The following is a 123,480-nucleotide window of genomic DNA, read 5'->3' as shown; positions in this document are numbered from 1 at the left end:
ATAGACTCCAGTCCTAGTCTAGTTCTATGGCCTCCACAACTTCGTTCGACACAAATTGGATTGGACTGGAAATCTGGAAGATGGGAGATGTGTTGGAGTCATCTTTAGCCATCTGCCTTGTAGTTCAGATGCTGTGAAAACGTCAAGCGTTTATCAGGATAGCTGATGCCTACGCACATTGGATCGATGAAACGGTTCAGTTTGTCATCGTCGTTGTCATCTCCCTGAGATTTTACATTCCCCCGGAGTACAACACATCTTCGCCGAATTTCAGCACATTTTGCAGGCCGGCCAATTGATAGTTTAATGGCAGTTTCACCTGCAGAGTTTTTTCTACCTCCATCAAGAGTCCGCCAACAGGGCGACACGGCCATGGGAATTATGCCTTCCCTATGTGCCAGCTGATCAGCAAGAGTGCCAGGTTTGCTGGGGTTCTTGGGGTCTTCGGTGACTTTGACTTCTACGAAAACGGTATATCTGTGGTCAACTGGCTTCACGAAGCAGCAGCAACATATCCAGTCACAGCAAGCCCACAGATTAGGCTGCACTCTGTTTGCACAAGTCTCCAACCAAGTTCTGTTAAGTGCTTCTGTAGTCGCCATTATTGCCGAAGACGCCCGGCCCGGATTGATCTGGCTGGTGGTTATCTATTTTTTATTTCAGTTTAGGCAACTTCACAGAATTACAGGTATACATTTTTCTTACAACTGATTTCTTTTTTCACAACCTCAGCTGTTTCATACTTTCACATTACATTATACATTCATATACACAAACAACTTAACATGAATTTACAAGTATTCACACCAAAAAAACAAAACAACAAGGAAATTAAATAAATAAAAAGTATATGGCGAGGAAAAAGCAACAGAGCGTCAAAAACACTGGGAAATGAACAATATTGAGGACAGAAATGACTGGAGGTGGAGGAAAGCGTATGAGTACACCGGAAGGTCTGGGGAGAAGTGTATTTGGTGAGTTGTTACTCAGGATTCCGAAACTTGCTACCTCATTAGTAGAGGCAGTACAGGACTCCACCTTTTACTAAATATGTTTGGTTGAAGCCTCAGGGCATATGTCATTTGTTCCATCTGGTAAATGTCCCATATTTTTTCCACCCACATACTATATGTTGGTGGGGCTGGTTTTAGCCATTTAATTGTAATGCCGCTGTAAGGGGGTCATACCTATGTTCCCTCAGCCCTATGTTCCCTCAGCCCCGAGGTGCGCTGCGGGTCGGGAGAGGGTTGCGGTTAGGTTTAGGTGTCTGCCCCGGGGGTGCGCTGCGGGTCGGGAGAGGGTTGCGGTTAGGTTTAGGTGTCTTCCCCGGGGGAGGTTAGGGTTAGGGTGAGGGTTTGAGGTAGGTTGTCGTTCGGACCAATGCTCCGTCGGATCAAAGTACTGCACTCCCCTGCTCCTACTTTTTTTTTTCGAACGACGACTGTGTCATTTTATCATTATTTTTAAATAAGAAATAAAATAAATAAGATTTCTGTTGAGTTTTATTCTGCTTGTATATATTTTCATGTATTGTTTTCGTTGCTTTGTTTCTTATTTGTTATTGCTGTTTTACTGTGTGCTCTTGTTTTATTTTATTATTTTACCTTGTACAGCACCTTGTAACGATTGTTTTGAAAGGCGCTTTATAAATAATATTACCTTACCATTGGACAAAATTGGCAACCCACCTAGACATGTGTTTTCCTTTGGCTTATAGGGTTAATCAATTTAAGATGATTGTGCCTGCATCAAGAGGATATACTGTAGATTCATGGATGTACAAGTCTACCTTACATCCTGTCAGATAAAACATATACCTTACCAGTATTACTACTGGTAGGTAGGTAGGTAGGTAGGTCGGTCGGTCGGTCGGTCTGTCAGGTATTTTTTCTGAGAGCAGGACAGAGTGCTAAAATGCGTTGTAATCAATCTCTGTTGAGCAGACATGATACCAGAATTTCTCCACCCAGCTTCCTTGATCAGGAGTCCTTTGTTTATCTTTGTTGCCAATTCCACATTATCGTAAAAAAGAAGAAGACCGAATTAACACACGCACGCACGCACGCATGCACACTTTGATCATGACATGTGCATAATTACATGCCAGCTTCCCAGTCAGTCCTGTACTGGAGAGTGGATTAGATTGGGTGTTAGCGTAACATCATGTTCCATTGAATCTTATACAGAACAGTCACATCATCACTGTAATGAAACTGAATTTTGAGTGTCTCAGTCTGAACTGATGGTGTTTACATGTTGTCATTTTGAAGACTGTCTAGCTGCTTCTAATCTACGGCATGTGCTGTTTAACCACTTAAACCCTCTATTCCTAGTAAAGCGGACCTGAGTTGTGACTGTTAAAACACCTAGAACGCCCGGGGGTATTTGTAACCATTAAATCAGGACGCCCAGCGATTTGTTTCTTCAGGGCCTATTTCAAGGTTGGTCCGCACCATTTTGGAAGTAGCTTGATCGACAACAACTGGATTACGGGAAGTATGATTACTTCTAACACGACAAGCGACGGGACCGTGTGGGCCATCAAAAACATAATCTTTGGTTAGAATTGGATGGATTTAGATCAAGAGTTATTCACGTTTGAAGACTTTTCCTCCCACGACGACCGGGATTATTTGATAGGACGGAGACCTCCATTTAAGCCGCTCGGAGTGTTAAAGGCCTATTCAGAGTCTGGATTTTCGGTGGTGAGGTGACCATCGCTCCGGTGGTGAGCTGAAATAACGTTGAGTGGTGGTGAGTAAAAACAGAGAGAAGGGCTGGAGTGGTGGCGGTGGTTTGCTCTTCACCGCGGGTCGTGACGTCATGTTGTAGTTCGATGGTCACCTAACCACCGAAAATCCAGACTATATGAGCCTTAACTGTACTTTCTTTTGCGAACGCTCTTCTCCCCCTCTAGTCTACACCAAACCTCTTTCTCTGAAAATAGCAGCATGACACATTGTGTGGCAAATGTTAGGTGAATGTTCCCCCTAGGCATTCCGGGGTAACTAAATCACTCCATGACGCAATAAATATAGATGTGCAGACCAGCTGAGTGCTCCAGTATTTTATTTGAATAGTCTCTCCTGAAGTTCCCAGGTATTATTCTCTGTGATGCAAGCTGCACGCACGCACGCACGCAGGCACGTACATGCACGCAGGCAGACAGGCAGGCAGACGCACGCACATGCAAATGCACACACACACACACACACACACACACACACACACACACACACACACACACACACACACACACACACACACACACACACACACACACACACTGTTCACTTTCAGAGTTATTATGCGTGGTAAACGGGAGGTCCTTAAAAGGAATAGGTTTGAGCATCACTGTTTTAGGGCATAAGTCAGGGTGAAGAGAAGGATGGAGCCCTGCTAAAAGTCATAACCTGTGGTGCTGATAAGAGAGAGTAAGGTCTATCTGACAGCATCATCTGCATAATGTCCATGGGAAGCATTCCGGTGCCTCTGCATCTCTGTGATAAAGTGACTGCAGCTCTCAAATCGTTTGAGGCAAATCCGTGGCTGACAGATCTGTGCAGAATTCGCTTTGCTCCTCCGATGTTGCTGTGCTGCAATTGGAAGGCTCAGACCTCTAGGGATTCTTTCACCGCAGAAGACCAGCGTTTTGCATAGCAGGGTTGTCTAACAGGATAAGTGCCAGGGACGTAATCCCGTAACCCCGACGTCTTTGCAATGAGTGCCAAAGACGACAAGACGTAATTTCAATTTTCTTTTACAATTTTCCTTTTTTACATTTTTTTTAAAACGCCCTCTCTTTTTTTATAATGGGAGAATTGGCACTCAGAGCCTAAACTGGTGACCACCAGGTGGCACTGAAGGAGTTTTAACCTCAGTGGTTAAAAGTAAATATGTACATGTACTCGGGTACAGGCTTTAGTTTGGACATACGTACTATACAGGCACAGGGGCCACGCAGTAAAAGTTAATTAATTCACAAATCTAACGTCATTTGTATTGTTGACCTATTTCTAAAATATTAGCGCAACTTTCGTTCAACTTTGACCCCTCTATCACATGGAACTCCTTTTTGGGCATAGTGATATGGTAACCTCGCATCACCAGGCTTTCCACCGCCTCGGAGGAAAGCCTGGTCTCTGTTTCAAAAGTCCGTATGATCCGGGCTGGGGCCGGATGATGTGGTTACGTCATGTTGTAGTATTGTTTTGTAGTCGCCAGACAGGATGAACAGGCGGCGGCAACTTCCTCCTTTTCCCTCTCAATAAAAGCTCTCATAAGCGAGAGCTTTTATTGAGAGGGAAAAGGAAGTTGTCGTCGCCTGTTCTTCCTGTTTGTTGTAGGCAAACCATTGCCTACAACATGACGTAAGCATATCATCCGGCTCCAGCCTGGATCATATACCGAAATGAAATGGTGCCCAGGCTAGTGATATGGACACAAAAAACAGTTCCGTGTGTCAAAAATTAACGAAAGTTGCACTAATATTTTAGAAATAGGTCAACAATACAAATGACGTTAGTTTTGTGTTTTAGATTACTTGGCCCCCAGTGCCCCCCACAAAATGACCGGAACTACTTAATATTTCACCAAAACCAGAGCAGAACTCCCACCACGGGACTCGGGCAATCAATTAATACAGTTGCAACTAGGGTGGCCACCTGCAAGACCTCAGAAAGGAGGACACTTTTGCGGGGCTCGCTCCCCCGACCCCCCCCCCCCCCCCCCCCCCTCCCAGACCCCCCCCCCCCCCCCCCCCCCCCATATATTCATATTATTACTACTACTATTGCACCTGATTTTCACCACCATCATCTCCAGCATTATGTCCACAGAGAACATATATTTGCTAATTAAATTAACCTTTTTAAATTATAGGGTACCACAAAGGCCATTCATTTTAGAATACATTTATTTTATTTCATGTTTAGATATGTTTCATGTTTAATCTCTTTCTTGTGGGTTTTTTTATACAGTTTTATGGTCATCGGTGTGGGACATAGAATGATGCCAGTAGCCTATATGTTCACACAGCCTCCCTGTCTTTATGATGTCGAGTTCCTTGCTCCATTGCTCATTAAATGTAGTTTTTCATTTCGGCATATTTGGTTTGTTTGTCTGCATTAACTATACTAAAGTGATTGTGAGAGCACAACAAACAAACCGACCATCCCACTGGCAGTGTTGCCCAGTTTTGGAAGAGAACCAAGCAACCATGTCTATGAAAACAAGCCCAAAAGAAGCCTGACTAGGCTTAGTAGCCTATTATATAAAACAAGCCTAAAGTCGCTTATAATTAAGCGGACATGGCAACACTCTTAACGTCTCCACTAGCCTCTCTCTTTTTAAGACAGTGTGGCCGGCTCGCTGCGGAGGCGGAGCTGAGCAGCGCTGCGGAGATTTTAATACCCAGGCAGACGACGTAAATGACACAAGCACTGTATATCACAAAAAACCGGACAATTATGTGTCCGGCCAGAGGTTGAGGTGGGAGGAGGACAGGTGGGTCTAAAACCGGACTGTCCGGCGTGAAACCGGACGTCTGGCCACCCTAGTTGCAACCACTATATTATATTATATTATATTATATTATTTCATACAGCTTAAGTTTAAAAAATCTGAACTATCCCTTTAAGCTGGATCCCATTGTATGTGGTATGTGTTATGATACTATACTAAGTACTGGACCCTCGTCTGGTTCTGACAGACCGGTCTTGTGTGTGTAGGCTGAGGTTGGTGTGTGACGACCGGGTTGAATATTTCCTTGGTTCGGCGGCGGACAGACGGACGGGCCCAGTCCGGGAGAACAATAACATGACACCAGGCAGTATCACGCTAAGACGCTCACAAAGTTTATTACATTAATACAGCACATATATAGCTGGATCCTCATGTCCTATTGACGTCACTGACTAGACATCACAATCACTGCCGCAGCACGCTTTGACCTTGCTGCTTGCTCTACTCCAGGAGCTGACTATAAAGTATGCCACAGTTCAGGCAGTACACAATACATATAAGTACATTGTATAGTTACGTACAACTACATTGTACAAGTACACAGCATGTTGTATATTACAACAGTATGATGAAAATAAACAAATTATTATTTTCTATACATGTGATGATTCAAAGTATGTTGGCAGTTAAAATAGTGATAACATATTGATTACCGGTGTATAAGCTTCACCACTGAATTCCTATAGCACAGAAGACCTGAAATTAGCTCAAAGCACAAATATCGTATATGATATTTACTAGACTTAACACTAAAACATTTCAGATGACTAAAATATGACTAAAATGTAATATCTTTCTATTCAAAAGACGGATTACAACAAAATCCACACTGCTGATGACTCCAAAAAACGCTGAGCGGCTCATATAGCCATGACGGATTTGACATCATCGTTCAATATAGGCTCCACTCGGTGTGTCTGTCCAGGCAGTGGAGTGAGGAGGAGTGCAAATACAGTACACCTTTAATGGACTGCCTGGTTTGTTATAATTGATCTCACAGTGCACAGTTGAAGCACACGGCATTAAGTGGTATACTGTAGCTCTTCAAGGGAACATGGGGCGGGCCCCAGCAGACTGTAAGTAAACGCAGTGATTAGAGCGTTTTAGTTGACAGGAAGAGAGCGATGGCTCTTTAATAATCCAGTGTCGTTTAATACAGCATTAACAGCTATAGCGCCGCGTTTGAATCCACCGCGGTGCAGCAGGCTTTGTCGAGCATCTACACAAACGCAATTGGCCTGTGTTCGGGGCAGAGATGGGGAGGGTGATATTTCTCTCTACGCTTAGGCCTGACTCACACCTTCGCAACAGATTTATGTATGCTTGTTGTATGAGATGTATAGCTGATGCAAGCTCGCAATGCATTCCTAATGGGAGTCACGTGGTTTGACACAACATTTGTGTTGTATGAGGGGGTGGGGGGCAGTCGAAACACAGCCGAAAGCCGTACAACACAAATGTTGTGTCAAACCATGTGACTTCCATTGGAAATGCATTGGGGCAAGATGTATCACACCTTTTGTATACATCTAGCATGCATCAATGTTGTATGCTAGATCGAAAGGTGTGAGTGAGGCCTTAGTCCCAATGGTAGAAAGTAACTAAGTAATTTTACTTAAGTACAATTATTTGAAAACTTTATTTACTAGTTACTTTGGAGATTTTTTTATTTATTAGAAAACATACATTAACCTCTTCAACCCTATATATTTTGGCTATTTTCAATAGGTTTTTTACACATTTTGAAATGGGACATTCTACAATATGACTACGAATATTGCCGATACTTTTGTACTTTTACTCAAGTACATTTTCAATTCTGTACTTTTACTTGCAACGAAGTACTTCTAAATTGCAGCATTGGTACTTTTACTTAAGTAAAACAATTGAGTACTTTTCCACCACTGCGTTAGTCCTATACGGGCTGGGGTGGTGCCTGTCAGCATGCAGGGCGTGTTGGGCGGGTGGAGTGGGACGAAGGCTCTATGTCCTCCCGGTAGGGATGTTAATAGTAAATTGTTAATTGATTCATCACCGTTAAGAAATTCTTCAATTTAATATAACAGTTAACAATAGAAAATTCTGTGTTTCCATCATTGGGGCGGTTTAATGTGAATGTAATGCGGTCTGCACACACATGTGGACCGGTTAAAAAAGTCCCCCCCCCCCCCCCACCTTTCTAGCCACAGAAACGTCTCTGCTTTTGCATGTGATGTGACAGATGAGACAGTGCACTTTCCATTTCATTTTATTCCTCATAAAAGATGCCATTGCCTGGCCCTGTATCTCAAATGGTCAAATAAATATTTGATTAAGGAATATAATATGCCTTTTGTATAGTCTTTCTGTATATCAAGGGGGAAAAAAAGGCATAATAACTAAATTGCGGAATAAAAGGGGGAGGACAAACTAAAATGTCTAAATGATAGTGTCCGAGCAAGGTCAGGGTTTTTAATACAAGCTCCCATCCTTTGTAGTTTTCAGGAAATGGAAGAAATATAGACATAGAAAGAAAGAGCAATGGAAATGCATTGTGTATGTACTCTATATGTAACGCGGTGTGTGAGAAATGGCAAAGGAACGAGGCAGTTCAAATAGAAGCAGATACTAACTGAATATAAAGCCGTTAACTTGGGTATTGCATACTGTATCACAGGGAGTTGCAAGATCAAGGCTGGTGGGAATCACGAAATCACGTGTGGACATTCCCTTTCTTCCATGTGGCTCCAAGGGCCATGTGGCTCCAAGGATGTTCACCACAGTGGATATTCTGTGTTTTTGGCAAAACATGCAGAGCACAACAGTTCCGCTTAAATCACATCCATTGTGATCTCCACCTTTGTGTTCACAGCCTGTGCTTTTATCATTCCACTCTGATGGTGACTCAATGATGTTGGGAATTCATTATGGATTGATTGTGTTCTTTGATTGCTGAGGAGTGTCAATTTCCCCTCATCGCTTTCTCTCATCGTCTCTATTTATTTTCTCTACTCAGTTTGTGTGTGTGGGGGGGTGCGTGCGTGCGTGGTTCTGCAAGCTCGCACACTTGCGCACACATGTGTATGTGTGTGTGTGTGTGTGTATTATTTATTTTAAACAAACTCCCTACTGCCTCATGAATATCAATAGGGCTGACTGACTGGTGAGCTGACCTTGCAGAGAAAAGGGGAACAATCTCTCCATCTCCCGGGTGTCGTGTACTGAAGAGAACGAATTCAAGACAACCAAAACAATACATGCTCTTCTATAGTTCATTGAAAAAGGATCATCTTCCTCATGTTTAACTAAAGAAGAAGAAGGGGGGGGGGGGGGGGGTAAAGAGAGAGCGAGAGAGAGAGAGAGAGAGAGAGAGAGAGATCTATTGTAGTTATAATCTCTGCTTGCACAATGTGTGTGTGCGTGTGTGTGTGTGTGTGTGTGTGTGTGTGTGTACATGTCTCAACCCATGACCCATGACTCCTTCCCACTCACTTCTCCCAGAAAATGCTCTGCCTTAATCTGCATGCAGGCTCTCGTGTGTCTCCAGTGTCTGTAAACATTTATAAAGCTGCTGTGGGGGATTACTGAAGTTTTCCAGTGCACAAAACACTGCAAGTTCTGCGCAGTCAAAATAAATTCATTGCAGTCATATAACTCACAGATAGATTGAACCAATATTTATTATAGAATGAGAATACAAGTGTGCATATAATATTTGTATTTATCTTGGCGTCGGATCTGCTATACAATTTTCTCCCTTTTTGGCACAAACACCATCATTAAACATTAAGAGCAGTACAGGGAGATAGATATACAATAACAACCCCCCCATGGGGAACAGAAATAACAAAGCCCACAAACATCACATAACAATCACATGCGTGCGTGTGTGCGTGTGAGTATGTGCGTGCGTGTGTTGGCTAAACAGACATTAAGACAAAGGGACATACTGTACATAGAGACACACGGCCACGCTGCTCAACAGTGCCACTTTAGGTCACCCAGCGGTATTGCAGCTGTCCATACTCAAATAGACATACATACATAAAGAGGCATACATACATAGGGACACACAAAGCTGTTCACTGGAACCGCTCAAAATCACCAAGTTATAATATGGAGATAAGAGGTTTCTGCCCGACAGCAACGTTATACCTTGACTGTTTTTACATAATTTCCTGCGCTGCGACGCGTTGTGAGCTTGTAGACCGGCTATTTTCATATTTTTATTTTGTACTGGAACTCTTGTCCACTAGTCCCTTCCTAACATTTTAGTCTAGTTTTTATGTGTTGATGAAATTGTCAGTATATTTAGTTTTCATATAGTTTCCATTTAGTTTTTCGTCAGTGGAAAAAGTCGACGGAATCAATCAACACTACCTCTCACCCCATCAAGTTCAGCCTGTACTTTTTATCTATATCTACCTCCAGCATCATCTGCCTATTTCACCCACGCAATAACCCTAGACCAGTGCTGCTGCTCTGGGTACGAATCATCGTTGACAAACGGGTGCGCGCTGAAGTGTGGCTTTGTGATGCGTTGTGGTGCGTCTGCACAATGATCTCGGCAATGCTATTATGTTCATCATATCTTATAATTGAAATGGCCAAGGTCAGGGGTCTGCCAGCTAGAACTCTTCACGGGTCCAAAAGCATATATGATATACTAGAATTTCGCAGCCGCTTCGCGGCCGCTCATCCCAGAGTTACCTTGCCGCGCACTATGGGAAGAAGGAAATTGCGGGAGTTGACTCCACATGTAGTAACGGATGGGTTATTAGTTATTATTATGTGTCCTTATTAGTGTAGTGTAGTCAACACTTTATGGCTCATACACACTGCCCGGTATTTGCTCCGATTATGCTGTCGGGGAGCATTTTTGGCGCTGACCGACAAAACGGCTGATTTGACGTTAAGCGGTGCCCAAAAGGTAGATCAGGATATACCAGTATATATCACAAAGGCTTTGCAGGTAGACCACATGACATGGCCCTAAAAAAATATATAATTTTATTATAAAAAACGATTTTTGCATCTGCCGCTTGAGATGACCTGAGATGTCTTGATTGATTGACATCAAAAAGGGCCTGTCAGCTCAAACACACAATGCAATACTTGTTGTTGTGTACAATCATCAGTAGCAAAGTCAAATACCAAAAATAAAAACCAATGGGATGATAGTTTTATTTTGCTGGTCGTTTTGAAAGTAGCTCTGAAGTAAAAAAAAAGTGTGGGCAGCCCTGGTATAGATGATTATATATATATTCATTCCGTGGGTAAATCCCTGGCTGTAGGCTACCCACATATTGGTAGCATATTACCTATATTAGCCCAATATTGGCGTTACGCATTTCAGTTGAATAATGTTGTGTGCGCACGTGCGGAGAAAGACAGTTATTTAATGAAACTCAAGATTATAACGTCCTGTCTCGCTGGCGCCGTGTATAGGCTGCACGGCTATTCCTGTGTGTGTGTGTGTGTGTGTGTGTGTGTGTGCGTGTGCGTGTGCGTGTGTGTGTGTGTGTGCGCAATGAAAAGTACTCGGCAGGCGAAATTGCGAATTCGAACGGTGTAATTGTAATAGTTTGGAACAAACCAAGTTCTGTGGAAGAACAATGTTGACGTAACTAAGAGATTCGCTGAGTAAGCAATATTTTATATACAGTGATTTAGAAGGAATAAGCAAAATCGTGAGGCGAAGATTCCTCTCCTTCCTTGTTTTATTCAAGGAAGCTCTTAGAAGGAAGTGAAGTGGTCACGTGACTGGGCTGCGCCATGACACTTTCATGGACACTTTCACGGGAGCCAAACTACACCCGGAAGTTTGGCAGAATGCACTGGAGCCAATGAGAGCTCAGTGACCAGCTCATGAACAAACATTATTTATGAATGACTGAGACCTTTTGTAAAGTGATCGCTTCTGGAAAATAAAATAATATATATAACACGTCTTATTTTTTGATGTGCATACTACTTAATGTGATTTATTTTTTCAAAGAGCAGAGAGCAGCCCAGGCAGAAAACGTACTATGTGCTCTTCTAAAAATACCTCAATAAAAATAAATAGTTATTAAGTCGAAAAACAACCACTCGGAAAAAACGTGTGATATCACTTATGTCTTCTTTCATATTCCTGAACCAATTATATGACAAAGCTCGCAATCGTTCATGTATAATGTTTGTTATGAGCTGGTCCAGCCGGCTCCATTCACTGCCATGTATTCATTGCACTACTGGTGTGAGTTTGGCTCCCATGAAAGTGTCCATGAAAGTGTCATGGCGCAGCCCAGTCACGTGACCACTTCACTTCCTTCTAAGAGCTTCCTTGGTTTTATTCTCCTGCGGACAGGACTGTCAGGGAGACTATCAGAGCAGCACAGGGGAGTGGCTTAAAAGACGGGGTAGTAGTTGCCAGGTTGGCGAATTGTAAGCGAGTCGTAGTGTGTGTTGAATGGCATTTGAATGGCATTTGTGGGCTTGTGAATTAATTTTCTCACATGTAATTTGTGCTCACTTGCATAGACCTGGCGAATTTAGCGTGGTGAAAGGGCAACAGTGTTCCGGGGGTGTGGGTGCTTCGGGCGATAATGTTTGTAGTAAACAAATGCATTGGCGGCGTGAGTGTGAAAGGGAGGCATTTTTGGTGGCAGTGCCAGTGGCAGTGTTAAGGCCTATTCATAGTCTGGATTTTCGGTGGTAAGGTGACCACCGCTCCGGTGGTGAGCTGACCACCGGAGCTGAAATAACGTTGAGCGGTGGTGAGTAAAAACAGAGAGAAGGGCTGGAGCGGTGGCGGTGGTTTGCTCTTCACCGCGGCTCGTGACGTCATGTTGTAGTTCGGTGGTCACCCCACCAGCGTAAATCCAGACTATGTATGAGCCTTTAGGCGGGTGGTGTCGAGTTTTGGCGTTCGGCGCGATAGGAGGAGATAGCGTTGGAACACTGCGAAGGTAAGTGTGTGACGTCACTGCCGTGTGAGTGTGTGTGGGTGTAGTGTGTAAGATGGTGTTGTGGGTGTTGCAATAGCGACGTAGCTGTTGTGGCTTTGGGTTTCTTGCCATGTGTTGGGTACAACTTCTCCAATATAGAATAGATAGCCTAGTCCCGACCCCCAAATTATTCTGTGATATTTCTTTTCGATTGCTCCGAAAACATTTTCAAATTTGAAGACCAAAACCGACTGGACCCGTGACAATTTCGTCTGATTCCAACCGGTCCCGAGATGTCTTTCAAATGGCAGAGCCGAGCCTGAACCAGGCAGACATAAATGAGGACTACATTTGACTGAGGGACTGCCATTGGATATTTTTGAATTTTTGTTTTTTCATGTCATATGAAAACAGGTTTGAAAGGTTCACTTCTGTGGTCTCTAACATTACACCTAGCATGTTTAAGCATTTATTTCATATTTACATGTCGATTTCAGCTCTGACACTTATTTCAGACATAGTATGTGAAGAGTCTGCCTGTGCTATTAACTCATAAACAAAATAAAAAAAGCTTTTCTCTGGTGAAAACTGTAATTTGCGCGATGGCAGTCTCTCAGTCAAATCTGGTCACTACTTAAAATTAAAATGTACCATTTGTTTTTTACACAATCAGAGTTTAGCAGATGCAATGTGCCTGTCTTGGCTGAATTACATTTTAACAAGGCGCCACTCTCAATGCACTTTACAGCTCCTACTGTGCTCAATTCCACGATTTGCACGAAGTGGGGCCACGCAGGAGAGTTGCCATGGTTACTTTAGACTTTTTATTAATTTGATTTGAGCTTTGCTTTGGGGAAGAAGAAGACAGCCTCCACGTGGCCTCCCCCGCAAGTAGCTAAAGAGTAGTTCCAGGTTGCATGCCCTCAAGGTCAAGTTTAATTATATGTCCCAAGCTGGGCAATTCATTTTACAGCAGATAATAAAAGCTCTAAAAGACACAATACAGTAAACATACAGTACAACAACAACAAGAGACATACGTATACATTATCACAAGATACAGATCATTACCTATAAATATAAAGTGCAACTAGAGCTAAAGTTAAAGTGCACCAAGTGTAACTATCCTCACCACCCACCCTTGAAACTACACGGCAGCTACCTCCTCTTCCTCCTTACTTCCCCCATTGATGGCCCGGACAGAGGCAGTATGACCGAAACAAATGTCTTCACAACGTCCACCGACCACAGCCCCAGCGCTATAGCGCTTCTCCAGCTCAATGACGAAGGTCTCACCACTGCCAAGATTGACATAGTCAGCACACCTTTGCCGGCCACATTGGCAGTAAACATCATGGCATGGCCACATGTGTCCGCAGACATATGGCCTGGTCAGCCGCCGGACAGTCTCCAGAGGTTGCAGAGATAGAATGGATTAACACCAAAGTGCAAGACACTACCATCGTCAACATCTACAAACCACCACCTAGCAGATTAGACCCACCGTCTACTTTGGGAATACCAGGCCGTACAGTTCCGCCGGCTGTACGCCCGGGGCGAGTTGGTAAAGGGGCGAGTCGTCTGGTATTCTCTAAAAGCTGCCAAATAATTGTAGTTAGAATAAAAAGAACAACATTTGCCTCTGAGACGTAGTGGAGTAGTTTCAAGTATCAGAAAAGGGAACGTAAATGTACCTCAAAATTGCTTAATGAACTTACCTTCCTCCACGGCTCCAGACATATTGGTAGGTGGAGATCTGTCTGCTCTGATCATCTGTCACAGCACAAGACCATCGTGGATGATACAGCTTTCTGCTGCAGGCAATGTGCACTGAATTACCCAGACTCACCAGCAGAGCATCCATTCATGTGGGCAGTGATATCACATGATAGGAAACCTAATGCAAAAGGTAGCTGGGCAATATCCATTAGTACACTCCACGCATGCACGCCCGCACGCACACATGCACGTATACACACACGCACACACGCATGCACGCACGCACACACGCACACGCACGTACACACGCACGCACACACGCGCACACACACACATGTACACACGCACACACGCACGCACACGCGCGCGCACACATATTCCTGCTTGGCCACACACAGGCCCACATGCACTTGTGCACGTACAGTCCCCTGTCGCAGGCAGTAATTCTGTGTTTTGCTTGATTGATTTTAGATTAGCCGTATAATGAAAACAGACTGTGTTTGAAGAAAGTGCCGTGCCGCCGTCACTTTATCAAAGGATCTGTCATGGTGGGATGAACTGTGTGTGTGTGTGTGTGTGTGTGTGTGTGTGTGTGTGTGTGTGTGTGTGTGTGTGTGTGTGTGTGTGTGTGTGTGTGTGTGTGTGTACGTGACTACGTGTGTGTACGTGTGTGTGTGTGTGTGTGTGTGTGTGTCTGTGTGTGTGTGTTCGTGCAGATGTGTATTACTGTGTGCGTGCATGCGTGCGTGTGTGCGTGCATGTTTTTGGAAGCCATTTCACACCAAATAAGCATATTTGATTGTAGTGCATTATGTGTCCGTTTTCCTATGGACACATGGACACATCCTATGGACACGCAGTTCTATAATCCAGTGGTTCCCAAAGTGTGGTCCGGGGACCCCCAAGGGTCCTTGAGGGAGTTTGGAACCAAATGGGCCCTTATGGGTCTGTAACTCTGAAAGTTTACACATGGAAAGAAATGGACCCTAGCGTCCATTTAGTTCCATTTTGTACACTCTCAGAGTTAAATTAACATTGATTTTACAATATAAATTGGGTGTCCCACATATAGAAATGCCATTAAATGGGGGCCCGTAGCCTATTGCATATCAAACTGAGCCTTGAAATTAAAATGGTTGAGAATCACTGCTAGAGCCATAGAAATCTTCTCTTCAAATGGGGGTCCGCGAGGTAATTAGTGTCAATTTGGGGGTCCTTGACATGAAAAAGTTTGGGAACCACTGCTATAATCTAGGGTAGATGGTTGTGTAGCCGGTCTTGGCTCATTGCTATTGATGGCCCTTGCTACTGCACTGCTACTAATGATGATTGACTTAGATGTAAATGAGCCGATACATACCCCCTATTGTCACTATACCAATTTTGAAACGTATTTTAGTTACGTCATCGAGAGCAGTGGTTTATTTTTAAATGTTTTTTTGTGGCTGTTGCCTTTATTTTAAATATTGTTTTTTATGGAGGGATAGACAGTAGGCTGACAGGAAATGGGGAGAGAGATGGGGGTGTGACATGCAGTAAAGGCTGTCGGGATCGGGAGTTGAACCCGTGGCACACTGCCAGACTGGATTACCAGCCAAGGTGCCTGGACCACTGAGCCACGGCCCAGGCAGAGAACAGTGGTTTCTCATTGGCTGGTGGATAATCGCGTAGATCTGTGAAACCTGTGACATCAGTCATCCGATTCTATCTGATAGATTACTCCCAGTCCCCAGGATGTTTTTTTTGTGTTATCCTTTTAGCCTTAATGTCTTACTGTAGCACATGCTGTTTGCATTTAATTTTCTTTATACTCTCAGGCAGCACAAATTAGGATGAACTCCTCCACTTCCGCTTTATCGCATACTCTTTATTTTGTTATTCAGAAAGAACAATAATGAGTCCATTATCTATTACTAGATCGGTGTCCGGCTGTAGAGCACTGAGTTGGTAACGATGGAAGTTGCCCCACCCGGCTATGTGATACCAGTTGTACCCGTTCCACCCATCTGCCTGTGTCCCTTTTATGCCCATATATGGAGATTTCTGTATCTGTCTCTCTGTGTCCCTTTATTCCTATATATGGAGTTCTGTGTCAGGCATGCCCAAATAAGAAGTGTTGTGAACAGGCCAGCTCCATATATGGAGATATAGGGGTGATCAGGTCCAGATCCCGGGCAGAGGCTTTTGTGCTGATTCTGGACAACCGGCTATCCGACGGACTCGACACCGGGCACTGCACTCCCTGTGGTGGGGTGGAACTTGTGTGTCAGATTTGAAGTCAGTGGGGCGAACGGTTCTCGAGTTACGTGGATTACAGACATACACACATACATACGTACGTACACACAGAGACTTGGTGCATTTATACCGGTATAGTTAGACAGATTACTAGCAGCAATATTTACATTATTTAGCTTTAGCTATTTTTAAGTAATACATCTGTGCAAATTAAGCATGTACATTTTGAACATCTTGTCTTATTATGCATAGTTCTCATGATTGATAATTAGGTAAAATAAAAATAATTGTGTTTTTTAGTAATGATTAGCCATAATTGTTATTGCTGCAGCTGGATGTGTCAGTCAGGGTAACAATAGTCATTCAGTGTTGCCAGAATTTAAATTATAATAATGCATTAATGCATAGCTTATTTGTTTGTTTATTTAGTCATTTGTTTATTTATTCCTCGGTGTAAGGGAATTCCAAATACAATTTTGAGTCTAAGCATTGATATACAACCTGGTGAATGTGAAAAAAGGACATCATCCAATTCTATTTACACTTAACATTACTGAATGCCGCATTTCATGGCGTGTATTGATATGAATGACAATAATAGAATTGCTGGGCTTTATTCATGAATATACATTTTATTAGGGAATAGATGACACAATGAACATACAATTTTTTTAGGGTATTGTAATTGCTGTTTTGTTTTTTGGAAACCTAGAAAGCTTCTACGTCTTTGACCAATGTTTTTTTTTTTTTTTTTTTTTTTTCTCCTTTCCTTCCCCTTCAGGGGCTGCAGCCATTGACAGCCACTGAACTAAACCATTGTCTTTGTATCCTGGATGTTAAACATGGAGGGGTCAAACTGCTGCCCTTTGTAGGGTGAACCTTCAGCATCCCAGCCCTTCTTCAGCATCTCATGCATGCTCATCTCATGGCTCTGTGGCTTACCCTGCATCTTCTGATGGTTGTCAAATCGAAGTTTGTCCAGAGTTGCGCGCTCCTCTTCATCAACAATTGTCTCTAGGGGGCGCTCACATTGAATCTTGCTGATATCAAGCTCCGGTTCTCCTTTCAGTAATGCCTTCCACCAGATCTCTCCGCACTTACTGAGAGACAGAATAACGCATCGTCCAGGTTCAAGGCTCCACATTGAGTCTTCCGTGTCAATCTTGTGAGTTAACTCTCCCTCCATCATGACTTTGTCTTGTGCTCCATCCCTCAGACAGACGCGCACGCTGTAGCTCTGCAGGCTGACCACCACCTGTGAGCCCCTGATGACAGTTTTAGGGACATTTACAAGAACTTCCACATCTGCATAGTCTTGAGACCAGCTGTACTTGTCTCTCACGGCACCATTGTAACTGTCTGGGTTGGACTGAAATTGCTCCTGTGTTGAGTTGGTCTTGGTTGCCGTTGTCTGTTCTCCCTGGGGAGACTGGAGCAGGGGGCCGTAGGCTGGATACTCCATGGCAACTGAGGTAGAGGTTATCTCTGTCTGGACATCCATGCCATTCTGTTCCGATGCCTCCTGCTGCTGAGCACACTCTACTTCGAGCTCTTCTATTGCTGCTGGAGGAACAGCTCTGGTGTTTTCCTCTCTCAGCTGCCTAGCTCTGTCCTGCTCCGCCATCCGTTCGAATAGCCTGTATGTCTTCAGGAGCATTTTCTCTGCCACACCAGGGCGGAACCCCACTCGGTCGTGAGGACCTGATGACACACGGTAGAAGTCTGTCTTGCGATACAGAAACCCAAGGTAGATCTGTAAAAAGTCTTCCACGTTTCCCACATTCTGCAAGATGCCAAATAAGGGGTTGTCGTAAATTTCGGTCATTTCCAGTGGTGATGCCATCGCAAAGTTTAATTGTAAAAGGTAGTCAGAGTAGGGTATGTTATGTGAAGAGTGCATGTCACTGAGGGCTCTTTTATACTGTTGTTCTTGTCGTCATGATGAGGTCACGATGAGTCATCCATGCCCAAATATGGAGTTCCAGGTCATCTGTGATGTCAAACCCATGTCATCAGTCCTCTTCATATCTCCATATGCCCATATATGGAGATCTCTGTGTCCGTCTGTCCACGTCCCTTTTATACCCATGGAGATCGCTGTTGTCATCACTATATGCCCATATATGCCCATATAATGGACAACCACCGGCTGACCAACTTCACTGCATTCTCCCGCTGAGTTCAATGGTCAGTCTTCTCGTCACGATGAGTCATCCATGCCCAACTATGGGGTTCCAGGTCATCTGTGATGTCAGACCCATGTCATCAGTCTTCTTCATATCTCCATATGCCCATATATGGAGATCTCTGTGTCCGTCTGTCCACGTCCCTTTTATACCCATGGAGATCGCTGTTGTCATCACTATATGCGCATATATGCCCATATACTAGACAACCACCGGCTGACCAACTTCACCGCATTCTCCTGCTGAGTTCAATGGCCAGTCTTCTCCATATCTGGGCTAATCCTTTGGCGTTACCCATCTCCATTATTTGGGTGAAACATGTTGTCGGTCATCTCCATAATTGGGAGACTCGGCGGGCCAGGCAGGTCAGGAACAATGCAATTAAGCCATGAATACACCCCACCCGCTGCAGCTACTGTATGAATACACCCCACCTGTTGCAGCTACTGTATGAATACACCACACCTGCTGCAGCTACTGTATGAATACACCCCACCCGCTGCAGCTACTGTATGAATACACCCCACCTGTTGCAGCTACTGTATGAATACACCCCACCTGTTGCAGCTACTGTATGAATACACCCCACCCGCTGCAGCTACTGTATGAATACACCCCACCTGTTGCAGCTACTGTATGAATACACCCCACCTGCTGCAGCTACTGTATGAATACACCCCACCTGCTGCAGCTACTGTATGAATACACCCCACCTGCTGCAGCTACTGTATGAATACACCCCACCTGCTGCAGCTACTGTATGAATACACCCCACCCGCTGCAGCTACTGTATGAATACACCCCACCCGCTGCAGCTACTGTATGAATACACCCCACCCGCTGCAGCTACTGTATGAATGAATACACCCCACCTGTTGCAGCTACTGTATGAATACACCCCACCTGCTGCAGCTACTGTATGAATACACCCCACCCGCTGCAGCTACTGTATGAATACACCCCACCCGCTGCAGCTACTGTATGAATGAATACACCCCACCTGTTGCAGCTACTGTATGAATACACCCCACCTGTTGCAGCTACTGTATGAATGAATACACCCCACCTGTTGCAGCTACTGTATGAATACACCCCACCTGCTGCAGCTACTGTATGAATACACCACACCTGCTGCAGCTACTGTATGAATACACCCCACCTGTTGCAGCTACTGTATGAATACACCCCACCTGTTGCAGCTACTGTATGAATGAATACACCCCACCTGCTGCAGCTACTGTATGAATACACCACACCTGCTGCAGCTACTGTATGAATACACCCCACCTGCTGCAGCTACTGTATGTACGTATGAATACACCCCACCTGCTGCAGCTACTGTATGAATACACCCCACCTGCTGCAGCTACTGTATGAATACACCCCACCTGCTGCAGCTACTGTATGAATACACCCCACCTGTTGCAGCTACTGTATGTCGTCAGTCATCTCCATTTTAAGTGACACTTAAAGTTCAGCCAATGGGTGAAGCTGACGAGTCAGGTTGGCCAATCAGGGAAGCGATCAAAGGACACACTTTGTGTAGACAAATCCACAGAGCCTTGTGGATTTGTCTATACTATACTTGTCTATACTATACTTGTGGATTTGTCTATATACTCACAATGCAGAGATTTGCATAAGTTATAGAAGGTCTACTCGGGAATGATACACATTGGGAATGAATGCCCCATCTGGTTATGCAATATCTGACGCGATGTACCCATTGTTGCACCTCTGTACCCATTGTTGCACCTCTGTACTCATTGCATCCATTGTACTGGTTTGTCTGTATCCCTTTTAGTGCCTATATTGAGATCAAATGAAGAGTTCTGAAACTTTTTAGTGCCAAGCTCCCCCAAATGTGTGTGTGTGTGTGTGTGTGTGTATATATGTATATATATATGCATTATATATATATATGGCCGCGGACCCCCATCTAAAAATGGTTTGTGCCAAGGACCCCCAGAAGATGATTTGTGTTGTAAACATTAATAATAATTTGCTTGGATGTTGTTCAAGTCCTACATAAGCCACAGAGTAGATTTGGACAGAACGCCAAACCCAATTTTGAAGAACCCAGGTCCAGAAACAAGAAGCCACAGGTGTGTGTGATGGTATTGGATTCATGGGATCAGTAGAATTATGTTTCCAGTTCAATGTTGAAGTGTTATAAGTTACAGTGGAACACAACGGAGATAGTGCTTCTTTCACCTGACAAATATCACTATGTGATCCTTTCTCGTTTTAAAGATATTCTTTGTGGCTTTCGCCTTCATTTAATTATTTTATAGAGGGATAGGGTGACAGTAGGCTGACAGGAATGGGGAGAAAGATGGGGGGGTGACATGCAGTAAAGGCCGTCGGGATCTGGAGTGGAGAGAGAGAGAGAGAGAGAGAGAGAGAGAATATCACTATATCAATAGTTTTCATTATCAGTGGGTAACGATATAGTTAGTTATAGTCCTTGGTGTGGCCCTTAACCCTGCCTCCTATCTTACTGCAGTGACAGTGAGTTGATGCCTGTACAGTATGTGAATGCATGCACTGTGGCTCTTATTTCATTTTCTCATTTACAACAGGGATTTGTGTCCCCCGGGCTTTCATGTCATTTCCATTTGATTCTACTCTGCTGGTGGGAAATGAATGCCTCTTATTAGGAAACGTCTCCCAGGGTTTATTTTGTGGTGATTGCTGCAGGACATTCCTTCCTTCTCCGCTGTCGCTCTGAAGATTGTGTTTGAATACAATACAATGCAGCACACACTCAAAGGCCTCTCATGCAGATAATACATTTTAAACGATAATTTTACTTTTCATATGAAAGAATTGCGTTGCAGTTGGGCCTATATTGCAAAAGAAGCCAATTGTCATACAATTGCAGTCACTTATAAGCAGTGTTGGGGAAGTTACTTTGAAAGCGTAGCTTGTAAAGCTACAAGTAGCTCACCATGGCAGTAGCTTGATCAAGCTACATAGCTACCCCTGGAGAAATGTAGCTTGTAAAGCTACAGCTACATAGGAAAAAGTAGCTCAGCTACTTTTTTTTCAGCGTTAAATTGAGAATGTACATGCGGGAGACCCCTCCTCCCCTCTGGGAGACCCCTGCTCCCCTCTGGGAGACCCCTGCTCCCCTCTGGGAGACCCCTCCTCCCCCTGCTCCCCTCTGGGAGACCCCTCCTCCCCCTGCTGTATAACTACAGCAAGTAATTTCCCTGTACGAATACAGATTCTTAGGAAGAATATTGCCAAGCAAGCATTACTTTTATGATCAGTATTACCTTACAGCCATAGGCTGCACTAAAGATGTGATGAGAGATACTAACGGAGACAACACCAGGGGAGACATAGCCTGTTTTCAGTTGTCCAGTATTTTGTTTTGCTTTGCTTCAGACCTTGACTGTGACAATCTGATATGGGCTGTTCATTAGTTTTGGAGGTAAATAAATACAACAAAGGATCTACATTCTTGGACTTCGTCTATTCTTGGAGCCTTGACCGCTCGGCAACTGTTGCAATTTTAATTAGCATTCAGTGATTTGGGTGATTTGGAGGGAAAAAAAACGTTTCGCCCCTATAACAAGATGTGCACATGCACATGCACGTGCTACAGTGGGGGGACATGCGACAGGTCAACAGCACACACACCGGCCCCTCTCTATCCTGATTGGATGAAGGCTGGGCCACCTAGCCAAAAACGTTTTTTTTTTACCCCCAGGGACAGGGAGGAACTCCTTATAATAATTGATATGGCCAGCACACTCTATAGTAGGGAGTAGGGAGGATTATCACAAAAAAATAAACGTATGAAGTAAAAATTTAATTTATTTTCTCTTTGAGCTGAGGAAGAGTGAAAATCCTAGTCAAAGACAGACCTTTAATTTTCAGATAAACAAGTTTATATAAGCTGTAGTTACAAATGACAAATCTAAATGATGAATACCAAATGCATCCAGTAGCTCTGGTTATATATTTTCATATGAAATTAAAACCATTTCAATTACCATACAGTAGTTGCTTGATGATGCTGAATGTTTTTCTACATTTTTGATCAAAATGAGATTGCTCCTGCTTGTTGAAGTCTCCTGTATAAGTGAGCTGCCACGTGATGACCATCTGTTTGCTGCACTGGCTCACACATCAGCGGCTGTGTTCCATTTCCTGACTGCAGCACTGGTTGAGTTAGAAAAAGGAGGTGTGTGTGTGTGTGTGTGTGTGTGTGTGTGTGGGGGGGGGGGGGGTCTCCCAAAGGCATCAGCTGCCTTTGGGAGACTACGGCGACGGGTCATCCAAAACAACAATCTTCATCTGCACACCAAAGCTTCTGTTTAACAGGCTGTCTGTATCACCACCCTCCTCTACAGCTGTGAAGCATGGACCCCATACAGCCGTCACATCAAGGCCCTGGAGCGCTTCCATGTTGGATGCCTGCAGCGCATCCTTGGCCTCACCTGGCATGATCATGTACCTCAGACTGAAATACTTGCTAAGACCAACTGCAGGAGTATTGAGGCCATGATCACCCAGCACCAACTGCGCTGGCTCGGACACGTGATACGGATGCCCCAAGATCGGCTGCCCCGTAGAGTGCTGTATGTCCAGCTCCACCATGGCAGCGCCTGGCAGGAGGGCCAAAGAAGCGCTATAAAGACCAGCTGAAGACCTCACTGAGGAAATGTAAGCTGCTGCTGACCGTGACTCATGGCGGCAGCGCTGTCACGAAGGAACCCAGAGGCTGGAGGAGGACAGGACTGTCAGAAGACAGCAACAGATGCAACAGAGACACAGGAGGAACACACCCATGACTGCCAGTACCACTACCACCACTACAACCTACCCATGCCCCACCTGCAATAAAACATGTAATTCCAGGATTGGACTCTTTAGCCACCAAAGAACTCACCGTTAAGGACATAAGTGGACGTCATCATCGGATTCGATGGACAACCATACGCAAAGCAAGTAAGTGTGTGTGTGTGTGTGTGTGTGTAGGAATACAGTGCAGAGTCTCCTAAGCTCAAATTATCACTGATTTCCTAATGCATTGCTAGGCTATTTAGCATTTATTTTGGCATTAACACATACAGTATTAAGGCATTGATCCAGTTTAGCTAAGAAAAGATTTATACAAAAAACACTGTAAAATACTTAAATGATCAATTTGTACAAATGTTTGGTTACATTTGTACACTCCCACAGTTACATGATTGAACACTGAGCATGTTTAATGTGTACCACCTTAACATAGCATATAATGGGTAGACTGATTCCATTTTGATCTTTACTGACATGCAGAAGATATGTCTCTCAGAGTGGTGGAGGAGAAGTTAATTCATTCTCTTTCTCTGAATCTTGGAAAACATGAATCCTTTTCTTTCCTTAGTATATCTTAGGGGAATGACGTGGAGAATTCCACGACAATAGACCAAGTAATTAGCTGAAAACCACTTTCCTTTGTGTGAATGTTAATAGCAATTGGAAAGATCTATTCGGGATGTGTGATTTTCCCACTCTGTGACATTGAACTTCTGGTTTCTTCAACCTGTCATGTCCTCTCCTCGTCTGTTCATCCTCTCAGCACAAAAGAAGCTTGGTCTTTCTCATGCCTACTTGTGAACACAAGGGTCTGTATTTTGCGTGTCTTAAGTACCAGGTCTTATTACCTAACTTGAGTAAACTAAAGACCTGGAGTTGTGATCAATGCTCTTTGGCCACTCAGAATAGCCAAATGGCATTGATCACACCTCCAGGTCTTTACTTTACTCAAGTTAGGTAATAAGACCTGGTACTTAAGACACACAAAATACAGCCCAAGGACAGGAATAATGTACATACAGTACGTGTTACAGTGTGTGTGCGTGCGTGCGTGCGTGCGTGTGTGGTTGACACGGTCCGGAAGGCAAGAAGCATCCCACCTGGTCCTCCTGAAACAGTCTTGGTTCCTGAGCTAGCGTTTTCCTTCATCAGTCAGAAGAGTGGAGAGACACCGGAGATGCCACAGCTCATGAACCCAGCTTTAAAGCCAATACATCAACACTGTTGTGTTACTTACAGCATGTGGTGTGCATGCGACACATGTGAGGCACCATTACGCTCAGTGGGGTTGTAGTAAATCACTCATGTCCTTTAAATAGAACCTTGATGCACTGGTTTATGTCAGATTTTAAAAAAGCAAAAGTATGGGTGGTGCAGCGGGTGCTGCGGTAATGTGGTCGCAGCCCTGCAGGAGACGTCAACGTTGTCACAGTTTTACGGCCGGCTAAACTGTCATGGTGTCATACTCCATCTATCCAATGGCTGTCAAGAGTGTTTCCATCTTTCTAACTAGCTGTCAGCGTTGGGCGGAAAACACCACGAGACCGATGTGTCGAAGAGCAGTGATATCGTTCACTTTACAGAGCGAGAGAGGAGAGAGGCACAGGCCTTTATTGACACAGCTTTCATGCTACATTTTACATAGTACAGCATGGTTTCCACTAGGAATGTTGCTTACCCTTTTCTGCACATCGTATACAAAAAGTAAAGGTCCGGTTATGAGCTAAACTAATAATATTTTACTTCATTAGTGGACAAGATAAATCCAAGTTATTGGTTAATTTACACAAACATGAAGCGGCAATTTAAACGCTCGAAACGAGCGTTTAAATCGCTTGTTTAGTCAGCCGCTTCATGTTTTTCAAGGAAGTTGTGCGCATTAGCGTCCAGTGTTGTCAAGGTTACGCTGAAACGGTAAGATTATTACTTATTACTAGTTACTTTAAAAAAGTAATATTACTTTACGTATAACTCCCTGCCAAAAGTAACTAGTTTCTTTACTCATTACTTATTGTTCTCGACAACAGTAATCTATGGTTGAAATGTTGAAAATGCAAAGTCTCAATACTTTGCATGTGCATGCCTACATTGCCTACATTGCATGTGTTCTGGACGGTTTAAGGCCCGCCCTTTTACATCCGATACTTCACATGTAAACAAGTGCGCATCGTTTCCGTATCTGCTCTAGAGTCTGGATCTAGACCAATCAGCAGCCTGCAAAGCAACTCCATCCCAACTAGTTACTTTAGGAAAAAAGTAAATGTAATATTATGACACAAAATGTGAAAGTAACTAGTCACTTTACTAGTTACTGGAAAAAGTAATAATATTACTGAAAGTAACTAGTTACTTAAGTCACATAACAACACTGTTAGCGCCTCCCCTGGTCGACTGTGGAATTAGATTTTCCAACTGAAAAACATGCAAACGTCTGACTAAACAAGCGATTTAAACGCTTGTTTCTACCCGTAACTTGGATTTTCTTGTCGCACGCACGCTGAGGAGACGAAAAGAAACAAGTCTCTCTCACCCTCCGCTGCAAATGGGGCTAGTCTGTCTCTCTCTCTCTCTCTCTCTCTCTCTCTCTCTCTCTCATAAAATGGTAATTGGTCAATTTGTCCGCTATATTATTCCATAAAGTGCACATTTATGTCTGCTTGTGTCTGTTTCACAGATTAACAGGGTATTTAAGACCATTAAATCAGAGCGCCCAGCGATTTACAGCAACGGAGCACATTTAGCGACGCACCAGGCACTATCCCGGATGTAGCTGAAGTAGCTTGATGTAGCCAAAACAAAACACTCCCGAGGCGATCAACAACAACGGGCGGTATGGTTAATTCTAACGCGACTAGCGACTAAAACATAATCTTTGTTTAGAATTGGACACAATGATTTAAATCAAGAGTTATTCATGTTTTAATATTTTTGATCTCATTCGCTAAAATGGGGGGCATTTTCGATGCCGTCCCAACCGGAAATAACATTGAATGTTGCGCAACAGACCAGCCTGTGGAATGATGCGATCGGTTTTGATATCAACAAATCTCCGTCCTTTTATTAACTCCGTCCTGAGCGACAAGCGTTAAAAAATGGTATGACGGAGAACTCCGTTCTTGCCGCTCGGGGTAGGGACAATGCTCCATATAAGCAATAGGGGTGTAACGATACATTTTGACAGCGATGCAATATGAATATGTTTTTTTTGGTGGATAGAGTAGATCATATAATCTATTCATTGGGAGATCTAAAGTTCAGAGGCCTTCAGTTCTTGAGCGATTCCCACAACCCCCTACCATATTGCTGAATTTCTTGGAAAATGACAGCACAGAACTGCCAAAACTGCAATAAATGGCGCAACGTGTACGAAAACAATAAGGTGAATTTTTCCCCTTCGGCTTGACCCCTAACTAGAATAAGAATAATATTCTCATTGTAGGCCGTGTTGTGTTGGGACCCATGAAAAAGTGCTTAGAAAATGAGTTTCGTTCCCATGTCATGGGAACTACTCATTCAATGCATTTTTTCATAGATAATACCCTTCTGGACTTTGGGTTAAAAGTTCTACTCATAATATCCAGTATTTTGTCACAGTCAAAATAAACAGTGTATAACCAAAAAACGAAAATCTTGTGCTGCTGTTTTTGCTTGTAAAATGTGTTTTTGGCAACACAAAATCTTTCTCAAATGTCAAATGCATATACTTAACATCTGAAACAAGTATTGGTGCCTTTAGTTTACTCATATGTGAATTTACATCATGAAATGTAGCATATTTGTTAAAGAATATGCTTCAACTTAAGTGTTTTCCACACAGTACAATGAAACCTACACAGTAAATTGTGCCAAAAGCTTATGTTTCATACATAGAAAATGTCTCAACCTACTGTGTAATGAAAGGTAGAAAAGAGAATCAGGGCACCTTGGACCAAAATGGCAGAAAATCTATCCAAATGTTACCACGCCCCCTAAATTGGAATAATGCACTAAAAATTAAAGTACTAGAGGTCAGAATGATTACAACATAATTGTATGAAACATTTATTTATTATTTATTAAGTACCGCAAAGTGTCACAGCATCTGTCATTTGTACATCCACCCCCCCCCCTCCCAATGCCAAGGAAATATATGAAAATACAGCATACAAATGCATCACAACAAAACCTTCTGTTCAGTCAGACAACTCAAGGAGGATGTAATATATATATTTATTGAATATAAGATAATCAATGCAATATATTTATTATGGTTTGGCGATGTATTGGATCTGCTTTTTTAGGTACTCAGGTCAAGCGCATCAGTCCCGACCATAGGGACTCTGAATCCCCCGTACCTAAACAGTAGATCCAAAACGACAGGTGGTAGCTGGGGTGGAGGTGGGTGAGCACTTTGTATACAGCAGCACGCAGTATACAAAAAGGCAGCAGCAGCAGGATTGAGCGCAGGATGTATGACAGCAGCACGCTGATACAACAGCAGTGAGCAAGCAGAATTGAGCGCAGGTTGTATGACAGCAGCACGCTGATACAACAGCAGTAAGCAAGCAGAATTGAGCGCAGGTTGTATGACAGCAGCATGCTGATACAACAGCAGTATAAGCAAGCAGAATTGAGCGCAGGTTGTATGACAGCAGCACGCTGATACAACAGCAGTAAGCAAGCAAGAAGGCAGAGGAATGCAAACCTCTGGTTCAAGTAGCCGGTATGAGATGGGGTGAGCGTGTGATTGGCTGAGTGAATCATGTGGATGAGAGCCTGATGCTGCGGTGGCCCAATTAACGGCCGGCGCGCTGACTGAAGTTCCCTGACTGAACTTGCTCTGCGCATGTCTACGACAGGCGCAAATGCTCATTTGGCTGGGTAAGTAGTCTGTGCTGTTTGCATTTATACATTGCATGTAATGGATGTAGGCAGTGTGGCAATTCTTTAACATCTTAATATTTCTTGAACAAAACAATTACAATTACAGTGGACTACCTGCAACACACTATCAGTGGCAGGATTTCTAGTCATCCATGTTACTGTTAACGGCCCCATCCTCCATGCCACATCCACTGCCAATGGGTGAAGGAGCACACATCCTACTAGTCAGAGAACGTCTCATCACTGCTGCTTGGTAGTTTGCCCTTTTGCAATGTTGGTGGAGAGCATCACTTGTTGGGGGAATGGACAGTTCTGGCAAAGCTGATGATGCCGTACAGAATGATTTGTACCTTGCATCATTCACGTTTTTGGCAGATGATTGGCCATACAGGTGGCACACATATTTGCATTGAAAGTTGACTGGTCAAGGTTAAAACTGCTGCCAAGATGAACCTGCTTGACTTACGTCGGTTGACTCAGTTGTTGTCGTGTCTGATGGATGAGGTAGCCTGTCTAACAGTGTATCTGCTGATAATGTTTCAACAAAAAACAGTTCGGAGATGTTGCGCGTTGCAGGGCTGTGAAACACCAGCTCGGGGAAATCACGGGCCAACCGCCTTTTCAGTTTATCCTGCCTGCAAAATGAAAATATAGAAAAAGACGAGCACAAATCAAGGGATGAAGCCAAAGGTAAAAAAATTATAGATACAGTTGACTGGTGAATGCCAAGGAGGTAACCTAAAAGTTCCTCAGACAGATTGAGGCGCAGCTTCATCAGTGTAAGCAGAAGTCTCTGAGTATCACTAAGTGACTGTTTTGCAGGAGGTGGTAAACTTGGTGACACAAAATTGAACAACAACATGAAAGTCTTGGTAGTCCTGTGAAGAATTTCATTTTGCTGTCATCAAATTCTGAAGGATCAAGAGTACGATGTTTCAACTCACTTTCTAATTTGTTGACTTTATCCCTAAGTGATTGACATTCAGCATTTAAAGATTTAATCTGTTCATGTAATGAGGCAATGTCATTTTGTGTTTCCTCTGTCTGGACCCCAATGCCTGGGACTTCAACAACAGTCTGTACCTCTGCTGTACTTCGATCAGTGTTGGAGGTGAAACCAAATAACCTTGGCACGTAGTCAGGATGTAGAGGATCATCACTCTTTTTCCCTTAAATAACAAAAACAACAAAAACATTTACTAGAAATATGATATTAATTTGTTTACATATATGGGGTGTTCTCCCTATTCTGGAGGGAACATTTGCAGAAAATAGCAGATCTACAAGCTCACAACATTGTGAGCTTGTAGACCGGCTATTTTGGCAAATAAGTTTGATGTAGAGCAGGGGTAGGCAGCTTTAACCACGGGTGCCAAGGGTGACCACTGGCACACACTGGCTGGCATTAGAGTGAGAGAGGATTAGCCTGCATGTCTGTAACTGAGTGTACAAATGGAACCAATGGACCCCATTGGACCCCAAATGGACCCTTCTTAGGCCTTAAGCCTACAGGTCTGTGAGAGTGGAACCAAATGGACCTTACAGGTCTGTAACTCTGAGAGATGGAACCAAATGGACCCTTACAGCCTGAGTGTACAAATGGACACATGCAGGTCTGTAACTCTGACACTATGGGTCCATTCGTACATTCTCAGAGTAAGTTACAGACCTTAAGGATCCATTTGTGCAATAACAATAAAAAGTTATGTGGTATCAGTGGACTCTTAATGTGTCATATAAATCAGTGTCATACGATATTCTGAGGAAAACCATGGAGACTTAACATTCAGTAACTGGGTGTGTTGATCAATAAGAACATTAACATCAAGTCTTTCCACGGAGTGCGTGTGTGTAGAAACACGTAACAACATGTTGATGAGTGATTACTCCTAACCAGATCTCTTTCAGGGGAACGGACTATGTTAATCCACTTCTTGGTCTACAAGAAGAGAACTCCGTTAGGTTAGTTTAAAACGGGACATTGTGTGAAAAGGCCCTTTTACATTGAATATATGGTTTTACAAAAAAAGCAACATACCTGACACAAAGTGAAAGTGGCACCCGCAAATCCATGTGTCTGTATTCCAGTAGCCCTGAAACATGACTACTTCGGCGAAGTGCAGCGATCCATTTACTTATTTTTTCTTTACATTTCGGCAGTCTGTAAAAGGATAGCTCAGAGTTATTTTTTAATCTGTTAGTACAGTCAATCGCACAACAGCTCTTTCCCATTTTCCCATTTTAGAGTGAATGAAAACAGCGTCGCAACAGTGAGTTGCTATGGACAACAAAAAGTTATTCCGCATACGATGACGTCACGCGCATACTCAAGGGAATAAAACGTGATTGGTCCACTTGACCAAAACCACACCACTCCCCTTGCACATATTAGTACGCCTTGTAAGAAATAGTCCCGTCTTTGACCACTGATTATAAACATACTGCAGGATGGCACGAGTAGAACTTTTTTATTTGGACTTTCTACCTATAGATCTCTTTTATGGAGAAAAAATTGTGTAGTCCCCCTTCCGTGGGAACGGAACTGAACGAAAAGGGACCTCATAATATGGCCTTGTCCCTGAATATTTTGGTATAGTGGGTGTATTTGCTGTGCCTTGTTCTAGAAGTGACTTGCCCTTTACTTTCACGGCAGAGCTAGTTTCCTTTCCTGCCAAGAAAAATAAATGGACATCACTATCTTCTAAATTGTCCTATTCATTTGTCTGCCTGTCAACAGGTAGATATTGGAAGCAGCAAGAGTCAAGAAAAGTGACCTTTTAAGTTCTGTGATTCTGTCCCAAATGGGCCGTCATGATCAATAGTTAGCTTCTCTCTCTCTCTCTCTCTCTCTCATTTGATCGATGGTAATAAAAGGCCAGAATGAAATGAACCGGTGATAAATCCACAGCACACTGCAGCCTCTTTCTGAAGCTACAGCAGAAAACGATTCTTCTTACTGGACGGTATGTGCAGCACTCATGCTGTACACACAAGTCTGCTGTATTCATATATTATTGTTCAGTTGTTCATAGTTAAGTATAATAGTCCTGACGTCACTCTCTCATCCCCTGACTGTTCGCAGAAATTTTTCTCCATGGAGAATAACATTGGGTCATCTTAACAATCGTCTCATATAAGAACTGTGGTCCAAAAATAAACAAACTGTCTCAGCGATATTGTCGGGCGGTGTCTCTGTATAGTTTACGACAGTCAGCCACTCATAATATGAGTGGCAAATGTTATATTATTTAGTCCATTTCTAGCGAAAATGTAACTAATTTGGCAGCAGTTTCGTTAGCGTTCGCAGTCAGTTGATTCCTCATATCCATATGAGTGAAACCGCCGGGATGATTTGTTTATTTTTCAAACACAGTTCTTATGAGGCGATCTAAGATCCCTTTGGGGATTATAATACAAATAAAACACTGTGTTTTATTCGTATTATAATGGATCTTAGATCGCCTCATATAAGAACTGTTCTTATATGAGGCGATCTAACATCCCCCTATGCTATGGGGATTATAATACAAATCAAAAAGGTGCACAAACCCTGGGAACAGCGCCCTCTGCCGATATTGACGTCAGACTTCGGTGCTCCATAGGGCAGATGTTCTATGCAGACTACTTCTGCTCTTCATACATAGCTAACCTGTGCCCGGTGGGCACCGGCCTACTTGGGAACGATGTAAGTTTGTGTGTGTCCCTGTTGTGCCCAAATACAGTACGGAGGACTCTGTATATCTGTGTTTCTGCCTGTATCCTTTTTATGGCCTGTCAACAGGTAGATATTGGAAGCAGCAAGAGTCAAGAAAAGTGACCTTTTAAGTTCTGTGATTCTGTCCCAAATGGGCCGTCATGATGGGTACTACATTTGACAGCAAGCTCAAATTTGATGTGAACTGTGAAATATTGTGCAAGAAAGGCCAACAACGCCTCTTTTGCTTGAGGCAGCTCGCCAAATTTCAGGTTGACAAATCCCTTATGAAACTGTTCTACAGTGCCTTTATTGAGTCAGTTATCTCCTTCTCCATCATTTGTTGGTATGGAAACCTAAATGTAAAGGACAAAAACCACCTTGGTAGGATTGTGAGAACGGCCTCAAAGATTGCCGGAGTTAACTTCAGTAGTCTAGACCAAGTATTTAAAAATCAGGTGCTTAAGAAAGCCAAGTCCATTTTTACGGACAACTCCCATCCCCTCAGCTCTGAGTTCAAGCTGCTTCCCTCTGGCATTCGCCTAAAAGTTCCAGGGGCCAAAAGCAACAGGTATAAGTTCTCCTTCGTGCCTGTAGCTATCAAGGCTCTAAATGCCGATAGGAGGAGATAAATTGTATCTGTATTAATAGTTTTTTTTTTACTTATTTTTATACAACTTTCTGGAAAAGTTATGAATTATAATGTTACACTGATACCTTGAACTGCCATCCTGTTTTAAATGTTCTATGTGTACTAATGTGCCTTTGCTGTGTTTTTGTGTTTCATGTTACCTGCCTGTGTTATGCCTTGCTGTAAACCAAATCGCCCCACGGGGACAAACTAATAAATGAACCTGAACCTGAACCTGAACCTGAACCTGGCCATATATATGGAGCTCTCTAGATCTGTCTTTCCTTGTCCCTGATGTTATCAGCATATGGGCATATACTGTATGGACCTGGCCATATATGGGCATGTGGTTGTAAACGTCTATGGAGAATATGTGGAGAGTGCAAACTGTCCTGACTAAGTAATCAAATGGCTAGTGTGGGGGTTTCCATGGCAATCAATTGGCTCAGGCAGAGCGGTTCTGGACAACCGTGTATCCGACCGACTCAAGCCTGGGCAGTGAGCACTGCAACAAGTGCTACTGTACATGGATTACAGACATACTGTACATACACATGTACAGTACGTACACATGTGCAGAGACGTGGTGCGTATTGTATTGTAAGATAATAACAATAATGACGTTTAAATGGACAGAATATTGACTTGGCATGCTATATGTATTAATAAGCAAGAGAGTCTGAATGTCTGGCCTAATTTATTTTAACCGTGACAAGCAATTTGCATGACTGTTTTCATGTGGCACTATAAGCTGAGCTCAGGTGGTTAGATTCCATTATCACACACAACAAAACATCTTATCATTTAACAGAATCCATAGTGGATTAGATGACATCAATCATGTGTCATTTAAAACAGTTCTTACAACTGTGTGTGAAATGTACAAGCTTTGATAGTGGCCGATGTTTGTGTTCTTATCTTTTTCTCAAGAAATACAAAATGTGTCTGCATTTTAAATAATGTATAGAGAGCTTCAGTAGATTGAAGGGCAGCTGCACCTTTGCATGTGCCATAATAAAAAGTGGTACATTCATGTGAATCACTCAGTAGAGCTTGAAGGCAACAATCATTAGTATTGATTGTCTTTTTTGTCATTTCTCAGTGTCAACATGCATGTTTGCATCTAACAGTAGAGTAGGTGTTTTCCAAAAACATGTCTACTCTCTCTCTCTCTCTCTCTCTGTGTGTGTGTGTGTGTGTGTGTGTGTGTGTGAAGTATATTCCCTACCATACAGAGGAGAATTGTACACGGCAGACATGAGACGAGATGGAAGTTCCAAGATGTTTATTTCAACGAAGTATACAGCTTACAGCATAAGCTCACGCCAGCCATGAGCAAAGTGGCTGACGTCTCCCCATGGCTTGCGCCCCTGACTGACAACTCATTGTACATTTGGTCTACCTTTTAAGCAGTTGACATGGGTGTAGGGTGTCGGACTTTTGTTGCATATTATTAGTGGCACAGTCTTTGATCAGCCAGTCTGTCTCAAACTCCTTTGTTACACAAATAGCCACCGGAGGTCGGCTCCTTCTCGGCCGACACCCTAGTAGGTGCTGATCACCAAAAATAGGTCTACTGCAGAAGGACAGAATAGCATGTCAATCACACAAGGAATGAAGGAAGAAGATCATTGTAGGCTATAATTATGGAATCCCATATTCTTCATATCCCCCCTTGACCATCACAGATGGTCACCTAAAAATATGGAACCATAATTATCTTAGACCCCCCTTGACCCTAAGCTGGACAATACATTCAAGAAACCAAAAATAACAGCATTACAGTACAGAACTTCCCAAAAATGGTTTTCAAACAGACATCCATACATATATGAAAAATGGAAAAATGATTAGTACAGTTAACTGACATTTAAACAAGACATGCCGCTTTCAGCTCCTATTGTTACAAGAGCACTTTTTCAATATGCAATAACCTACATGTTTTACTACTAAACTCTGCTACCCAATGTCAATACAATATCAGTTAAGTCACTTCCTCGGACGTTACCCTGACAGATCACCTGGTGATACTCGAAAGAATCCATTGATGCGCCAGAGTTTAACTATAATAACACATATCTCTTCATATCTATAGGAAAATACCTCATTGACTCATAATTAGGCTATATGACTCAACTTATCTAATCATACGACAAACACATACCAACATGAGGCCTATATTATTTCATGTTGAAAACAAACGTGACGCACAATTTGTAATCAGAGTGAAGGAAAGTTCGTCTCCCCTCCGAATTGGACAAAGGAAATTTCTTCTGTATGCTTCTTTCTAGTTTACCTCGAAATGTTCGCTCAGCTGCACCGATCAAGTTGAGAAAAAGTACACTGCTGTTTTTCGCTGTCCTCATCATCATCATCATCTCTCCCCCCTCCCAACTCTGAAACATCAGAGATGGGAATATGAAGAGAAAAGCAAACATCGTCATGCACAGACTCCTTTCTGTGAAGGCCCTCGGCTTGTAGGTCAGCCAGGCGGCCACTGCTGCTCCGTGCTGCGTCTCCCAGCTCGCCGCCCGTGATTGCCGTCCCCGCGCCGACGTGATGATCAAGGCCTCCGTGTGGCTGTTGCCGCTCCATCGACCGCTCCGCAGCCCGCACCGTCCGGCGGCTGGCATCGGTCCCCGTTGCGCAACACTCCTCGCGGTGGTCGCAGTCATCATCCCCGCTGCGCAGACGAGATCACGGTCGGGTCCGCTGGAACGTCTTCGTCGCCGACTCGCCGTCCACAAAAACTCCCCTCCACCGAATTAGACGGGAAAAAAGCCACTGGATCTGTCTCATCTGACGTGAAAAAACACACCACCATGACGAGTTTCAGGCACCATCTGAAGTATATTTCCTACCATACAGAGGAGAATTGTACACGGCAGACATGAGACGAGATGGAAGTTCCAAGATGTTTATTTCAACGAAGTATACAGCTTACAGCATATGACAGACTCACGCCAGCCAGCAAAGTGGCTGACGTCTCCCATAGGCTCGCGCCCCTGACTGACAAATTATCCTATCCTGGTAAACCTTTTTAAACAGTTGACATGGGTGTAGGGTGTCGGACTTTTGTTGCATATTATTAGTGGCACAGTCTTTGATCAGCCAGTCTGTCTCAAACTCCTTTGTTACACAAATAGCCACCGGAGTTCGGCTCCTTCTCGGCCGACACCCTAGTAGGTGCTGATCACCAAAAATAGGTCTACTGCAGAAGGACAGAATAGCATGTCAATCACACAAGGAATGAAGGAAGAAGATCATTGTAGGCTATAATTATGGAATCCCATATTCTTCATGTGTGTGTTTACTGTTAGATTTAGGCTCCTCCCCATAAACACGCAGATAAGATAAAACCCCCTCATTTAAATTGTTCCCCCTGTTCCCAATCACTGTAATCTGAACCCAGCAGTGAGATAACATTGCTGTCAGGCATATTTCAACTTTGTGTTATGTTTTTTCCCCCCCCAATAAATTAAGCACAAAAGAAACGTTCCCAATGTGGGGGCTGTGAGCTTGTGTTGGGGGGTGTGAGCTTGTAGGGAGCTATAGGCCTGTACTTGAAAAAAGTACAAAATCTAAAAAGTGAAAGTTGTGTGTATCTGTGGGTTTTTGTTGTGGGCCTTGCATCCAGCACTTGGCATCATTATTATTCTATATTGTACTTCCTACTGCAAGAAGCAGTTTGACTGCAGAACACACTCCAGCAGTCATTAAATGGGAGAATGTGAGCTCACCCATATCAAAACGTTGATGGCGAGGACATTCATCATTATGAGTGGTACAGTATACTAGTATAGTCTGTCCAAACTAGAGAGCTGTTCAGCATCCAAAGGATCACAGTAAAAACAAAAGTATAACCTCCCCCCCTTGATGTATATTTGGCTAAAGGGCCTCTTTTACCAGTCCAGATTAAAGCAAAAGTCCATGTGGAACTGAACAAGGAAAAACTTGGAAAACACTAGGCTATACACAGCCTACAACACAGCTAGGTGACTATAAACATACAAAGCACTGGCAATGAAACCGAAAACGGCACATACACACTTTTGGACATACAATTGGTTTCCCCCTTAACTGCAACGATATTATTGTTGGAATGGTGGCTATAGGCCTTCACTGTATGTGTTCAATGAAAAATGATGTGGCATTTGAGATTTCTCTGTTTTCTCATTTCTCATTTTGATCAACGTTCCAATACAGCATGGAATTGTGTACAAAATGATTCACCGACAACAACAGATTCTTGTCTCGGTTCTAAGAGAGGCAAAATCTCATCAAATGGTGGTCCGTGGCTCAAATGCCAAATATTGGGCCTTGAAATGAAAATGATTGAAATCCACTGTCTTATAGACATCGACAGTCTTGACCCTCATCATGCAAATGTTCCGACGTTTGCCTGAACAAATTCCAACATGATCTCAACTTGTTGGAAAATTGCACGAATGCACAGGGAGTCACTGTGGATTTGCATTCACTCCAGACCAATTTAGGACCGAGCCGCATGTTGTGTGACATCTTTGATCTCAATCTCAATCATCTTATAAATACCGCTACTTTATTCATGATCCACGGTCAACTGTGTCAGAAGGGGCTCAACAGTGACTCATCATCGGCAGCGTCTGGGAACAGCTTCACCACATGCGTCAGAAGCTGTGATACTGGATGTAGCATTTCTAATCAGAGAGCTGTCACTCATGACAATTTGCATAAAGCTGAGAATAATTCCCGGATCCATGGCTGCGATAAGAAATAAGCAGCTGCAGATCATGGCTTGACCCTAAATCAAATTCTCTCAATGGTTTATTGTAGTAGCAGGTGTACTTAATGACATTATCAAATGTAAATATTCCGTCACTATTTATCCTAGACAATCATGTTTTATTGTCTAACGTTATTTTGACCTGCATATCTAAATTATAGAGAAGTGATTCAAGTACAATTTTGTTGAAATATTAAACAACATATAGTTTAGGGATAAGGGGTTTAGCATGGACGAAAATAGAGCCCTAAAGTCTTTGGCTACAAGACACATTTTTAGCGGGTGATATTTTTCACCCGGCTAAGGCTAAAATCTAACTTGGTCTCCAGAATGTGACCTTGATGAAAGACACAGAACCCAGCCAGATTGTATTCCCTGATGTGGTTTATGGTAATCAGTTTATAATTGTAAAGGTGTTTAAACTTATAAGGGTCAGTTGAGCCCACGGCTAAAGTTAATTACTCGTTCCATTTGCATTAAGCAGAGAGCATTGTTCGGCACCGGGGATACTTTTAGACATGGACGTGCACACATAGACATCAAAAAGGTGGCTTCAGCCCCTGCCCTTTTACCCGTCTGTAAAACAACTGCCCTTTCCAGACCACGAATGCAGCGTTTACTACATGGTGAAATAAATACAAATGCCACTCCATGCCATACCAGAAGGCAGCATTCAGGAGAATTGTTTTTTTTCCCGAAGTCTCCTGAACTTGAACACAGTATTTTGCATATAAATCCAATGTCAGATCTCCACTAGCTAAAGAGTACTGGCAGCCCTGGCCAAATGGATGACTTAGGAATGAAACAAATAATAAATAAAATAAAAAACAGTTCTTCCCCAAAGCTCTCTCAGTGCAGTCAATCAATAAATTACTTTTTCGTTTTGAAATTGAAATACACCGAATCGAATTTAATTTCAGACCCAGAATCAGACACGTTATTTTCTTCTTTTGTTTGACGGAGGAGAAATAAGAATAAAACAACATATGCAGAGAAAGTAATTCATTGAAAGTAGCCTGGTAATAAAAATGGATGACCCAGGCTTGGAACCATTCATTTTCCATTTTGATTAGATTAAGGGGATGCTCATAAATATCCACAGCGATGCAAATGCTTCCATTTCCCACATGGTAACGTTATTCGGCACCTTTTCTTTCTTTTTTTTATATAATTTTTATCCCACAATTTTGTAACCCATTTTTCACCCCGGTGTCAATTATCTAATGTAATTTTCGGCTCTACACACCTTCCGCCAACCTAGTCCCCATATATGGGGGACATGGGGAGAGCAACAGACTTGAACTCATGCTTTAATAATAATAATAATATCTCAAACTTAAATGCTTCCCTCATGCCCGAGTGTCCAAGTTTCTCCTTTTACACCTGACAGGGGGGAGTTTCCCTGGTTGGACGTAGAGCGTGGAAGGAACACGTTATTCCAACCAGTTCCTTTCCCCTCCATCAGGCGGTGGACCTAGAGACCAGGATTACTGCATGTTTTTTGTGAGGGTACCTACCCTAGGGGACACGGGGAGAACATGCAAACTTCACACAGAAAGGCCCTTTCGCCAACCCCGCCTCGGGTATGGGCACTGATGATGCGGAGGAGGAAATACGCCGCCAGCACCCACAGCGTCCCGAGCGGCAATCGAACCCAGGACCTTTTAGCTATGAGGCGACAGCACAACCAACTGTGCCACCCACCGTGTCCCCTTTTCATCATGAGGAAGCAAGCTGATTGGTTGAAACAGCCTTCTAACCGTGGTTCAAACGAGCACCACTCCACACCTAATAAAAACAAATAATTCAGCTGTTCTGTTCTCCCAGAGCGCAGCAAACCCGGTGGCTAGGCTAGCTAGTTTCTTGGGATTTGTGGTCGTAGTGACTACATCCGTCATTAAACAAATATGTGGAAGGCCCTACCAACAGTCATTAAGACATGCAAATCCCTAGACTTCTTCAAAACCACTCTCAAAGAGCACCTATGGACTGCAAAAGAGTTCCCCCCACCCCTTTTTTTCCCCATACTGTACATGCGCTTCCCTATTTTACTTTTTTTATGATGATTTCCTGTTTTTCATAATATTTTACTGTATATTTGTACGTCTTTAAATGTTCTGATGAATTGAACATGGAGGACTCTGATGTAAACAAATCTATACAATTGTAATATATGAATACAAATTTCAATCAATCAATCAATAGCACTTCACTAAGCAATGACATGAGGTAGCCTTTTTTTGCGACTGAGGTATAGGTAATTGAAAGGCAGAGAGTTTTCTTTTTGGCCATGGAAATAATGAAAGGCAGACCAAATTAAGATCTATAAATGCACCATGTCTCTGTCTGTACGGCTGTAATCCACGTAACTCGAGAACCGTTCGCCCCACGACACACGCGTTCCACACCCCCACGGGGAGTGCAGTGCCCGGTGTCAAGTCGGTCGGACCCATGGTTGTCCAGAACCCCCACAAAAGGCCTCTCTCTACCTGGGCTCTGCACCTGATCACCCCTATATCTCTATATACTGTATGGAGCTGGCCTGATCTGACATCAGTCTGACATCTGCATATACTCCATATTTGGGCAAGCCTGACAAAGGACTCCATATATGGGCATAAAAGGGACACACATAACTAGAAATACTTTGCAAACAAGTTGGCCATGGCCACTTGTGCACGAGCAGAGCGTGCAACTCTTATCCCTCACCCTAAGTTTCCTATATATATATAGTTTGAAACTCAAATTGGTTACGTCATCCACATATGTCTGTGGCCAATCAGGAACCACCGCTTATACATAAACATACATATGAGCGACGCCACCAGCCAATCCAATTGGCCGAGGGGGCCACCGACATATGCAGCAAGCTGCCAACTCGCCCTCTGATTGGCCACGTGACGCCACCGAAAATACACAATCCCTGATTGGCCGAGGGACCACCGACATACGCAGCCGAAAACAGTTTGCGCTCTGCTCGCGCAGGTAATAACTGGGTGGGGCATTAATTTCCAACTTGCATCATTCCAAGTAGGCCAGTGCCTAATGGGCACCGCTCTAGTATGCATAAAGTGGTTTAATAGATTTTAAATAGAATAGTCCCCACTTCCATTGCAAACATTAAGGATTCTTCCCCACAAAATGAAGGATTTGTGCCCGCATAATCAAGGATTATGGGTCTAGTCTGTCTGTTTTGCGTCCCCAAACTGTTTTTTCCTCTCTGTCCGTCTGTCCGTTCCATGTTTGGTCAAGACGTTCACATGGCGTCATCGATATGACATGATATTCACAGCGTGCCTGCTGATAACAGGGTGATTGGACGCCAAACTCATTTTGCACGTACGCATGTCCGAGTTATTCAATATTCTGGAGCGTTTAGAAGGTGCCGTGAGTCGTCTGGAGACCATGAGCGGCCATAGTGGAAAGTCTGTGTGCTCCGCCGGAGGACCCATATCCGTGTGCACTGCTGGGGGATCCGTATCAGTGTGCTCCTCTGGTGGGTCTATATCAACATGCTCTGCCGGTGGGACTGTAGCATCGCGCTCTGCAGCGCGGTCTTCCTGTGGGTCTGTGCCCGCGGCAGCGTCTGTGCCGGCAGCGTCTGTACCAGCAGCGTCTGCACCAGTGCAGTCTCCCGGGTTTCCTGCATCGGGTCCACCTGTATCCGCATATGTGCAGGCCTATGATGACTTCATCAACGGTCCCGTTGCTCAGTACATGTCGCTCAGCCAGCTGATCGGCGGCGATGTCCTGAAACAAGCGGATGCCATGAAGCAGGCATTCTCCGGTCAGCGACAAGTCCTCGTCACAGCGTCCGGATTTCAGAAGCCTTCCGACGATGTGCTGAACGCCCTCCTGCGGCCAATGTTTGAGCTCGTCTGCAACGTGGAGAAGTTCCGCCAGAACCGCGCCTCGACATTCTACAACCACCTCTGCGCCGTCAGTGATAGCGCATCCGCGCTTGGCTGGGTCGTCACAGTTCCTCCTACTATGCCGGGCCCGCATGTGAAAGAGATGCAGGAAGCCGCAATGTTCTCCACCAACCGCGTGCTGAAGGACTACAAGGACAACGAAACACACGTGAGGTGGGTGAGGGCCTATCTTTCCACCTGGACGGAACTTCAGAGCTACATCAAAGAGCACCACACTACCGGATTGTCCTGGAGCAAGAGTGGTCCCGTGGCTTCAGCCTCTACGGCTCCTACTGATGGCAGATGTCCCCCTCCGCACGGGCCTACCTCTCTTTCAACTGTGACCCACAGCGGAAGTGGCGGCTGCTCCGAGTCTCGCGATGCTCTGTTCGTCGCCATCAACAAGGGCGTCGGCTCCCTCACCAAGGGCTTGAAGCATGTGACGGAGGACCAGAAGACCAAACATAACCTAGGGAGGGGCAGCATGAGGGCCCACGGTGCGCCGGGCCGCGGCGGATTCAAACCCCCTAACGCTCCCCCGAGCTCCAAGGCCGCCGTGCCCCCTCCAATTCTGGAGCTGGAAGGACAGAGGTGGAAAGTGGAGAACCAGGTGGGAGTCGAGGGTTTGATGATCAGCGACACGGAGCTGAAGCAGGCGGTCTATGCCTTCAATTGCAGCAACAGCAAGCTGCAGGTCAAGGGCAAAATCACGTCCATCACCATGGACAACTGCAAGAAAATGGGCCTGGTATTTGACGATGTGGTGAGCGTCGTAGATGTCATCAACTGCAAGGACGTCAAGGTCCAGGTGTTGGGCAGGAGCCCTACCATCAACATCAACAAGACGGACGGTTGCCAGGTGTACCTGAGCAAGGACTCACTGGAGTGCGAGATCATCAGTGGCAAGAGCTCCGAGTTGAACATCTTGGTACCCGACAAGAATGGGGAATTTACAGAGATCCCTGTCCCTGAGCTGTTCAAGACGGTATTGGATTGCAAAAACAAAACAACAAAGCTTGTCACCACACCAGCAGAGATTATTTGAGACACAAAGCATGTGAAATAGCCCATGTCGACACTTTTTGTAAAAGTTCTGCTGTTGCACATTGTTTTATTTAAAGTGATTAGAATTGATGGTGTAGAGGCCATAAGATGTAATCAACCAATGAGATCACTACTTGCTTGATCTTGAGCATTCCTTCAGCCAATCTCAGGCAGCCGTTTGTCATTTGAATTAGCCAGTGAGTCATATTCAAAAGCTTTTATGAAGTTTGCCAAATTGCTGGCATGTTCACTGTGTACAGGCATGGCTCTTACAAAAGGCTAGCCATCTATGGCAGGGTGTTTGTGTCTGCCTGTCTGTCCATCAGTACAGAGCTATAATATTGCAAACTGCTGAACCGAGCGGTGCCACACTTTGTATGCATTCTGCCAGTAGGGCACAGACATATCTCCTCCTCCTTTTTTCCCCCGACATCCACATCAGAGCCTTGCCGTTTCTGTTTGTCTCAACAATCCCCAGGATTGCCAAGTTTGTGCACCTATTCAGAGAAACCTCTCCTGGCTTGAATGTGAGGAGGGCTTAATTTTCTTTTCCATGACAACAGAACACTATCCAAATAAATGTAAACCATTATTAATTAAATCCACTATTCATTCATGTATGACTGACCTCAGAGCCACACATAGGACATTCCTTTAAACGTTAGATATGGTATCCAAAGAGATGAAGAAAAAAAAAAGACAGGCAAAGGAGGGAGATAGCATGTTTTTTTTTTGTCATTTATTATTTTCTCTGAATAATAACATACTTATTACTTGCCTATTTAGGAGAATCTCACGCCAATACACAAAAACAAGCTGTACGCTTTTTTTTGTGTTACCCATGGTGGTTCAGATGTACGCTATTGTCACATACGTTTAATTCATGATCAATAAAGATATAACATGCATGATGCATACACTTACATTACAGACATTATACAGGCATACATGTAAAACCCAGTACAATCCCTCCATGAGAATCACTTCTCGGACGATCTTAACCCATGCTCTTACACCTGAGCAGAGTAATGCAGCCTGTTCTATTCCATCTCTTCCAAGCTTACAGTCGGAGGTGATAGATTGGAATGGCTATGGTGTTGTAATCCCTCATATTTATCAACAATGCACAGAGATGCATGCACGTGTGCACACATGTAAGCGCACACGCAAACTCGCGCACACACACACACACACACACACACACACACACACACACACACACACACACACACACACACACACACACACACACACACACACACACACACACACACACTGAAATAGGCAATGAATCCTTCACCTGCTCTCGTATTGAAATATTTTTTACTGAGGTAACGGAAGTGAAAATTGGAAATATGGAGATCTGTTGCAGGAGTGATTGGAATGTATTATAATTTGAAGTATATTGGATTATATTTGAGCCATCTCATTGGGAAGCAGGTTCAGTTCATTGTGAATCATTTCAATCACACCCAGTGAGTGGCACCACCTATAGATGTTTGTATACCAATGATAGTAAAACTCCGACCTGGGTTCCATCCAGCCTGTTCCGTGAATCTGATTTGTTGAAGTTAAAAGTATCAATACTACAACGTATAACTATTCCGTTCCAAGTAAAAGTGCAGAATTCAAAATGTACTTAATGTACCAATAGTAAAAGTATTCATTGTGCAGAATGTCCCATTTTAAGTTTTCCAAATGTATAATTAAAAATATTTTGAAAATAGCCAATCTACAAGCTCACAATGCGTTGTGATGCGACACATCCTGAGCTTTTAGATCGGCTATGGTCAAATCTACAAAGTGATTAGGAACTAAAGTTTTCAAATAAATGTAGTGTAGTAAAAGTACAATATTTGCCTCTGAGATGTAGTGGAGTAGAAGTAAAAGTATTGGAGATACTCAAGTAAAGTACAAATACCTCAGAATTGTACTTAAGTGCAGTACTTAAGTATATATACTGTGTATATACATCAGTGGTGTATACTTACACCACTGATGGTCTTAAATGCAAATGATTGATGTAACTGTGAGACAAAAAAGAGGAATGCATGTGGTGTTAGTTAGTTAGTTAGTTACTTATTTTATTGATACACATGTATAAACACTAGAATTCCGCCGCTTCGGGCGGCTCATCCTAGTTATACGTTTGCAGCGCAATTGGAAGAAGGAAATCGTGGGATTTGACAGCCTCCATCTTCATGTTTCAGCTGTTTTTAAACCCAGTATTGTGCCCTTCACATCATGTAGTAACGGATGGCCACACATTGTAGACACACACACCCAGAGTAAATAGTATTTGTACTGTACTGAGTATCCGACTGTTGGACACAGCGGAGAGAAAAAGAAAGGGTTGGATAAAGTGTTTGTTCAGTGAAGACGCGCTGGTCTTCGCCGTGTCATAGGAAAGCACAGTAGTGTCACACTGTGCATTTAGCAAGACTGACTTCTTACCTGAGCCGGCGACTTGCGTTTGGAGTTTGCGTTTCACTTTGTTCAAGAAAAGGGCCGGCATGATTGAATTGCAGTCACCTCGATGTGTGAGCATGAATAGCCTAGTGACAATGCTGGAAGGAGACAGGGGGCCGGCCAAGAGCAGATTAAAGGTCCCTGTCCACTGCTGCGTTATTCGGATTTTTAGCAGCGTTTATTTTCCGCCGGTTTCCCAAAGAAACGTGTCCAGCCTACAAGGACCTTTAACTCCAGCTGTCACCTAGCTACTCTCGCCTCACTCACTGCGGGGTTGCATGCAGTTGGGGTCGCATGCAGCCAATTGGAAAGGAAGAGGAAAAATAAATCATTACAGACACAAGCACGCACGCATGCTTACCACATCGTAACGCCGGGGCTCCACTGGACGCGTCAGCATTGCGTCTCCATTGCGCCCGGCAGCCGTCAGGGAATGTTCCCTTTTTAATCAATGAAGGGTGGCTCCACTGCCTACGATGCGTTGCATTGCGCTGCGTTCGGTGACTGCTTTAAAATTGCCCCGGTTCGTTTTTTGACCCACGTCACACGTGTCCAGTGTTGTGAGCTTGAAGATCAGCTATATAGCTATATAGCAGGAGCAAACTAAGTAGGCCTACGAATATTAGCCTGCATGGGCGACACCACACCGGCCAAGAAAGTGCATAGAGTTTAACATCACAGCAGTGAAGCCTATACCTTAAAACGGCCATCTGTCCTGCCCCCACGTCGTCTTCTGTCGTACTATTTTGGGAGAGATTTTGAAGCCGGCCGCTGCCATGACGAAGCTGTCATTCCCTAACGACAATCTGCTTAACAGCGTAGAGAATGACGTACGCATGCACGCACGCACGCACGCACGCACACACACGGTACAGGGCAGTCAGCCCAGAAGCAGTTGGGTCAGTGGGCTGACTTATGGTGTTATCTCTTTAAATTGGCCTAGCGTGTCTGATAAATCAACACATAGGCCATTAAATGGCTCATTATCCTCAATATTATCCTAATATGATTCATGGTCAGTGGAGGAGGTGGTGACGGTGTTGGTGGGGGGGTCAAGACACGCTGTACCAATGTACGACGGTGAGAGTCACGTCTGATTTATGGTCTGACCGCCACAGATGTCTGCTGCACCGGTCAGCCTGCAGGCTCTTCAGAACAACAGGAGCAGTGTTGGGCAAGTCAACACTAACAGTGCGTCTTAACAGCCAGACGAATTTTCCAGAAGTGCATTATTTTGCCGGCAACTACCGGCGAACGGCGGCGATAGCAGGTGAACAGGCGATGTAGTCGAAAGGTGGGTGGAGGAACGTCGCCCGAAAAGATGAAAATATCGTCCGGCGATAGTGGACGATTAGACGATAGCCAATAAAATTCATGTGTCGCTCACCGATGTTTCTCCCGCTGTTAAAACGCACTGTAATATACAGAACAACACAAACATTACTCATTACTGCTTCCATCTCCATCACTGAGTGTTTGTTAACTTAATACGAGGACGGTGCATGTCGGGTGTTTCAGATTGACCTCTTTCTTTCTTTCTTTCTTTCTTTCTTTCTTTCTTTCTTTCTTCCTTCCAACGCTATGTGTAGCTCGGCCAATGAGTTATGCCAACGGGTCAGGTTAGCCAATCATGGACTTATAGGCATAGCAGTGGCATTGATTCAGTGTTAGTCTCGCGTTGCAAGACTGTCTCGTAATTTCCAAACGCTTCCATCATATAGTCTGGAGCAACGGAAGCTCTGATCAAGAGCAAGCGATAAGGCGGAAGTGGAGACTTCTCCCCACTTCCGTTTCCTCTTTACAATCGTGCAAATGTATCCTAATTGTGACGTTCCAGTTCCATAATGTTGATCCTCCCCCACCTGTCCTTCCTCTTCGGTGTCTCCCTTTTGACTGATACCTACCTGTCCATTCAAACTCTAGACGGGCCTGCCCCAAAGTTATTAGTGCAGCCGCGACCGGCAGCCGGTGAAACAGGCCCGACACTTAAGGCTGGGCCCTATAGGGCCCTCATTGTGCGGTCAAAACTCATGAGTGGAGCATGAATCTTCAACAAGACACCAGACAACTACATCTCCCAGAGTGCATCAGCTGCAAGATGGCTGCTGGTGCTCGTTTGGTTGATTGAACACCTGTTAAAGGCTGGTGGTGGTGACTCTCACAAAAAACAAACAAGCAAGCTGAAGGTCTACCCAGGAGCTCTACCCCAAAGACGCCAATGGTCTGTTATATTTATTCAACTGCTTATTCTACTTCTGCTTAATGTGGTTAAAATCAGGCTAATTGTGTGTTTAGTATCAACTGCTTATTCTACTTCTGCTTAATGTGGTTAAAATCAGGCTAATTTGTGTATTTAGTAGCTTCAACTGCTTCAGTCTGAAGTGGGGAAGGAACACATTAACTTGCTTGAGAGTTGGATTTAATTTATGTTTAAAAGTATCTCTTTACAAAATGAGACCAAGTTAGAAATGTTAAAATGATTTAAGAATTTGAAAGACTACTAAAAATGTGGACAATTCATGTTAAAGGTTTAAAATGCCTTGTTCAATTAGAGCTGATCTACAAGCGTAAAGTTCAGCTATATTTTTCTTCACTTATTCAATTTAAAATACTAAATGTTTACTTAACTTGAATCATTTATTAAAGGTTACAATTCAGAAATGTTTAATTGAAAATGACTTTAATAATTGGGTTAAAATGTCAACTTTATGAGTTAATTTAAGACTGTGTTAAAATGTCGACTTTATAAGTTAATTTTAAGACTTTACATGTTGGCATTCATTGTGTGAAAACACTATAGTTAAACCACTTTGTCTAAAAGACGTTTGATTATTTATATTTAATGTTTAAAATCAACCATGTTTAAAAAGATAACTTGTTTTGAAAAGATGTTTATTGTTTTGCATTGTTGTTAAAACCTGTTTCTTTGTTTTCGAAGGTTTTCAACCTTATTGATGAACCAACCAATCAAGTCAACAAAAGCAACTGCATCTGAAACTGCAAAAAGTTGAAAAATAAAACTTGACTTTGAGTTGGACATTGGAGTTGAGTCCTTTACCTGTCATTTGGAGTGGAAGTGGGGTTTGACTTTACACTCATCAAACCCTGTACACTCAAGACACTGCCCCCACTGCCACCCTTAGATCTCCATATGTTGATCTGACCTCATCAAACCCTGTACACTCAAGACACGCTCCATATATGGCCAGTACAGAATTAATTCCATATGTTGATCTGACCCCTCACCCCCCCATGCCAAATAGCCAGTAGTCTGCTGTCAGCCAGGCGGATGCGCGTGCATGCAACCTCGCCCTTTAGTAAGACGCCCTCAGGGCCAGCGGCCCTGCTTCATCGACGTCTAATTGTTCACTATACATTTGGCTCTTTGGCCCATTTTCTTTTTCTTTGGCCCATTTTGGCTCATTTTGGCCCATTTTGGCGAACCACAACAGAAAGGAATGCTGTTAGTGAGAGTTAGCCAAAATGGATAATAGCGAATGCATAATTAGCACTTACTATGTATGTCTTTGCAGTCACTCGTGGTAATAATTCCCCTATTCCATTAGGCTTTGCCACCCCAGTATTTCCGTACTTTCCGTGTCGTGTACATCCCACAGACAAAAACAATAACCACGTTATAGCTTTATAATGACTCGATTTGCAAACAACATTTCTGTCCCGCTACATGTCTTGGAGTCAAATGACAGTTGATGAATCCTAGTTTGAGATTTACATTAGACACAAGCCAATAGAGCATTCATTAGCTCAGTCTGGATTCTCTGAAGACAGATGATCACACTGCCTGCCATCACTGTGTCTGCATCTTTCCTGTGTTTGACCTCCTGAATCTTCTAATGGTCTGTCTCTCTCTTCTCTTTGACTAATACTCATCACACTCTGTGTAATCAGCTTTTAAGTCAAGCTGACTGGAATCAGACCTCATCAAACATGACATCAGTCTTGTATGTGGACTGAATCTGAATCCATGAAATCTCCCAGGTTGATGCATCAGATATGGCGGCCGTTGCATCAATATTCTAACATTTATTCCAAAAGCCCTGGCTATTCTATTAGGAGAATTTAGAATGTGACCAGTGCTTTTGGGTAAGTATGGCAAAGCACCAAGTTTGCCATGTTAAAGAATAATGAGAATTGCGTAACTGGGCACACACTTATGAGGCTCAAGAGCTTAAGCTATATTTACAGTGTTTTATGGAAAGAAGAAAAAACAAAAAACATGTTAACCTTTTATTTTGTATTTGTGTTCTGGTCTGTGTCACTGTAGCAATGAATCCTGTATACATCACCTTAGGGCGATCATTTTCCATACTTCATGCTTTTCAAATGCATATATTCTGTTTGTGTCCGACCGAGCATAGGCAGAGACACGCCCCGCTTGGCCAGACCTTGTTGTCAATGTCAAAAACTGTCAAAGATGGCAGCGCCCTATGACAGATACGCTAGTTGCGTACGCCTGACAGATACATTGGCAGCGTTACTTTATTGTAGAAATAGTTTTATAGTTTATGCGCTTTTCTTTGATATGATTTGATCGCAGTGTTCTAATAAATAAATCGTTTGTTTATCGTGGGTCCGTCTCCATTTATTTATGCCCTCGTCGGGTGCTATGCTATGCTATTACAGTAAGATGAAAGGTTAACATTTGCCTTTGTTTCTTCGTCTGCATCTCAGCAGAGCAGACAAGAAAAACATCAGTCAATCACAACATCAGCAGCAAAGCAGCAACACACACGCTACGGCTACACACATTACATAAACACACATGCACACACAGGACGTAGACGTAAGGATAAAATCATATCATGACATGTGCACACTTTTCGTTCTGTGACAACAACAAAACAACAAAAAAACATGCACACATAGGACGTAAACAATCATATGACATGAGCACACTTTTCGTTCTGTGACAACAAAACAACAAAAAAGTGTAGTGTACAGTTGCACGCGTTACAAGGCTTACCTTCTCTCGGGACAAATGTTGGCATTTATTAATATTATTATTATTACGCTCCTCTCGGCGACGGCTATGCTACTCTGACCTACTGAGCAGCATACCTAGCCAATAAGAGGGTTCCTTGAAATGAGCCAATCAGTGTGTTTCTTTTGGTGGCCAATCAGAGGCAGGCGGGCCAGGCGGGGCGTGTCTCTGCCTATGCTCGGACACAAACGGAATATACACTTTTCAAATTACTTACTATAGTAATTCAAACTCCCACACACTGTCTTCAAATGCAAAAATAATAATAAAGAAATGTAATTTAAATAAAAAATGAATAATGGGAAACCCATTCAAATTCTATTAATGCATTTGAAGACAATATGCAGACGTTGTGTACATTGATCGGAACTTTAGTCTTCTCTTGCGCAACTTTGGAGGTGTGCAAATGTCTTGTTTAAGATCCTTACTTTGCATCATCTCATGCCTAATGGCCTACTAGTGCTGATAGCTAAGGGCTAGAGTGATGCTGGGCAATAAGGGCAGAAATCCAACAATAGGTGTGTCTCAGCTCTTGTTGAGACCCCAGAGTGGGTTCAGGATGCCACTGCTCAGTGGATCGTCTCCTGTATCCTGGCACTGTAGACCTTGGCTTTCAGCCGGTTGCAGGAAACTCTTCTTACTAACCCGTCTTTCCCTGCCCCTTTCCTCCATGGAGAAGGCTGCAGGTGTCATGGAGGCCAGCAGCTCCAGGGATGAAGGATCCGGGGCAGAAGAGAGAGGAGGTGACTTGAAGTTGGGCAATGCCTTTGGGATCGCTTGCTGGCTGGCCGTAGGAGAAGATGGTGGGGAGGCATTATTCATGTCAATGGGTAGTGGGGAATTTACTTTCATTGGGGAACTGGTTGGGGAGGAGGGGAGCTGGGACGGCTGGACGCCCCCTACCAGAGACAGGCCAGGTAGCATGGTGGAGACCTGTTCTTCCAGGGCACAAGGGGCACCAGCATCTATGGAAAGATCTGTAGCAACAGGGGGCCGGATGCCAAGTGTATCACCGGTGGCTAGGATGCTGCTGATAGGCATGTCTCCTGCGAGGACAATGTCCTGCTGTGACTCCCGACTGGAGTAAGGCTGCGTGGCTACAGAGTTGGTGGTCTTGCCGCAGGGGACGTTAGTAACACCGTGCCGCTGGAGGACCTGCTCTGCTCCACAGGGGACGTTAGTGACACCGTGCCGCTGGAGGACCTGCTCTGCTCCACAGGGGACGTTAGTGACACCGTGCCGCTGGAGGACCTGCTCTGCTCCACAGGGGACGTTAGTGACACCGTGCCTCTGGAGGACCTGCTCTGCTCCACAGGGGACGTTAGTGACACCGTGCCGCTGGAGGACCTGCTCTGCTCCACAGGGGACGTTAGTGACACCGTGCCGCTGGAGGACCTGCTCTGCTCCACAGGGGACGTTGGTGACACCGTGCCTCTGGAGGACGTGCTCTGCTCCACAGGGGACGTTAGTGACACCGTGCCGCTGGAGGACCTGCTCTGCTCCACAGGGGACGTTGGTGACACCGTGCCTCTGGAGGACGTGCTCTGCTCCACAGGGGACGTTAGTGACACCGTGCCGCTGGAGGACCTGCTCTGCTCCACAGGGGACGTTAGTGACACCGTGCCGCTGGAGGACGTGCTCTGCGTGCTTCAGAACGGCCTCATAGCAGAACTTTAGGTGGAGCTTTTCTTGCAGCATGTTCTTCCTTTGCCGTCTCATTTTTGTCACCAGAAAAGACAGGTCTGGCATTCCATGCCCAGCCTCCAGCTCCTGCAAGGCTGCATAGAGTAGGCAGAAGGCCCCAGTGCGTCCCACACCCGAGCTGCAGTGCACCACTATGGGCATGTGTGAGGGCGTCTGGGGGAGGTAGTGTCCATGAACCTTCTGAATGAAACGTAGCAGGTTACCTGAACTGTCGGGTAGACCCAGTTCAGGCCAAGAGGTGAACTGGAGGTGGACGACGGTGCGTCTCAGGCTCTGGTCATCACACTGGAGGCTGAACATGCGCTCCACGTGGGCGGGTGCAGTCTTCTGTGTTGTCAGCGTGAGTGTGATCGGTCCCTGAGAGAGCTGCTGACCGCACTCTGTCGGAAAGTAGTGCGGAACTTTTCCGTTGTCCAGTTCCTGTTCTGACACCAGCATGACCACCAGTGACACCTTCTGTTCGTATACCATCAGCCAGAAGTCTGCTGCCGTGTTAGCAAGAGGAGCCTGTGATGTGATGAGCCGCGGACAGTACGGCGACAGCTCCTCCACATAGCTGGCGTTGATGTAGTCGTCTTTGCCCGAGCGCAGCACCACGCGGTTGAAGTCATAGGGCATGATGTCTTGGTGACGGTTCTTCGTAGTGTAACAGCGGGCGATTGCGATGGACAGCTGCTGGGCATCTTTCTCCTGCTGGTCATGGAGCTCTTTCCAACGGGCGTCCAGCACGGACAGACCTCTCTCATTTTCCGAGGGGTGTTCAAGGGATTCAACCTGGGCCCTGTAACATTCTAGTTCATCATGGAGGTGGGCAACGCTCTTTGGGCCTTCGTAGGGGTCACTCTGGATTGATATTAAGATGCCTTTAGCGCTCTTCTTGCGCTGCTCCCCATCCTGAGGGTCGGCTTTGATGGGTTGCAGGACATTAGTGGAGGGCTTGGCACCTCTGGGTTGGCTTTCAGGACTAGAGAAGATGTCATATCTACTGGAGTTGTGGTGCGGGAATTGGGAGACGGAAGGAGAGAAAGCAAAAGCAGAAGTCAATGGAAGTGAAGCTGCACCTCCTGGGGTGGGAGCTGGACATGATCTCTGCCGAGAGGTCAGTCCCAGAGAGGTGAGGGAAGGAAACGGAGAGGGTGAGGGTGGTGTGGTGTTGGGCAGTTGGGTCACTGGGGGATCTCCAGGAGAGCACCGGATGATGTGTTGTGTAGGAGAGACCTGTGGACCATGGGTGCCCATGGTGGTAGGTTGCTGCAGGGCACCCGGTGGACCGCTAGTCCATGGTGCAGCAGCAGGGTTCATAGTGGAGGCTTGGGGTTGCTGTGAATATGTCATGGGTAGGGGAGCCTGATGATGCAGCTGGGCCACAACCCGAGGAGCTAGTGTCTGCTGAGGAATCAGAAGACGCCCCAGTGGGTAGTTCATTGCTGCTGGCTGTAGAAGCTGGGGTTGACTGAACATTTGCATGGGCTGTTGGGGCATGGGTTGTATGACTACAGACCTGGTCAATTGACCAGGTTGGGGGTGATGTGATGACAGTGAGTTGGATGGCAGGAGCATGGAACTCCATGGCAGGTGCCCCTGACTGCTAGGGCCAATACGAGTATTTTGTGGAAGGCTTTTCCCCCATCTAGGCAGCAATGGCTTATTATGTGTTATGTAAGAATTCTGTGAGAGTGGGGGGAAAACCTGACCTGTGGGTGGCACTGGCTGTCTGTGACCGGATGCCATTTGCTCTCCTGGAATCATTTGAACCATGTGTGGTAACTTCTGGCTTGCAGAGTGCATGTAAGGTTGAGATACAGGTGGCATGACCTGTGAAGTGGGAGGTACCTGAGGGATGACAATGTGTGATAGCACCTTGCCCTGATGTGGCCTTGGCATGGAGTCTGGCATCATCAACATGTGGGGATGTTGCAGGGGGAGGTGTTGTGACTGATAGCCTCTGAGTATTTGAGACTGTAGCTGGTAACCATGTTGAGGATATGGCTGAGGTTGAATGCTTGGGAATGCTTGCTGATACTGGGGAAGCATACCTGGTCTTTGTTGTAGAGGCATGCGATGAAGTGTGGAGCCCTGTTGGGCCTGGACAGGGGTTTGAGGAACAGAGGGGGCAGCTTGGTATCCCTGGGGAGGCTGTCGTTCTGCGCCTTGGGGGTACTGTATGAACACCTCATCCTGCTGCATGAATGGGGGGTATACTGGCCTTGATGGTGGTGGTACAGTGTAGCCGGAGGAGGCTGTAGGTGGCACAGGGAGGAGAGAAGATTGAGTGTAATTGGAATTAAAAGTCTGGATGGGATCAACTGCAGTGGTGGAGGGTCGGACAAGAGCAGAGGCCACTGAAGGAAAACAATGACCATGGACACTATTCCCTGGTGCACTAGGCCAGGGTTGTGTGATGTGTTCAGATGTGTAGACGTGGCCGACACCTGGGGATAGGAAGGTCTGTGGGTTGGCTATACGAGCACCAGTGGTTGGAAGGGAGGGGGGTTCAGGGGGGAGGCTGTGAAGCTCCTCTGGAAGGTGTCCTTCCTCCAGTGTCTGGATGGTTGTGTTGAGCTTTGCCAACTCTGGGTCGTCCTGGCTGAAAACGAAAACTTTGGGCTGCAGTGAGGGCTTAGGCCTGATGGGCCGTGGTGAAGGCTTTTTCGGCGCATCCGTGTCCAGGCTGGCTTTCCGTTTCTCTGTTCTGGCTGTACAGGGTGTTTTGACCTTCTGCAACAGGCACACTGCCTTGGCCTCTAGGTCTTCATAGAACTCCTTACCTTCCTGCGATATTTTTATCAGGTCATCGTAGGATTCATAAGAGGCCACCAGTGTTTGGATGGTGGTGTTCCACTGCTGCTTTGTCTGACAAAGGCCTTTGCGGACTGATGCAAATTGGACATTTGTCTCAGTTAGGGCCTTCAGGATGTTCACCTGGGCTGCCAGATTTTGGTCGATGTACAGCTTCACTTGGTCATGCTTTTTTAGCTGCTCCTCAAACACATGCTTCATGTCTGCTCGTTCCGTCGTGACCAGTGTAGAAGTAATGTCATCCTGCTGGATTAGTTCACGGAGCTGTTTCTCCAGTGAACCCCTCTGATCTCGCATCTCCTGCACCTTCCCAAGGATCCGCTTCATGCCTTGGATCACTGCTACATCCGCTTCGGTGAGCTGTGGCTTGGGGAGGGAATCTCTCAGGCCATCCAGTGGTCCTCGCAGCAGACGCAGGTTGCTGATGTGTAGGTTTGTGGCACGGTGGAGCTCTGTATTGGTGAGGCTGGCCTTGTTGTGAACCTCCGTGAACTTATCCAGGTCCCTGTGGATCTCAGCCAGAGCTTGAGCCTTGGCTGGCGGGTGCAATTCTGCTTGCCTATTAGCCTCACCTTCCGCCAGCACATCCTGGATCTCCTTCAGGACGGCCTCCACGTTGACGGAGAGACTCGAGAGGTCTTTCATGGACTGGACCAGGCTCTTGCTGATGTCTGGCCTGACACTGAGAGCAGCGCACTTTTCCATCAAAACGGTAGGTATTTGGTTGTACATGTCCAGGTTGTCCTCTGATGCTGGCTCGAGCCCCAGTGAGTCCATAAATTGCTCTAAGCTGTCATTATTGCTTTCTATCTTGGCTATGATGTCACGTAGCAGCTTCGCCTTCTCCTCGCTGTAAAGAGACGAAGCCTCGTGGACTACCATCGGCACTAGCTTATCGAACAGGTCGGGTCCTGTGACACTGGGATCAGTAGGGTTGACTGGCAGGGCCTTCACCAGGCAGGCACGTTTGACTGACCCCAGTGTCTCCAAAGAAGGAACTGTCTCATGATAGATGAATTCGTTGTCTTTCTTAGCAGAGTTGAACTTGCCCTCAATATCATCCATGGAAACTCTCAAGGCCTCATTAACAATGTCTGGCTGACCCTTAGCCAGCTTGATGGCGTCATGTAGTTTGCTTAAAGAGCTTTTCAGGTAGGACAACCGCTCTCCATGGTTCTGCTGTTCCTCAGCTTGTTTCCCCATGTGGAGATGTGCAATAGCAGCAAAGTAATATACCTTCACGTGGAGCAATTTCCTCCAGACGTTCTGGCTTTTGCCCAGCATGGAGGCAGTCTCCGAGTTTTCCAGGATCCTGCAGGCTTCCTTATAGAAATCCATAACCTGTGCACTGATGCGTGCCACCAGGAGGCTATTTGTGTTGCCCAACATGGACTTCTCCAGGAGACACTCCTGAGCCTGGCCCAGCATGAGACTGATGTTTAGCTTGAGGATATGGACACTCATGTCCACGCTGAAGTTGTGGCTAAAGTGGTCGCTTAGGTAAGTGAAAGCCCCAGCTGAGCATTGGAAGTGTGTGCATGAAACTTGCATCCCCTCCTCAGACACCCTACTATCCATAGCTCCCAACATGGAATGCAGGGCACCTATGTTGTACAGCACACAGGCTTGCTCATAGCGGACGTCATCATGGGTGACAGTCTTTCCAGAGGTCTCTTTCCATGAAACCGGCACAGCAGCCTCCTGGCCCGGTTCCAGAGGCACGCGGCTTTGGAGGAAATGCAGTTGACCAAAGTACTTCCTCAGTGTGTTGCATCCCTTAGAATCCCTGGTCACATTCACCGCACTCTGTCGTAGTGCTTTCAGCTCATTCAGCTGCTCAGTATAATTGTCTGGATTCTCACCGTAGTTCTTTAGGATAAACTGATGGACAGATTGGCTAAACTGGAACTCCCCGGCCTCTTTCAGGTTAAAATGGAACATCGGCATGCGGGAAACCGCCTCCATTTCGGCTGATTTACACGGTGTGTCAATATTGATAACGGACCGGCATCCGCATAGGCTTGGTTGCTTCTCTCAAAGAATCTTCAAACTATTTTGTGTGTGTTCCAATTTATACATCGACAGTCATTTATGACATATCTATAAATTGTGACTCCATATTTGGTATTCAGCCTGATCTGATTACCATACACTTCCATTATAACGTATATAAGTTAAAGGTAAGGGATGTTTTCGCAAAAAATAAATAATAATAATAATAGGCTAATAATAAATGAAAAAGTAGAGAGATAATATTTTCTGTAATTAATTAGCAATATAGAGTGTTTATTCAGTAACAGGGATCTCCACATCTCTCTCTCTCCAGATCTTTAATGAATAGAAAATAAATTTGACATTTTAGCCTGTTATTATTACAGTTTTAGTTCCTTTTAGTTCCTGTGTGTGTGCGTGCGTTGACAGCGTTTGTGCGTTCGTGCATGCTTTTATCCTATTTTGTATAATATGCAGTACAATGAAAACCCTCCCGGTGAGTTTTGTTCTTAAAGCCCTTCGAGACACAGAGTATAATATGTTCACTGAAACCTCATCTTTAAGAAACACCGTGCCTTAAGTCCTTGCTCAGCTAAATTATCTCTCTCACTCCAAAAAATCCATAAAATAAACAGGAATATGCGATGGAAAGAACAGAATACCATGGCTCTGAGTGGATCTGCTGTGAGGTACAACGGCTCCGTGCTTGGAAATACCCTATAACTGGAGCTCTCTGCCCATCTTTATAATGTCTTCCGTCTCTGGAACCATTGTTGGATCATTCTTTAAGAGGAGAGGAGAGGAGAGGAGAGGAGAGGAGAGGAGAGGAGAGGAGAGGAGAGGAAAGGAGAGTGGGATGGTTACAGGGCTCGCGGGGAGTGGAATGAGTGTATAGGCGAGGGGAGGAGGGGAGGGGAGGACATGAGAGGAGATGTCTGTCTCTCCCCATCTCTCAAAGCTGTGAGAGAGAGAGAGAGAGAGAGAGGTTAGAGCCTCAGATACATGATCATATGACTACAGAAATAAAGCGTGTAGCGATGTGGGTTGGACAAATAACCTGTAAGAATAGTAGCATAAAATGTATATTGCAAAAATCGGTCTAATGGATGCACTATAACAGGCCACTTTGAAAATAATTGTGGTGGATCTTCTTCCTCGGTTTTCACACCCATCGGTCCAGCTGTGCCTGAGATTAGCTGCTCACAGACAGACAGACAGACAGACAGACTGACTGACTGACTGACTGACTGACTGACTGACTGACTGACTTACTCACTCCTAGGAGCGAAGACATACCTCGCCTGTGGCCATTGCGGCCTTGGGGATAGCAACAACGTTAACCATTGTTTGGGCCCTGCTCAACACTCAATCTCAATTTACGCAGCTTTATATATTTAGATAGACCCCTAGGTCTATCCTACGGGGCCCAGCACCCCCTAGCCATGCTGTCATCAAATATATCTTCTAATGCATGCATCCATTACTCTGAGCCTCTCTTCCAACTCTGAATATCAAGTGGATCTCTGTAGTCGGAGGCAGGAATAGAGACTAATGACTAAGACTCTGCTGCCAGTTTGCCTAAATGTGTTTTAGTAGAAAAGCATCAATCACAATAGACTCTTTTGTCTCCCGCGGTGAATGTCCCCTTCATATACGTGCATGATTTAAAAAAAAAACACAGTGGTGTCACTGTGGGCTTTCCATCTTAGTAAGAGGTGGACGTGAGCACTATATCCACAGCCATCCACAGTCTGGCAAACGGCACTGTTCAAAATGTTCTTATGCGTGGTCTGTGCGGTGGACGGGCGTTACTCCGGAAGAATAATAAGGTTACTCCGGAAGAATAATAATAAAGTGTGACAATAACTATAGTGGTTGCCCTTTGGGCAACCACTATAGTTTCCAATGTTTAATAATAAACATCTGAAACAACATTATAGTTACTCCACCGCAACCTGAACACGATCATTCATCGGCACAATAACGGCAGCAATAACAATAACGCCCACTCGCGCACACCGACGCATGCACGCACGCACACACGCACGCACGCACTAACTAGGCTTTACAGGAAAACTATAACTCAATGACAACATACTGTATTGTGTGCTTAGAAAACTGACTGAAATTATAACTCACACAAACAGTATTGCAGAGCAGAGTCTATTGTTTTTTGGGTGGGAGGGTGGAATGACAAATCTAACTATTTGAAAGGAAACAGAAAGGAATAATGTATCTTAATCATCTCCATGCTTAATTACTATTAACAGATAGATTGTACCGTAAGCTTTGCTTCTCGTCTCTTGTGTTTTCATCAGTTTCATCAGTTTCCTACCCCACCATGTACACAATACAAGGACAATGATGTCCTTGACTTTCTCATTGCTTCTCTTTTATTTGACATTATTAATCTCGAGTCCTACATATTGTTGTGGCCTGAACTGCCAGACTGAATTGTTTGGTGTTTCCATTTTTTCTTGGCACTCACTGCCATTCTTCATTGTTCTGTAGAAACAAGTGCAGACCTAAGAAAATCAACTTGACTTTGTATTTATTATGTACCATCTAGTCTGTTTAGTGTTTAATGAGGAAGAGCATTGGAATATTTCACGTTTTAACGTCCATTTGTTCATAGCCTATACCTCCACATTTCTCATGGGGAATGTGTGTGTGTGTGTGTGTGTGTGTGTGTGTGTGTGTGTGTGTGTGTGTGTGTGTGTGTGTGTGTGTGTGTGTGTGTGTGCGCGCGCGTGCGTGCGTGCGTGCGTACGTAGGATAGCTAATGCAAAATGCCAATTCTATCGATAATTCGGCAACATTTGAAATTCGGTCACATCTTGGTGAGTTTGGGGGGTTATAGTGTGCTTCCACTCCCCTCGAGACAGCGAAGAGAAGTCAATGCTGGACAGAATGTTATGGGTGGGATCAAGAAAAGAAACATCTTGCAAAATTCAACTAAATTCTATAGGTGAGAACAGAGTTCGCCCCAACATTATTAGTACAACTCTCGAACATCCACATGAACCTCTACACTGAAAGAATATATATTCAAAGATTTGCGCCACATTTTCCCGTAGCAGATCTACAAGCTCATAGCGTGGCACTCTGTGCCATGCTATGAGCTTGTAGATATGCTATTTTTCAATAGCTATATAACATAATGCTTAAAACACCAAAAGGGGTTCCTGTCCTGAATGGGTTGAAGGCATTCAGAGATGAGGAGCTGGAACATCATGATATAGAATTGCAGCATGATGCTAAATCTCTCTCTAGGTCGTCCTCAGACGAGCCTTCCATCGTCGCTTCCAGTCATCCCTGTTCTCCATACATCCGTCCAGCTCGTAGGTGTTTTGCGCTCCTGCATCATTCTTGAGTACATCCACATTTCTTAGTAATGGGACATCCTTGTGACCGGTGCCCATGTGTTGGTTCCCACAGCACCAGTTTGCTGGCTGGGTGTATTTGACAGTGTCCTATGAGTCTCATTCTCCTGGCTGCTATTTTGTCGCTCACCCTGAATATTCCTGTATACAGATTCTCATTGGTAACATGTGTACTCTTGCTGATGTTGAGCACTGAACGTAACATTCTGGTGTAGCACCCGTCTAGAGCCTTCTGCAGAGTTTGATTTGTCTGGTAGGAGTTCCATACACTGGCCAACTGGCCATGCCATTCAGGGCCCTCCATGCAAGTGCCTTCCTCACTTTTAGATCTTGCTCTGTTGAGTTGACCCATGAGCAGTGCCAAATGTTGTTGTGAGAGGTGGATGTTCCGTTTGGATGTCATAGGACGGTGATCGCCTCAGTTTTCTTCTTGGCATTCAGCCAAAGGCCAACCTTGGCACACTGTACCTGGATAATGTTGAAGAATACAATATAGCTTGGTTTGCGGAGTCATAATATATGTTTCTGATTGTGTTTAATTGTGCCGGTTTATTGTGAATACCCTTTTTCCTATTGCAGTCAAGCTTATTTTAATGCACTACAACCGTGGAGCTGTTCATTCAATTAAAAATCACACCAAAAGTGCATGCGTCTACACTTTTGTCTTCAATGTTTGTGTTTACGCAATGTTTGTGTGCACACAAACACTCAAAGCTGGCCATTCATTGTCAATGGCATTCAATGTTTGTGTTAGGACAATGTTTGTGTTTACACAAACCCTCAAAGCTGGACATAGGATGGGGCTAGCACCCCTCTTTCACTTAGTCTCGGACTGATGTGGTGTAATGACATCCCTGCTACAACATATTATTAGCTAACTAATATAACCATTAAGGTGTCTTATGATTATTCATCATCATACTATTAATATGGTTGTTTATATCTAACCCTTACCAATCACTTATTGTACTTATACTGTATAATACATTATAAAATATAAATATAAAGAAAACTTTTTTGTCCAATACATTTGACATAAAATGGAAAGTGGCACACCGGAAGTCAGTTTACAACAATAAAAACATTACATAAAATTCACAATGCATTAAAATATTATATAAAATGCATTCCCATAAGGCAGCAACAGTGATCATGGGCTGTGGGGATTAGGTGGTGAAACTATTTTAAAAAATGTCTAATTTAAAATGTCCACAGCAGTTGGCACAAACAAAGTTTTGAATTAAACCCTTGTTCTTTTGCTAATTTCACTCTAAGCCTCCTGTCTAATGGTAACAAGTCAAATTTAGGGCGAAGATGGTGGGTAGAATGATTATGATATTTGGTAGCTTGTAAGAGCGTGTGTGTGTGTGTGTGTGTCTCTCTCTCTCTCTCTCTCTCTCTCTCTCTCTGTGTGTGCGTGTGTCCTTCAGGAACTAAACATACATCAATAGGCACGACAGAAATGGGTTGTGCCACGTGTTCTCCACTGCAAGGTAAGCTGGTATGGTTTCTACGCTACACAGGACGTAAGTGGGTTAGAGTATAGTCGCTGATAGCAAATGGGTTAACGACGTACGTCTCTGTTAAAATGGAGACAGAAGTAGGTTAGCTGTAAGTAGCTATTATGATTCTACACACTTGGAAAATACCACTATAGGCCACATCAACTACACACAGAGCACACACACTTGTTGTTCCAGATTCCAGAGATGGAGCTGTCATTGTTGCCACCAAACAGAATAACGCAAAGCCATTCTTTCTGAGTTTGTCGAGACGCTGGAATAAAGTGGAACATGCCTGTGATGAGGTTTGACGATTAATGATAACTGACAACATTTGAGAGATGAGAGATTGTGCTGAGAGATTGTGCTGATGCACCAACATTTTTGCCCAAACTTTTAAAGCTAAGTTTGTTTTAACTGGCACATTCACTTAACCAGTGAGGGAATCCAATGATAGGTTTGCATGATCCTGTTGAAATTAATATTAAAAAAGGTTATGCGACAGCCAAACTCCGTCCATACCTGTAGTTTACGACACGTTCATGCACCTTCATCGAAAAGGGAACCACAGGAATGCACAGAGCCTATAATAAATGAATGAGGGCAGATTCACATTTAAGCCGTTTTGATTGATCAGCTCATGTTTTGAGAACAATTAGCCCTTTGCTAAATCCCACCCCAATAAGCGATTGTCCTATGCAGGTCAAGCTTTCGCCATCTCATAGCTGTCAATCATGTGTCAAAATGTGTTGTTGAACATATACGTGGCTTAATGTCGAGAAAGTTACACGACTGACCCACCCAGGTGATGTCAAAATACGCAGTAGTCGCTAAAAGTTGATTTCTCCCTCTGTCATTTCTTCGTATTTGTAGTTTATTGAAATAATGTCATTTACATTTGCCCAGTGCATAGCCTACTGCAGGCCTAGTTGACTAGATTTAGAAGACATTTTGAAGCCTTTGCTACTGAAATGATGGATTATTTGGAGAAATCCCATAATTTAACATGCATCTCTATGGGGGAGAAGGACAGCTTGTCCTGTCTTCTCGCTGCTAACGTGCCTACAAGGACGGGTTGGGGAGGGACTTAGCGAAGGGCTAATTGATTGATTGTTCACATTAAAGACTGCCAGATCAGGCAGTAGATGACTCTTTGAGTCCCGTACCAAATAGACATCGCCGGCCATCAAATTATTGATTTATGACAAAAACAAAACAATCGCTATGAATTCAAGGCTTCATGTAATTGATAGGAAATAAGTCATTTCTTGGGTTAACCATTTTTCGTGTTCATTTGAACAATGGTATAGATATGGTGAGCATGGTGGATTTCACACTGAGGTCCCTCTGGAATTTGATTGTTGTGGACACACACACACACACACACACACACACACACACACACACACACACACACACACACACACACACACATGCGTGCAGAGATATTTCACAAATATGTCATAATGATGACATCAGGGATTTCCATATATGCACATTTTTGGATTTATAGATACGAATGACTCCACACCGGTCACTGCGCCCCCTCAGTTTATCAGCGATACGTGCCAGATCTCGTCATTTATCGACCTCGCTTTGATTCAGAGAGCTGATTCGTCGACACTTCTGGTAACACTGTGCTGTTCCGTTCTTCTCCAGGGCTCATGGGCGACAGCGTCTCGAACGGGACTAAGGCCTCCTCCTCGTGTGCCTACTCGCTGCAGGGGGACAGCACCTCTGACGGGACTCTCTGTGAAAAGGCTCTGCCGTCGGACCCCCAACTGTTCCAGGATCAGTTCGACGAGGTGGTCACGGAGCTCACAGAGAGAGACATGACCGACCCCGCGCTGGCCGACGCCCTGACCCGACTGAGAGACGTGTTGGTGTACAACGCCCCCGGGGGCAAGAGGAACCGAGGCCTGTCCGTGATCGGCTCGCTGAGGAAGCTCGTCCCGCCCGCCCAGCTCACCCAGGATGCCGTGCGGCGAGCGTTGCTGGTCGGCTGGTGCATAGAGCTCCTCCAGGCGTTCTTCCTGGTGGCCGACGACATCATGGACAGGTCCGTGACCCGCCGGGGACAGCCCTGCTGGCACCAGAAGGACGGCGTCGGTCTGGACGCCGTCAATGACGTGTTCCTGCTGGAGCACGCCATCTACAGGCTGCTGAGGAGACACTGCCGGGAGCAGCGCTACTACGTCCACCTCCTGGAGCTATTCACGGAGACCTCCTTCAAGACGGCGCTGGGCCAATCGTTGGACCTGATGACGGCGGCTCCTCCCGGACAGACAGACCTCAGCAGGTTCACCATGGAGAGGTACAAGGCCATCGCCAAATACAAGACGGCCTTCTACTCCTTCTACCTGCCGGTGGCTGCCGCAATGCACATGGCGGGAATGGAGAGCGAAGAGAAGCACAGCGACGCCAGACGCATTCTGCTGGAGATGGGCGAGTTCTTCCAGATACAGGACGACTACCTGGACTGCTACGGAGACCCGGCCGTCACCGGGAAGGTCGGGACGGACATCCAGGATAACAAATGCAGCTGGCTGGTGGCCACGGCCCTGCAGGGGGCGATGACGACCCCGGAGCAGAGAGCGGAGCTGGAGGCGTGCTACGGCCGCCGCGACGACGCCAGTGTGGCGAGGGTGAAGCGTCTGTACGCCGAGCTGCAGATGTCGTCTCTCTACCGCGAACACGAGGAGCAGAGTTACCGACGGCTGCAGAAGCTCATCGCCCAACACGCCCACAACCTTCCTCACGACGTCTTCCTCGACTTTGCCAAGAAAATCTACAAGAGGAACAAGTGATTTGAAGATTGTCGACATAACAGTACAGTGCATTTTACACTGATCCAATCTGAACGCATACAGCATACTCATACTAAGGGTTAGTTCAGATTTTTGGACTTAATTACTTAAACAATATTACATGAGAGGGTGTTCATTATCGTCATTAATGCATGCCTGTGGTTCCGAAGGGTATTGCAGAAGTGGCTTGTATATTTTGAATAATTGTGAAAATGTGGCCAAAAATCATTGAATATATATTCTTTCAGAGCGAACATTTCTAACTCAAATCTTTGTTTCTGGGGGGTCCTTGGAACAAGATATTTTCAGATGGGGGGCCGCGGCCAAATACAGATAATTCTGGGGGTTCTTGACATGAAAATGGTTGAGCACCACTCACATACGTAGAAACTTTCTGAAAACTGAAAAAGACACTACTGAAAGTAGAATTGGCCTCAGGTCTAAACTAATAATACCAACATTTGGGGCAGCCCCGCTGTAGAAGAGGTCCCGGAGCCCTAAGACCCATGGACTGCAGCAATACGTGTTCTCAAACATTGGCTCGGGTCACGCCTATAAATAACCTTTTCATTCAAGGCAGCCCTGAATTACATTGTTACTTTATAGCATCTTTGTCATATAACGGTACGAACCCCAAAGAAAATCACACTCGTGTGAAGTGAGGGTCACTCTTATCATCATACATCATCATACATCATCATACATCACATTCCGTGCTCAGCCAATGAAATAAAAAGAATCACACCCGTGTGAAGTGAGGGGCGCTAACTCAGTCTAACTCATGTTTATTAGGTGATGTAATGGTGATGTAAAACAAACGGTGCAAACACAAACATCAAACGCCAATAAAGAGACAATATGATGTAAATGACACATTATGACGTAAACTTTCTCTTCATTGTCAATGCGTTTACAAAACAAACATTGAACTAAAGACAAACATTAAACCTGTGCGCCCCTCAAAAAGTTAAGCATGGTGTTTAACTACTTCTAAGATTCCAGATTCTACAGATGTCTTCTAAATCCTGACAGTTTTCTAATAAGCCTATGTTTCTATATCAGTGGTGCTCAAACTATTTCATGTCAAGGACCCCAGAAATTATATGTAATCGGCCGCTGACCCCCATCTGAAGTTATGTCGTTTTGGGGACCACCCAGAAGCAAAGATTTTAATAAAAAACTTTCTCTAAAAATAGCAGATCTACAAGCTCGTAGCGCGGCACTTGGTACGAGCTTGTAGATCTGCTATTTTTTTCAATAGCTAAAGTATAATATAATGCTTAAAACACCAAAAGGGGTTTTCGTCCTGAATGGGTTAAAGGCACCCTGCGTCTCTTGCGTCAAGGCTCTCACTTTGAGACTCCCGCCACTAGAGAGCAGTGGTGGAAAGTAACCAAGTACAATTTTGAGGTATTTGTACTTTACTTGAGTATTTCCAATTTTTTATACTTTTACTTCTACTCCACTACATCTCAGAGCCAAATTTTGTACTTTTACTCCACTACAATTATGTAGTTACTAGTTACTTTGGAGATTTTAATTTTGATTAGAAAACATACATTAACCACTTCAACCCTATACATTTCGGCCATTTGAAAATAGCCGATTTACAAGCTCAAAATGCGTCGCAACGTGACACATTGTGAGATCTGCTATAGATTTTGTGCACATTTTGAACTTTTGAAATGGCACATTCTGCACAATGAGTGCTTTTACTTTTAGTACATTTTGATGCCGATACTTTTGTACTTTTACTAAAAACTAAGTACATTTTCAATTCCGTACTTTTACTTGTAACGAAGTAGTTCTAAATTGCAATATTGGTATTTTTACTTCAGTAAAACAATAATTGAGTACTTGTTCCACCACTGCTAGAGAGCATCAGTACAAGGATATGCTCATGTCCTTGATCCATATAATCATGTAAAGGCATTAGCATGCATGGAGAGGTCTTCATTTATCTTAGAATCATGTTTTTGAGTGCCTGATGGTAATTTGGTGGCAGGGTAGGCCCTTAATTGGCATAGAACAGTGCCTTAGGGCATTGTCACAGTCATCCTTTTAAAGTCAGAACCAAAGCTGGTTAGGCTGTTGCATTATAGCAGTTCTAATTATCATAACGGCGAGATAGGAAATGTGTAGATTCTTCCTTTTGTTCATGTCATCACATGCAGATTCAGTTAATGTATGCATCATTTTCTCAACTGCTGATTTTGTTGTTGTTGAAGACTAATCGTAGATCGGTGCCAAATGCGCCTTGATCCTCCATCAACGTGTGACATGTGACCTTATTATTAATAGAGAAGGCACTGGATTTCTCCTCCCATCCACTTGCATTAAGTTGCTCAAAAGCGCATGAGGCGATTTCACTCCTGCTTCCGGGTAGGAACAGAGTGCATTCTGGCATGAATTGGGCCAAATCGTGAATGCGCTGTGCTGCGCTGTTCACGTATGAAACATAGCACTCACGTGTCATGGGCCCAATAACATGAACGTGCGCAATGATAGTCAACGGACCAGCGCTGGCTCGAGCTGCACTACCACATTCAGCCACTATGTCCATTTCGTCTCAGGGTTTCCTCCGGGTGCCGTCTCTATTAATATATACTCTAAGCATGTGACACATAGCATGTGTGTGAGATGCTATAGAGTAGGCTGTGTTTCCCAAAGGGACCATGCATAGCAAATGGGCGTGTGGTTTTTATGGGCAGTCTTCAACAACACTGTGAGCATAGATTCATCAGCGATGGTGAATGTAAAACCATGGTGTAAATAAAAAGCCTTGTGATAGGCTACCCCTACCCTACCCCTCATATGTAGACACACGCACAGTCACACAACCCCCTACATCACCTCAATTTGATGTTAAGAAGAAAAAAAACATGTGAAAGATTCCTGCCGAGAGCCGGGTGCAAGTTTAGAATTATATGGACATCTAATTAAAAATATCAGCTGGAAGTAACTCTTAATTAACAGCATCCAGTATGTTTTTCTTCCAGCCTTCTCCACTGGAATCCTAATATCTTCATTTTGCTGTGTGGCCATTATTCATGGTCTTACATGAAATATTGAAGACCGAGAAAGATATGGTATAATTAAGTTACAACTCATTAGTTTGCCTGTAATGTTATGGTAGTAGGAACTGACTATTATTCTGTGGTTGCGTCAACCACCTAAAACGTTGGCAGATACAAAAAAGTGGCACTAATGGACCCGTTGTCCGCCCAGTTACCCGGTTCACCCGTGCGTGCGCGTGCAATGTGTGTCCAATAATTTGATGACCAGCAGTGGTTTCCTATGGAGACACAAAGAGTCTCCGTCGTGTCTCCTACCGGAAGCGCAACCTCTGCAAGGCTTCATGGGGTGTGTAATTGATAGTAGTACTGTAGAAGTATCTTTTTGGAGCAAAGTACCAAAAGTTGGAACAACAGATGTTCAGGAGGTGGAGGGACCAGATGTTGTTTTTGGCAGCAAATCTTGATTTCAGTTTTAGTCATAGTCTCTTCAATAGTTTTCATTTAGTTTTAGTGACATCTTTGTCACCTGGAATGTTTTAGTGTTAGTCTAGTTTTAGTCGACTAAATATAAGATTTTAGTCGACTAAATCTACAGTTGATTTAGTCGACTAAAATGTATTTTGGCGGGCCTTGATAGTGACTTACATTTTATACTTGGATCTCTTGTCCACTAGTCCCTTCCTAACGTTTTAGTCTTACTCTCTTTTCTCTCCTATATACTCTCTCTCCCATTTATCAGGATCCTGCTGGGGGTGATTGTCCATGTGCGCCGCAAGATGACCGCCATAATACGACCTCACTCCACAAAGACTCCAGGATCGGCGATACCCCGGAACCTACACCCCCATTTAATTAATTCATTCATTCATTCATTCATTCATTCATTCATTCATCCATTCATTCAAATTGCCAAAGTGGGCCTATAATATTATTGTAACAATAATCAAAATCTACAAAGTATAAAGTTGCAGTTCCAAAATGCTTTTTTTTTTTAGCTCCGATATAGGACAAAAAAAATCTGTGTCAGAAGTTCACTAAGTATCTGCACAGTGCACATCTGTCTATAACTTATGCAAAACATAAGTGTTGCATAATGATATCCAGTTTTGGACTGAAGAGGGGTAAATTAAAGGATGACAGAGCCATGGAAGGAACCTGAGCTGCAGCGCCAGAGGCTGTTTGGGGCGGTAGAGGAAAGCTTTGGTGAGCTGTGCACGGTTCCAAACATCCAAGTCTGCATGTGTGTATACAGTACAGTGGTGTGAGCTCTTTATCTTCAGTTCACATTGTTAAGCACTTAAATCCAATACTTTGTTGACTGGGGACTCCCAGGTCTCCCAGGGGTCTGTATATCCGGCCATCTCAGTCTTTTACACTACATTCTCTTTGCCGAATATAGGCTATCTACAGGCCTTTACGCAAACGCATGCACACACGCACACACACAACAGTCCACTTCACAGACAACAGGGATGGCAAAAAGTGGGGGGAAAAAAGCCTTGTGGATCAAGATTGATGCTGGAAGCATAATAAAGCATAGTATAGGATCTGATTTTAAATGGCATTTCCTGATGGCCTTTTAAAAGTCATGTCCCATGAAGTGGAGTCTACTTTAAAAGGCGTGTCATACAAGCCAACATACACAAAATGCAGATGATAGATGATAGATACTTTATTTGTCCTTTCGGAAATTTGGTTTGTGCACAGCAGTCATCAGGATATACATACAACATATGGAAACAAACAGATCACACAGTACATAGACAATAAAGAAACAATGCCAACAGAAGGCCACCAGTCATAGTTCCAGGAGGCATCACATCACACTTTATGCACGGAACTGAGATGGGGCCTGCTTGTTCATAAGTCCTATACTTATGGGAACAAACATTCTTGAGGCCCTAGCCTGCAGGGAAGGTACCATGTACCGTCGCCCTGATGGTAAAAGATGGTATTGGCTGTGTAACGGGTGTGTATTGTCCCTAGTAATAGCTTTCCCCTTCCTGAGTACCCGGGTCTCATACATTGAGGTCATACTCTCAAATCGTACCCCGGCTATTTTGCTGGACACTTGCTGGATTTGATGGAGTTTGTTCTTATTAACCAATGATAATGAGTCATACCATGAAACAAAACAAAATGTCAGTGCACTCTCCACAAAGGATCGATGAAAAAGTGCCATAACTTTTTTTTTCCACGTTATACTGTCTCAGTAGCATTGTGAGTGGGGAGTGTTGGCTGATGAATGAATATCAACATACATCCTAATATTGGGGGGGTCAAGTCGTGACAGGCAATTCCTGGTGCAAACTATGACCCCCCCAGTCAAAAAACACTTTGTTTGAAATAGACACTCATGCTTTCCAAGGTGTGATTTGGGGTCCTAAGGATGAATACAAAATGAATATCAACATCTTAAAACAAAAATGTTGACTGTTGGTTTGAGTTCAACTAACTACCTGTCAGTGGAGTGTTGGCTGGGAGGAGGAGTAGCACTAAGGCCCTATACGTCCTCTCTGGGGGGGCGGGGGGGTACTACCTGTCAGTGGGGAGTGTTGGCTGGGTGTGACGGGCCGGCCCTGCCCCCTCTGCCTCACTGTAGGCTAGCCGGCAGCCTCTGTGATGGCAGAGTGGAGCAGGCCGTCAGCCCAATTGTGCTCACCTGAGGTGGGCGGAGCTTAGGGCAGTATATAGGGAGCTCTCCTGACTGCAGCTCAGTCTCTAGCTGTCCTCCCTGCAAGTGTTTTGCACCCTTTAATACAACATGCACACAGCACTCTCCAAACATCCACACACTGCAGACATTACTGATATCCTCACATCCCACACTTCATTACTTTGCAATTCTTTAATTACTTTAATATAATAAATATAATTTAAAACGTTTATACTCATGTGTGGACTCCCTGTTTTTGCCATGCATCCCCGGCCTAGTGCATGACACTGGGAGGAGGAGTAGAACTAAGGCCCTTATGTTCTCTCTGGGGGGGGAGGGGTACTACCTGCCTGTGATTGGGGAGTGTTGGCTGGGAGGAGGAGTAGGACTAAGGCCCTATATGTCCTCTCTGGGGGGAGGGGTACTACCTGTGATTGGGGAGTGTTGGCTGGGAGGAGGAGTAGGACTAAGGCCCAATTTGTCCTCTCTGGGGGGAGGGGTACTACCTGTGATTGGGGAGTGTTGGCTGGGAGGAGGAGTAGGACTAAGGCCCTATATGTCCTCTCTGGGGGGAGGGGTACTACCTGTGATTGGGGAGTGTTGGCTGGCTGGGAGGAGGAGTAGGACTAAGGCCCTATATGTCCTCTCTGGAGGGGGGGGGGGGGTACTACCTGTGATTGGGGAGTGTTGGCTGATGAATGAATATCAAAATCCTAATAAATCCTAATACTGGGGGGTCAAATTATGACAGGCAATTCCTGCTGTCAAAATAAATGACAGGCAATTCCTGCTGTCAAAATATGACCCCCCAGTCAAAAAACACTTTGTTTGAAATAGACACTCATGCTTTCCAAGGTGTGATTTGGGGTCCTAAGGATGAATTAAAAAAAACATCCCTATTTTTGTTTAATACAATTGAGTAGCCTATAGTCTAGTCTAGGTAGGTTATACGTTGAAATATGTAGGCTATAATATGGTATAACCAACGATATTACAGCAATACAAGGTGCGTGCGTGCGTGGCCAGGTATCAATGGTTTATTAGAAGGGACTGATTGTTTCAGTGTGGTAATGTTTGCAGCAGAGCACTAATTGAGTTGCTCATCTCCTCTCCTGTCATGCTGCTACACTGAGCATCCCCCCCACACACACACACATACACACCCACCCATTCCTTCTTTATCTTAACTCACAGCTCCTCTCTGATATCGCACTCTCTGAGGGAGGGAGCGAGAGACAGAGAGCAAAAGACCCAGGGAGATGGTCTCCATTTTAACTAACGGACACAGAAAGATACAGTATGACTGCATACGATAAGACTACAATGCATGCATGCCGACATGCAAAAGCAAATACTCTGTGGAACGGCACCCAACCTACGTTTTTCCACAATGCATGTACTTGTACATCTGTGTGACAATAAACATCTTCAATCTTTTATCTTGTGTATCACCATTATGGTTCCAACTAATAATAAAGGTAATTAAGAAATACATTCGGACACAGACCAGTTGCCTTGCCATGATGAGCCCATTTTGATCTGGCTTAACTGCCACAGTAAGCCACTCCTAGCCAGGGGGAGGGAACCCCCCCTCACTAAGGTGAAAACAGACTTACAGATTGACTATGCTAGTGTTGTGTACTTTAACTCAAGTACACATTTTAAAGAGCAATGTTTCACTTGCATTCGATTCATATTGACCAGGAGTAGATACTATGACTCAAGACAGTATGGGGGTTCAATAGTTTGCCCACCACTGCTCACAGGTCCGTCCGCTCCTGCAGGGTTCAAAGAAGAAACCTAGCTGTTTCCAGAGGCTCTTCTTCCATTTCTTTAACGTCCCCCATTAAATTAATTTGTCTCATGATGCCACTGATGATGTCCCGAGGACAGGTGAAACTCATTTAATCCAGCTACCTTAAGTGTGTGTTTTATGAGCTAAATATCATAATAGTTGATTTATTTGTGGTTTAATGACACACTACATTTACCTTCAAGCAGTCAATGTACTATGGAAGTTATAGAATTTGTGTGTGATATATCGAGGCTGTGTTTCTGTGTGCCAGCATGAAATTAAGTGCACAGGAGCCATACTAGCGTAACACCTAAATCATATGGGTTCCAAATGTTTTCAGCTCGAGACCCAAAAGAGAAATTCTCCCTGGGATCCATAGGCTACGTATAAACATTTTACATAGTGAAAATAGCTGACCTGCAAGCTGACGGCAGGAAATGTATAGCTGATTTGATGTGAAAATAGATACGATATAAAGGCACTATAGTAGTACTATCGGTACTAAAGTCTTAATCCACCCCTGCCTGTGTGCTTTCAAGATGTCCACACCATCGTGCCTGTCCCCAAGCATCAATATGTCCACACCATTGTGCCTGTCCCCAAGCATCAAGATGTCCACACCATCGTGCATGTCCCCAAGCATCAAGGTAATGACTCTTACATGGTTCAAGGATTCTAATCTTGTGTAGGTTAGGGCCATGTGAGGACAATTATTTAACCTTATTTTCTCTCACCTCAATTCACCCTTTGTCAAGTTCCACCCATGGTTCTGCCCCTCTTTGCACCCATTGTTTGCCATTTCGTGGTTGGACAAAAATCCTCTCTCAGTGTCAGTAAAAAGGAACATCACAGGTGCAGTATGGTGACTGGGCATATCATGTTTGTTTTTAGTTTTTTCCAAAAAATATTTTTCAGCAAATTCAACATAATATACTAGGCGGAACCAGGGCGGAACAAGGCAGAAGAGCCTGCTGTTTAGTCAGTCAGGGACCAATCAGAAGGCTGAATCAGAAGGGTGAATTGTCGCTGAATGCTTTGGGGATTTGTTGTGAGACTTCATTGTTCCATCCATGCTGCCTCCTATGCTGGACCCAGATATGGACCCATTTCTGCTGACAATACCGTATAGCTCTTAAAAGACAGCATTAAAAGATTTGTACTTATTCAACATCACTTTCTTACGATGTGAAAAAAAAACATGCATTGTGGAAGTTGCAGTCACACAGTGTCACTTTTGATGTTGCAGTCGGTATACTGGTATTTGCATGCACGTGTGTAAAGGTGTGTTCGTGTGCGCGCGCGCGTGTGTTTGTGTGTGTGTTTGCACTGTGTGGTGCGTGCTGGCTGACTCTAAGCAAACCATCTCTCTCTCCCTCTCTCCCTCTCTTCTCTCTCTCTGACTTTCCAATATAACTTTTCTCTTTGCTTTTTTAGCACTCACTTTATAAATATTTGATGTTGTTGTGCAGCTATCTGACTTGTGTGCCCCTTTGTTTCTTTCTCTATTCTAATGAATATAGATTTCTTAACTGAAAAACGTCGGGAGTAATTTCACCAACTCTTTTATTTACCTGTAAAGTTGAAGGTGAGCCATCGCCCTGGATGAAAAATAGTTTTCTTTGTGGATAGTACAAAGGGGCTAGCAAGTACAGTAGCCTGGTTAATAAACCAGACCGAATCAGCCGTTGGCAAAAAAAAAAAAGCCTGCCGGCGGATTACGGTCTGGAGAGGCTCAATTGTACGCCCATTTCCTACACCAGAGAAATGGGGCGGCCAATCGGGACACGGTATGCAATATGGGCGGGATTTGGTACAGTGACTTTCAATGCTTGAGACCTTTGACTGACAGTAGCTCTGACCAATTGCGTCAAAGAGAAAATGTTTCAACCCGCCCCCCCTGGAAATGAAATCCAAGCTGAGCCTCCCCAGACTAATATCCCGCGGTCCGTGCGATATTAGTCTGGTTTATTAACCAGGCTAGGAGTACAGGGCAGGCGCACGCGCGCGTGTGTGTGTGTGCGTGTGCGTGCTGCGTGTTGTGTGCATGTGTGTCTATAGTATAGACAAAAGGAGGCAGAAGGAAGACGGATCAACATCCTGACAGTCTGATGGATGAAGCTGTTAGTCTGATGAAACAGTCTTAGAGGCTTCAGCATCTTCTTCCAGATGCCGGGAGACTGAAGAGGCTGTTACTCACAGTGCCTATAGTTATAGCTTAAATGGCTATGCAGTTGTATATGCATACAGAAATGCATAAGCCATTAAACTATAACTGTAACTATAAACTATAAGTTTTAACTTTGTGTGAAGTGGTGCAACTGGGCGGGGGGGGGAGGCCCCTCTCTATCCTTATTGGATGAAGGCTGGGCCCTCTAGCCAAGGTTTTTTGACCCCAGGGGTTAACTGGGTACAAGGAGGAACTCCTGATATGGTCAGCGCAATCTATAGTCCACCCACTGCTTAGATGAATTAATGCAGTTTTACCAGAGCCCCGTTAGTCAGCATCAATGGTGGAAAAAGTACTTAATTGTTTTAGTTAAGTAAAAGTATCAATACTGCAATTTAGAACTAATTTGTTACAAGTAAAAGTACAGAATTGAAAATGTACTTGAGTAAAAGTACACAAGTATCGGCATCAAAATGTAAACTCAAAATGTTTAGAAAATCTATTGAAAATATCCGATCTACAAGCTGTCCGATCTACAAGCTACAATCGTTGCGACGCATTGAGAGCTTGTAGATTTAAGCAATAAGCCACGAGAGGTCTCAGGTTACCGGGTATTTTACACTGCCTGGGAGCGTACGAAGACCCGACACGAAGCGGAGGGTCTTCTACCTCCCAGCCAGTGTAAAATACCCGGTAAGCTGGGGCCTCGAGTGGCTTATTGCTTTTCTAAAACGGTTACAAACATATAGCAATATTAAAACTATTAAATTCACAAAAGTATCTACGCTTTGTGCCACCAGAGCGAGCGACCCAGAGCCAAAACACTTCCTTGTTTTGCTCCGCAAGTAGCCTATGTGACGGGAGAATAGCGCTTGATGTATTTACGGGGCTGCCTGGAGCCACACATTCACAGTCATATGAGCCGGGCGGTGCTTAGACGCCCGCACGGCATGCGTTTGTAAAGCAATCAAGCGCAGTTCCCCAGTTCAGCTACAAGGCTGCAGTTTGATACAAAGTGATTGAAGCAGTGGGTTATCGGTGAAATTTACACCGGTCACGTGACGGTAACCAGCCAATCAGAATGAAGTATTGGGACTACCCGTTTTAGAACTGCTATTTTCAAATGGCCGAAATGTATACGGTTGAAGTGGTTAATGTATGTTTTCTAATCAAAATTAAAATCGCCAAATTAACTAGTAAATAATTGTAGTGAAGTAAAAGTCAAAATTTTGGAGTAGAAGTAAAAGTACAGTAATTAAGTAAAAGTACTTAGTTACTTTCCACCACGAGGACGAGGCTATATAGTAGGGAGGATTATATAAAAAAGGTATATTTGATTTAAATTAAATATTCAAAGAAAATCAAACCATACGGGGGATAACAAGGGAATATATTGGTTAAACTGGTTGAATATATTAAACCCTGAAATGTAGCGTACAGAGAATACATGGTGTTTTGTGTAGTTGACAAAATGACAAGGTTTGATCATAGGGGGAACTGTGGGCAATAGTTCCAGGAATAGTTCCACTTCCAGGAAGTGAGGTGCCAGGGAGCTATAAAGGTACAGGAAGTTGAGGCGGCGAGCCCATGGGTTCCATTTTGGGTGCAGTAAGAAGAGTGTTTGTGTTTGGTGGTGCTTGTTTTAACAAACCAACTCTTTTAAAGCCAATACAAAGTCAACATCAGAACTTAACTTTGACCAAATAACTTTGGGTAGGGGAAGACGGGAAGTTTGGTCAGACATTTCTGAGGCTTTGAGCTCTAAACAAACAATTCAGAGCTTGTGAACAAAGGAACCAGCTGATGACTCCTCCTGACATGAAGGTTGGGTGAGGAGGATACTTTTTTATTTTCTTCTGTGAGTCTTTTTGTTTTATAACTTTGGGGAATACTTTATTGGACAAAAGCTTTGGTAACTTTGATTACTTTTTTGGGATTACTTTGGGATACTTTACTCTGGGGGCCATTATGGGGACAAATCTGAAGTGAAGTGAACATTTTCATTTACATTTTGAGAAGATATTGATTGACGTCCAATTGTATTATTTCTGTTTGATCTACTTCAATATAGATAAAGATATTGCAATTTAATTTCTAAATATATAGTTTGGGGTTTTCTTTTTGCTCTGCAATACAGTTAATTTCCAGTAGCCTATAAAGATTTACTGTCCAATTTTTGTAATATACCGGTAACTCAGACATAATTGTATGGTTCTGATTGTTATACAAGCACTTTTGTTAGGTGCTTCAGGAGATTCACATTACTTTTTCTGACCTGCACACAGTTTACATTTGATCAGGTCATCAGGAGTCCTTTATATGGACAAAGTTAAAGTAATTGTTGTATTTCCAAGGTGCAAAGCTGAGACCTGTATTCGCCATTATGTGCATTTGTAGCTGCTAACATCCGTGGCACCTTTGGTGAGCACTTTAAATCTGAACGTTTATGTACACGTTAGCTGTGTATGTAGCCAGGCGCTGTAAACACACGTTAGCTGTGTATGTAGCCAGGCACTGTAAACAGGGTGAAGTCGTGCCATGAGCGCCATGTGAACCATATGATGTTGTAAACGGAAGGATGCAGTATACCTATACAGACGGTGTATGTTTGTCTGCTGTTGCTAGTGACTTGTGACAGCTAGGGTACAGTGTACAGTATGTGGCTCTTGGTCGTCTTACTTACTTACTTACTTCTACTCAAAGCTTATGGTGTCTCTCTCAACCTGCTCCAAAGGTACACAAGCCAGGGTGATGATGACCCCAGACCCCCACGCTCAGCTTCTTCTCAGCCCTGAGTCCATTCTCCGGTGACATGCTGTGAATGCTGGACCCTAGAGCCTGCCCTAAATCCCTGACCACTGCACTACACCAGAATGCTACGTGCAGTACTAAACATCCAAGGCTGAGTGAGAAGATGGCAGCCAGAAGAATGAGGCTGGTCGGTGCCATTGATACTGGGAGGAAAGTAGTGTACTGGCCAGCTAGCCAGATGTATGGAGATGACTGGAGACGCCGCTGGAGGGGCTCATTATGAACTACTCTATCCATGGGTTCCACAGTTAAACCCTGGCATCACTTACACATCCGAGGTCAAGTAGAAGACGGCTCAAGGTAGGATCTTTGTTTTTCTTGCCTCTGTGCTGCTACTGCTTGTGTTGTATGCTGTGTGTGTAAAGCTGGTGTTCTATTACTGTCATTTTGGGACCCAATGACTGGAATTGAATGCTGATGTGAATCTACAGTTTGTATGTTGTGTTTAGGGTTGTCCCGGATCGGGTGATCGGGCTGATCATGTTATTTTCGAGCTATAGGTATTGGGCTTTGACATAATACTGATAAGCTCCAGGTTGTGTGTGTTGTGTTGTGGTTGCTGAGGTTCGTTGTGAGTTATTGTGACAGGGTGGCTGTATTGGTTCATGACTGGCATGGTGGCAAAGAATCTCTCTCTCTCTCTCTCTCTCTCTCTCTCTCTCCCTCTCCAACAGTGAATATCAACAGCTTTGCATTGTGACTTGTCATTGATCTTTGATTGGCCTATAGTTTCTATTGCTCCCCTTGATTGATTTGCAACAGTTGTGTAACTGGCCTCTCATTTATTTCAACAGACAGATGTGTTGATGTATGGAGTCCCCTCAGTCTGGGGGAGACCCCAGCACTGCACACAACGTGTTCTTCTGTTTACAAACCTAGAACACGTCAAATTGACATTCCAACTGACCCAGTAAAGGCCTGATGGAAATGCAACTTAGTTGAGAGGAGTGAAGTTTATGTTGAATAGTTACATGCTTTGTGTGACTATGATGCGGTGAAGTGAAAAATGAAAAATGAAAGAAAATGAAAGTCTAAATCAACCCATTTCAACCAACTATAATGCGTAAAATATTAAATTTGTTCAACTTGGGTTGGCTCCCACATGTGTCACCTTTCTCCCCATTCTGGGTGCCTGATGCAGTGCCCTAGCTGCCCTCTCACTGACCCTGTCTGTCTCGTGGTAGGTCCACCGTAGAGCATGGGTATTCAGTGGCTGGATGGCAACCGCAAGGTTGCCAGTTCGAACCCGGGCTCCCCCCGAGTTAGTGTCGAAGTGTTCTTGAGCAAGACACTGAACCCCTAATTGCTCCTGATGTGCTGGTTGGTGCCTTGCATGGTTTCTTCCGCCATCGGTGTATGAATGTGTGTGTGAATGGGTGAATGTAATGCACAATCTATGTGAAGCGCCTTGGATAAAGGCTGTATCGAGGCAAATACAAGATACATGGGACCAGTAGGCCCTGGATATTTACCACTTTGGTTGGATAAGGCTTCCACACTAATTGTGAGTTGGTACACCTTAGCATGACAATTATGTACATTATTTACAACATCCTGAAAGACAATGGACTTCCCAGGAACCATACTGCTGCAACTGCGCCAAGCCTCTTTATATATTTAGATAGACCCCTAGGTCTATCCTACAGGGCACAGCACCCCCTAGCCATGCTGTCATCAAATATCTCTTCTAATGCATCCATTACTCTGAGCCTCACTTCCAACTCTGAATATCAAGTGGATCTCTGCAGTCGGAGGCAGGAATAGAGACTAATGACTAAGACTCTGCTGCCAGTTTGCCTAAATGTGTTTTAGCAAAAGCATCAATCACAATAGACTCTTTGTCTCCTGCAGTGAATGTCCCCTTCAGACGTGTGCCATTTAAAACAGTGGTGTCACTGTGGGCTATCCATCTTAGTAAGAGCACTATATCCACAGCCACGTCTGGCAAACAGCAATGCTCATGTTCTATAAAACGCATAGCCGGTCTTCACGGGAAAGTAACCTACCGTATATACTTCAACAGAGCAGCACAAAGCATAGTTTGGAACGTTTGTTCGTTGAACGTTGGCGCCCAGTGGTGGTGAGGTTCCCATGAGGAACATTGACTTAGCCACATACAGCATACAGTACCTGTGCGTGCGTGCATGCGTGCGTGTGTGCATGCGGGGGGACCTTTAATGAAGAATGTATTCCACCGATTCCACCGATAAACCGTTTTCCCGAGGGACAGGAGTTTGCTGGGGTGAAAATTGGGGAACTAGCCATAGATCTGAATGTCAATAGTAACATATAAAATGACATTGTGTGCTGGATTGGTTTTCACATTAACAACTCTTAAGCTACAGACCCTACAGACAAAACAAATGTATTTTCCAGGCATTAAATTAAATTCCATTTCAAAGAAGTAAGGATGCATCATTAATTTCATGCCATGATCTATAGATGGGGAGGGGTGCTAATGTCATTGTGCTGGGTGTGGTCAGGGTGCTTAAGTGGTCAGCTTAGCTACTGTAGTTAGTATTAGATACTACTATAAGTAGTAGTATTTGTTTGTAAAAATGTCAATAATAAAATATAATTTAACTTTGTGTTCTGGATTGGTTTTATATTTGGCAATTTTGGCAGTGCCATTGATTGATAAGTTGCAGCATTTGATGTGTGTAGGCCTAGTTCTTTATAGATCTAGCCTCTTCATTTTTATCTCAAAGTGCACCAGATTGAAGCATTTTCATCGCAAAAATGCTTGATTTAACAACGCAATAAGATTTTTCGTCGTTTTATATTTTATTATTGACATTAAAAAATATATATGCTTTTTTTTTGGCCCCCTCAAAAATCTCAATTGCCCCCTCAGACAAACGTTCAAATAGCAATTATTCTACAGTCTCTAATTGTGTATGTAGACTTCTTAAGTAAGTAGTTAAGTATTGTAGATGTTTAACAATAATTCAACTCTAAATCCAATTTCCGGTGCTGTCATTAGTCAGAAGGTTAATTGTTCCGGAATTACTATCCCTATCTCTAACCCTAACCTAAACCTAACTGCAAGCACAGGAGCAAACCTAAACCATAAAACCAGTCCAGAACACAAAGTCATTTCATATTTTATTATTGATAACATTAGATCCATCTCAACATTACCAGTTTTCAAAAGTGTCTTGTCTTCTTACTTCAAAGTTGTATGTTCTTGCTTTCGGTAAATATGCCTCACCATGTTTGTTCCTTTATTTCATTATTTTATTTTGTATTACTATTATCATTATTTTATGCACTCACTGTATAGGACATAGTATATGTATATAGGGTTAGTGAAGGTCACAGCTAAAGCTGACATTTGATGTTTGACCAGCAAATTCTTATCGGTTCATCCAGAGTTATCGTGTTCACGGTCGTTATTTCCCATTTCTGGTTATGGAACCTGCATGTGAGGCATGCAGGCTATAGTGCCTTTTTGTTGTAAGAATGCAGCTTTCATCAGTATACAGTGGCTGTTTCATGAAGTTAAGGTACAGTGGATTGCTTGCCAGCCATTCAAATCAGGATTAATTTGCTCATCAATGCCCACAGTCATTTACGGAGTCTTGTTGTCAAGCTCCATTTAAGATCAGCACTGTCAGAGGGGGGGGGGGGGGGGGGGGGGGGGTGTGTGTGTGTGTGTGTGTGTGTGTGTGTGTGTGTGTGTGTGCGCTGAGTCTTATGGAGTGTGAGCTGTACAGTAATTTATTATAGTATGATTGATGTCTATTATTGACATAGCTCTGGGGTGATTTAAATTAGTTTTTATGTTCATGTTCGTCAGGTATATATTAATTCAGTATTTGGATGTATGTGTGTGTGACCAGTGACCACACATAGTTTTTTCTTTATCAAACATTGTTTTGCAGGTGATTTCCATTATTCTTTTTTTTTTTTTTTTTTAATGATGAATAGTGTCTGGCACCAAACGCAATGCTTTGCACGCTACCTTTCCTCCAGTTCCATCTGTACAACATGGTTTCATGCTTATCGATGTGGCTCAACTTTTAGTGCTGAACCCCACCCACAGTATGCAGCGCTGGAACCATGATTCTGGCACCTGCATGGTTTTCAATTTGTTGGTCAGGGCAGCAGCCATTTTCGGGCTTTAAAAACAAACTGTAAAATCTTAAAATAAATTCAAAATCGGACGGGGAGCCAATGGAGTGAGACAAGGACCGTTTATTTATACAGTGAGCAGTGCACGAGCTGGAGACGTGTAAGAGCCACATGCAGGGAGTCGCTAATTGAGTCTTAAGGTCAGGCGTTTATCCTATAGCTAGCCAAAAGCGTAAGTCGAAATAAACTGGTTTTGCACACGGAACTGATTGAAATTTGTTTGTCAAACTTGAAATGATACTGTCACAACTAATATAACCTTCTTGGCATGGGTAGCCAATTCACACGCAGAAAATAAATCAACACCCTTCATGTTCTTTATGATATACTTAAACAAAGCATGAGATTAACAAAATTGCTGGGCTCAGTGTGTGCCCACTGATCTGGCATCCATTTAAATTCCATATTTTGTATAAACTAAAGCACTTGTACTTGTTTTCTCCTGCGTTAATACAAATCTGCTCCAATACTGTTTGAGCGAGAAGGCTATGTTGGTTTTAGATGTAGCCGTGATTATAGGACACCCTCACAGTTCAACTCAATGTGACTCGTCTCCTGCTGATTGTGTCTCGGCGTTGGTTTCAGATGAATTCCTTTTGATGGAGAGGCAGAAAATGATAGAGTGCAGAGATTGGCCCTTCTATATATTTTCCATAAACCAGAGCGCTTGATCACAAAGTGATTTTTATTTCTTGAATCAGGTCGTTCAAAGTAATAAGCGGTCTCAGATATTTTTCTCGCTCCATAGCAGCAGGACTCTAATATGGCCCTTTGGCCATGTGGAGTCACTGAGGACGGAGCAGAATAGGTGAAGTTTTCAAAACTTATAGCAGGACTACGTACATGTACAGTATGTAATGTCACCGCTGTGTATATGTAATGGGATCTGTGCATGTATGTAATGGGATCTCAATCCATCTTTGCAATGCTCGGTACGGCGATTCACTCGCCTGAACCTTCCTTGAAAGTTCCTCACGGCGCACGCACACACGTGCGCGTGACACACACACACACACACACACACAGCTGTACAGCGAGTCGCCATGATAAGAGAGATGATTAGACCTACAAACTACAGTCTGAAGGTATAGTAATCATTCAAGGTTTTTTATGATCCTTAGGGTCATTGTGAATTATACATTTTGGATCATGGTAAATTCAGGGGTTGAAAGTTGGGTACCATTAAAGGCACAGCATACATATATTGCATATAGACATTATCTCTGCCCATGGATACGCTGGTATTTCTGTAAACTACCTATCTGTCTGAAAGTCTTTTCACACTGTTTACAGGAATAAGGTCTTTCTCCGGTGTGGATACGCTGGTGTTTCTGTAAATTACCTATCTGTCGGAAAGTCTTTTCACACTGTTTACAGGAATAAGGTCTTTCTCCGGTGTGGATACGCTGGTGTATCTTCAGGGCATTTGACCAAGCAAAACTCTTGTCACACTGTTGACAGTGGAAAGGTTTTTCTCCAGTATGGATACGCTGGTGTTCCTTCAGAGTATACAACTGAGTGAAACTCTTGTCACATTGTTGACAGTAGTAGGCCTAAGGTTTTTCTCCAGTATGGATACGCTGGTGTTTATTTAAAGTACATAACTCAGTGAAACTCTTTCCGCACTGTTTACAGGAATAAGGTCTTTCTCCGGTGTGGATACGCTGGTGTATCTTAAGGGCATTTGGCCAAAGAAAACTCTTGTCACAATGTTGACAGTGGAAAGGTTTTTCTCCACTATGGATAAACTGGTGGTTCTTCAGGTTACCTGATACAGTGAAACTCTTGTCACATTGTTGACAATGGAAAGGTTTTCCTCTAGTGTGGGTACGCCGGTGTGTCCTCAGGGACCTTGATTTAGTGAAACTCTTGTCACATTGTTTACAGATATGTGTTTTCTTTTTTCCAGTGTAACTCGGCTGATGCGTCTTTACTTCTCCCGCCAGAGCTACATTCTTGGTGAACGGTTGATGACTGTTGGCTTTTGGTTCATCAGTGTCTCCTTGTTTCTGGCTGGTTGCAGAGTCGTTGTGGCTCCCCTTCATGTGTTCATGGATGAGGGTGAAGGCACAGGCGTATGGACACTCGTCATGTGAGACTGGAGAGTTTCCTTCCATCATCAAAGCTTCTGCTATGAATGGACGTTGACAGGAATGAAGTGGGGACTGGCTGTGTGTAGAACCCACCGCAGTGGTGTCCGGTAGCAATTTAACCGAGATGCCTAGACACCCGTATAATGCTGATACCTGTAAGGTTTTAGTGCAAAATATCCTGACTCGTACAAAAGGGGATAGATTCTCTTGGTGAGAGCTGGTCAGGGTATTTGAAGGTTGGATTGCGTACTGCTTGCTTCTTAAATCTAGGTGTGATGTCCACCCTTTACATAATGCTTGGCTGGATGCTCGTGACATCACACTGGTGTAACGATAAGTCAATTATATCCGTATATGGAGTTTTACAGTTTTAATAGTAATAGTAAAGCTTTATTTGTATAGCACCGTTTAAAGGAGAATGACATGCTAGAAGGCTTTCTTACCTTTATTTATAGTTGTTACATCCCCACCAAAGAGGTCCCAGTGTTATTTTGTGCGAAAGCGCATTATTGGCTATTTCTCCTACCATAAGCCCTCAATGAATTTAATTGCATTGAATTGAATGGGGCATTGGGGCGTTTTTTTTCCGTCACTGTATTAGCCGACAAAATCAGCATAAACATGTTCTAGGGCTGTCCCCTCATACTCGAATCAGATAATTGCTCAGTTTGGTCTTAGTTGACGAAGGCTTGGCAAGTTTCTTATTTTATGAGCATGCTAACGCGGTCTTGGAAACATATCTAGAAGCTCGTAGCGTGGCAAGCTTTTTGAAAAGCTTGAGAATGTAAGTATATATTATTTTGATGACAATAACACCCTTCACCCCCCACAACCCTATCTGCCCCCCCCCTCTTCTGCCCCCCTCCTTCTGTCCTGCCCCACCCCCTCTCATGACTTGACATTAGGCAATAGTATCTATTTAGCCCATAAAACTATTTAAAGTCTATTAATAATAATCCACATAAAGTAGGAGTAAATTATACTCCCAGCATTATTGGTGAATGAGGCGAACTTGCTTCGTGGTTAATATCCACTTGCCAGTGGATATTACGTTTAATCACTGCTGACTGCATAATAAAACTATACCTGGGAGGGTGGCAGGGTGCCGGGTTTCTTCACTTCACGTATAGTTATTACTATGTCTCGTCAACTAAATTAGTTTTAATTAGGTTAATATTCAGTGGTGGAAAGTAGATTTTGTTGCTAATAGTCTACTATACATGTAGGCATGTCTGGGTCTGGCTGGGACAGAATTTTGGCCCCTGCCCCCTAATGTCATCCCATAAAAAAGTGTTTCATTTCATTTCAGCATTACATTTAAAATGATTCATTAACAGACTATGTATATGTATTGCATATTGGCCCATGCATATTGCATGGGCCTCTGAAAAGGTCCAGTGAATGAGCCCTCCCCAAATCTGCTTTAGGCCTACTCATATCAATGCATGTGTGTGCGAGCTCTCTCCTATAGACATTTAAACTGATGGTGACTTACAGATTGGGGGATTTTTATAGTAAGTGCAGGCGTGTACTGCACGCACACGCGCGCACACACACACACACACACACACACACACACACACACACACACACACACACACACACACTTGGAGAGATAGCAACATTCACTTGTTCAAGGTGATGTGTGGGGGATGGGAATTTACACCTCTCCTCAATTTGGACATTGACTCAATGTGTTCTAATCAGACATGCTTCATTAGTGGCTGTAGTGTAGTGGTTAGACATCAGCACCGGAGATTCTGCATTTTGGTTCTTCAAACTAAGAATGTCTTTTCATGCATAAACGTTTCACGCGGTGAAACATTACAATGAACCTTTAGGACTATAAAGCAATTATCTCACTGGTGTTAAAGGGCAGCAGCAGGTCCGTGGACCTGTACATGCAGGACTGGAGAGAGAAAAAAGGGGGATAAGTGTGCGAACAGGGAGAATTTGCATTCACGGTGAGGCCTTTTTTGGTTTGTTGCCACTAATCAGTATGATGATGAGGGTAAGCAGGGTCCTTTGTGCAAGAAAGCCCTGCTGCTGGTTCTCATTACGGCCATGATGCTGCTACTTAGCTGTCGCCTCTTTTCACGACAATTGCCATTGATTTTGGCAGAACCGTCCCGCTGCACACGACTTGATTGGAAAGTCAGGTTTGCATGCAGCGCAAGGTGGCGGTTGTTTGATTGGACCCTGAGGGGCGAACGGGGAATGGGTGATGACACGGGACAGAGGCAGATGGTCTTTTTCCTTCCTGTGATTGACAGAGATAAACATGGAAGCTAGCAGAGGAGGAGATAATGGAAGAAGAGGCATGCTCATAGCAAGAGACAAGCTGTCACAACCACCGAAGGAGGGGGGGGCCCTCCTTCGGTGGTGGGGGGGGAAGAGAGAGGGGGAGAAGAGAGGGGGGAGAGAGAGAAAGATATTTAATTCGCATTTTCTTCTTGATACTACAGTATACTCCTTCAAACCTCTCACAATTCGGTACATACACATATCTTTGGATTCATTCAGGTTTCACGCATATTCCGGTCGGCCCCAAATTTGAAGCAATAAACATTGACTCTACAAAACCCACAAGTGATTTCACTTACACCCATATACAGCAGGGCATCATCACACATGCTCCAAATATGTCACTGTTGGTTTTCCAGCCTTTCTTCATTCACCAAATTAGGTACAACTTGTTTTGCGACTGGTGGCAAATGGGCTTTAGTAATGGTGTCCATTTCTTACTAATAATTAAACACCATAATTATATCATGAGCGCAACATCCAATCTGTCCCACATTGTAATCACAAGTTGAGAGGCCTCGATCTATGACTATAGTGCACCTCCAAAAGCACTGTCAATCCTGCCCATAGGGACGCCATAAATGCGCAAAGTTGCCCTAGCTGTCGTACAAATGCTATCCCATTCAGGTGACCCATTAGTTCGCACACAGGCATAACCAGTGGTGGAAAAAGTACTCAAATGTTTTACTTAAGTAAAAGTAGAAATACTTCAATGTAGATGTACTGTTAAAAGTAGAAGTCCTGTATTAAAAATGTACTCAAGTAAAAGTACAAAAGTGTCGGCATCAAAATGTACTTAAAGTACTAAAAGTAAAAGTACTCATATTGCAGAATGTCCCATTTCACATGTTCAAAATGTGTACAACATCTTTTGAAAATAGCCGATCTACATCTGCATCGCAACGCATTCATTCAACCTTTATTTAAATTCTTGGAGAGACCATTGAGCCGGGAACCCCTCATTAACGATGCCGAGATTACATTTAAAAAAAAAAAACAGTAATACAACAACAATTAGTTACAACAAACCGTTAATACAATTATATATTCAGCAATCAGTTAAAACAGCAACATACAGGTGATGGTTGGTTATTGAGTAAATTCCTAAAATGACCAATTGATGCCAGGGTATTAAGTTTAAGTTCTTGTTGCAAGAGATTCAAGAATCAGGTGCACAGATGCTGAAAGCAGCCTTTCCAAGTTCATAGTTGGTAAAAGGGACCAGAAGGCATAGCCAATCACTGGAGCGAGTTACAATGTGACTAGGTTTCTGATGTAACATGGATGAAATATATGATGGTAATTTCCCGACCAGGGATTTATATATGAAGAGGTCCCAGTGATTATTGTGTCTTTCAGTCAGAGAAGACCAGCCCACATTATCATATAAGGTACAGTGATGAGTATCGTAGCTGTCACCAGTAATAAACCTCAGAGCTGAGTGGTAAACTGAGTCCAGTGGCTTCAGTGTGGAGGCAGCTGCATGACGATAGATTATGTCTCCATAGTCCAGTACAGATAGAAATGTGGCTTCAATAATCCGTTTTCTACAGATCCTGGGAAAATTTGCTTTATTTCTATATAGGAAGCCAATTTTCTGACGGAGTTCTTTAACCAGATTATCTATTTGGTATTTGAAGTTACATTTATCGTCCCGCCATATACAGTACCAAGATACTTATATTCTGAGACTCTTTCTATTGTTGATCCATTGGTGGTGGTGATATGGAGATTGGAATAGTCTGTTTTTTTATTTAGAGAAGTCCATGAATTTTGTTTTATTGTCATTAAGTGTTAGTTTAAGGTTGCTAAAAGAGCTATGTAATGAGTTAAATGCGAGTTGTAGCTTTTCAATGGCCAGTACAGTGGAGTCAGCGGTACAGTATAAAATTGTGTCGTCGGCATAGAGATGAATTTGACAATCACATAGTGAGGAGACTATTTCATTGATGTATATAGTGAATAGGATAGGACCTAGAATGGAACCCTGTGGTACGCCAGATGTGACTGGCAGGAACCTAGATTGTCCATCAATCAATTGTCCTGAATAGAGAACTGTGACCTAGGACTGACTGTATTCATACTGGCATTGATTGTGGGAACAGATCCTGTGTGTATGTCCTCAAAGAGGTGGGCAGTGGCAGCAAAATGAAGATTAATAGCTTAATTTGGGCCCGAAACCATGGAGCCATTCATTTTCACACTTTGGGGAAGTGGGGTGGTGGATTTCTTATTCCCATATGCCTTCCAGAATTTGGTAGGATCTGAGTAGGAGTTTGTAATTAAGTCTGTATAGTATGTTGATTTGGCTATGCTTACTGCAGCTGTACATTTATTTCTTAGGCGTCTAAATGGTGTCCAATGTGTCTGTTCCCCAGTACGCTAGTAGTAACCAGGCTTTATTCCTGTCTCTAAGAAGAGTTGACAGGTCAGGGGAGAACCAAGGACTTATTCTGTTTTTTATTCTTACCTTTTGTAAAGGTGCATGTTTGTTGACAATGGGGAGAAAGGATTTTTGAAAATGTTCCAGAGCTAATCATAAAAAAAATGCTTGCTCATTAAAATATTTAAAATGTATCCTAGTGATTATTCGTGGCTGTGTTCTTTTTTGTTTAGTGCTTCTGATACATGCTATTGAGCAATGATCACTAATACCCTGTTCAAAAACACCAGCAGCAGTAATTTTATCCTCTCTATTACAGAGAATCGAGTCAATCAGAGTTGATCTACTGATATCTTTCTTATTTGGCCTTGTACATTCATTTATTAATTGAGTTAAATTAAGGTTATTACAGATATCTTTCAATTTGTCTGACACCTGAGTCTTCCAGTTTAAATTTACGTCACCCAAAGCCAGAATCTCAGATTTAGAGAATTTAGCCATTAATTGAGCCAATGTTTCCAAAGCTGGGGAGTCTGCAGAAGGTGGTCTGTACACACCTAGTACATTAATAGAATCATTTGAACCTATATTTATTTTCAGAGCAAGAGTTTCATGGCAAGATGGATATAGGGCTGCAGTGGTTAATGGATGTTTTCTAATCAAAATTTAAATCTCCAAAGTAACTAGTAACTAAAGTCTTCAAATAAATCTAGTGGAGTAAAAGTACAATATTTGGATCCAAAATGTAGTGGAGTAGAAGTGAAAGTATTGGAAATTGGAAATACTCAAGTAAAGTACAAATTCCTCAAAATTGTACTTAAGTACAGTACTTAAGTGAATGTATTTAGTTACTTTCCACCACTGGGCATAACCAAAGAATGTAGACAACATACAACAAAATAAACCACACTGAGCCAGCTTATTGGTTTGGTTGGAAGTTGGAACTGTTCCACACAGATGATGACAGTCATCTCAATCATCCAACAGCTGCTCTGTGTGGACTTGATGTGGACCTAGTGATTTGTTTGTTTTTTAAACTACTGACAGCTAACCTAATTCTGATCCAGAGGCATACTGTACAGTATGTTAACCCATTTGCATTATGTGCTGTGCAGAAGATACACTACACTACCTTCAAGCTTACCTTGCAGTGGAGAATACTCAACCCATTTCTGTCCTGGGGAGGCCATGCACCTGCATACATTGATGTATGCTTTAGTAATAAGGCACACAAATGCATACGCACGCACGCATGCACGCACGCACGCACAGGCTGTTTTGAGTTAATTTCAGCATGAGAAACGTTACATCTAACGTTTGTGTGCATTTGTCGTGTCCAGTGACATTTAATGCCCTTTATGTCAGGTTGTCTGGACAGTATTACAGTATATTTAATTTTACATTTCATCCAGGTAACACAACAATATCGAAAACGTTATGTTCCGTAATGATGTGTTCACAACCTCCCGTTTTATTTGCTGTTGTTCAGAGCACCAGATGGACAATGAGCTCAGCTGCATGTAAATAACTGAATGCCAGATCTCCCTCTGAAATTAGACTATTTGCCGTTTAACCACACAAACCCTTAATTGTGTCCCTGTTCTGTATATATTTTTCTGAAATAAAATAAATAAAATAAAATAAAATCTCTGGTGGGCAACTATAGGCGCCACCTCCCCATTGAACAAATGGACAAGAATAAATATACTCTTTCACTCTTTACTCCCCTGTTCCGCTCCTAACAACAACAATGTTTCATGATTTAATCTGTTGCACTGATAGTGTTGCCTGCTTTAAATGGGGGATGTCGGTCGCGCAACTGGCAACCCGCCAGTTCACGCCGTGAACCGGAAGGAAAATAAATAAATCCACAGGAAAAACAAAATGATTTCCTCCCAATGCTGCCATTATTTTCCCTTCGTCCGTCAAAAAGTTAAAAACTAGCTTTTTTTCAGTGGACCGCAAGTTATAACTACAGTAAACAACCGATGATCATGATCGTGTTTACAAAAAGTATTTTCAGGGTGGAATTAATTAACTTAAAGTGCTTCCGGCGACCCAGCATGGCCTTTTGTTTACTTTTTAATTCTGCAGCAGCCAAAAACGTAAGTTAAAAATTTAATTAAAAACACTAGTATACACTGCTGGCACTGCCTGGCGGATCATGAATTAACCAATTAATACCTGGCTGTCCTGTGTCCGAGCTAGCATGCTGTCACTCAGAGCGCTAAGAGTGAAAAGAGTATAGATGGGTATGGAACGCTTATAGAACCGTGACAAAACTGTGACAGATGTCCTATAATTCGAGATATAGGCCTAACCGTGACAAAACTGTGACAGATGTTCTATAATTCGAGATATAACCAAAGAAAATAAAAACAAAAAATCGTGCATGCGTGCACACGCCACCACACATAATCTCGCCTGAGGCGCCACAATGGCCGTAACCGGCACTGCGCAAAAAGCATGGAATTCAGATATGTATATTACAGGAAACTCCTGTTAAACTTTCCAACAAACTTTTCTTCTCGCCATTTTTGTTCTTTCTCAGAACAGCACCAGTCTGCGAGGACCTCAACTCCCAACAAACCAACACACTCACTAGTATAGTACTGTAGTATCAGGTACCGTAGATTAGAACATGTTTTTCAATAACAGTTGTTTGACAGCAGTGCGTTTTGCCAGCACTCCAAAATGATATGTATTTCGCCGTGGACACCTATCTGAAAAGGTTTTGTGCCAGATCAGAGAACATTAGTGTTAAAACCATTATACACACTTTCAATGTTCAAAACACTTAATGCTTGCAGTGCGGCATGAAGTGACCTGCTCTGAGCTTGCTATTTTTGAGAACCACTGTTTCTAAACCACTGTTATAAATCCCAAGAGTTTGTTGCTTAGCTAAATTCTAAAATCACACAGCTTTTCATCTGACAAGCTTGTGGACAAACACAAAATTTATATCAATGTTCATTTCATTAGGGTCCATTTGGTTCCATTTGTACACTCTCAGATCGAGTTAGATGCATAAGAGCCCATTTGGTTCCAAACTATCATTTAGCATGGGGACCCCCTGGAACTGCCTCAAGGACCCCTGTGGGGGGAGCCTATACTTTGAGAACCACTGCTGTAGGAGGCACTAGAGTGCAGGCAGCGCCCTCCCCTGCCAGCCAGAGGCACTAGAGTGTAGGTAGCGCCCTCCCCTGTCAGCTTCCCGCCTCGCAAACACGTCCATCTGTGGATGACATCAAACCCCATGTCTCCTCAGTCGTGAGCAGGTCACTTTGCCCCTGCGCCACCAGGATGCCAACACTGCTCTTAATTCAGCCAAATCCAAAATATCCACAGACATGGGCATCATGGGAAGTGCTACTACCTTTACTTATTTTGCTATTAATTTCCCCAGCCAAAGCTGGACTAAGCTGCATAAAATCCTACTTACGTGTGATGATGTTGTTTGATGGAACCTCCCCTGGTAAAGCCATTTCTCTTAGTCTCCAAAATGACCTTTGCAGGACAGCATGCGGTCACCCAGACAACCTGTAATGCATTTTAACTTCCCAGGAGTCTGACAGAAATATGAATTCCCTACGAGCCCGAAGCAACATCAAAGTCCAATTAAGGTTTACCGGGGTCCAATTTTAGGTCTCTGAGGGGGGGGGGGGGGTCGCGTCGCCACTTCTATTTTGCACATTGTTTTGTGTTCTTTCCCATTATTCTCCAGATGAATGGTGGATGGGGTTTGAGGTGCTTTTCCCCCCGAGGTAGTTCACTTGGGGGTTTCTCAGCAGGTGGTCTGCTGCCCTACCCATAGAGAGCTGTAATTATAACTACTCACAGTGAGTTATGTCTGAGGCAGACACAGCATACTGGCCTGCACTGAACCTGTCTCCTAGCAGCCGGACATGGCCATAGGCTGTGCCACCGCAGGGAAGCCTTTTTAAACCTGTTATTCCCTTTTGCCCTTTTAGAAGTGTTGCTGCGTAATCGGCCCGCGGACCCCCATATGGTTGCTGTCGGGTGGAAACCACCTAACTTGATTTTTGAGGATTTTGCCAGCCTCATTTTCTATAACGACCTAGTCATGACTGGCTGCCCAAGCCAATGGGAGTCTGACCCCATATTCTGAAACGCCGCCTAAGCCAATGGGAGTCTAGCCTGGGGTCCACCTATGCTTTCTAGGGCATAGACAGCTCCCGGCAGGATCCGCCGGAAAAATCTAGACGCAGCTGCGCGACATGAGACTAATGAATTAGAGCAACAGAGAGAAAGGATGTGTGTACAGGTGTGCGAGTGTGCGTCAATTTAACAAAGGTGCAGACGATCAGAAATCAGCAGAGTGATCGACGTTTGCGCTACTCTATGCCGAATTGCGCTACTCTATGCCGAATTGAAGTGGATTCAGACCTCTTTTTTTTACCTGACGTCTGGGTTTCCGAGGCTAATGGGAGTCTGACCCCATACTCTGAAACGCCGGCAGCCAAACGCGTAGTAGCGACCTAGCCATGATTGGCTGCCTCCTAAACCCTGATACAACATAACGTGGAAGACTGCTCCCACACTGCAACGCCGCAGTGAGGAGGCACTGTGACTGACAACAGCTAATGTGTGTTAAAGGGATAATGTCTGGCTAGGTGGTCATTGTTGGGAGATAATTCACCAGGGTGATTAACCACCAACATGAAGCGGAGGTGGTTAATCACCCTGAAGGTGAATGATATAATCTGTAATAATCTGCCATTGTTGCTTGACAGTTAACCTACCATGAAATCTATATCAATTTGAAAAGGTGACTTTGTTATCTATATAAAGCCGAGAAGGTATTCTCCTAGGATTCACTTTAATTTTGAAGAGCTTATTGGCGTAAATCTTTGCGTTGAAAACTGTAATACACAAGGCACTAGAGTCTAGACAATGGGGAATATTTTCAGAAGAATTTGACAGATGACTAAAACTGCATTTGAACGCTGCTTATTTTGTAATCTTTCTCTGTCTGCATGCTCGCTGAATTCAGTTATGCAGCTAGTGTGCCATTAAGGCTCATGATGCGTTTTATATTGCACTGACCTGCATGTTTATATTATACACTTATAAAATCATTATGTTATGAAATACATCCCTTTTCATTCAATATTAAATGTGTTAGTAATCATACTCGTTTGGGGATACGCGATATATAGCTTAGATTAGAACATATAAACATATTTATTTAGGTTAAAAAAAAAGGAGAAAAAAATGTCAATAGAAGATGATAGCAAATGAGGTCCCTTAATTCACCTTTAGATAAGGCCCACCCTCTCCCACTTGGACACAGCCAGACTCATTCATTCTAATGTATAATTATTAATAATTATGCTAGATTGTTTTTGATTTGGCTTTTTATTTTTATTTTACCATCTTCAATTCAATTTCAACGAACCCTTTTGGTGTTAGATAATTATGACATGTTAAATTACATCATTTGAAGTGAATAGTGGCTGCTGCATAATGTTTTAGATCGCCTTGCCTGTTAGATTGTCAGACTATGGATGGAGTTGCTATAAACTCTAGGAAGATTAATGCGTCCGTTTTGCGCCTTAAAGCGTGCAAAACAATTACATATTTTCTAAATTAATTGCTATGTTATAGTGCCCGACAAGCATGTTGCTTCTCCCTAGCCCTTTTTCAGGGACTTGGACTATTATGATCATGGTTTATTATTGTCTTGTTTTGTTTTATTTATTTATTTATTTTATTTATTATTAGTATTTATTTATTTATTTTATTTATTATTATTATTAGTATTAGTATTAGTATTAGTATTATCTGTTCTGCTTTCTTTTGTCCGATGACTCTGAAAAAACTGAACTGAACTGATTAACAACTGGCGGGCACAAGCTGAGACCTGACCTGAGATTTGAGCATGTGAAATTGATGACGGATTGATAAATGTCAACAGTTGCGTTGAGATGGAGAGAGGACTGTATGCCAATTGGCACACGGAAGTTTGATAGATGAGAGCTAGGGTTTTATGCCAGTGGCTGGCCCTGTGTCACACCCTGCTCACAGTGCAAATCAGTTTAAATCAGCTAGGCCAGGCGGTGTGCCTGCTTAAATCAGCATCACCTACAGTACACAACATTTAACTTTGTGTAAGGACTGCGATTTGTTTGTCAGCGTAGCATGTGTCCGCTGTGATTGGTCTGCTTTTGTTCAGATGCACACACGCACACACAGTGACACACACACACACACACACACACACACACACACACACACACACACACACACACACACACACACACACACACACACACACACGTGTGTATGGTAGAGCTTAGAGTTCACAATAGCATTTATTGACCTTTAAAAACAGTTCTACTCATTGAAACTTCACAATTTCCCAGTAAAGCCACACATTACATAACTGTGTAATGAACTAAAAGCTTTCTTTTACAATTATGGTAATCACATTAAGGTTCTTGTTTCCGTCCCACTTGTATTCACAGCAGGGTGCTATTAGTTCACTGAGGTGTGTAAAACGGGGTTAAATGGAGAGCTGCGTGTCCTCACAGAATCTTGGCAGGCGTCTGATTAAATCTTTTCAGGAGGAAAATCAATACACGGACACTTGTTTAAGCCCGTTTAGAAAGGCTCTGTCTTTCATCTCACACTATTCAAATGTCCCTTTCTCCTCTTGACATTGAACAGACAAAAAGTTTATTTTTCTATAGGTTATGGGGTTTCATTCTTTCCTGCTGTCGGAGAGATTGCCTGACGTGCCATGTGCAGTTTCCTGACAATAACAGCCAATATGTAAAGGTAAACAGAGGAGAGGAGAGGAGAAATGCAAAGTGACAGTACAGTGAATTACACTGCACTGCATTGTCTATCTAGCTTCCTATTGGTCAGACATGAACTGGAAAACTAATTGAGCAAACATTACTTAGAGCAATACAGTAAATTAATGCCGTATATATAGGTCTTCTGAAGCAAGTATTCCCATGGTTGCCTCGATGCGAAATCTATCCCGGGTTTACATCCCTATAAATGTGCTACTATATGCAGAAGTTGACAAAAAAACACATGCTTGTTGTGACAGACCAGACCACAGAATGCTGCTGATCAACACAATGGAATATTCAACAAGGCTGTGTAATACGATTGTCTATTGTATATTGCATGTTTACTATATAGAAAACATTGAACTGATATAACCCAAGAGGAAGTGATGGAGAATTTTAAAATTCTATTGGTTTGAAAATTGTCAGTTCATGACTAATGTTTGAATCATGTTAACCATTAATAAATGCATTTTATGTCGCACTGCTGAGACATCAAATCTTTGATGCCGCCCCCGCCTCCTACTCTCCTCTCCTCCTCTGGTCTTTGTTGACTCAGTGTGAGATTTCAGTGTGCACCTCTCTTCTCTCTCACTGTTTCCAGCTTATCTAGTGTGATTGGTCCCGGCCTCCGTAATAGTTTGGGCTGTAGTGTTTGCTCTCTCTGCCCTGTCTTCCTTCACCCCAATCATTGCACCACATTGTAGCGGAGCTACAGTAGCATCCATGGCTGGCTTCTCCCTGAACCACTCCTCTGCCCCCTGTCAGTCAGACTGAATTCACTTAGCCCCACATCCCCACACATAGCCCAGCCCACTGTTCTGCATCACAGAGTGGGATGCATCACAGGAGGCTACAGTAAGAAATCAATGAAGAATACTACGAAAACACTGTCCTGTCTATCGTAACAAAGGCTGAGCAGTGAGCATAAAAACAACAACAAATGGGGCGCCTGCTGGCCTGTAGCGGTCCAGGTGCATGCCACATATAGGCTCTCTCTCCCTCTTTCCTGTCAGTCTTCACTTGAAACTATTAAAACATTTCTTAAAATAAATAATAATAATTAAAACTCTATACTTATATTCTCTGTCTGACTACATATACCTACCAAGTGCTTTCAGCAGGCTCCAGTTAACTTCATTAGCCAATGTGAGTGAACAAAATAATTTATTCACAGGCATATGGGTGCATCTTCAGCACCGTTTGTATTGGCCAATCTTAAATAAAAATGGAACAGAGTCTTCGTTAGTATCATCATTGGTAACACCTGTGAAGGCAAGGACGTATAAGGAAGAAGCCCAATTGCGTTCCAATATGGCTGCTCTGCATATAAAGCCTATCAGTAACCGACGTACTGACCAACCCTCGACACAGGAGGTACAGATAGATAATTAAAACAAATCCAAATAGGCCTATTAAAGCCATGCCAGATGTTTGAATTATAGCACACAAGAGCATTCATAAACACATTTTAGCTTTGATGTCTCACTGCACTTTGTATTCTTATGTGAATTCAACTTCATTTTGATTTCAGACCCACACCCAAACATAATATGCTCTGGTGATGGTTGACTCTGTGTGAGATTTTATTCAACATGCTCTTGTTTTTGACACTGCATGACAAAGTGTTGTAGGCCTATACAGTATATCTCCTCACGTTCCGCCAGTGCTGTGGCACATTGGAGTGTTCTGACAGCAACCTTTAGATGGTGTCACCACTCCAAGGCAGCTCCATATAACCCACAGGATCTTCCCATGCAGGAAGTACAAGCAACGCACGCACGCACACACGCACACACGCACACACACACACACACACACACACACACACACACACACAATCAGCTGGTCCCAAGTGACATTTAGAAACTGAAACATTCAGAAGCACTTTTGTTATGGTTTAAAATCCTCCTGAATGTTAATTTAAAAGCTCCCTCTCACACTGAGATCCCCACTTTCACAGCTTTTAAAGGACAATTGAAACAATGGTTAAAAAATAACCACTCTTGTGATCATGTATGAAGCTTAGTAAACCTACCCTAATAATAGTTTAATCTTTTCTTATTTTGTTTGTCTTATTACGTTTGAAATGTACTAGGTATTTGTATACTATATGTCTGTCTTGTTTGTATTGTTTGATGTCTGGGGACTGCAGATCTAAATTAACATGTTTTGCTAAATCTGGTATATTTACACTGCATTTTTAATGTAATGTTCATCAATATACACTGTCCCGACTAAATAAACGAATAAAGTAAAGTAAAAACTGAGTGTAGGAAAATAAATAGGCTTAAATATTATTTTTTAAAGGGGCCTAAATTGATAAATTACGTTGCACGACTTTAGGAAGTAGCCAGCAAATGTTTGACGTATTAAGGCAGTGTTATGGTACATGGTAGGAGTGCAGTAATGAGGCTGCATAAATCGGCTATTATAATAACCAGAATACTATAGGGAATATTTATGGGAAATGTGGAATTATTTGGAACATGCGTGTGCGAGGACACCCTGGCGGAACGCTCCTCCGAACTCCCTAGTGTCTGTTGTCAATTAGTAGTAGCTAAAATGGGCCCCGTCTGGCCCACCAAAACGGGCCGGGCCCTGTTCTGTCCGTGACCAACGGGCCTAGGGCCGGGCTCACGTGCGGCGGCGCGCCGTTATATTAATTTTCCTATGCGAATTTCACCCAGACTGGACTTGCTTCTGCAGCGTGGCAGCATGCTGCTGTCTGTGTCCGCTCCATATTGACGTGAAAACAACCCCCCCCCCCCCCCCCCCACACACACACACAAGCACACTAAAATCTGGTAAAAATGTAATACTTTTTTAACATTCTATCAAACATTTCTCCTGCCTTCTCTCTGTCTCTCCGTGTCCGTGCGGCATACGTACCATACGCACCATACTCTCGTCCTCTCTCTCTCTCTCTCCTAATTATTATGCAGCACAGCTGTGCGTGCGCACGCACACACACACACCGAGTGCAGTTCTATAGGCTGTGACAGAACTGACTCCGCAACAAAAAACAATTTAAATACTGCAGGAGGATCACCACACTAAACAAAGTTGGTTTTGTACAGTGCAGATAACGTAAGTGTTCTTGATTTATTATTATTGTGGGTTTGTTTTTTATCATGCAGCGATAGCCGATCTACAAGCTCACAACGTGTCGCGCTGCGAGTAGAGCGCTACTGATTGACACTGACAGTGCAGCAGTAAGAGCAGTTCTACAACTACAATGAAGTACTTTTTAGTGTGATGGGTGTTCTTGACTTCTTGTTCTTAATGTGGGTTTATCAGAGCGTGCGAGAGCGCAGCTGAGAGTGAGCTAGTGGCTGTCGCTGCTGCGTGCCGTCCGTGCACGAATAAAGCGATGCGCATGCTAGAAATAATAATAAACAAAATAATAGTGTCTGGCTTCAGGCCCGGGCCAGGGCCCATATTTTAGGCCTGTGCAGGGCTCTAGCACCCATGCTTTCAGTCACTTTCAGCCATTAACAATAAAGAGAAAATATGACAAACTACACAATATGACGTAAATGTTCCCTTCATTGTCAATGCGTTCACTGAACAAACTTTGAACTAAAGACAAACATTAAACCTGTGTATATAGGAGGGGCTATCGCCCCTCAAAAATTGCACCTTTTAGCGGAGCTTCTTTGAAAGTACAAAAGCTGCAGAGTGCGATAATAGCATCTGTTCTTATATTGACTGTCACAGAAGCTACAGTGAAGGACAGCGAGATTGCATCATCCATCTGCGACAGTACAAATGGCTGCTACCTGACACACCTGTCAGAGAGAGCCTTCAGAATGTAGGAGGAGGAATAAGTGAATGGTGAATTTTTATTCATGGGATGACTGTATCCAGGATTCCTTGAAAGTTATTTATGCCTTCTCTCATAAAGAACTTACTGAAACTATTGTCACACTGTTGACAGTGGTATGGCTTTTATCCAGTGGATACACGGGTGTCTTCAGATTCCTTGACAGATTGAAACTCTTAGTCTTATCACACTGTTTACAGAATGTAGGTTCTTTCCTGTGTAACTCGGCTGATATGTCTTTACGTCTCCCGCCAGAGCTACATTCTTGGTAAATTGTTGATGACTGTTAGATTTATAAGGCTCATCTGTGTCTCTTTATTTCTGGCTGGCTACAGAGCAGTTTATTCGCTGACAGGCTGCTGAAGGATCTGTTCATTCCTCTGTGTTTGGAGGGAGGGCAGAATCCATTTCTTCCGACCGACGGTCGGTCGCTTTAGCACCGTCGCTCCGTCGCGACGCACCGTCGAACGGTCCTATTTCGGTCCGTCGTTCCGTCGGTCGGTCGGTCTGTGGCTCCGTCGCTCCGTCGCTCCGTCGGTCCGTCGCTCTGTGGCTCCGTCGCTCCGTCGCTCCGTCGGTCGGTCCGTTTTTGCGTCGCGACGGACCGCCGGTCGCAGGTTTAGGGTGGATGGATTCTGCCCTTGCTGCCCAAATGGTAACTCTGTCATTTCTCTACAGTTTTGGACGGGGGTGGGCTCTTTGGAATCGTGTGGCCCCCCTGGAGGTTTCTATGGGGGTCTCGAGGTTCGGGGACCCCTGGGGACCCCCAGGGACCCCCAAATGGTAATGTCACCTGTGGACACTAACTGTAATTGTCTCGCTGTCTCGCTGCTGCGCTGCGCCGCACAGACAGCAGCTTGTGTGTAACATGTGCGTTCGTGCCGTGTTGCTGGTATATTATTATTATTATATTTTTTGCGCCGCCGCGTTGTCTCGCTGCTGCGCTGCACAGACAGCAGCTTGTGTGTAACATGTGCGTTCGTGTAAATGTTCGTGTAAATGTTTTAGGTCGGCCGGTCGGTGATTTGGTCTGTCCTTCATATATTTTTTTTTCTGCTCTCGTTGGACTTAACTTTAAAAGTCCAATGGAACACCTCCTTGTAACGGGCCGCTGTAGTATAATGGTCTAATCCCTCGCCTCTCTATTCTTTTTTGCTGAGGACGCTGGTTCAATTCCCGCTCGCGGCAGACCAAAATTATTATATTTTAGACAGACACACAGACAGACAGATCGAACCAGCGTCGTCAGCACCAAAACATTGAGAGGCGAGTGATTAAACCGCTAGACTACAGCGGCCATACGTTACAAAGAAGTGTTTCATTGGACTTATAAAGACAATAGCACCCAGCTGCAGTCTCGCAAGGGGAGGGACCGGAAGTGCTTTTATTTCCGGCTTCCACGTGCACAAGCGCACATACACGCACGCGAAATATAATGCGCGTGCACGACACGCACTTGCTGGTGCGCGCTTAAATGCCGGGTGTATATAGTACCATCTGTGCTTAAACATAATTACGTGGTCGGTTTGGAAAAGTTTGAAGTAGTTTGTTGTAGGTAATATTTTAATTGAAAGCTTATTAGTTGGTGGTATAAGTGTGCATATTTGAAGAAATGCAAATCTAACAATAATAAAATGATATGCAATAATAGGCTAGGCCTATATGGTCGATTATAACATAATGATATCAAGGCATTTAAGTAATGTAATAAGTTGCTATAACCCCGTACCCCTGTCCCACACACACCATGTCCAGACCATAGACCACAGACACACGACCATATGCATTTAATTTACTATGAAAACCTGCATTTCCCGTCAGTCAGTCAGTAAGTGTGTCATGTCACGCCTCGTGTCATGCCTCCATATATGGTCACGCCTCATGACACGTCACACCACCATATATGGCCGTTTCCATATGATATAAGATCCCGACACTGACCTCATCAAACCCTGGATAGCCATACATTGAAAAGACTGGATCATCACCTAGATCTCCATATATGGAGCTGAGGCGGCCAGCAACTCTACATCTGACCTCATAATGTAATAATCAGCTCATAATGTAATTAAAAGACGAGCACATAACTTAATAGATTTTTCTATAATGTAATAATGTGTTACATTAAGAACCTCCACATAGGCGACTCATACTGTAATAAAACTTCATAATGCAATAATGTCTTTATAACGTATGAGCTGATTATTACATATTGCATTATATTTCGCGTGCGTGTATGTGCGCTTGTGCACGTGGAAGCCGGAAATAAAAGCACTTCCGGTCCCTCCCCTTGCGAGACTGCAGCTGGGTGCTATTGTCTTTATAAGTCCAATGAAACACTTCTTTGTAACGTATGGCCGCTGTAGTCTAGCGGTTTAATCACTTGCCTCTCAATGTTTTGGTGCTGACGACGCTGGTTCGAATCGCGCGAAAGACAAAAGTTTTTATATTAAAAAAAAATAGCCGTATGGAATGAATACATTATTTACAATACATTAGGCAGGCAGACAGGCAGGCAGACAGGCAGTCTGTCTGTCTGTCTGTGTGTCTGTCTAAAATATAATAATTTTGGTCTGCCGCGAGCGGGAATTGAACCAGCGTCCTCAGCAAAAAAGAATAGAGAGGCGAGGGATTAGACCATTATACTACAGCGGCCCGTTACAAAGAGGTGTTCCATTGGACTTTTAAAGTTAAGTCCAACGAGAGCAGAAAAAAAATATATATGAAGGACAGACCAAATCACCGACCGGCCGACCTAAAACATTTACACGAACATTTACACGAACGCACATGTTACACACAAGCTGCTGTCTGTGCAGCGCAGCAGCGAGACAACGCGGCGGCGCAAAAAATATAATAATAATAATAATATACCAGCAACACGGCACGAACGCACATGTTACACACAAGCTGCTGTCTGTGCGGCGCAGCGCAGCAGCGAGACAGCGAGACAATTACAGTTAGTGTCCACAGGTGACATTACCATTTGGGGGTCCCTGGGGGTCCCCAGGGGTCCCCGAACCTCGAGACCCCCATAGAAACCTCCAGGGGGGCCACACGATTCCAAAGAGCCCACCCCCGTCCAAAACGGTAGAGAAATGACAGAGTTACCATTTGGGCAGCAAGGGCAGAATCCATCCACCCTAAACCTGCGACCGGCGGTCCGTCGCGACGCAAAAACGGACCGACCGACGGAGCGACGGAGCGACGGAGCCACAGAGCGACGGACCGACGGAGCGACGGAGCCACAGACCGACCGACCGACGGACCGAAATAGGACCGTTCGACGGTGCGTCGCGACGGAGCGACGGTGCTAAAGCGACCGACCGTCGGACGGAAGAAATGGATTCTGCCCTTGCTGTGTGTTTGGCTGTAGAGGTCGTTGTGGCTCCTCTTCATGGGTTCATGGAGGAAGGCATATGGACACTGAGAACAGGAGACAGGAGTCTGGAAATATCGGGGCTCGCTCCTTGCTTCCATCATCAAATGCAGCTATAAATCGGCTGTGATGAGAGTGAGAGTTCTAGAAAGACAATACCTCAGGGTAAAGCTCTATAGTTCATTCACACACAACATAAACTGTTGCCGTGCAGTACACGCAGGAAGAACCTCTGTCCCCTCATGGTGACCTTTATTATTTGTATTCTCGTATATGTGATGTACTGTCTTACCTTGTGGACCACGAGCCTGTAATAAAGTTTATATTCACTTTTGGTCTAGACACTGACGGAATCCTGGAGATAGATTTGAACTGCTTTTCAGATAATTCAAGATGGTGGGAGATCTAAAGGTCAGAGGTCAAAAGTCAACATGTGTATGTGTACCAAAGTTATAATGCTGACGGTTCATGAGCTATGCCTGTTCAAAGGTTGCATTATCAATTGAGTGCTAGAGCACCGTTTGGCCAATGGTCGTGAGCTTCACGTCCTCACTGTTTGACATAGCCTGGCCTCTACCATATTTGTCAGGTTTCGCAAAAAAACGACTGCACGGTTAAGCCAGAACTGCTATTTTTGGTAGAAAGAAACAGACAAATGCAATAAGGGTCCAAAGTCCCTTTGTGCTTGGCCCCTTATAAAGAAGGCGAGATACTGATACTGGAAAAGCGACATAGCAAAACCATGGTCAGGATATCTGCGCCCCTCGGAGCACCCCCTTTCTAGTTTTAATCATGGTCAGGACATCTGCGCCCCTCGGAGCACCCCCTTTCTAGTTTTAAATCTCGAGCATCCAAAACCAAAGAGTCCCACTATTGTGTGCAGCAGCATATTAGATGTAACAAATAAAACCTTGAATCGTCAATCAAGGTCCTTGCCAGTTAAATTTGCCATGGCTGATTGTTCTAGTTACTTCTTACACACTTGGCCCGTTTATGGGATTAAAGCCTTAGTGGAGTTTGATTTCTCTCCTGATGGTTTCTCTGGCATTCTTGTGGGTTCTTATGTTCAGAGTCAGTGAGCGTGAGTCTCCTTGGCGTGGTGTAGACAGATAGTCTATACAGCTGGCTGCTTCAGTTGCTCTCCTTCCTGTTATTTTAAGGAACAACTTACTCACTCGCACGCACGCACACACAGTCTGACACTGACAGTCACACACAAAATGAATGCATGCACACCACCACTACCTGCTGTAAACACACATGCACACATGCATGCACGCACACTGCTGTAAACACTCATGGACACACGACACACCACGGACACAGAGGGCGAACCCCTCTGGCTGCCGTTGGCCTGTAAAGTGTAAACCAAGTGTTTTAGAGGGAGAGGGAGAGAGGAGATCCAGATAGGGGAAGCATTGGAGAGTGAATAACGGAGGGTTACACTCTCTGTAACGCAGGTTCTCTGAGTGGAGAGACTGGCTCTCCACTACATATTATTCAATATGTACGGGAACTGACCCCACGGGGCAGTGTACATGGATATCTCTTTAAGACACATCTTCTATGGTGGCCCTGCCCAGATTCCAATCAGCGGGCTACTTAAGCCCCATCTGTGCAGAGTCACTTCGATTAACTTGATTGACACGAATTTCGGAGCGGCTCTTTCGTGGAGAGCCAGTCTCTCCACTCAGAGAACCTGGGTTACAGAGAGTGTAACCCTCCGTTCTCTATCGTGTTCGAGACTGGCTCTCCACTACATATTATTCAATATGTACGGGAACTCTCTAAGACATACCGAGGAAATAAGCAGACCAGCTGCCCCCGCGGCAGCCTTGAGGCAGTTTACCCTGAATTCCATCAGAGCCTATGGCCCTCATTTATCAACCGTGCGTACGCCAAAATATGGGCGCACGCCGAAATTACCGACATTTTCGGCATTTAACATTTCCGGCAAAGCTTGAAATTGAACTTGAGTAGGACAAATAGTCACGTCTGGTCGGGAGCTGCCGTACGCTTTTTTTCTGTCTTACACAAGCGGAGCAGCCTTGTCTGAACTGCTGAGAGGCTGTCACAGGCATCTAAACATATATGTATTCACTCCTAAAATGTTTATATAAAATGTATGTATAATGTATATGGGCTACATATATGGGAAATTAGTAGGAGATAAAATCGCGCAATTAAAACAATGTTGCAAGAGATGCTTAAGCCATTTAAACAGTGTTTTGCATGAGCGCATACATGCGAGGATTTGGGCTGTCTGTGCTGAAATATTTCCATGACGGGACGTTGGAGAGTATAGTGCAGCAGTGCTGCAGCTCAGCTGCGGAGAGTCCCAACGTGCAGGTATAGCCTACTATAGCCTAATCTACAGCATGAAGGCCGATGTCTTTCTTACGGTATGTGCAATATAATAAACCCGACGCGTCGCTCGAATGCCAAATGTACCGTGCCAGGCTCCCAGCGCAAGTGGGAACTGCATCGGAGATATAGGTATATTACCCAGCCAGCCCACGCTGCCCACCACCAGCCACATGAGGCTATATACTGTTTTGGCTGCACATTCATAATCATATAATGACAGTTGACAGCCCGGCCGGCGGCCACTGCAGTGACTAACGACTGCGAGGCAATCTAAATAGACTGTCGAACGTCGGAACGTGCATGGTCAGTTGGTCACGGACGGACCACTGTGATAGATAGAGAGAGACAGACAGACAGACAGACAGACAGGAGGAGCACCTGCAAAACAGCAGCGTGTGTGTGCCTATTTGTTATTTAATTATGGTTCACAGGTTCAGGTTTTCGTTCACTAATATATCTTGTTGTATATTAAATTAAAAATACTTTAATAATTTAATATACAACTAACAACACACAGTGAAAGTTGCAAATAGCGATATGTGCGTGCGTGCGTGCGGGGGGTGAGGCGGGCAGCAAGGGAAGCGAAGCGAGAGGAGAAACAGACAGCTTTATTTTAATGTGTCATGTAGGTGCGTGCGTGCATGACAGCAAGGCAAGTGAGGTGAGAGTGAAACAGACAGGGTAGGCCTACAACTTTATTTAATTCATGCTGGTGTTCGTTCTTTATTTGTTTAACAACACACCAGTTAGTTGGGCTTGCAAGTTGCGTGTGCGTGCTGTGCGTGTGTATGAGAGAGGGGGTGAGGCGGGCAGCAAGGCACGGGAGAAACCTATTTTTTCATGTAACCATGGTTTCAGGAAACGTATTGCCGTTGTTCATGTCGCAAAAACGAGGGCGAGGCTTGATTTCTTAGGGCGTGCCAGATCAAATTCAGCCGTGACATTTATTAACGTGAGAACAAAATTAAGGAAGGATCAGCTGTTTGCGATCACTTTATAAATGCCGTGGCGACGTGGGTGTACTACGAAACCTGCACTCGAATCTGTGGCAGATTTTACACTCGATTGATAAATGAGGGCCTATAAGTGGTGAGCGCCCTGGCCGTAGCCATCCCTGGCGCCAGCTCACCAATGTGCTCCAAAACCCTTGGATAAGAATATGATGCTCGTGGCCTAGGTGCAAGACGCAACCTAGGCCCAGCTGGCCCTGCCCGACGCTGGGGCCAGTCAACAAAACTCGTGGCCTAGATGCAAGACGCAACCTAGGCCCAGCTGGCCCTGCCCGACGCTGGGGCCAGTCAACAAAACTCGTGGCCTAGGTGCAAGACGCAACCTAGGCCCAGCTGGCCCTGCCCGACGCTGGGGCCAGTCAACAAAACTCGTGGCCTAGGTGCAAGACGCAACCTAGGCCCAGCTGGCCCCCAGACACTGAGGCCAGTCAACAAAACTCGTGGCCTAGGTGCGAGCCGCCACCTAGGCCCAGCTGGCCCTGCCTGACGCCGGGGCCAGTCGACAAAACTCGTGGCCTAGGTGCGAGCCGCCACCTAGGCCCAGCTGGCCCTGCCTGACACCGGGGCCAGTCAACAAAACTCGTGGCCTAGGTGCGAGCCGCCACCTAGGCCCAGCTGGCCCTGCCTGACGCCGGGGCCAGTCAACAAAACTCGTGGCCTAGGTGCGAGCCGCCCCCTAGGCCCAGCTGGCCCTGACAGACACTGAGGCCAGTCAACAAACTCCTAGACGCTAATGCCAGTCCAAAGCTACTGCCTGGAGCCCAGTACACGCTCCGTGAACTGGGTGCTGGCTGCCACGTTCACACAGTAGAACCTTGTGAATGTGGAGGGCGTAGACCAAGACGCTGCTGTGCAAATCTCGGACAAGGTCGCGCCTCGCCAAAAAAAGCCCATGAGGCCGCAAGGCCCCAAGTCGAGTGTGCCCGTACCCCTGACGGGCCTGGCTTGCCTGCCTGTCTATATGCCTCCTGGATGGTTTCCACTACCCAGTGAGAAAGCCTAGCCTTCGAGACCGGCTTCCCGAGGCAGTTATGTCTATAACAGACAAACAGCTGGTCCTGCGTCCGCCGATGGTACGTCCTCAGGGCCCTGAGGGGGCACAACAGAGCCTGCCCGCCCGATCCCCCTTCTCCTTGTGAGGGGTTGAGCGGGCGCAACTCAAGGGACTGACTGGCTCAAGACCCAGACCAGACCTTAGGGTGAAATGCCGGGTTCGGTCGCAATACCACCCCCGCCTCGTCGGGTAAGAAGCGGCAGCACTCCTCATGCACTGACAGGGCATGTAGCTCACCTATTCTTTTTGCGGTTGCCATTGCCAGCAACAATGCGGCCACCGTTTCCAGGGGCTCGAACGGCCCGTGCCGCAAGGCCGACAGTACCACCTCCAGATCCCATGGGGGGGCTGTCGGCATACCCTGCGAGGGATGAGACCTTGTGGCGCCTTTAAGGAACTGATTAATCAGGTCGCAGCAACCGTCTGCCAGTTTCCGGGGCCCAACCCGGTTCGCCTTTATGGCCGCCACCATGCCCCTCAAAGTCGTGGGAGACTTGCCTGCCTCCAACATTCCCTGGAGAAACGAGAGGATGTCGCAAGCCCCACAAAAGAGGGGATCCACCTTCCTCGCAGTGCACCATACTTGGAAATTTCCCCAGCGGTATGCGTACGCCCTCCTTGTAGATGGAGCCCGGGCTTCCTGCAGAGTCCCAACTACTGATGGAGGCAACCCCATGGCTAGGAACTCGGCCCTCTCAGGGGCCAGGCCCAGAGCTTGAGTCCCTGGGGAAAGGGATTAAAGTGCGACCCGTGGGCTTGAGACAGGAGGTCCCGACGCACCGGGAGCTCCCAGGGCCGGCCTTGAAGGAGGGGAGCAATTGCTGAAAACCAGAACATGTGGGGCCAATTGGGGGCCACCAGGATGAGGCTCACCTCCTCCGCCTGAACCCTCTGGAGGAGCGGATGTAGGAGGACGAAGGGAGGGAAGGCGTAAAGGAGACCTTTCGGCCACTGATGTGCCATCGCGTCCGTGCCCAGGGGAGGGTCGTCCCTCCCCACGAAAAAGAAGAGGGGACAATGTGTCGACTCTCTGGAAGCGAACAGATCGGCCACGGCGGTGCCGAATCGATTCCAGATCTCGTGCACCACCTGCGGCTGCAGTCTCCATTCCCCACGGGGGGGTCCCCCTCGGGAGAGCTGATCTGCAGCCACATTCTCCTGGCCCGGCACATACATCGCTCTCAGGGACCTGAGCCGCGGGTGCGCCCATTCCCATATCGTCCGAGCTAGGCTGCAGAGGCGAGGGGAGCCCAAGCCCCGAAACTGGGACAAGCAGTCCCTGATGGCGGCCTGTCTCACCGGAGTGAGGGACAAGGTCCCCGCCCTGGCATCCAAACACATGCCCAGGAACTCCATGGACTGTGACGGCTGGAACTTGCTCTTCTTCTCGTTGAGGTGCAGGCCCAGGTGCCCCAGATGCTGCAGGAGCTGGGCCACGTTGTCGTGGCACTTCCCCTCTGAGCGGGCACACACCAGCCAGTCGTCCAAATAGTTCAGGATGCGAAGGCCCTCTTCCCGCAGAGGTCCCAGGACTGCGTCCATGCACCTCGTAAAGGTGCGGGGGGCTAGTGAGATTCCGAACGGTAGGACACAGAACTCGAAGATTCTGCCGTCGAAGGCGAACCTGAGATACCGTCTGTGTCCTTCCCATATCGGAATCTGGAAATACGCATCCTCCAGGTCGATTGATGCGAACCAATCTCCTGGCAGGATGGCCTGTCGGACCCTCGGCACCGTCAACATCCTGCAGCGCAGGGGTCTCAAATACTTGTTGAGCCCCCGTAAATCCAAGATTGGCCTCAGCCACCCATCCTTTTTGGGGATGAGGAAGTATCGGGAGTAGAAACCCGCCTGCTGAGTGGCCTGCGGCACCACTCTGATGGCCCTCTTCACCAGGAGAGTGGTGATCTCTGCTGCTAAAGCCTTCCTGTGTTTCACGTCTGCCACCACTGTGACAGTGACAGACCGTGTACATGGGGGCGAACGCAGGAACTGCAGCCGATACCCCTGGGTCATGGTGGAAATCACCCAGGGGTCCGCCCCAATTGTCCCCCAGAACAATGTCTGTTCCGGGGGGCGGCAAGAGGGGGCTGAGCCCCCCCCACCGGCAGGAGCGCGAATGGGGCGCACGGGGCGCTCTGCCCCGCCCCCGCCTCTGGCCTCGGCCGGGCCTCCCACGCAGGGTGGAGTCCAACTGGCCCCTTAGGTCCCCTGGAGCGTCATAAGTCGGTCGGGGTGGCCCTGCCCAGGGGGTCGTGACCCGCCGGCCGCGGCCCCTCTGGATAACCCCCGACACCTCTCTAGCACACTTGCGGGCCTCCTGGGCCTGGAGCAATGTCATGGCACTCGGCCCGAACATGGCCGATGGAACCACGGGTAGCTCCGTCAGACACTTCCTGTCAGCTGGTTCGAGCTTCGACTGCGACAGCCAGAGGTGGCGCCTTGCCACGCAGAGCGAGGCAAGCGCCCTGCCTGATGCCACCGCTTGCTGCTTCATTAATTTGGCCAAAAGCGCAGACACCTGCTGCAACTCAACAGTGGGGTCGGGACCCCCGCCGTCCAGCTGTCTAGTCAGACCGCGTTGGTACAGAGCCAGGATCGATGCTGCATTGGCTAGTTGACCCTGAACTGACAAGACTCCATGCACTCTGGTCAGCATGGTGTCCATGGCCTTGGTGTTTCTTGTGGCACGGGCTGGTTGCCCCAGAACCGATGTGGCGGGGGTGATCAAGGCCCCCAAGGCCCGATCCAAGGTCGGTGGTGGGCCACAGCCGATCCTCTCCGGACCTTCCACGTTCGCCAGCTTTCTAACTAGGCCTGGCCAGTGGTGTGGCTCCGTCGGCTTCTTAAACTGCTGGAGCACTAAGTCCTCCACATCTGGAAGCAAGGGCACCAAGAGGGAGTGCGGCTGGTCCCCCGCTTCGTCGTCGAACCGGGACGTTCTCTGTGTCAGCCCTGAGGGCAGCTCCACATCCAAGGCCCGTGCGGCCCGAGCCATGATCTCAAGATCGGAGGAGGGGTACTGCTCTTGTTCCTGCTCCTCCTCCGCCTGTGCCTCCTCCCCCTCCTGCCAGGGGGGGGAGCCACCCTCAAGGTGCACCTCCTCCTGGCCTACAATGGCAGCAGGGTGTTGTGGAGCCGGTTGGGCCGATATAGTGGCCGTAGGTCGCCGCAGAGTTATAAGGCGCCGTAGAGCCGGAGGAGCCACCACTATGGCTGCCGGGCGCCGTGGGGTTGTCGGATTTAACGGGGCTGGTGGGGCTGACGAAGCTGTGGCTGACGGCGGTTGCCTCTGCCGCTGGTCGCCCCCAACGGCAGTCTTCAGCCGCTTGGCCTGATGCTGCTGGGCTAAGTTAGCCTCTACCGGTACCAGAGAGAAAGACCGAGCCCTGGCCTCCCTCACTCTAGCCGGCAGGATGAAACAGTTCATACAGAATGCCGGGTCCAAATTGGCCATGTGTGCATGGTCCAGACCCAAGCACAGCATGCACCTATCATGGCCGTCCTCCATGGGCATTTTCACCCCACACACCGAACAGGTGTGCATTGGACTGGCCATGTTTATCTGTTTCCCCTATGTACCTAAATATATATATAGCTATGTGTTATAATTTATATCTATATGTTCATATACAGATATATATCTATCTACTTATTTGTTTACACAGACAAGTATAGACGTGTATTATAACTGCATATATTTAATGTATCTATAAATACATGCATGTATAGCTATTTATTTATTTAGTACCTGGGTGGGTATATAGACATGTATCCCAGTATACTATCTGTGTGTATAAGTGTGTCTAAACCCACTTATATTATAGACAACCTGGCAACCAGCCTACACGACGAGTGTGGGTGACAGAGTGTGTTTCACTAGAGCCCCCTTCCCCCCACGCCGACGTGATGACGTCAACACGGAAGTCGGGAGTTTGTTTTGTTTTTCCCTCTGTCGTGTGGTCTAGCCGGTATACACTGTATACTATACAGCCGCGATGGTCAACCGGGAGGTTCACCGACGAGGTCGGTTTCGCTCCGGGTCCCAGCGCTTATGCATGGGAGGGACCAAGGATCTACCAACGTGGTTGGCTTCACGCTTGGACCCTTTGGCCGCACCGAGCGCCGACCCAAGGTTTCCCCCAACTAGCAGGTTTCACCGAGGGTTGGACGCACGGACCGAACGCCGTCTCCGAGGTTTCCCCCAACTAGCAGGTTTCACCACGGAGCGGTCGCACGGACAAGCTGAGGCTTCCTCCGCAATACAGATTCTGCACTCAGCTTGTTGCTGTTGTTGTTGTCGTTGCTGTGGAGCCCTAGAGCAATGGGAGTTCATCATTTCACTTCTTTGCTGTTTGTGTTGTCTTCATGGAATAATTACAACACCTGAACATGGACAAGCTAGATAGCAAAATTAATTTGTCTGACACGCATGCACGCACGCACTTGATTTCATGCTTCATTTATGCAATTTGCATGGAGCTTCATTTTAGAAAATGTGGCCATGAATTACTCTATGTATTGTACATAATTCACTAGGCAGACGGAAATGTCTCCATCCTAACAACGGCAACATGATCTCTGACATTATACTGTAATTTGAAGTTTCGAATGGAAATGTCTGTCTCTGAAGTGCTAGTGTACATGCACATTTTGCTTTATGTTTCAGAAAATATTCTGAGCAGAGCAGTATTGGTGCAGCGTTAACAATTGTTTACTTTCGGGGCTTGGGGGGGGGGGGGTTCTGACTCATGTGTTGTGTAATCTGTGTACCCAAACATATGCATCCGACCACCCACGCATGGGGGTGCATGTAGGCTATATCATTTAACTTAATGAACCTCTTAGCATCCTGTTCTGTCCTAATAGATAGCAGGTGGAAATAGGTGAATATTCACTGGAAAAAATAAATAACAGTAGGGTGTCACCTGGGTCAATGTACAGTGAAGAGTAGGCCTACAGCCTACGTAATGGCCCTCATGATTTAAGGGATTAACAGAACATTCTAGTGCTTGTGCCCACTGCCCTGTCATCTCCTCTCCTCTCTTCCCTGGTGGTCGCAAAAAGCAGAGTTCCAGTTCTGCTTCAGGCTGTTAAATGACACGAAGAGAGGGAAATAAACTGGTGTTTTCCCACACAGAACTGGTACAGAATAGATGCACCTGCCCACAATAGTGGGCAGACTAGTACTGACTCTATGTATGGCCAGTAGGAGGCACTGTGGTCACTTAGCAGATCTGCACCAGAGCTGTTTGAAGATGGATGAGTCTTGCAGCACAGTGATAATGAAACCATCACAGCCGTGTGTGTGTGTGTGTGTGTGTGTGTGTGTGTGTGTGTGTGTGTGTGTGTGTGTGTGTGTGTGTGTGTGTGTGTGTGTGTGTGTGTGTGTGTGTGTGTGTGTGTGTGTGTGTGTGTGTGTGTGTGTGTGTGTGTGTGTGTGTGTGTGCACACACTGGTGAACTGGTAGCATTGGTGCTTCAGCATGCATACATATTCCTGGCTGTACGTGCTTGTGTGCAGACAGTAGGCTATCTTATGAACAATTGCATGTAGCTGATTGATTGATTGATCTTTATTAAATGCATAAACTTTTTATTTTATTTTTTTTGGGGGGGGGGGGGTGTATTAAATTAGCCAATATATAAGCTCACAACGTGTTGCAATGCAACAAATTGTGGGATTGTAGATCTCTTATCTAATAAATATAATATATTTCTGCTCAAGGATATATTTCAAGTCAAAATCCCATGGAATGTCTCGTGCATGTACACCTGTATTTATAGCCGTCTACAAGCTCAAAATGTTGTCTGACATGCACCAGACTCCATATTTGGATATTTGGACAGGGTATAAACACAGGGTATAAAAGCGTTGCATTTTCAGATAGAAATTCAGATTGACCTTCACTATTATGAACATTACTCACTGATGATGTATGATGATAAGAGTGCCCCCCACTTCACACGGGTGTGATTTTTTTATTATATTTTCATTTCTCAGAAGCATTTTTTGTCTCATCTCTCTAACCTGTCATGATGTCATTATCCCGTGCAGCCATGATGTCATTCCTCACTATTAATGGCTAGATCCGGGAGCAGTCACTTGCAGCGATGCATTTGACCAGTTTACATCTGAAAGAGTTATTTTATCCACACAATATCACAGTATGATAATATCACTAAGGGTTTAACAGGTGGGCTCATAGAGGGGACCCGGGCTGAATCATATCGACCTGTTAATATTAAGGCAAACAGTCTCTCGGTGGTGTCCGCTTGTCTACCCGACGCACCAGGGCAGTGCCTGTGTGAACACACTCGTACGTTCACATCCTGGCCTGTTTGAAAGGGGACGGAACCGGCCGCTGCAAGGATGCAGAGGCTCCAAATCCTATCCCTGCTGCTCTGGGTGTGTGCTCTGTTCTATGTTGGCATCTACCTGTTCGTGGGCGGATTCCTGCTGGTCCGGCTGGAGGTGAACAGGAGCAGCACCTGTGAGGATGTGCTGCTTCCGGGCGGACAGCAGAGAGACTTCTGTCACGCCAAGCCCCGCTTCCGCAGGGCCGTGCTTCTCGTCATCGACGCGCTGAGGTACGACTTTGCCCGTTTCGACTGCGCCAACGCGTCACCGCGTCACCACGAGAACAAGATGCCCGTGTTCGAGGAGACTGTTTCGTCGAGGCCCCTCCACGGCCGCTTGTACAACTTCCGCGCTGACCCGCCCACTGCCACCATGCAGAGGATCAAGGGCCTCACTACGGGATCGCTTCCCACCTTCATCGACGTCGGGAATAACTTTGCCTCCAGCGCCGTCTTGGAGGACAACCTCGTTCACCAGCTCGTGCGACTGGGGAAACGGGTGGTGTTCATGGGCGACGAGACTTGGGAACGTCTTTACCCCGAGACGTTCCACCGCTCTCTGCCCTTCCACGCACTCAACAGCAGGGACTTGGACACGGTCGACGATGGGATTCTCCGGCACCTCTACGCGACGGTGGCAGGCGATGACTGGGACGTCGTGATCGCTCATTTCCTCGGAGTGGATCACTGCGGCCACAGCTTTACGGTCGACCACCCCGCCATGGCCGGAAAACTGGCCCAGATGGACGGCGTCGTCAGGTCGATGATGGAGCACGTGCAGAACGACACCCTCCTGGTGGTGATGGGAGACCACGGGATGACGGACGCGGGAGACCATGGCGGAGAGAGCCGGAAGGAAACCGACGCCGCGCTCTTCCTCTACAGTCCTTCGCCTCTCTTTCCAGGGCCCCCGTCCAAGGACGAACCGCAAGTGGTCCCGCAGACGGACTTGGTTCCTACCTTGGCTCTGCAGCTGGGGGTGCCCATACCTTACAGCAGTGTGGGCCAAGTCCTCCTGCCTCTCTTCCCTCCTCATCGTAGCCAAAACAGGACGGGCAGCAGTCGGCCAGTCGGCCAGTCGGAGGCACTGTGGATCAACGTCAAACAGGTCAATCGTTTTCTGAAGACCTACTCCAGCATGGCCAAAGACCTCCCCGAAAACAGCCTCTCGAAGCTGCAGGTGGAGTTCTCGCACATCTCCGCCGAGTACCTCGCCTCCGTACGAAACGGTCTGCCCCCCTCCCCAGAGCTGGTTGTCTCCATGCAGTCCTACCTCACCTCTGTCAGAGAAACGTGCCAGGCCACGTGGGCCCGTTTCAATCTGCTCAAGATGGCCGCAGGGTTAACCGTTCTCCTGTTTGCCTGCCTGCTGTGTTTTATGCTCTCCGAGCTGTCACGTGTACTGGTCAATGAGAGTGCTCTATTGAAGGCCAATGTCGCGGCAGCATTGTCTGTGGGGTTTTGCGTCGCTGTCGGTCAGCTGTTTGCCTGGGGTTATGTCGAAGTGGCGTGGTGCCTGGCAGCCACCGCCCTAGTCTCAGAGCTGATGGCTTTCTGGTGGGCTTATCAGGCTAAAGCGTCCACTACCACAAGCGGGGGCAGCTGGCTGAGCCTACATAGCTTCTTTGTCCCACCTCTCGTGGTGCTACTCCTGCGCGATGCCTCCCTGTTTTCGGATAGCTATGTGATAGCTGAAGGCCACGTTGTCACCTTTTTGGTATTTTCTCTGGCTCTGTACGTTCCCATCTATCTCAACTGGGACGGACTGCTATTGTCACCCAACCATGACCTCCATAAACCTGCCCCGGCGGCCCTTTCCCCTGATACGATATGGAAGGAGAGCTGCACCCTCTTGGCCTCTGTGGGGCTCCTGGCGGGCAGTCTCTACCTCTCCCTCTCCTTCCACAGCTGCTGGGAGGAGGACCAGGCCTCGTGCCAGCCCTCCCCCTTCCTCACCCCCCTCTCCCGGTTGCAGGACGGCCAACTGAAGACTGTCCACTGCATTCTCGCTCTAGCCTCACTGAGCCTGTGGACGCACCTGTCAAGACGCTGGCTGCGTCGCCACGGAATCCTCGACTCCTCAGGCGGTGGGGCAGCATTCACAGCCCGCTGGATCCTGCCACTGCTGTCCATGTGCCTGGGGCTCAACTGGGCCATCGGCGCCACTACGGAGGGCAGCTTTAAGAACGGGGCTGAGCTCATCGGTATGGCCCAGGTGGCACTTCCCCGAACCATCTTCTCCCTCCTGGGTATTGGGATGCTGTTGCTGTGGCTGGACCCCCTCGCTGTGTTTTTGAAGACCAGGGCCGCTGCTGTGCCGGGGCCCCCGCCAACCCATTACCGAGCGACTATTGGCATCGGCCCGCGGACGGAACTGCACCACCTCGTCCCCCTGGATCGTGTGCGTCGCTCCGCTGGAGGCAGCAAGTCGGGCGGGGGGAGACCCGAGATGGACGTCAGACCCGCCGTGGAGGAGGCCTACGGGCTGGGGACTGTTTACTCCGCCCCGCTACTGCTGTTTTGTGGACTGTTGGGCGTAGGTCTACTTCTGCTGCACCCGGAGGGCATGGCTTTGTCCTTTCTCTTGCTTCTGCTAGAGACGGGCGCCATCCTACACACCCACGCCTCCTCCGCCACCCTCGGACATCTGCATGGGAGGACACACCCCGGAGGTCTCTATGTTCCCTGGACTCCGGTGGTGCTGTGGTGCCTGTCCGCCACGCAGTTCTTCCACGCTACAGGTCACCTGCCCACCTTCCCCTCCATCCAGTGGGACGCCGCCTTCGTGGGCTTCCCCGGTGGACACGCATCAGGCATCGCATTGCCGGCCACGCTGGTCACCCTCAACACCTTTTCGTCCCATATTCTATTTGCGGCAGGCTGTCCATTGCTCCTGTTCTGGCCACTGGTGCGTGGCAGCAGCTGGGGAGCGAGAGGGGAGGAGGAGGAGGAGGAGGTAAAGGATTGTGCGATGGAGACAAGGCTAAGAGAGAACCCTCAACGGCTCGGCTCTGCCCTTCTGCAGCTCTCGGTGCGCTGCCTCTTCGTTCACGGCACACAGCTCTTCGCGTCCGCCTGTGCGGCCGCTATCCTCAGGAGACACATAGTGATTTGGAAGGTGTTCGCGCCCAAGTTGATGTTCGAGGCCACAGGCTTCCTGGTCACCAGTGTGTTTCTGCTAATCGGCATCGCTCTGGTAATGAGAGTGGATGTAGCTGTTGGTGGCCGGTTCAAAAGACTCATCCCTGAAGTGTCCAGGTCGCAATGATATCACTCGCACAGTAGATCAGCAATGTTCTAGGTGAGATGGGGCACAATCAGTCATTGATTGATGATAGGCTACTCTATTGTCGGAGGTCCAAATGTTGGTGTTGTACTTTACAATAGTAACCAGTGTGCATTTTGACAACACATTTTTATTTAGTTTTAGTTTGAAACTAACGGTTAACCGCTACTTAAAAACTGTGGATATTAATGCGTGGCGTGTGCATAGCCATGTGAAACTATTATCGTCTCGTGCGTGAAGTTGGTTTGACAGCTACACCACCAGCGCACGCCACATGGATGTGATAATCAAATTCCTCACCTATATTGTGACATGACATCCCTAGCTATAGGATGTGTTCATATGTTCCTATATTGTGACATGACATCCCTAGCTATATGACGTGTCCATTGCTATGAAACATGATGGTCGTATTGTTTCAAGGCTATGATAACTTGATAAGACATTAAAATGTTTTGTTAAAGGAAAGAGTAGACTGTAGACATGCCGCATTTTGCTCTCCGTTTCATGGTCATGGGGGGAGAGAGAGGGTGAATGCAATCGCATCAAATAGTTGGTGGGAAGGAAGTACTGGCCTACAGTGGGTCATGTCCAGTCGCAATCCGATTGGTTGAAATTAAAAATATCATAGGCCTATGTATTTGGCACCTGGCTGAGCACTGCAACATCTCACATCTCATCTCGTATGATCACATGTGGAAGCAGATGTAAACAACAGAGCCAGTGATAGTAGATTGTGGTAACGGACTTCTTCTTTTCCTCTCGGCCATAATTTCCCTCCAGGGGTCGCCACAGCGACTTCATGTCCTCTTTCACTACATCCATAAATGGTCTCTTTGGTCTTCCTCTCTCTGCCTCCTACCTGGCAGTTCCAGCCTCAACATCATTCTGCGGATATACTCACTGTCCCTCCTCCGTACTTGTCCAAACCATCTCAGTATGGCCTCTCTGGCTTTATATCTCCAAAACTACTACTTGTGGGATCAGACAGTTGTTTGAATTACTGTATCATGTCTGGGAAGTGGGAAGACACGTTATAGAGAGAAATGTGTTCTACTTGCCTCACTGACAAGCCTCAGCTGTCCAATGAATTCACACATAAATAGGTTGCCATGTCAACAGTTATCTCATTCACTTCACATCTGTCTCCTTTTGTAGATCTGTCTCTCTCGGCTGTGAGTGACATCATATGACCCGTCCCTCTCTGACATAATAGTATAATCCAAACATGTTTCATATTTTGATGAACCCTCTCCTGGGAGAGTATAGGACATGTTGTGGTTTGGTGTCACGTACATGATAGAAAACATGCTAACTCTACTGTCGCTCCAGCAGAGTTACTAGTTTCTACTCTGGAAGAGGTTGTACGTGAACCCTGCAGCCGCAGAGACTCGACCAGACGTCTCATATCTTCCACATTATCAAAATGACTGACTGAGAGTCACCATCTTTAGTCAAACCCATGGATAGAAGAGCAAGTGCCTCTAGATGAATATTTTAGTCCGTGAACAAACAACGAACAAACACCTTAATATATGCATATTCACGGTTAAATAATAATAAGTAGAAAATAAAATTAAAAAAACAAGCTTATATAGATCTGCTATTTTTGCCATCGGAATCCTGAAAAGTTAAATATACATTTAATTTAAAATGCATTTAGTTTACTTATGTTATCTAAGTTATTAACTCAAATTCAAATAAATACAATCGACATAAAAGTAGGTCATGTTTGGATTTGTAACCGCTGAAATCAATAATAATATCAGTATTCCGATATTAACCTGCGGCCCACATTAAGTGAAGGTGGGGGCCGCCAGTTGCCCATGTAATGCTAGTCTAGTCTATATGTTAGCTCTGCATGAAGAACAGAAGTCAAAGTGAATGATTACCTTTCTGTGTTGGTGGCGTTAGGCCCCTTTGCTCAAGGCCAGTGTGTCATTTCTAGACCAAGCAAACCATTTCCCAGCCCATGTTCTTTATATGAGGCATTGGGTACTGTGGGACTCATTACATGTACTGTACAGTACAGTACACACAATTGACACAAATATACTTTACAGACGGGACATAAATAATAGAAACGCTGTGTTCTTGTTGTTGTTTTTGTTTGTTTTTTAGATTGAAAAAGTGCAACAGCAGGGTTCGATTTGTAATACTAACAAATAAAGAAATAAAGAAAAGAAAAAGGCGAGCCATTTCTTAACCATGTGAAGACGGTCTATACGCTTGCAAATTGTGTCATTCCTCATGGGCTTGTAGGTCGGCTATTCTCATCTTTTATTGAATAACACATTTTGACATTTTTTTAAATATTTTTTCCACCCTAAAACATGAGAACTTTTTCCAAAAGGTGGACGGTATTTGTTAAAATGTTGTTTTTATGTGGACACACCCACCAGTTCATTAAAGATGGAGTGCCACAATGTTTGTATTTTTCCAGTTTTTCATGTGTCTATGAGGTGACAGTAGTACTTCATTAGACACCCTGGAGTCGTTTTTATGTGCAATGGTGTATTAACTTTGTATTTAGGGTTTCTTCCTGGAGGCTGAACCCTTAATTGACAGTCAAACAGGCCAATGAAATAAACAGTAATATAGTGACATCACACTATCAGCCCCTCCCATAACCCCTTCCCCTTTATCATACAATTACAGCTGTGGGTGCGGCTTCAGTTCAGGTGGATCACCACCAGGCAAACCAGGCATACTTAATGAACTGGTGGGTGCGTCCACATAAAAGCATGATTTTAATAAATACTGTACACTTTTTGGAAAAAGTTATTCCTCCTTATATTATAATAATACCTGATGATCATGTTTTAGGGTGGAAAACAATCGTGGCACTCCATATTTAAGTATGCCTGGTTTGCCTGGTGGGTGGTGATGGGTCCACCTGAACTTAAGCTGTAGTTGTATGATAAAGGGGGAGGGGTTAGGGGAGGGGCTGATAGTGTGATATCACTATATTACTGTTTATTTTATTGGCCCGTTTGACTGTCAAGGGTTCAGCCTCCAGGAAGAAACCCTAAATACAAAGTTAATACGCCATTACACATAAAAACGACTCCACTCCAGGAGGCGCTGAAAGTGTTAACAAATGTAGGCTACATAGTGACTACAGGGCCACCATGATTAATGTGGCAAACGATAAAACAATTTTTGAGTGGTGCAACCACAGCAAAAGTTGTACACCTATGTGTTCACCTATGTATGAGTACCAGTAGGGGCTGTGTTCACCTATGTATGAGTACCAGTAGGGGTGCTGTTTTGCCAGAGAGAGAGAGAGAGAGAGAGAGAGAGACACACACACACACACACACACACACACACAACCGGTTAACACGGGTGTGATTTTTAAATAATTACGTTGTTTTCAGATATTATCATCAGAATCAGAATCAGAAGACTTTATTGCCATTACATGTAAACATGTTAGGAATTTGGTTCGGTGAACAGCAGAGTGCAGTTATGACATTTAAGTGCAAAACAGGACAAGATAGTGCAAAATGTGAAATGAAATAAAATTAAATAAATACGTAGGCTATAATGAATAGTTTCTAGGACAGTCAGCTTAAGTCAGTCAGTCGATTCCACTCGGGGAGGGTAGAACGGGGTCAGGTGGTGAGGAGGCTGGGGTGTGGGGGTGGGTGGACCAGCAGAATTGAGGAGCCGGATTGTCATGGGGAAAAAACTGTTTGAGTGTCGGGCCGTTTTAGTCTTTAGGGAACGCAGCCTCCTGCCTGAGGGGAGCGGGGTAAAAAGACTGTGGCCTGGGTGTGCGGGGTCAGCCATGATCTTCCTGGCCCTCCTCAGAGCCCTGCTCTTAAACAGGGCCTCAAGGTGAGGCAAAGGGCAGCCAATCACCCTCTCTGCTGATCGTATGACCCGCTGCAGCTTAGCCTTGTCCTTGGCCGCTGCAGCAGGGAACCAAACAGTGATGGCGAGGGTGATGATGGACTCTATGATGGCAGTGTAGAAATTAACCAACAAGGTCCTTGGGAGGTGGAATTTCCTCAGCTGTCTCAGAAAAAACAATCTCTTCTGGGCCTTTTTTGTGAGGGTGTCGATGTTGGGCCCCCACTTCAGGTCCCGAGAGACTGTCACCCCGAGGAAGCGGCATGACTCCACAGCGGTGACTGGAGTGCCTCCCAGTATGAGGGGAGGGGGAGGGGCCGGGTTCTTCCTGAAGTCCACGATCAGCTCCACCGTCTTGAGAGCATTCAGCTCTAAGTTGTTCCGGGTGCACCAGGTCAGCAGCAGGTCGATCTCGCTCCTGTATGCAGACTCATCCCCCCTTGAGATGAGCCCTACCAGGGTGGTGTCGTCTGCAAACTTTAAAAGTTTGACTGACTGGTGGCTGGAGGTGCAGCAGTTGGTGTAGAGGGAAAACAGAAGGGGAGACAGGACACAGCCCTGGGGGGAGCCGGTGCTGATGGTCCTCAGCTCAGAGATGGACTTCCCCATCTTCACTCGCTGGGTCCTATTGGACAGGAAGTCTGTGATCCACCTGCAGGTGTAGTCAGGCACCTGCAGCGTAGAGAGGCCACACTCCAGTATGGGAGGCAAGATGGTATTGAACGCCGAGCTGAAGTCCACAAAAAGAATCCGGTTCACCTCTCTCTCTGAGACAGAGAGTTATGGGCGGGCAGAGGAAGAGGGGGGTGGGGGTGGGGGTGGAGAGGGAGGGGGGAGATGGGCACAGTGGCAGGGGGGGCAGACTGTTTTTCAAATCTGCAGTAAAACGTGTTCAACTCATTTGCAAGGAGAGTATTATCCGTGGTCTGAGGGGGTTTCGGTTTATAGTTTGTTATTTGTTTGAGGCCCTTCCAGACGGAGGCAGCGTTTCCATCTGAGAGTTGTTGTTTCAGTTTCTCAGAATAACGCTGTTTTTCTTTCTTAACAGCTGCCTCAAACTTGTACCTGGCCTCTCTAAACCTAATTGTGTCTCCCCTCCGCCGGGCATCCTCCTTCTCTAACCTCAGCCTTCTGAGCTGGGCGGTGAACCAGGGTTTATCATTGTTGTAACTGACCCTGGTCCGAGTTGGAACACAAACCTCCTCACAATAGCTGACAAATGACAATACGGTGTCAGTGTACACATCCAAGTTGTTCCCAGCCTCAGTCCCTGCCCACTCCACATATCCCTCGTCGCAGCCAGCCCTCTCCAACCAGGCGCTGGTTCGCTCCTTAGCCTCACTGTTCCATGTTCTGTACGACTTCACCACAGGCTTTGACAGTTTTAGTCTCTGCCTGTAGGATGGGATCAGGTGGACAATATCGTGGTCAGATTTGCCCAGTGCAGCTCGGGGAACAGCATGGTAGGCGTTCCTAATAGTACAATAGCAATGATCTAGTGTCCTCTCTCCTCGAGTGGGACATTTAACTTGCTGCCGACATTTGGGGAGAGCCCGGCTCAGATTGGCCTTGTTAAAGTCACCCAAAACGACCACAGCACTGTCCGGGTATATGCGTTCAACATCCATAATTCGCTCGGCAAGTGCGCTCTGTGCCTCTTCGACAACAGCATCAGGTGGAATGTACACACAAGCCAGGATAAAAGAGCTGAACTCACGGGGTGAGTAAAACGGGCGACAGTTAATGAGCTAGAGCATTTGAGCAGTACTGTTGAATCACTGTCACGTCAGTACACCAGGACTCGTTTACGAAAAAACATACCCCTCCACTGCAGGCTTTGCCGGACTGATGTGTGTCCCTGTCGGCTCGGCACAGCTGAAAGCCCTCCAGTTGCACCACAGCGTCTGGGACATCCTCAGACAGCCAGGTCTCTGTGATGGCATAGACTGCTGATGAATGGTAATCCTTGCTTTTCCCTACCAGGCACCGGAGTTCGTCCATTTTATTGCATAAAGAGTTCACGTTGGCTAGAAATATTCCTGGGAGTGGAGTGCGGGAGCTGCGTCTTCTTAATCTAGTGAGAGCCCCAGCTCTCTTCCCACGCTGTCGTCTGACCCACCTCACAGTCCGGGTGAAGACTGCAGTCCCTCTGATCAGGATATCCAGCACATCCTTAGATCGGGTGAAAAAATTAGGAAAAATATCCATGGGGGTTGAATCCCTAAGACATAAAAGTTCTTCTCTTGCATAAGAGATGCCACAGAACACAAATCCAGACAGACAAAAACAACAAACTGCACACCACAACACCACAGCAGCCATGGACGGCGCCATCTTGGATTTGGGTTGCCAGGTTAGATAAGTATCAAACCTATCAGAAAGTACTACTAAAGAAAATTTAATTAAATTCAGCCTTATCAGAAGCAGGGATCAAATAATGTTAACGGCCAGAGGGGGAGACATGGATGCCCCCACATCCTCCCAGGCTGTGCACCAGAAGCAGCCGAGGTGTTGTATTGCATGCATGCATGGGCTTTTCTGGTTCCTCGGCTCAATGCATCAAAGAGTGCTTGGAGTGCTTTCACGTTTCTCTCCTATGTTGAATCCAGATCTCATAAGCTTATGTGCATGTTCCCGCCACAAGGTTCCCACAGGAACACCCCGGAGTGGAACAATGTTCAAACAAAGTGGTGTGTCTGTCCTTAACTGTGTGCTTATCTAAAGGACTGGTAATTCCACGCTCTGCTATCCATGCCTCGATCGACTCATCTCTCATGTCGTTTGATCTCTCTTTCCTCTCTCTCCTCCTCCTCATACCCCCTCCATCTCCTTAACTCATTCTCTCTCTCTCTCTCTCTCTCTCTCTCTCTCTCTCTCTCTCTCTCTCTCTCTCTCTCAAATTGCATCATGGATGCTGCTACTGCAGGAAGCATTGTTAATATAAGCACTATTCAAAATGGTTGGGGGGGAACATACAAGCTGAGAACGCATCGCATGAGTTTGTAGATATTTATTTTTTGTTCCTTTTTTTGCAGATAATACATTAATAAATTAACAAATTATGTAACATGCTCAAAATATGGACACCATGATTAAAAAGTATACCGTAGTTAAGGTGGCATGTTTCACCAGCACTATAATGTCCATACTTTGACTACTAGAGTATACAGCCCTGAATTGAGTGCTTTGCACTGCATGTAATTCTTCTCAGCCTCGTCCACACACACACACACAGACACACACACACACACACACACACACACACACACACACACACACACACACACACCTATCTGTGCTCTCGTCTGTTACATTCCCTTATATGTCTAGGGATCCCTGTCTCCTCGTCCGCCTCGTATAGCTGTGTGTTTTGTTGTTATGGATAAACAGAAAAGTGGCTGAGTCAGGGACAGTCATGGAGAGAACACACCACAAACGGAGAGAGAGAGAGGGCCAGTGTTATTCTTCTGGAACTCACCGGGAGATGTTATATTTTATTCATGTGGTATCAGATCAGTGTTCTTCGCCCTCGCATACTCACCGACAGTGCCACATGCGTATAAACAAATTGCCGCCTGAGTTAGGGTAATGGTAGAGACACGTATTTGTAAATCTGCCAGTATATCTGTACTCGGATTTCCTGTAATGGTGCAGCTGTGAGTTCTCCAGTGTGAAGATCTGTCATGCATTTGTTCATTCCCAAAAGAAGTCCCAAATGACTATGAAGCCATCGTTCGACAGTATAGACCGTGGTGTGTGTGTGTGTGTGTGTGTGTGTGTGTGTGTGTGTGTGTGTGTGTGTGTGTGTGTGTGTGTGTGTGTGTGTGTGTGTGTGTGTGTGTGTGTGTGTGTGTGTGTGTGTGTGTGTGTGTGTGTGTGTGTGTGTGTGTGTGTGTGTGTGTGTGTGTCCCATTTAAATTGAATTGCAGCTGCTCTGCCCCTTCTTCTCCCCCCAGAACAGAGACAGAACACGCGTTCTGTCTGTTTCAAATGTGTGAGCGAGGCCTTAAGGTGCACGTGTGAACAATAGTCACAATATCGATATACAATATTGACATTTTGCCCATCAGCCTTATAGCTGATGGGCTCCTGTCTCGCAGCTTTTATTAGTTTCCCCCGTCCTCTGATGTCTCCCGCTGTACTGAACACTGTCTCGCATGCATTTAGTTTCCCGACCTCTGATGTGTGTTCCCGCTGTACTGAAC

General features: G+C 45.1%; 5 protein-coding genes and 1 pseudogene across 6 annotated transcripts; 3 read left to right on the top strand and 3 right to left on the bottom strand.

Moving 5' to 3' along the window:
- Positions 1 to 17,196: 17,196 nt before the first annotated feature.
- Positions 17,197 to 18,012, bottom strand: LOC310854557 (nudC domain-containing protein 3-like; the record flags this gene model as incomplete). The annotated part of the gene is made up of 1 exon (XM_083759235.1): positions 17,197 to 18,012. The coding sequence occupies one exon, from the start codon at positions 18,010 to 18,012 to the stop codon at positions 17,197 to 17,199; it is 816 nt and encodes a 271-aa protein (XP_083615361.1).
- A 5,226-nt stretch (positions 18,013 to 23,238) lies between these two features.
- Positions 23,239 to 35,210, bottom strand: LOC310854556 (annotated as a pseudogene). Its single transcript has 3 exons — positions 35,030 to 35,210; positions 28,938 to 29,421; positions 23,239 to 23,325 (listed from the first exon to the last, which is right to left on the bottom strand). The product of its transcript is annotated as an uncharacterized misc_RNA (transcript).
- A 5,477-nt stretch (positions 35,211 to 40,687) lies between these two features.
- Positions 40,688 to 42,298, top strand: LOC310854554 (adenylyl cyclase-associated protein 1-like; the record flags this gene model as incomplete). Its single annotated transcript, XM_083759233.1, has 1 exon — positions 40,688 to 42,298. One exon carries the CDS (start codon positions 40,688 to 40,690, stop codon positions 42,296 to 42,298), a length of 1,611 nt encoding a protein of 536 aa, XP_083615359.1.
- A 7,995-nt stretch (positions 42,299 to 50,293) lies between these two features.
- Positions 50,294 to 56,236, bottom strand: LOC310854553 (tyrosine-protein phosphatase non-receptor type 23-like; the record flags this gene model as incomplete). The annotated part of the gene is made up of 4 exons (XM_083759232.1): positions 50,294 to 50,923; positions 51,404 to 52,858; positions 53,509 to 53,712; positions 53,894 to 56,236. The coding sequence occupies 4 exons, from the start codon at positions 56,234 to 56,236 to the stop codon at positions 50,294 to 50,296; spliced, it is 4,632 nt and encodes a 1,543-aa protein (XP_083615358.1).
- A 6,576-nt stretch (positions 56,237 to 62,812) lies between these two features.
- Positions 62,813 to 63,955, top strand: LOC310854552 (farnesyl pyrophosphate synthase-like; the record flags this gene model as incomplete). The annotated part of the gene is made up of 1 exon (XM_083759231.1): positions 62,813 to 63,955. The coding sequence occupies one exon, from the start codon at positions 62,813 to 62,815 to the stop codon at positions 63,953 to 63,955; it is 1,143 nt and encodes a 380-aa protein (XP_083615357.1).
- A 48,189-nt stretch (positions 63,956 to 112,144) lies between these two features.
- On the top strand, positions 112,145 to 115,399 carry LOC310854551 (GPI ethanolamine phosphate transferase 3-like; the record flags this gene model as incomplete). Its single annotated transcript, XM_083759230.1, has 1 exon — positions 112,145 to 115,399. One exon carries the CDS (start codon positions 112,145 to 112,147, stop codon positions 115,397 to 115,399), a length of 3,255 nt encoding a protein of 1,084 aa, XP_083615356.1.
- Positions 115,400 to 123,480: the final 8,081 nt, after the last annotated feature.

This window comes from Protomyctophum parallelum (assembly GCF_964188405.1).
Source record: "Protomyctophum parallelum genome assembly, chromosome: 2".
Taxonomy (NCBI): Eukaryota; Metazoa; Chordata; class Actinopteri; order Myctophiformes; family Myctophidae; genus Protomyctophum; species Protomyctophum parallelum.
The sequence above is the reverse complement of the archived record's forward strand: the minus strand, read 5'-3'. Positions and strand labels throughout refer to the sequence as shown.